General features: G+C 40.4%; 2 protein-coding genes across 4 annotated transcripts; one reads left to right on the plus strand and one right to left on the minus strand.

Moving 5' to 3' along the window:
• Positions 1–13,578: 13,578 nt before the first annotated feature.
• SLC18A2 (solute carrier family 18 member A2) lies at positions 13,579–48,397 on the plus strand. 3 transcript variants are annotated; one of them, XM_037399386.1, is made up of 15 exons: positions 13,580–13,786; positions 15,526–15,877; positions 23,344–23,402; positions 25,318–25,401; positions 28,122–28,214; positions 28,618–28,707; positions 28,816–28,859; positions 28,935–28,995; positions 34,176–34,271; positions 37,677–37,755; positions 38,002–38,053; positions 38,465–38,528; positions 39,582–39,701; positions 40,265–40,398; positions 43,021–48,397. In XM_037399386.1, the coding sequence occupies exons 1-15, from the start codon at positions 13,666–13,668 to the stop codon at positions 43,126–43,128; spliced, it is 1,557 nt and encodes a 518-aa protein (XP_037255283.1). In that variant the 5' UTR covers positions 13,580–13,665; the 3' UTR covers positions 43,129–48,397. The 3 variants fall into 3 exon arrangements, with proteins under 3 accessions (XP_037255284.1, XP_037255283.1, XP_037255285.1); XM_037399388.1 differs by having other exon boundaries at positions 13,706–13,786; positions 15,554–15,877; XM_037399387.1 differs by lacking the exon at positions 34,176–34,271 and having other exon boundaries at positions 13,579–13,786.
• Positions 46,481–105,896, minus strand: PDZD8 (PDZ domain containing 8). Its single transcript, XM_037399385.1, has 5 exons — positions 104,842–105,896; positions 85,260–85,382; positions 79,742–79,844; positions 53,514–53,676; positions 46,481–51,125 (listed from the first exon to the last, which is right to left on the minus strand). The coding sequence occupies exons 1-5, from the start codon at positions 105,753–105,755 to the stop codon at positions 48,928–48,930; spliced, it is 3,501 nt and encodes a 1,166-aa protein (XP_037255282.1). The 5' UTR covers positions 105,756–105,896; the 3' UTR covers positions 46,481–48,927.
• Between the last annotated feature and the right edge of the window lie 38,283 nt (positions 105,897–144,179).

Here is a 144,179-nt window from a genome sequence, read left to right on the forward strand (position 1 = left end):
TCTGTACTGGAGGCAATCTAGATAGTTAATTATAATTATAATTACAGTTACAGATACAATATGCAGCCTTCAGCTTTCTAACCTGGATTTGTCATGAAAAAGGCACAGAAAGAGAAGGAAAAAATGAATGAATATATGGACTCCTGTTAAAATCCAGAACCCTTTGTCCCCACGTCGAGGACTTAAATAATGAGCTAGACCAGACTGGGAGAGAAGATATTAATCTGTAGTACAAGTCAGTGTGCTGCTCTGTCCATTTCCATTTAAATCCTGAGTATGCCCTCAAAATGGACAAAATGGGATTTATGCTTTAAATCTGCATACAACTCTGGTGTGAAGTAGCTGTAATGCCTGGATTTCATCCCACTAACTGTAGTAATTTCTGAAAACACAAAGTCTGCTTTCTTTATGTAACAACTTCCTTTGATAATAACCAAAGAAATGCAGCCTCTAAATCTGCAAGGCTATTGTCCATAACTTCACGAATATGATGGGATCCCCTAGAAGCCAAAAATCAAGTGCGTGCAAATATTCACCCATAAAGCTCATTAAAGGGCCTGAAAGTTGAAGAGGTTATGAAAATGATTCTCCCTTAATTTCACCAAATGAAGCAAACAAACCTTTTGAAAATGAAAATGAGGACATCAGATAATGAATAACTATAAAGGCTTATTGGAACTTAGATGTGCTCCCCTCAAATATAATTATGCTTAATATGATTTCATCAAATGTCACTGAAGAGCTGGAAACTCATCATGATGAAACACTTTTCGCTTCTTCTGCCCTTCAGTGAGAAGGTCTCATCGGGCTTTATAAATATTGACAGTGACTGACTGTCCCTGCAGGGAAAATCTGGTGACTAGAGAATGTGGATGCTTAATCTAATACACAGCCCAGCCAGCGTCACACGCCGGGTGCGAGATCGAGCCTCTTGGCCCCGTGCTGCACGGCGCAGCCGTGGTGCCCACGTCCCACACATCTGCAGAAAGCTGCTGCTGCCTGGCTCCTGCTCCATCACCCCACGTCAGCCATAGATGTCTGCAGGTTGACCTGCTATACCTGGCACATGAGGTCCTGGAGCAGAAGAGGGGCAGTGATGCTGCCCTGTGCCTCAGGTAACATGCTGCTGGCAAGCAGTTCAGCAGGTGGGGCCTCTGATGATGCTCAGAGGTGGGAAGGTATGTCACCTCCACTCACATCTCGTGTATCAGGATCCTAAGTGTTTGTTAGATCTGAAGAGCTAACTGTGGAACTTCCCTCCCCTAAAACATCTAAACTTTTCAGCAATGAACTAACCTGTATTGGATCAATATTTCAATTGTAGTGAGTTGCCATGGAAAGCAGAGGAACAAGAGCGATTTGTGAATATTGAAGAGCTGGCCCCACATATTTCATATGTGATTGGCTTTCTTCACACAGAAAAGCTGAAGGAAAAATTATATAAAATTATACAGATTATATAAAGTTATATAAAGCCATTTCATATATGTATATTGTATGACAAAGAAGATATTCCATGTCACAGAATCATGATTTTACATAACTCCTCTCTTTCCTTTTCAGAAAGGTAGAAGTCTTATACAGCAAAAATTTAATACCCTTGACATCATGCACTGAGGAATCCCTTCACCCCCTTTGCAGAAACACTCTCCTACTCACAGGCTCGTCCCTGGATGAAGACAGATGTACTGCAGGTTTTTAAATGCATCATTCAGCAAATCACATTTTTCTATTTCATGGCTTCTGTGGTCTTATCTATTATGTTGCATTCTGCTATATTAAAGGAAAAATCTCTGGTTGCCAAACTGAGCCTTTTTAAGGTTTTGAGGGAAAACTCTTGGGCTCAGCTTAGATTTTACAGTTCATGGCTTCGCAGTTCGAATGAATGCATCTTTTGACTCAGCAGTAGCTCCGTTACTTATAGTTAACTTCTCAGCATAAGAAGGGTGAATCACTCCGTTCCCTGACTCTGTGAAGAAGCTTGGCACCACGCGGCTCCCAATGACTGAATGGGGTCTCTTCTGAGAGATGCTGCAAATTCCCTTCTCCATGAGGCCCCTTCCTCAACTCTTTTCCCACCTGCATTAGGGCTGACAGCATTTTGCTCTCTTGATGCCACCTGCTTCACATCTACACCCCCCTCCTTTCCTACATGCCAGACACAAGTAGTCATGATTCCTTGCCATTATGTCAGTTAATTACTGGTTTGTTAACCATCTGACACCATGCCAGCTCACTTCTCTGTTGTGTTAGTATCAATATTTGAATAAAATGGTAAAAAGAAAGGCATATAAGAAAATACAAGCATAAGAAAGCACTTTATTAAACTGCTTTCCCCTGGAAGATCCATGGAAATCCTCTAGCCCATGTACCACTGAGAGAGCTCATCTCAGGACTCCTGCGGCCCTGAGAAGCTGTCACTGACAGGGGATCTAACACCCTGGGAAAGATATGGTCCTTAAAAGAGGAATCTCACATGAAAACGTGCTGCAAGTTCACCAACAGCCAGAACTTTCTTTACTGCTTGGAACCTTCTGGCTCATATTTCCTTCCTCTTTTCCTGACTGCATTTAACATAGCTTCTGCTCAGTCAGAATCAGAGTCCATTAATACTTTTGCTATTTGTGTCCCCATAGAGAATATCAATAAAGACATCAGGGGAAGCTCAGTCCAATATGCTCCAACAGAAATATGCAGTTGCAGAGCACACATATAAGGCTTCACATCTCTTTGTTAAGTAGGGTTGAAAATAAAACTACAGAGCACACCTGAAGTATCTAATGTACCCACACATACACATACCTATGTTTACATATAAATGTGACATTACATGTCCATGCTCATGGACTCCTGCATGTACAAGGCAAAATTACCTCCCACGTTCAGACTGCACAAGGCTTCCAAAAGCTCAAAACACTGACAGAAAATAGGAAGCAGCACAGCCGATTTTGATGGCTTCCAACATGAAATGACAACCTTTGTTCATGAGTATGGGCAAGCCCTGCTATAGCTAATGGAAATACATCCATTAGCAGCACCGATTTATTCTCTTTTCATTTTTTGGTTCTACCAAGCAAAATAAAATAAGAAGCAAAGCAGGCTTTATGCTAAGGGAAATGCAATTTTGAATTTGAATGCATGGAATACATTTTGGGTACTGATTGGGAAAGAATCATTTGCTCAGTGTTTTGGGGGTCATTAGTCTGTAAGACAGCACAGTCCAATCCAGCACAGACTAAGTTTGCCAGTGATGGCTCTCGTACAGTGTGGAGCTAATTAGCCCCTCTGAAATTTGTGCTCAATCCCTTGTGGATTTCTTTCTGGAAAACCCGTTTTAAAATTCCTTTTAATGCTTTACATCTCCAGCTCACTCTTTCATTTTTCAGTGTAGGACCAGGGAGAGTATGTCAGTCTTGGAGATTATTCACAGCTCATCACACTTGTAAACAGGCACACTGTTCTGATCTGTAGCATTGCTATCATTAATAAGAAAAAAAGTAAAGGGGTTGTCCTGCTTTGATTTTCTATTGCTGAAGTCAATGCTGAAGAAAAGAGGCCGTGAAAGAACCCCAGCACTTGTACCTTCAGGTCCAGGCTGTAAGCACTACCAAGCACATGAACTCCAGCGATGAAAACACCATGGATTTTAGTGGAACTTCAGGGAAACCAACAGCTCTGCCTATGAAAGAGCTAATGGTTAAACATCAGAGTCCTATTTTCTGCTGTTTCCTTCACTTATCACTTCTTCCTTTCCTCCATTCACCTCCTAGCCTGCCCTGCTTGCAACATCCATCGTTTATTTCTGCCCCCACAAAGGCTTTCCGTTAACAACCTGTATGAGATGCCCTCTGCCAAGTGTAGCCCAGGGGTGCTGTCTCACTATCGAGTCCTGTGCCCATGTTATAAAGTCAGACTCCCACAATGATTTTCTCAGCAGACTGACAACATGTTTTCTCTTTGGCTGAGCAGTACCATCAAGCAGCTGCAAAAAATTACAGGCTGTGAAATCTCTCTGTATTGTTCCTTCTGTTAGCAGTAAGGATCTGTTGGAGCTGAGTTTCCATCCAAATGTGTAAACACTGCTTCCCAGGAATACTCCAGCTAACTCTGCTCTAACCAGCCACTGTTGGATTATTTCTAGGCATTAAAGAGATTTTCTTCAAACAAACACATTTAGGATTTTCTAATAGCAATTTAAACCTAATCTGAGAATGTCTGGAAGTGGAAAATGACTTCTACATGCAGAGGAAAGTGTTCCATTACCAGTAATTTATTGTCTTTAAGAGCATCACTGGAACATTTATTGACACAACAAAACACAGACATTTCTGGTTTATTGTAAAATCTCATTGCACTCAGCCATTTGTGACTAAGCACAGCAGTGCAATTTATATTCCTGGCCAGGGCTTCCTATTTTTTCAAGTGCGTTTAGACTCCTGTGAAGATTGTATGATACAAGCAACAAAAAATATCTCATTGAAAATAAATGCAAAAACATAAGCACTCTTGGTGGAAGAAAATTGAGTAAGGTTTTTAAAAAAGAATTTGGCTGAAGACATTTCCTACAGCATTTCCAGTAGTGCATGCAGGTATCTAAGAGATTTTGACAGATTTGATGAAGCAAAGATTTCAGTCATTCTAGATCATAGATCACATTTCTCTGTGTTAAGAATTCAACAAGCTCATGTAAGATATAAACTTGGTTTGTGTCTATTTACTTGACTCTGGAACAGATATTCCAGCGAAACATAATTTCTATCAAAAGGTTACACAAAGAGCACTGTTCAGAGAGCATTTTTTTTAAAAAAAATACTTAAATGGTTATTATTATTGCTAGCACATTTTAGGATCCAGTCTTAGAGTAGAAATCTTCCTTGATTTTCATCCATTAACAAAGGGTGAGGATGGTTTTAAGCTACTCTGGATGCCCTACAACAACCAAGGTTTTGTTCCAGGTGTCTAAGGAGATCTTGAATGAGTTATACGTGTAGCAGAGAGGTAGAGCTCATGCACCCCACATTTCACTGGTATTCTACTGCAACATTCAGAACAAACTCAGAAATTTTGCAAGAATTCAGAGCTGTCCAATGTCAATTTTTAACCTTCAGATCTTTCAGACCTGTGTATTTATGTTGAATGTATTTATTTCTTGGTACTTTTGACCAATTTATCCTTCAACTTGACCTGTATCACCTTTCAAAAGGAAATTGAATTGACATTGCAGGTTTGTCTGGGAAAGCCCCATGGCTCCTACTTGCAGGGTTGCACCTCCCTTGTTTTTTGCTGATATTCATTAGAAATCTTTTGTTGCATTTGTGGCAGATTGTTTTAAATAAAAAAACCCAAGCTGGTTATTTGATGACATCCTTCATGGAAGACTCTCAAACATAACATATATGTTAATGAACAAGACTGTGTGAAGCTACTGGTGATCAGGTAAAGAGCGTTACACACATTATACTGAGGCAGCAAGTGATTATACCAAGGGTTTGTCTCTTCTCCCAAGTCAGATGGGTTAGCACAGAGAGGCAGCTGCAGAGGGCAGTTCAGACTGCAGCAAGGGCAGCCACCCTTGAAAGCGCCAATCACCCTTCCCTGAGCTCTCAGGGAGCTCAGAAGGGAAAGAAGTAGGTGGTACAAAGCTCTCCTCTTCTTCTGTCATCTCACCTTTCCCAAACAAACAGGATATTTTATGTAAGGCCTTTTCCTTTTGCAAAACCATAGCAACTCCCTCCATACCCATGAACTTCTCATTGACTGCATTTATATATAACATATTACATACAGGTCTGAAGAGATTTTATTTACACCAGCAATATAAATAAGGCCACACAAAAGCTTTTCATCTCCAGCTAATCTAGTATCTTTGTTCCTGCATTGCAGTTGTTGGTTTTCTTGCAAGCTCTGAACGTTTCTTTGTGCTATTATCCCATAATTATTTCATTAGGAACCGTAAGGCTGTTGCATCAGCACAGCACATTCAGCCCAGGTGCTGCTAAAATTATAATCTATGGGAAGCAATCACAGCATGCAGCAGTCTGCAAGTCACACCTGCTCTGCATGGTTGGCTTGTTTTTCATTATGAATTTTCCACAGGGTTTAATCCAGGATAATATACTTAGGTGTAGGTCTGACAGGCAATTCAAGGATTTTAGAGTGGATTCACTTTCCACAATAGATGGGATTTGCTCTTAAATGTTAGCAAAGTAAGCCAACTTTTTGGAGCCACTTCCACTAATGATGATTCTGTATTTGGGGGATTCTATTGTAAACTCTTAAACATGTCAAACAAAACATTGTTTTATTTTATTGACACTCAACTCATCCTTTAGAAAGACAAAGTTACAGCTTGGTTTAACCTTTTCACATAAGCAGAAGCCAGCTGTGCTAAAACTGTGTTAAAGAACAAGGAATGACTTCACAAGAAGTCCGAGGCATCCCCCTGCTCGGCACGGCAGCCCTGGCGTGACTGCTGTGCCCTCGTGATGTGGTGCCATCAGGTGCCAACAGCACCCACCCACCACGTAGGTTCCTTTACCGTGGTGCATGGGTATGGCTGAGCCAGCCAGGAGGTCCTGAAACAGTCCACTATGCTCACGTTGTGGGGTTTGCAGTAAGCAGGCTGTCAGCAAGCATGGAAATCCTGGACAGGAGAGATCCTGGACAGGAGAACCCTAACAACTACCTGGACAAGAGTTCAGGTAAGTCAGGACTTGTGGTATGACTTTCAGGGTCTGGGAACACAATGCTTTGTCATGACGGGCCAGCAACTCACCTGAAATGCAACCAAGAGGTAGAAGTGCTTCTTCATGTTTTACCCATTTTTGTCTCTTGGTTTGCACTTCTTTCGTTGTGCTAAACGAAGGTTTACAGATCTACGGGAGGCATGGAGCCACCTCTTCACTGCTGGCTGTTCTGAAAGTGCACAGAAAAAGGAGAGCCTGCCCTGGCCTCCAGCTGCTTCCTCCTATTGGAGGCAAACATTTCCCCCTTCACTAACTCTTGAGTTGTGTCTTGAATGTACAGAGCTACTCGGGTTGAGTTCAAGGAGGATATTCCCCATAACTGATTCAAGACCTGGAAAAAGTATTCCCCTGCCCAGCAGTCCTGCTTTGTATGTTTCCGCCTCTGAAGTTCCGCTTCGTGAACTTTTTTGGCTTCATGACTCTCACTGTCTCTGAGCCTTTCCTTTCTCCTACCATAGCACAGCTGACAGTGAGTGCATGTCATACTTCAAACTCGCCTTGCCTCACTTTCAGGATCTCTTTTGCTGGGGACACCCCTGCATTCATGCACGCAGCGTCGGCCGGTTTCTGCAAAACTCATCAGTGTGAATGCAGGCAGTGTGTTGCACACCAGCAGAAAGAAGAGGCTGAATCCAGTTTTTGATGCACAGCTATGCTGTGGCAAAGGGCTTATGATGCGCACAAACCCCGGCTAATCTTTTAACCAGTCGGCAAATGTTAAAGGTGAACAAGTACTTAAACCAAACGGACCTCAAAGCTTCCTGTACGCTCCAAGTCAGTGCACAGGCTGACGCCTGGGCTAAAGAAGCAGGAAAGTATTTGCCTCTGAAGCCCAGCCACTGAAGGAAAAGCTGTTGCTTCATTTCCCCACAACCTGCTCACCCTCTGCTTTGCCCTTCAGACTTCCCAGGGCATGTGGCTTGTGCACCATTACCTGAGTAACTGATGCACAGTGGCATCTTACACGCATGCACATGCACACATGCAACCATTTATGTGCCTATGTCTGTGTGGGTATAAATACAAACACATACTATATCCTTATTACCAACCATATTTCTTAATACATGGAGAACATGGTTTGTGTCTGGAGGGGACTCTGCTTTCTTGCAAAGACACCTAAAAGGTACCAGTTTAAAAAACCATGTAAGCGGTCAATATAAACACAATTTACATGAAATGACTGAATTCCTCTAAGCTCCAGGGACAGGAGAGGTTTTGTTGTCAGATGCCTTTTAGTTTCAGACAGATTTCTGAAGAAAATAATTAGGTTTGTAAAACTGAGGCCAGCATGTCTTCCCATTGATCGTGAAGCTAACAGTGGGCTGCCCTCAGGGTTCTGTTCAATGCAAACAGAATACCAGCTTGGAAAGAACAGATAAAACAAGGTGTTATTTAGCCTAGTTACTTTCCAGCTTTTAATGTGCTTGGCAGACCCTTTTTTCTTGTCAGAGCAATGAAACGTGTCAGAGCTAGACCTCACCATCACCAACCTGTGGTCAGTAATAATAGTGGCTAGAAAAAGTCTGCCATGGAAAAGGCTAAAAATTGCTTCCCTGGACATCTTGCAGCACGATGGCTCTCCTGACAGAGCCCAAGGACAGGCACACTATATCCTGAGGGTAACGCGGCTCTCAGCGTTCTAGCACTGATATTCTGGGTGCAGCGCGGAAGCGATGGTGTTCTGGGGTGTGGGACCGGAGGGGCTGCCCTTCCCTCCTCTCATGTTGTGGGCAGGCAATAGCAGCATAGTACTGGAAGACAGGAGGAGAAATCAGGGCCAGTGCTGATATGTGGCCCCTCCTCTATCAGTTTTGGGTTTCTTTAGTCTAAATTTTCAAGCACGTCTAAAAGGTGAGGTTATACACCTGAGGCATACCGGGAAACCATTGCACGGATCAAGCATTACTGGTGTTCATTCTACCATTGCTTTAACTACTGTTCCCTTATGTAGCTAAATATTTTCCAATATACAGCTAAATACTGTTTTCATGCTACAACATTTCAGGCTATAAGTTTTCTTCAGGCATTTAAATAGGGAGCAGGGTAAGCAGTGAGTTTCTGCTTAACCACTTCCCCAACTCCAGAGTAGCCAAATATTTTTTCTCATTGTGAATAGCAAAATAGTTTAAAAAGTCAATTTTAGTGGAAAGATGTTGCGCTGTAGAATAAAATTTCCTAGTTCTGAAACACTCTGAAAATTTCAAACCCTCATGGAAACTCTTACAATACTGTTTCCCAACCATATCAGCTTTTGATGGGTTTTTTTTCAGTGTGAATGGTACGGAGAAAACCTGAAGAGATCGCACCTCAGACTGCTGCTACTACTTTGGGTCAAGACTATGTGTGAACAATATTTTAGAATAAGTGCCCTAACTTGAAAAACTTTGCTTTTTAATATGTTAAATTCTTTAGTGCATAGAGATAGCTTATGCCATAATGTATTGTGATCTAGAGTTTTCTCCACGACACACCTGTATGCTGATGTCTATCACTTCCCATGAACATCACAACAGAGCATCAGCTATGTATCTTCATTTCTCCTTCTACTCTTCTTCCACTGCAGCCTTCCTACATCTCTAAAACACGCCTGCACCTCCTGCCACAGTTTCTTGGTGCATGGGGAAATGGCTGCCCTACGTTCCTACGTTAAAATTAATATTGCTGTTTCTGTGCAGAGGGCAGCAAGTGATGTTTTCCTTCTTCTTAGCAGACAGATGAGTTGTGTAATACGCCACCTTCTCCCCATACACCCTTTCTCCACCTGGAGCCTTTCTAGCTTTAAAAATGAACCCCTCACAGTCTCAGACCCGCTTATCACACGCACAGTCGTTCAGCTAAATGTTTAGCATTACAGATTAATTGATAAGTGACCCTCTTAAAAGCAAAATTTCTGCTTTTTTTCCTCTCTCCTCTGAACATTGCATGCCACGGTGAACAATCATATATTGTGTAATCAATCATATATTATATATTTACATATATCTATAAAAATATACACATTCACACATATATTTACTGTAGGCTATATGGCAGAAAATTAAAATACAATGCATATCCTCAATGCCTGCATAAGAGGAGATGCATTATTCAGTGGAACTAACTACCACACAGTCTTACTACCGAGTAATTAGTAGCATGACTGTCGGGCACGAAGAAAAAAAGTCTTGAAAGAGCTACAAAGGTTGAAAAAGCTGACTAAGTATATTACTTGTTATTAGTAAAACATAAGCTGCCAGGTATGTCTTCCAACTTAAATGGTAAGAATTATTTATAGCAGGAATTTTCCCCAATAGCAATAACTGCAAGTGATTAATTCATACAGAAAGCTGAGATAACTATGAATTATTGCAAATTAAACTCCAAGCACTAAAAATAAATGTAAATCTTAAAAAGAGACAGCTTTAAAAGGAATTACTTTTCCCAAAGAAGCCAGCAAGGTAGTGCATTTCTCAGCTTGGATGGTGAGAACCAGAAGTGCTTTTTTCTAAATTTCATCACTTCAGGAACCTGTAGGCAAACCAGCAAAATGTCACTTTTCCCCTGGGCTTGTAAAGACATGGTGCCACTTCCCATGACAGCAGCCAGGACACACTGCCACAGAGGAATTTTTGGCTGGGGTAAAAATTTTGACTGCTAGTAAGTGCTGTTCTCCAACATCATGTCCAGACTGGTGATCATTTGCAGTATCCCTGCCTGTGTGTTTACGGCTATTTTATTTGTCTGCATAGCTCATTTGGTTATGCAGGCCCTATGGCAGAGGTGATTCAGGAGAGTCTACCATTCAGTCTGCCAAAGCCTGAGAGTCAGATACCACATTAAAACATCTTTTATCATCCAGCTTTATGATGCCCTGTGCCTTTAAGCCCATGCCCTAATGACTTAAGGGTGTTTCATTAGGAGAGAAGTATTTATAAGTCCTCGCAATTTTGATTCCTAAATAAATATATGCTTTTGGAACTAATTTCAGAGATTATAATTATTTCTTATTAAAATTAATAAAGTGATAATATGATTAAATATCGGTATAATAAGCACATGTATATTTTAAAGGATAGTTAAAGAAAATAAAAGGTAGAGACTTAACAAAAGAGATGGAGCTGACCAGCATTTCTCAAAGCATGAAATTTTGCTCAATCATTTGGTTGAAACCTCAAATAACACCTGGCAAAAATCCCACAGCTTTTCTTCCCTCCTTTTTGGCCAGTCTTAATTAACAGTTACATAATAGTAAAAAGTTCAATAAGAAAACCAAATCAGCAACAGGTTCCCAAGAGTAACTGCTGATTTGGCTGTGGTCCTACTAGTTTTCTGTTTGTACTCCAGTAGACACAGGTCACAGATTAAAGATAAAGATTAGTGAAAGAATCATTACTTGTTTGAATGCAGTTTACACCTGCAGAGCAGCAAACCTAGCAGGTTCCTGACCTGCTCACTTCCTAGAGGTAACCACAATTTCATCGGCCAGATTAGTAAAGCAATAGTATCTGTGCACGTGTAGGCATCTTTACATGCAAATAAAGGGTTCAAATGCTCTCATGCTTATCCACGCTAATAGTGCAGGCATGATTTTGCATATATATTGTAGCATTACTTATCAATCAATTGGCTGAAGGCGAGAGAAATTAGGACAGCAGGAAGAGTGATGTACAGTCCAGCAGAGCACAATGGCCAGATGCTGTCAGTGTGGGTGTCACTGATAGACGGGTGGAGAGGAGAAATATTCTAGAAGAAAGGCCTGGGAGGGGAGGCGGGGGGAAGGAGACATTCACCTTGTCGTATAGATGATACCGAGAGAGAGGCAAGGCATTTCTACAATCATGTCCCTCATCAGAAATGGCTGGAAAAGCATCTTATTCCTCTCCACATCTGTTTTCTGACAGGTGACAGTCCCAGCAGCACCAATGTCAGTTAACTCCTGTGAACTGCCAGGAATACACAATACTCAAACCCATGTTTTCCTGGCAGAGTTTTGCTATTGGCATTTCACTGACATGCATCCCTTATTAATGCTGCTTCTGTTGCTACCCAGAGCCAGTGCTCCCCATCTCCCACTGCACTCCACACAAGTTCTCAACGAAATGATGTAATTTGCTGTCTAAGTGCCTTCAGGATCTGATACTTGGAGGATAAAGCATTTCTCACCGACCCAGTCCAGTAGGTCGTATTTTTCTGTTTCCTCTGAGTACAGGAGCAGATGCTTCATTTTGGAAATTCAAACACAAATGTGCCCTACTCCTGAAGTTGCCAGTTAAAAAAATTGGAAAATAAAAACCCGTTTATAAGCCATCATTCAAGAATAAATAGCTTATTAATAGCCTTGGGTGATATTTGCCATGTACCAGTGCAATAGGTCCCATATAAAAATAATGGATGGCGGACACATCAAATAAAATCAAAGCTCCTGCATGCAAGCAGAAGAGATGTGTTATCAGCATATCCTCTCCCACTTTCCATTATTTTTAGAAAAACCTGTATAGAGCAAATAACACACTGTGCTGAAAATTTACTCTCATGCCTGAGGCCTGTTAAACTTCATCCAGAGAGGGATTAGGACCTAAGAGAGCAATTTAGACAGTAACCATTTAGCTTCTACTGTTACGTTGGCAAAACTCCACAGTGGAAATGCCTTTTGTTATTCCTGAACCTGGGTGTTTACAGCACGCAACGCCTGCTGCCGCAGCAGCACCAGCCCAAGTTTGGGCACCGCTTCCTAAGCAAGCTGCCCTGGCAATGGGATCACGTTGCGTTGGAAGTGGGCACCACCAGGCTGGTCAGCATGCACAAGGCGTTTAAAGTGGGAGAGGATTTGCATAGTCACGATATCACCAGCTTCAGTCTGATATTTGCTTCTGGGGCCGTGACGCTCATTAAAAGACATCCCCCAGTTCAGTGGGCTTTACCTCGAGCGAAGCTCGGTGAGGACAGCCAAGCAAAGAGCAGCTCGCAAGGTTCAGCACTGGGTGACGAAAGGAAAGCAGTGTGTTACGTGATAGGAAAGATAATGGTTTTTAAAAAATGCAAATCTTGGTCGCTTCAACGCAGTTAATCTCTTGTTGAACATAGACTGGGAAGAAAAGAAATTCATAAAGATGACACCCGGGTCCCAAGGCTGGGTGCAACACTTGGGATTCAGTGCAGGGCAGGCAAGAAAAATGAGCAATTGAAAGGCCAAGCAGTGGAAATTCCTGCTTGTAGGAAAACAGTGAGTGGGTCAGCGCACTGGCGTGTTGGGCCGGCCCGTGGGGCACCCTGCTCGCGTGTTGAGGCACAGAAGCAGTGACATTTTCCCCCGCGGTGTCTGGTTGGGCCCATCTTCGCGGGCACGCAGGGGTTCTGGCGTGACCCAGAGGGGCAAGCAGGAGCTCTGCCTGCAGCCCCCTGCCCACAGCCCCGCTGCCCCCTGCCCACAGTCCCCTACCCACAGCCCACAGCCCCCTGCCCACAGCCCCGCAGCCCCGCTGCCCGCTGCCCGCTGCCCGCTGCCCGCAGCCCGGGGAGGCAGAGGACGGGACCCCCCCCTTCCCCCGGGCCGCTTCCCGCGCTCCCCGCGCTCACACGGGGACCAGCGGTGCCGCCTCCTCCTCCTCCCCCTCTTCGTCCTCCTCCTCTTCCTCCCCGCTCTGCGCTGCCGGCTGGCAGCGTGCGGCTGGACGGGGACCTGCGCCCGGAGCCGGGCCGGGCTGTCGGCGGCCGGGTGCGGGGCGGCGGTGGGCTGCGGGGCGGGGGGCTGCGGGCTGGGGGCTGCGGGGCCGGGGGGCTGCGAGCTGGGGGCTGCGGGCTGCGGGGGCTGCCGGGCTGGGGGGCTCCCGCTGCCGGGGAGTCGCCGGAGCTGCCGCCCGCGGTGCCCCGGTGCCGTCCCCTGACCCGTTGTCCCTGGGCAGGCAGAGCCGGCGGCGCGGGGCCGGGCGGCGGGACCATGGCGTGGGGCGAGCTCAGCCTCCTCCGCTGGCTCCGGGAGAGCCGGCAGTCCAGGAAACTGATCCTGCTGATCGTGTTCATCGCCTTGCTGCTGGATAACATGCTCCTGACCGTGGTCGGTAGGTACAATGGGGTCTGGGTGGGCTTTTTTCCCCTCCTCCCGATTGATGCCAGGAATAACCTCCGGTGACAGCTGCACTCCCTGCCCGCACGATTAACGCTCTCGAAAACATTTTCAAGCACTTATTTTGTTGTTGGTTTGTTGTTTTTTTTTTTTTTTAAACACGAATGATTTTCTAGGTATGGCAAACACCCAGCTGTACACGTCAAAGTCTCGCTTTATTTCTATGTTCATTGCAGGATAAAAAGGTCTTAATAATTTATTTTTTTTTCTGCTAATACTGATACTTTGCAGAACAACAATATTTTTAGCTCATCATCGTTTCTTCTCCTGTGGTCATGCAACTGAAACAGCAGGCTAGATAACATTGGAGATGCCTGTTTCCTTGTGATAGTTCCTCCTTCCCCCACACTGGCCATAAAATGGGGGGTTAAGAAGAAACCCATCTAACTGGGTTTTAAGAAAAGCACTTCTGTGAGCTGGTTTAATAAAATTTTTCAAGTTTTGATCAAAGTCGTAGATGCAGCTTCTACTGGCATCAGTGGCTTAGTGTCAAGTGAGGAATCTACTCAGATCAGGGGCTTGAATATTTTTCACTGGTAGTTTTAGGAGCCCTCATCTTCAGATGTTTATAGGAGTTGAAAGAAAAGGCTTCAGAGAGGCTGCAGCCGGCGGCTGTGTGGGCACACGCGTGAAGGCACATGCTGCTGGCGGCGACGAGCCAGGCTGTGCAGAGCCAGCGCCCGGACCATGCTGCAGCCTCAGCTTCTGAATCACTCCTGAATGTCTGGGGGGACTTCGGCTTAAAAGCTACTGCCATAGGGTAGACCTCAGTTAAACACAGATGTATTTTTAGCAAGTAGATTTTGGATGGTTTTTACATGAATATATTTTCTTAGGAAGTTATTAACATTTAATTATTCAGTGCTAGAAGCCCTAGAAATTATGATAGTTCTCAGACTTACTGAAAGAGTGGCTTTTTCAGGAAGAGATGCAAGATGAGGAAGGGTGGTTCTGTCACTAAGTGTTAAATTGAATGAACCTGACATCTGTTTTGACAAATTCTGAAATGCTGATTTCTGAGATACATATTAATGTAATTAAAATTCATCTATGATTCTAAATAATACAAAGAAAATCCCTTTTGGATGATCTATTCAATGTACATTTTTTAAAAAAATGAGATATGCAAACACCACCACCACACATTAGTTCTGATTACTTAATATAGGAGTGTTATGCTTTTTTCCTTCTTATGGCTGTTATTTGTTGATATTTTTGTGGTTTATTTTAGAAATGTGTTTTATTAGATTTTTTAATATTTTGGTTTAATAATTGTTTCAATGCTTTTCTTATCTTTCATGTTTTCACAATCTAATAAATAGATTTGTGCAGTCAAGTGTAACAGAGACTCTTCAGACATGGGCTTTGATGCTTATATTTTGCTTTCTGGATGATGCCTGTGTAGAAAATCACATATGTGAAAACTGGCAAAAAATAAAAACTAACATAAAAGGATTTGTTTTAAACTGTACTTCTGAGTTACGGGTGTGTTTTTTCCCCTGAGAAAACTTCTATTTCAGTTCTGTGCTTCCATGTTTTAAAATCCTTACTAATGTGCTCTGTAGGAAAGCCTTGCATTTCCTAATCAATGGCAAAGCAAACAAGAAAATTTGGTGACTCCATTTACAAACAACCTGATAGTAAGATGACGATATATTCTATTTGTTTTTCCAGTGCCAATAATTCCCAGTTACCTTTACAGCATCAAACATGCGAAAAATGACACAGAAATCCAGACTACTAAGCCTAACGTAGTCTCAACAACGATGGACAATTTTCAGAGCATCTTCTCCTACTACGATAACTTGACGATGGTTACTGGAAATGAATCTGATCAGACAGGACCCGGCGAGCTGCCTCGTGCTCAGACAGAACAAATGACAGTAAATGTGACTCCTTCCCCGGCTGACTGCCCCAAGGAAGATAAGGACCTGCTGAATGAAAACGTTCAAGTCGGTCTCTTGTTCGCTTCCAAAGCAACAGTGCAGCTCATCACTAACCCCTTCATAGGGCCGCTGACAAACAGGTATGTTATTTCTGCTGCGTTACTCTGTTAGGATCCTGTAGTGATGTTTTAGTCCGGACTGGTATTTCAACAAAGTATTTTTAATTCTATTGTGGCTCTGGCTTACTGGCCTTCTCACTTTATCTGGAGGAAAATTTTAGTGAAATACATTTGGTGAACACTTCTAAACACCTACATCCTTTCCAAAATAAATGGGTAAGCTGCACATGAACCATCTGATACATTCAGTATTGTACGCTTTTCCTCCAGCTCCTCAAACCTCAGGTTCTTATAGAAACTTTTGCTGAAAAAAGTGTCGAAACATCTTCAATAGTTATATGGGGACAAAAGACACTACGATGTACTATTTACGAAGCACTGTAAATTGATGATATGTCTCTTACACCTATATTAGGCAAACATGATATTGAAACTGTAGGTGGGATTCAGATCCCTCCCTTGCTCTCCTAGAGATGCCCAGCTCTTGGTGTGATTTGGTATGCAGTGATCTGGAGTTGCCCAAGGTAAGAATTGGTGGGAAATTGTGTGGACTTCAGTGAAAAATGAACAAGTGTCAAACTTTGCGGATACCATGTTCATCACCAAGTTCAGTGGATCATGGATTTCCATCAGTACGTGATCTAGCCCAGCCTTCAAACTGTTCTTTCTGTCTCTTTGCATATATATGATGTCTGGCATGAAATATGCTTAATTGGTACTTCATGGAAAATCTGTCTGAGCCAGGATCAAGGGTGTAAGCAGCGATATCAATGACTTAGAACACACATACCCCCAAATCTGAGCACTGATGTTTACATTGAGATGTAAAAGTATTTATAATATCATTTCAATTTTTGATCTTTATTTGATTTTATTGGTAGCATTTTGTGTGACCGTTCCCCACAGAAGCAGCTGCAGTCCTCCTAAACAGTATGAGATCAATCTCTGCAGGAAATAAAATCCAAATTGTATTTAGTCAGATCACTAATTTTCATATTTCTTATTTGAGTTGTTTTTATAAAGAAGAATTACTGCTTTCAGACAATATGTGGCAGAAATTTGTCCTTGTAAAACATTTTTAAGTAGTCAATGCCTATTGTATGTGATGATACCCAAAACAACTAACACACTTTAATGTTAGATTTTTGAGGTTTTCAAGCCAAAACTACCTTTCTTAGGTTTTACAGCTTATATATATATATATACACTATCCAACTGAGGGCTAAGCAGTGGTTTGACTCATAGTGTAACGAATTCAAAAGCTGTATTAAATTGGTGGAATTGATCTAAACACAAAAGCTCTAAATGAGACAGACAGTTTCATGTCTCTCTGATTTCACCTTATCTCCTACTGCACACCCCTACACAGATATAAGTATGCCATTGCAAAATCACTTTTCCACAAATACTGCTGCAAGTTGAGGAGGAAAACAGATTTTTGTTGCTTGGATTTTCTGTATTTTGTGAGGCTGTAATAACTTATCCACAGGTAACAATGTCAAGTAATATTTATATAATAGTTCTTTAGGTATTCTTCTAGATTTTCCTAAATGTCTAAATGATTGCCTAATTGATATTTACTTTTCTATGTTAGTATCATCATTCCCACAACCTGCCAAACCAGGAGAAAGGCAATAATACACTCCACATTGCTGATGACTTTTTCAATAGCATGGTTATATCATTCTGTAGATACTATCTCAGACATCTCCTGAGTGAGAGGGCGTGTGTCCCTGCCGATGCCACACTGTGTGCCGGAACATCTCAGGACTGGAGCCTGGTGCTGCTGGTGCCAAGGCATGGGGTAACACCCCTCCCCTGGAGCTGGCTGTGGGATATGCCTGATATATCCTTAGGTCTGTCAATGGGGCAGCGATGTTCCCATACCATCTCCCTTTGCTGTCAGGAGCAGGGCTGGCAACACACCAGTGCCAACATTACTGCAGGGACCTGAGATTTCCTCCCAGAAACATCCTAGAGGTGCTTGCACAGGGCTGAGTGTGTGACTGCAATCACAGGAACAGGTTTGGGGGCTCAGGTGCCCATCCAGTGTGAGAAGAAAAATCAAGGACCGCATCATCCCAGTGTCCTGTGTGACAAAATCTTCTCTCATACAGCAGAAATGAGTACCTAAGTGGCAAAGTGGCCCCAAATTAGATTTAAGGATTACTGGTTTTCTTTCATGCATTATTTGTATCTTGGTACCAGTATCTGCCTTTCTTCTGAGAAATGTTTAGTGGGAAATATTAGTTAACATCAATAGAAGTCATTGGCAAAAAAAAACCCCAAAACAACTAAATTTGAGATTTCCTAATAATAGGGTTTATGATCACATAAAAAGCAGTGTGAAAACTGTGATTATTATAAATGAAGCAGAAAATATCTGGGTTATCGTTATAAAGAGTCTTCCTTACCACTGACAAGCTGTTTAGTGAAAATTGTTACTGCCATTATTACATTTGCAAAACATCACAGCTTAAGGAGAATTGGTTGCTTAGTTCAGTATTAGTGTGCGCAGTTTGTTAAGATGTGAAGTAAGTTTCCTTTCCAAATAGGTAGCGCACTCTGTTCATGGTTTTTATTTTTAAGTCAAACAAATGTTCAAGAGTGGTTTGGATTTTTAATCGAGTATGGCGTTACTGGCTTTTAGTAGGCTCTGGCTTGGAGTGCTTGAGTTTGTACAGGATGCAACAGGATGTTCTGTTTGTGACTCTGCCAATAATTAACTTGGGCTTTTTGGAAGTTTTGTAACTTCCCTTTTTCTGTTCTTCCTTCTGTTCTTCCCTTTTTCTGTAACTACTGGAGGTATAGCTTTTTAAAAAGAAATTTCAAAATTGGTTTTACTCAAGAAGCAAGTTCTGCTAGAAATACTTATTTAAAGCCCAGCTCTTTCCGTTGAGTACCAGAGAAAACCACACCTGGCTTAGTGAACTGGTTTGCAGTCCATGAGACAATACAAGTTACCTTCGGTCTAGCGAAGTCCTAGCGCAGGAAGCGCTCAGTGATGGCTTTGCCGTGGGATGTCAACAACACACTTCCCACCGTGGCATGCTCTTAGAGCAGAGCTGATAACATTTTATGGCTCAGATGGACGTTGTGGTTTTCCTTGTAGGAAATTGGTAAGGAATGATCCAGATAGCACAGCACCTGATACAGGGCATTCGCGAGGAGGGTGCCCTGGCGAGGGGAGGCTGAAGGCTCTGCCTAAGCCTTTCCTGTGAAGGGAGTGGGCAGAAGGCTGCTGTGCCTTCTGTAACTAACTGATTTGCTCTGTTATTTTTTTTAACAAACAGGCATTTTCATCATTTTTACACCAGCCTGGCTACAGCTTTGAACTTAATTGCATGAAAGAATGAGTGGCTAGGAGCATGACATGTTCACAGCCAAGACATATGCAAAGAATAACACAGAGAAATAAATATCACTTGTAACTGCTTAGTTACAGCTCGGTTCCTATGTAAGCTTTCCTCTCAGATTTTGGCAGGTGATTGAAATGCCCAGTTCTGCAGGGTGGACGAAGCCCCTCTGCCTGCCCTATGCTCCACCATGGAGATGGAGAGGTCATGGACCATGCTCCCTGCCCCTGCATGTGTTTCCTTACCTTGACACACATTCAGTGGTTCATAACCTTGAGGAAAATACTCTCTTGCCATATGTCCTCCCCAGTCTGTGAGGAAGCCAGCCAGGACAGACTTAACAAGGGGTGCTCACAGTGGTACCAGTGTAGCTGTATGACAACAAGGCTGAAGTCAGTGGATCTGCAGCACCTTAATGGATCGATAATTAGGCTCTAATCATCCACAGCTGCTAACCTGGTCAGTGTAACCTTTATTTTACTGCTGCACAGGACCCATCGATCAGTTGTCTTATTGTGGGGTAACCTTGTTAATGGGTATAATCCACTTCTAAGCTGTCCTGCAGTCTGGGGCTAATATAAGACTGAAATGGGGTAATTTAGGTGTTCTCTATCAGTGGCAGCCTTTCCTCGCTCTCCTTTGGCTAACGACTCCAGCTTTTTCAGAGGTCAGAAATACTTGCAGGAAGTATTTTTAGCTGCAGGTAGCCTCGGTGAAACATGTTGGACTCTGCTTCAGACAGATTCTCTTAGAGGGTTTTGAAAGGAGTGTCTAAGAAAATTACATGCTTGAGCATGGTAACAAGAAAAAAGAAGAGGGAAGACAGGCTGTAATATTCTTGTTTTGTACACAGAGGAACAAAATGTAGAGATAACTGTCACGGAGTATGCCGTGCCATGACTGAGAAGTAGAAACTGCCTATTCACAGGTTTTTGCATGGCAAGAACATGAATGGCCCAGGACAAAATCACAGACTAGTTGGCTGCTATAGGCAATGCCTCTCCTTTTTGTGATTATTTATGTTGTACAGTTTAACTGTTCAGTAGTGCTTCTGCTTTTTATGATTATTTATGTTATACAGAGTAATTGTTCAGCAAAACTCACAGCCAGCGCTCCCTGATATCTGTTGGATAGATCAGGGAGTGCAGCTGCAGATTAGACAATTGTGGTAGCACAACTGCCAGCTAATTAGTGCTGCTATTTCAGGAGGAGGCAGGGTTTGCTAAGAGGCAGAGTTTGCTAAGATTATGCAGAAAAGGACAATCTGCCTATCTAACTGACAGCTGGGTGTGGGTAAGACTGTCCCCTGAGCAAGAGCAAGCATGACTTCTAGATGCTCAACAGCCTCGTCCAGGGGCAGCACACCAGTGTTGTGCATCTCCAAATGATGGGTGAAGTGCCAGGTAATTTTAGGTTTTTCAGGGGATTATAATGATTTGTTTAATTCAGCACAAAGGCATGTTCGGTGCTGACCTGTATACCTTTGCATCATATTGTATGATGGGTCACTGGCAATGCAGACTTTGGCTGAAATGACTAACTGTGCCCACACAGAGTCTAGTCCAGAAATGATTAATTGCTGTGTGGAGCAAAAGGCAAAAGGTATGTGTTAGACCTTGGTATGTGTGATAAAGCATCGTGGTCAGCTGGGTAGCAAGAGTAGGGCTGAGTTCTGCTCCAGTTCTGCCTTCATCACCCTCTGCTATGTAGCACTTCACAGCTTGCTGTGACCCCCGTTTGTCCAAGATAAAGGAAGAATGGTATCTGTGACTGCAAAACCTAAGAACAATTCTTGAATGGTATTTCATTGAGCATTAAAAGTGATTCCAAAGCACTTGTTTTCTTACAGCTTTCAACCACCAGAAACACTCCACGTATAGGAAGCCTATGGGAAGAATTGAAATCTGCTTTAGCTTGGGAGAGTATCGTTTAGAACTAGTATGATAGCCCTTCTCTTTAACTTATTAATGTTTATGGAAGGTCTCACAGCTTATGTCTGTGATCTAGTGATGGAAATGTGAATGTGGGAGCCAATCCGAATGGATTTGTCTTCATGCAAGTAACCGATTTTTAATTCGGTGTACTGGCAGCACAAATTGCTGTTTCATGGCCCCTGTGTCAAGTCTAAGAATTGCTTGATTTCTGTACTGAAATCTGACTTCTCCCCCTCAGTGTCCATCCTAGATGCCTCTGGGATGTCCTTGACAGACACAACCCTACTTTACTTTGCAGTGGAAGGGGACATAAGGACATTCAACTTTTGCTTTCCTTCCACAGGGGAAGATGATATTGCTCACTATAACTGCAGGTTTGGGGGAATTTTTTTTCTGTACTTCCATTAGTGCTTTCTTCAATTTAAAATTCAAACTTGAAGCAATTATGGTCCTATTCTCTGTGGCCTGTTCTACCCGAGCTCACTGGGAAGTTAAGAGCCCACTTCAGCTCTAAGGCAGGCAAGACGCTGGTAACAGGTAATTTTTTAATTTCTTCATATACACAGAAACACCAGTGGAGATTAGCATCCCATTGTATAGTATCTGCTATACACACAGCAAGAGAAAGGCTTAGGAAAACCATCCATTTTAAGTAAAGCAGACAAAAAAAGGTAGTATTATTCTCTTACAGGCCAGGTATCAAGGTGCTGAGAGATTAAAATTATTATCATAAGTCCACATATAAGCCTGTGACAGTGCCAGGGATTTAATTTGCTTTGGAAACACCAGTCTAGTTAAGTACTCCATGAGTAACTAGCCTCTGCTGGATATTTGCAACACCTACTTACAAATTTCCACTATAAGAATCTGCACACTATGTTTTTGTCATATTTTAATGTAGTGATGATATTTAAGGCAAAATTATTCTGCATTAGAGATCTCTCTGTTGTGTAGAAATGCGCATGCTAGATTTCTTTCATTCAGAAAACTCAAACAAGTGTTACAATGAGATATATAATGAATGTTGAACCCTACACTTCAGAGAGTTTTCCATTATCCGAGGTCCTTAATCATATAGAAATTACATAAACAAACGAAGCTCAGAATAATTATTTTAGTTTACCTATGTCACAACTGCTACTATTAAAAATTAAAAGGGCCATTATAGACTCTTCCATTATTTGATTGACTACTTTAGCCAATGCTGCCAATATAAATGCCCAATACTGTCAAATCATCGGAAGCTGAAGTCAGTCAGTACTCCTTGAAAAGTATTACCCATTGTTGAAGAATTTGGCCATTAAATAATGTCTTTGCACATACATTTGAAATGTACAATCCTACAAAAAAAGAAGCCGTGAATAAAGTGTGCTGAATAGAACATATAGACTGACTTCGGAGCTACCTGGGTAGAGCTTTTGATTCTAGGGCAGATTTTTAATGGTGTGAAAAAGAGTTTATTGTGAATTTTTTGGGGTTTTTTTTTCAGTTTTAGTTGCTCAAAAATGTATTTACTTTCCAGACAGAAAATTATTTATTTCCTGGAAACTTGAAAATACTTCTAGCAACCAGGCATTTCTACAGACTGTTCTGAGTCCTAATGAAGAAGTGGGCTGATGAAGAAGGCTTTGATCAGCTCCATTTTTACTCCTAAACCCATGGAAAGCAAAAATATTATTCTCAAGCTCTTTGGGATTCTTCCAGTGCTCCTGGCTGAGGCAGAACTCCCAACAAAGCTGACGACAAATTTTTCCAGTAAAAAAGCCACTGGCACGATTGTGTCTCATTATAGTCATTGTCTCATGAGGATGGAAACAGATGAGCATTAAAACACTACTGGGATATTTCAAAAGTTCAGCATGCTCAGGCAGATCTTTCCCTTCTCATATCCTTGGCAACCCCATGGAGGCCCAGAGGGGCTTTATTGGGAACAATTATGGTGGAACAAGAACAAGGCAATCACATTCTAACGAAAGAAGGATTTCTTCCAGGGATTTCAGATACAAAGTCTGCTGTGCCAGATGAAAAGGCATTTTAACATGGACAGCTTTGACCATGTAGTCTACAGCAAATAGTTCAAAGCCTACCAAGGGGCTACAAGTTGGGTTTTTGCAGTGTGTGCACTCACGTGAGTTAGTCTAACTCAAAATCTCAGTGAGACAATCCCAGAAATGTGAATATTCATTTTGTTTTCCAGAATAGGCTACCAGATCCCACTGTTTGCTGGCTTCTGCATCATGTTTGTGTCAACAATCAGTAAGTGTCCACATCTTATTTGGTCTGGCCCAGATGCAACTTTTAAATAAATTATCTATAATAATTACCACTATGAATTATTCTTGTTGATGTAGAGAGACTGATTTCCAAGGAAAATGTAAGAGTGGCTGCTCCATGTGGATGGCAGTGCTGATGGGATTTGACAAGTGCACTCTTAGGAATGTGCTCTAAGGAATTCACAACCTTCCATCCCACCTCAGCGGGTCTCTTCCTCAGCTGTCTCTCCGGTTCTTGTACTCTGAAGTGGTGCTCAGACAGTTTTAAGCAGATTATCAGCCATGAGAGGGCTATCTTGCAGGCTTCTTAACAGCTGTCTATGTAGGGGCTTATCAGAAGGATTGTGAGTCTGCAGTGGTTCATGAGTAGAATGTGAGTGAGCTGTATCGTAGCGTTACTAACATCGCTGTGGGATGTGGAAACAGGGGCATAGCATGCAAGTCAGCTGAGATAATTTGTCTGCTCTAATGGGATTGATAAGTCTTTAGCTGCTGTTTTATGTTTGGTTTTGGCATGGTGGTTAAAGTAGTGGCCCAGATGACAAGAGTATGGAGGAGAATATTAAGGATTGTTAGAAGCCTGTGAGGAATGGTGAAAGAACTGGGTTTGCCTCAGAAGGCAAATGTCAGAGTTTGATATCGGAGCTGATGATGAAAAGGAAGGGAACAAACAGTTTTCCATGTTCACTGTACATAAGAGAAGGACCAACAAGCTTAAAACTATCCTCAAGGGGACTGAAGCACTGGAGAGGATTACCTGCTCTTAGAGTCTCTGCATTTTAGGAACATGTTAAACAAACTTTGGCTGAGATGAAGATAAGAGTAGTGAGCCTAATTCAAGGCAGAGGGGACTGCTGTTTGTCTACTGACATCCTTCCTTCTTTTATTTTTCTGGATTTTTCACTGTCCATGTAGATAGGGATTTTTGTAAGACCTAGTGAAAAGCCCAAAAGGCACAATGCCACAGGGTGGGTGGGAGAAGTGCATGTGGGATCTTGTGTTCAGTTTGTGCGTTACACCTTCCCACAGCTACAACCAGCCTGGCAAAATTCCTCAGGTGGCCAACAGATAGGAGCTGAAAACAGTTTTTAAAATCTCAGTGCAGATTTAACAACATTGACCGTAACACAGGCTCTACAAGCAGAGATGTGCTTGGGTTACTGGGACACTCCTGCTTCCCCGTGCTGTGGATGGGGTATTGAGCTGGACGGATGAGTGCAGCAGCCAGGGGCTCTGTCCTGAAAGGCAGATAGTGGCCAAGAGTGGGACCTGAGGTTAAATCTCTTGGGGAGATAGAGAGAAGCACCTTCTCTAGTGCAATTTCTCTGGTGCTCTGCTGTTGGGAGGATGAGGAAGGTGCTACAGCCCTGGCATGGGTGCAGCTGGCTTCCCTGCCCCTTCAGCCAGCTGTGCTGCACAGCACCTGGTGTTGAGCTGGCACCACCTGGGTAAAACCTCTGTCCACCCATTTACTTACTGGAGGAAACACCGGTGCATGCATGCAGCTGCGTGAGTTAAAGCTTGGTTTCCCCAAATGCTTGGAGCTTTGGACCGAGCAGCCTTAAAAGAAGCAGCATGGAGAGGCAGGCTGGAAAGAAAGATCTTGTTACTCCTGTGTGCAGCTGAATCAGAGCAGGATGTAATCAAATCCTATGTAATTAGTTAAAACTGCTTGTGCGCTTGCATTCTGTGTCACCAGGAGGCTTAGACAACTGAGAGCAATTCAACACTGACACATCTAAATGCAATAAGAGAAAATAATGCAGTTAGCATTGAAAGCAGCACAAGTCACTGTAAATGCTTGACTCAATTGTATGAAGTTTTTGTGATAGTTTCAAGAAATCTAACTTTTTAACCCAGTTAGAGTTAACCTAATTTTACCTCCGTTTTTTCTGTAGTGTTTGCCTTCTCTGGAAGCTACACATTGCTGTTTATTGCCAGGTCTCTTCAAGGAGTGGGTTCCTCTTGTTCTTCGGTGGCAGGTAAGAGAAGAGACGATAGAGTAAAATGCAGATCACCAATTCTGTCGGTTTTAGTCATTTTCTGAATTGTATTTTGTCTGCAGTTTCAATAATTAATACAAAAATATTCAATTAAATCAATTTCACTTTTTTCCTGTCCCTTTCATATATAGTAGCTCAAAAGCAAATGTCTTTTCAGACTTCCATGGTATTTGGGTTGCAGTAAGGTAGAGCACTAAATGAAGTGCACTCTCCCTGGGATTTCCGCATCTGTGCCTTCAAGATTTTAAATTCATTTTTAGCCATTTTAAAGGTCAGCAGGAACTTATGGTGGTACTTACTATAGCAGAGATAGAGCTCTGTCTGTTACTGAAATTTCTGTTATAAAATGTTGTTTCCAAGGACTTGCCATGCTATCTGCCAGCTTGGACTCAGGTTAGCTGTACCAGATTTCCAATGCAAGATTACAAGTTTTAAATGAGTGGGTGAAATGGAGTATGGGTTTTCACCCCAAATTTTTCAACCATTTCTGAGACTGGAGAAAATAGGTCATGCTCGTTTTGCAGTCTTGTCTTGGAAAAATTTCCCGTGGTGGCAGCAGAAATATAGATTTGGCTTGGGAAGGGAGGTGAATCCAGTGTTTTGTCAAGAATGTGTGTTTTGGCTTCCTCAGAAAAATTCCCCCTTCCAAGCTGGACTGTCCTATAAGCAGGGTTCACATACACTCCATAGAAACTTAACAAGAATTTCTCAGCCTGAGCATTTGAATGGGAGCAAGAGGCACCTGATGCTTCAGATGGGTTTGAAGCTGCACAACAAGCATTAGTTACAGCGAGATTTAAACCTGGATGAGCAGTGGGACGAGTGAGGATGTGGCTGGGGGGCAGGCAGTGGCTGGTGTGAGGAGCCGGGATGGTGAAGGCAAAGACAAGCAGGAGGGGCAGAGACAAGAAAATCCACCTTTTCTCCTCATACCAGTTGAGGTTCCAAGTCAAGCTTTCCAAAGGGAAGATGTGCCAGAACCAAAATTATTGTTCAGCTTTAACTTGGTCCCTGTGCAAGTGTGCACCTTGAGGTATGGCTCTTAGACAAGTACGTGACTTTTTTTCACAGACAACCTACAAAATAGAGCAGAAAAGGCCAGGAGACCACCTCCTTCACCTCCTTCCTGAAGGCAGGACAGCTTTGTATCTGTCATTCCTCATGAGCACTTGGCAGGCATGTTCTTGGAAGCCTCCAGAAATGCCCTCAGCGTCTAGCTTCGTACTTAAGTACCTTTACTGTCAGGAAGCTTTTTCTGACGGCTCATCTAAAGCCTCCTTACTGCCATGTAAACCTGTTTCTGCTTCCAGTGCTTGAGAGAACAGGAAGAACAGTTCCTTTGCTTTATCTTGGTGGCACTTTTTCATATTGCAAGACTACTGCCACATCTCACATCAGTTTTCTCCTCTCTGGTTTTAAATTGCAAGTCCTGCAGTTGTGCTTCAGATATTTTTCTAAGCCTTTGCTCACCCTCATTGCCCTTCTCTGGATGGTCTCCAGTCACCCCTGCCTTTCCTCCTGTGAACACCAGCCCCAGTGCCCAGGAGCAGATCTGACTCCTCACAAGGGCCAGTGGCAGCGAGGGTCACTTCATGGATCTCACAGGCAAAGGAAGTTTTTTGCGGTGTTGCTACCAACCAGTCATTTACTGCCCTGCGTTTGTGCACGTAATCATGCCTACCTACGTGTAACACTTTGTATCATCGTCTTTGTATTCCCTCCTATTTTTTTCCAGAATATTTCTCCAAATCTCACAGAATCATTGTGAATTCAGTTATTGTTCTCTAATTTACTCTTCAAGTGTTCATGCAAACAATTTGATATCATCCACAGTCTTCAATAAGCAGGTTAATCCACACAGGACCTCTGCTCTTTCGATGCACATGATGGGTGGTATTCACTCAGTGATCAATCATGCAGTTTTTTGTCTTCTTTTTCTGTGTAGCCATGGACTTTATTTACTGAGTCCTACTTAAACCTTGATTTGAAAACAGAATTATTCATTTCTGTGAGGACTCTCCTGCAGCATTTACGTCTGCAGTGTCTGAGTGCTTTACAAAACCACAGATGATTTAGGCTTCGTGTTTCCTTTTGTGTAATGAAGGTTCCTCATCAAACGCAGCAGAAGTGAGGCACGTGAAGATAAAGGTCAAAATGATCCTTTAATTTTGGAAGCTGAACTTGAAATACTCATTTCCAAAGGAATCAGCTCTGCATAACACCTCATGCCCAGAGCACAGCTCGCACTGCACACGGTTCTAGCTGTGAGTGGTCGCCAGACCTTTGTGTCAAGTGCCCACAGTACCGATAACACATAGCGAATACTTACCAAAAGCTTTGTTTCTGCTGGGTGAAATGCATCGAAAAGCTCTGTGACAAAGACAGGGATAAAGAATCTAGCAAATCAAGCCGTCATTAAATTACCTGAGCAAGGCTGTACAGTAGAACACGGTCTTGGAGATCATTTACATTGCCAAACCCCCTTTTTGCTTCAAAGTGAATTCTATGGGGAGGAAATGTTTGTATCTATATTTATTTTTATTTATTTACATACATATATATATGTAACTGCTGTCATCTCTGTATAACATTTAGTAGTGCTGGCAAATGATGTCCATAAACTGTAGTACACAGATGCTTAATTTTGTGTTGTGCATTTTGCTTTTTTCTTTCTTTTTTTTATTTTTTTTTCGTTTTAGGGATGGGTATGCTCGCCAGTGTCTATACAGATGATGAAGAGAGAGGCAACGCGATGGGAATTGCACTGGGAGGCCTTGCTATGGGAGTATTAGGTCAGTGAGTTGGAGGCTCTGCTGGCAGGAGATACCACCGCCCAGCTTTCCCAGAGCATGTCCTTGTGATCTATGAAAGCAGCAGCAGAGTCCCATCGAGTGTAACGTTATTGTGCTGTCTCCAAATTACGTTCATGATGCATGTTAAGAACAGTTTTTCCCACAGCAGCATGTTTCTTATACAGATACATGTGCCAGATACGTGTCTTAACCTCTGAGATGTCTGGGGTTTGTTTGTATGGAAGAGTATTTTGGGGAGTAAAGAATATGGTTATTGTCATGAGCAATGAGCTTTGTTGGGATTTTTAAATGGAGCTTTGGGTCCCTGAGTGCCAGTAGCAGGATGCCCAAATGCTTGCAGGGCTGTGGCTTCACCACTGTGTCCTTTCTCTCCCCCTGGCAGTGGGCCCACCTTTTGGGAGCGTCATGTATGAGTTTGTGGGGAAGAGTTCTCCCTTCCTGGTGCTGGCAGCGCTAGCTCTGTTAGATGGAGGTCAGTAAATACAAAGAGTCAATATCACCATGCAGTATCTCCCTTTCCTATTACTACCATCTAACCCCCTTCTTGAAGAAATATTACAGTATTGATTTCTTTTTGCAGCTGTTCAATTATTTGTTCTGCAGCCATCCAGAGCACAAGCAGAAGTAAGTATTAAGGTAAAACCGTCTAGGCGATGGATGACACTTTGTCTTTCCTAATCCCAAGCTTTTGTTTCATAGAGTCAGAAGGGGACACCGTTACTGACACTTTTGAAGGACCCATATATCATTATTGCAGCAGGTACCAGACCCTTTCCCCCCCCCCCCCCTTTAAATCAACTGTTGGTGTTATACATGGCATCCTGGAACACCTCAGGCTGAGCTGGTTTAACAATATTGTCATTTGCTGGTTTCGTTTGCATTGAATTACTGTTGGTGATACAGGATGAATCTACTAGTAGAAGCATAACAGGCAGAAGGTTTGAAATGTAGATGTCTTTCCAGCTGAGAGGACACTTGTGACTTGTGGTTGCTTGCTAAGGCGATGAAGTGTGGCTGTGAAACTCTCTGTGAGGCAAGTGAATAGGACCAAGGCTTTTGGAGGGAGGTGTTGCCAGCATATCATGGGCAGGCACCAGGAATAATGCTGAGATTGGTTTCTGTTTGAAGAGGGAGTGAGCTCGGTCCCTAGAGCGTGGATTCTATTTCAGAAAAGGTCTGGGCTGACTGGTGGATGGCATTTGGTATTACCTGTATCGTTTGTCTAAGGAGTCGCACTGTCTTGAGGGAAGTTTGCTTTCTTGCATTGCGTTTTGTTGAATGTTTATTCTGAAGTCTGTAATCAAGCCTGGCCCTTTTTAATATTGATAAAATAAATGGAAACAGATAATTATTTTTGCAGTTTTGTTTCTTAGTCTTAACCTGTCCCTCAACGCAGTTCTTCCAGGCATTTCTCAGATTCTTTGTTTCTTGGTGATCTCAGGGAATTATCGTAACCGTAACTCTGTGGCTGGACGCTCGGTCAAGCTGTGACTGAAGCTATACAAACACTTCTACTTGAGAAGTTCTTGGAGCGTTAGAAGACCTTTCCATAGAGTAAAAGTATTTGAGGGGAAAAGAGTAGCAAAGACAGTACCTGCCATAAGAGGTCAGATCTCTCATTCATCTAATTCAATACCTTGTCTCTCACAGTGGTTAAAGCAGGTGCTGCAAGGTGAGGGTCATCTAACATTATTCTCTAGCTAATCTACTTTGTATGCAATCCCTGCCAAGGTCTAATATGTAACAGAACTTGGTTTACACTGCAAAATATGACCAGGGGACTGAATTTAAGGGGTACTTTGCTTGACTAAGACTTAACTACTCCTGCCAAGCTTAGTCTTAGCCAACAAAAAGGTAGCAAGGACCATGGATCTCACTATTCTGACCGTGTCCAACGTCTGTGAAGAGCAGGGATGGACTTTGTTCCGATATTCTAACACATTTGCATGGCATTCAATTTCTGCAGCTATTCTCTCCTCTGTAGCTGGTTCAGCTGATGTTTTGGGGCTCTGTAAATCAGGACTGTGCAGGGTTAGAGCCCCAAAGTGGCGAAGAAAACTCAAGGACTGGTAGGCTGGCATTGGGGCAGTGTGCGTTGGAGAGACCTTCCCTTTATTGCCCTGGCTCTCTTTGCCTCTTGCTTCCCTGCACGTGCTCGCAGGCACTGCCAGTGCCTCCTGTTTCCCCTTTCCACCTGCGATCCAGTGCAGCTGGACGCAGCAGGAGGCAGGGAAAGGAAGGATATACAGAGGGGTAGAGACATAAAGATCCTCTCTGTTCTGATCCCTCCTGCTCACCAGCTGCTCTGGATGACCTGTCCTGCTCCCAGCAGGAATCAGCACCCAGGGTAGGAGAAAGTCCCCCCAGCGGGCTGCCGGCAGGGTTAGGTACAGCACCCAGGGGCTCTGCCCCCCGGGATGGAGAAGCCCAGAGCTTTGACAGTACAGTTTGATGATGTTCTCTAACCTCAGCCTCTTCTCCTCCTGCTTTATTTCCCTTGCAGACCAAATCTGGTTTTGTTAGAGCTCAGCACCAAATACCAGCTATAAATTCAGCCAACCTTTTCTCTGGCCTCAGTTTATCCACACCTCAGTCCAAATGCAGCTTTCTTGATGCACCAGGAATACACTGCTTAAATGTTAATTGCTTCAGTTCTGAAGCTGTTGCTTTTTTGCAGTAAAAAGGGTCTGAAAGTTTCATTTGCTTACCCTTACCCCAAGGAGTTCAGTATTTTCCTTGGTTTATTTTCTAAGCTGGGAACTTCTGATCCTGATGCTAACAGGGAAGGGTGGCTAATTGGTTGGTTGGGACGGCGGAGCTGATCTCCCCATGATCTGACACCTTGGGGCTATCAGCCAAGGCACCATGCCACACTGAGGATAATATGTCTTCTCCTTTACCAAGATGCTGTGGATGTAGATGGCGCACACTGTGCATGACATTCAGATACAACAATTAGAGAGGAGAAGGGTAAAAGTCCCACCAGGTTTGCACTGCTCAGGGAGATTAGAGGTTTTGAATGGCTTTTAAGGCAGCTGACTACCTCGTTAAAAAATTGACTGCCTCTCTAGTGGGCTGACTTGGTAACCACCAGTGAAAAGCAGGGACATGCTGCAAACGGGCTAGCAGTTTTGGTGTTTCTTGCACTCTTGATTTAGGTAAACTAATTTCATGCTACAAATTCAGATTCAATCTCCTGAGTGTGCATCATACACTTGAGACATAATTGTCTGTATTCTCAAAGTACAAGCACTTTCTGACCAATTTGGCTTATCTATAGCACAGTATTCCTCTTCAACACAAGGTGTCTTGAACTCTAAGTGTGGAGTTCTTCTCTTTTCTTTGTGAAAGCATAATTTTCTCCCTTGATAAAGCCATGTTGCCTGTGAGTTAATAACATTGACTGTTGCTACAGACAGGAGGCCAGTGCTGTCATTCACTCACTGTCTGTCGCAGTCCCTGTGGCCAGCCCTACTGCCTGGCCAGTGCCAGCAGCAGCTATTGCAGTGTGGGCTGTGGTCATTTCTGCTGAACATGCACTCACCAGTCCAGGTGGGGAGGTCACAAAGATGTGGGCATCAGAGGGATGGGACCAGATGAAGCTGCTCACATGAAAACCCCTGTAGGAGAAAGGAAACGTGAGCAAATACAGATTCTGCCTCCTGTGTGGATTGTGTCAGAGGTGATGCTTCAAAGTCAGTGCCATCAGTGCTCAGTGACCCAGGCAAAAGAAACATTACTGGCATGTTCTGTCAGTGCTAGTAGGAGCTCAGTGAATGATGTCAACAGCATTCTTGCAGCCAGACCTCACTGACAGGGATTAAAGAAACAGGTGCTACTGGCTGACAAAATTGCATGGACAGACACATGAGTTTAAATTACCAAATCCAAAAACCAAAGCTGAGACAGGTATCATCATGACCACATGGGTTCTTGAGAAGGTGTGTGACAGCTTTTCACTGGGTACTCGCTTTTTCACAGAAAAGTACCAGTGATGTCTACAGCACTCAGCCAAAAGCTGAGTGGGATTCTCAGCTGCAGAGATGGAATCCAGCTGGAAGGTTGCAATTTCACACCTTCTGGCCAGTGCAGGATGTTTAATTTAATTTAAAGAAGAAATGATGTAGAATTTATGCCCTTGAGACATGGCTTTTTAGGGAGAGGTCAGCTCCATGCAAGACAGAGGAGGCAAAAAAGGTATCTTCTGGGGAAGCTTTGCTAAGGCGGCAGAGTCTTTGTTGGATTTTGCCCTGAGCTCGCAGAGCACCAGCTCAGGCTCTCACTTTTCTTTTGGGGTACATCCTAAAGATCTGAAGTACCTTTGTCACCATACACTTTGGTAAGCTCTGGTGATGCTTCCTGACCCAATGAGAAGATGCCTCACACATGTGCATGCACACCTGTTTCTCATTTCTTTGTGAAGTTTGTTAAAAGTAGAGTGAGATCTTTGCTATTTAAGCCATCTCTGTTAGAGTGGCCCTCCTTCCTCTGGCTGTGCTTTGTGTGGTCTGAAACGTTTTTCCAGCACCAAGGAAGTTGCTTAAGCGTGGCTGATTTTGGCTTAGAAGAGGGCAGCCCTGAGGTGTTTAACTGTGGCTCCTTGCAGATGCTACGCTAGTGGGAGCTTGCACCGGAGTGGAAAGGTTAGCTTTGCATCTAACCTTTTGTCCTCAGGGTAAAGCACTGCTGAACTGTGGCTCCTTGCCCCGAGAAGGGAGTGAGCCAGCTAGCCTGCAAGTTCATTTGAGGAATGTTGGATACACAGCCTGATATATTCTGACAGGTTTGAGCAAAGAATGACATCAGTGCTCATTTTGTTTTGAACTGTATGATGAGGACCTTGTTCCAGGAGAAATGTTTCTCTGGCCTCAGACAAATTAAGCTTTTTTTTTTTAATTAAAAAAAAAGTAAAATTTGAATGGTAAACAACTGTAAGAGTCTAGAATATTCTCCTGAATTTCAGGGACTGTAAATATTAGGAAGAAAAGTGGGAACATGTGTTTGAGGTTATCACTTGTAGGAATGACTTCCAAACTCCCTTGAAAGCCATTCTGTAATGGATTAGCACAGAGGACGTGTCCTGTTGCCCTGTGTTAGGCTTTGACTGCCTTGGGGTCGTTTGAGTAAGTGGGAAAGGCATTTTGAATTCAAAGAAATACCATGGGGTTTAATAACCCCTGTGCTAAAGCTCAAGTGCACTACTGAGGCTAGATGAACTTGACACAAACCCACCAGAGCCTGGATCTGCAGGCAGTGGTGCAGGGCAGAGCAGAGCCGGTGGGCAAGACTGAATCAGCACTTCCACCGCTTGTTATCCTTTGCATCTGGGTGACTGAAGGTCCAGAAATTCAAAAGAGATTTGGAAGCATTTGAAATTCATAGGGCTGGGCAAGCTCAGCCAGACTCATGCTTTGCTGCACAGGCTTACTGGCTGCTAGCTATAGGATCTTGACACACAATCCCCTTTTGTAGGGGTCGGACATCTCTGTGGCTGTCTCTTGGTATTTTTAGGCTCAAGACCTCCACATCCCATCATAGTTGTCCTCAGATGATGGAGGCACAGGGTCAGAACAGGGCTCCAGTTTTGCCCCGGGAGACTAGATGAAGACCAAAAGACTGTAGTTTTAGCTAATCATTTGTACAACAGTCAGACCTCATGAACTTTCTAAATGTCATCAAGCTCACTGCAAACTTTCACATTATGAAAATAGCTTAACCTTTATTGTAGAATTTCTAGGAGATAGAAACATATAGAAAGTTAGTCTTCACTGATTTTTACATTCTGTTCTACTTAACATTAATCAACATCTGATGCATGGCAAATAGGACTGTAAAAAGCACAATGTTTTATGTAAAAGCATCCATTCTTTGCATGGCTTTTTATTCACAGTCAAAAGAAATAATTGCTACTATTTTTTTCCCTCCCCCTCTTTCTCTAAGGATCAATCTGCTTTGCAAACATGGCTATTGCTATGCTTGAACCAGCTTTACCCATCTGGATGATGGAGACCATGTGTTCAAAAAAATGGCAGCTTGGTAAAGTACAGTATATTATTTACATCTCTATATTTTGTCTAATGACTGTCTCAGTTCTGGTCCTGCTAATGATGCTTTCCTTATATGCTTCAGGGTAATTTTTTTTTTTTTTCTGTCTTTAAATTGTCGGAATTATACCTGCACAATTCCAAACATTGATCTGTAAGAAAAATAAGCAGTGGATTGATGTTATTGCAATAGAGGCTCCAGTAAGGGGCAACACTCCCACTGCAAGGAGAAACAGATGCAGGCAGCCAGGGCACTGTGCTTGTCCCAGCTCCTTGGGGTGGCCCAGCAGCACCTCTGCCAGCGAGTGTTGGCTGGGCCAGCTGCAAGATGCCCATTGAGCTGCAGAGCCAGGCCAGCAGAGAAAAACAGTTTGTTTGGTTTTTTTTTTTTCAGAGGGAATCCATCCTCGGTTACTAGTTTGAATTGCTGGGAGCAGGCAGCCCCAGAAATGTGCAGCCTGTGCGCTGTGTTTGGCGCAGAGCATGCTCATGCCAACACATACACCTGCAGGGGCTGCTCCTGGTAACATGTGGAAGAAGGATGGACTTGACTTAAAATGTGGTCACCAAGGACATGAGCACTTGTCCTTGAATTTGATAGATCTGGCACCCTTTTAGTGGTGGCTTAGTCATCCCATTCAACAGAAAGCAATGGGAGAGCCCCATCTTGGACCACAGTATAATATGCACCAGGGACACAGTCTCAGAAAACCAGTGTCCACAGGCAAACTGGAACTGTGTCCCATGGATCAGGTTAGATTAGAGAGTAAAAGTGGGGCAGTTACTTTCTCTTTGAGGTGAGCAGGAGGGAAAAAGAAAAGAAAATGGACTAATTTGCAGCGAGTGCCAAACTGCGCGTAGGAGGCTGATGCAAATCCTCTCGGGTGGGGGATGTCTGCCCTCCATGTGCCACGACGGATCGTGCTGGTCCTCCGCATCAGCCTGGCCTTTGTGTTAGCTTGTAGGAAAGAGTTACCATTACAAATGCAACATGTATCTATTTGATAAAGTTAATTAAGTATTCTGTGCTGGGACATTTCACAAGGGTATTTTTTTAATATCAATATTGGGTATTTGAAAGGAAAAGAAAAATTCTTTATGAAAATTATGTTCAGCTAGCATCTGACTACTCTATGTTAATGTAAGCATCCCTACACCATACAGAAAGCACAAACCTTAGTTCTAATCATTGCAACTCAGATCTAGGGTGGCCACAGGGAGCAGTCCTTCATGTGCTGCTGTACTGTTGAACACTGCTAGCCTGTGATATAGCAAAGTTATCACACAAACTTAGACATTTTGAACCTCATGAAGAAAAAGAAAGATTGCTTATCTGCCTCCCTCGCTAGTTTCATATTATTGGTGCAACACAAATGAGATTTACAAATCTCTTAGTTGAATAGAGGTTCCTAGAAGGAAAATATCCATTTTAAATTAAGACTAATTTTACCCCTTAATGATATAAGTAATTGACTCCATTACGCTTTGTCTGATTTGACAGCATTAATTAAAGTTTTTAAGCCTCTTAAATTATATCTTGAGCTGCAGGGTTTTAAGCAAATTATTATCTTACGCAATTTGGAGATCCAGCTGTTTGAAGCATTATCTGAAGAAGGTATAAAGAACCTTGATTTGATCAATTAATGTTACTGTGCATAAAAAGCTTATTTAGAAAATTACAGTTCTGCTTCAGTATACCACAGCTTACACACCAACCTGCAAGTCTTATTTAACAAGCCTTTGCAGTATTATTATTTTATTTTTTTTTACATCTGTCAAGGTCTGCTACACATGACCGTTTGGTGCAAGCAGATAGCTCCAGGTGGTACTGAAGCAGCTGCGGTTACGCAGGTGAAAACGTTTCCCCAGCTTCACCATTGTAACCTGCAAGGATTTTAATCACAGGATATTGCTGTGCTAAAAATTACCTCTTGATTTTTTTTTTTTTTTCTTATGAATATCAGAGAGATAGGAAGGAAGATGGATAGGCAGGAAATGAGAAAATCTATGTTGTCTTGGTGAAGGATGAGAAGCGTATACACTTAAAGGAAATGGTATGATTCTGTACCATAATGTCACAGCTGCTTTCTAAATCCAAATTACCTGGCTTAACAGTGACCAAACGTGGTGGCATGCGCTCATTTGTCAGGCTTTCCCAGTTTTGTCAGGTTTCCCAGTTTTATTTTTCTTAAGATGATGCAAAATCTAACAGGAACAGAAAAAAAGTGTAATTTCTTCCAGGATACATGAACCATCCAACACCGTTGCACAAGGATCCAGCTTTAGGCACAGCCACCCTGTTCCTTTGCCTCTCGGATATTTTTTCATACAATGCCTTCCCCTCAAGGGCAGCCCCTGCTCCCACAGCATCCTGCCTGGTGCTCTCCAGGCAGCCGAGGCAATGGCACGCCGCACTCGGCGTTGGTGTTTCTTCCTTTGACATCTCCCCTCCGGCTGGGTCCTGCCCTGCGACTTACGTGTAGGGAGAGGATGAATCCTCAAGTACAGGCTGTAACTGGCTTTTAAATCAGAGGTATTTCTGGCCAGCATGCAGGCAGCACCTGCTTCAGGTACAGCTGCTGCTGTGGAAACCTCGAGACTAGAAACAATTGCTGGTCCCAACAGTATGTTTTTCCTAGTGGATGTGTGGGAGATGGAAGGGTCTGGGTACCCTCCCATCAGGGTCAGAAGGAATTTGCTTGGGTGCCCTCATCTGCAAGTTGCTACAGATAGATTTTTAATTTAAAACAATAACTGGTTTTCTTTAATTAACTTTTACTGTAAATATATTGGCTAAATAATTTCCAAACCATGTATTTAAGGGTTTTCCCCCTTTGCATTATTGATACATGCTTAACTTCAGTGGCTGCTTGACCAAGGACCATATCCCGGCATTGCAAACTTGCCTGTACCCTGAGGCCTCACGGCATTCACAGGCTTGGAAGGGGCCTGTGACTTGCAAAGCCACCGCAGCAGTGCTGTTCCCCCCTCCAGGGAGGGCTTCACCCACCCCTGACCGCTCCAGGCTTGCTGCACGTGTGGAGCATATGCTCCATAAGCCATGCAAGAGCTGCTTTCCTTGACCTATCCCAAAGCTTATTATAGTTAGATATAAACTTTTTGCTCTTTGTTGTTCCATCCCCTCTCCCATACCAGTTCTTTTAGCTGATGCTGAAAAAGTCTTTCCAAAGGCGTCACATCACTCCCGCGTGTCATAGATGGTGCCCTTAGATTTCATGAGAAGGCTGCAACAAACCGGATATTTGATTCTCTGGGCTAGGCACAAAGGCTCTGTGAGATGCATTCAGAACAAAATTGCAGTGTCTGGAATTTATTAGTTTCTTTGAACACTTCACTAAAATCTGTGCTGATAACAGATCTCATTCATATTTTTCAGGCGTTGCTTTTCTTCCAGCCAGTATCTCTTATCTCATTGGGACTAATCTTTTTGGGATACTTGCGCACAAAGTAGGAAGGTATGCTAGATTTAAAAATACTAATAATCTTCCAGCTTGTTCCTGTACCATTTCTAGTGTTTCCCAGGGTAGTTTATTGATAGCAGAAATTATTAAAGTTTTCTCTACAGTAACAGAATCGTTTTTTTGAACATGTTGCGACTTTGGTTGTGTAACTCGGCACTTTAGACGTAACTTTGAAACGTTCAGGATCAGCTCTACCCTCTCCGTATCACTGATTTCTGAATGATGTTTCTTCTTTGATAGGTGGCTTTGTGCTTTGCTTGGGATGCTAATCGTGGGAATAAGTATTTTATGCGTAAGTAGAAGATTATGTATCTTTCAAACCATGTAAATGTTCATCTGTTCATCTTCAAATACGTGCTTTCCCCGTGAGATTTTGCTGAAGTTTCTGCTTTATGATACATTATTAAACAATGTATAGTTAATAGGTTCCAGATCAGAGTTTTGAGTGCTTTCAAATTTCAGTGCTTCAGTTATTTTAAGGAAGAATGGCTCTGAAAGGAGGGTGATCAACATTTTATTCTAAGTGTGTTAGTGGTTTAATGGCACAGGTGTCTGAAACAGTAGCCCAATGCAAGGATCAGACTCCGTAACATCTGTACAAATTGTGCTGTAACTACTTGGAGAATTTATCTTGCAAAAAGAAAACTAACTTCATTAGCATGTGCAGTGTGACATAATTAGCTGCCTGAAATTTCCTTTGCAGGTACCGTTTGCTAAAAACATTTATGGGCTCATAGCACCAAATTTTGGAGTTGGATTTGCCATTGGTAAGACTTCTTACAGTCTGTTGTTTGTGTAAAAATTATTTTATATGAAGTTACGTGGAAAATCAGTTGCGTTACCATTCTGGTCTGACAGTAGTGAAGCCTAAGCTGTGGCCCAAACTGGTAGGTAGAGCAAGAAGGATTAGAGAACGGTGCTCTGGCAGATTGAACCAGGCTGCTGTTAGACAAGCTGGATTCTGAAGTCTGTCCAGAATTGCTCCATCGACCTAAACAGATCTTTCAAATTGTCTAGGAATGCATACGTTGTTTTCACAAATAAAGCCACACATGGCCAAAGCCCCAGTGTTCCCCATCGTGGAAAAAAATTATATAGCCATTTTCATAAAAAGAAGAAAAAACAGTCTTAAATTTTTGTTCATCAGATAGGAATCCCCAAGCCCATGTGCAAGTAGTCTTCTTCAAGTAGAACTTTGCTCATGCTGGACTACGCAGCCAGCCTGGAGTGGGAACCATGGCTTGGTGCCTAGCACTTGGCTGGTCAGCCGATGCTCTGGGGCATCTTCACGCATGAAGGATGTGTAGTTCGGACAGAAGTACAGGCACAACTACAGATCCACAGTATCTCAGCAGTTTTTTCATCTGCCTTGTGCGTGTTTCTTGCTAGTGATGACAGTGTGGCTCAAAAGGCATGTTAAAATCACCATAATAATTTTGATTGACTGGAAGCTAATGCAATCTTTTAGGCCTGCAGTACTTTCCATAAGGGAAAGCTGCTTGGCTGGTAATGGGAGGTGGGAGCCTTTGCATGCACAGTTGCAGGCAAGTGGTTGGTACCGCCTAAGCTTGTATATCTCTTGTCCTCTGACAAGTGTCACCTACACATCTACACATGCCCATACATGACCTCAGACACAGTAAAGTCCATACAAAGCATGAATAATACAGTCTATTTTTATGCAAATCTTTTGCTTATTGAAGAACAAGTATCCTTTTAGTTGCTTTTGCATCTCTTCTTAGCACGTAGTTGGCAAAGACATTAAAATAATTTAAAAAGGCAGTATTTTCCTGAAATATGTTTCCCTCCCTCACAACCAGGAATGGTGGACTCATCCATGATGCCAATTATGGGCTACCTCGTAGATCTGCGTCACGTATCTGTCTATGGCAGTGTGTACGCAATAGCCGATGTTGCCTTTTGCATGGGCTTTGCCATAGGTAAGTCCAGCTTTTTCCTGCCTACAATGCACAGTTAAAAAAAGAGAATATGCTACAATGCCAGGTGTGAATCCCAGTGGCATTCGCAGGCTTTACGAGCAGGGGTTTCTTATTTTCTAATATTTCTAAGAAATAAAAGCAGAGGGAATTGTTTGGCATCTGTTCCCCTCCTCTGCTGTGATGCCATGCTCAGCTTCATCAGCTGTAAGAGGCCTGAAGGTGTCAGGCACTGAACGCAGATAGGATATCGGTAGGAAAGAGGAACATTTGAAACTGCTACTATAGCTATGCTCCTAATAGTCTGCGAGGGGAATAACTCCCCACTGACCCCCTGCCTCCCTGAGCACATGATACAGATGCCTCTAGGAACATTTTTGATTTCTTCAATGAATGTGGAGTATGGAACCAGGAGAGGTTTATGTTATAATTACAAAGATGTCTTTATATTCCTCAAATCAGTTTGTAAAGTGGGATTTTTGTATATAAAATTACTGTTGTCTAAATTGAGTGCTGCAGATTTTGTGTCTGAATGATCTTCAGAAAAGGTTTTTTATTAATATAAGGTCCTTCTGCTGGTGGTGCCATTGCAAAGGCCATTGGATTTCCATGGCTCATGACGATTATAGGGATTGTGGATATCCTCTTTGCTCCCCTGTGCTTTTTCCTTCGAAGTCCACCTGCCAAAGAGGAGAAAATGGTAAGCATAATGTGGTTTCTTTCTTTTGGTTTCAGTTTTCTTTTTTTTTGTGTGGTGGTTTTTTTGTTGTTGTTGTTTTTGTTGTGGGTTTGTGTTTTTTTTTGTGGTGAATCAAATTATAACTTTTTTCTGCATCTTTGTCTCTAATGTCCCCAAAAGGGGACCAGCATAGTTTATTTCCCCCTCATGCATCATTTTTGGAATGAACTCCCCTTTCTTTTTATGTCCAAGATGTATAAAGAAAAGCTTTTTATTACTCACATGTTACAAAGTCACAAATTTTATTATCAGAAAACAGGGTCAGCAGGCATGCATCTGCAACAGCATATGCTGTGGTGCAGGCAGTATGAAAGCTACTTTTGTCTTCCTTGAAGTGTCAGAATTGGCACCCAATTTTGATTTATTCCTTTGTGTGCCTCAACCTGTTTTTTTCCCACAGTCCTCAACAGTGTATTTTTGCACCATATTTTTTCCTACTCCTTCTCCCTCCATACAGATCACTTGCCCTTGCAAACTAATGGCTTCTCTTACCCTATCTGTACCATGGGTCTTATCCTGAATTATTTTTTTTAATATAAATTTGCCAATGACTTAATTTTCTAGAGCAGTCAGTGTTCCCCAGCTGCTGTATGGTGTCTAAGAGTGGTGCTTGGCCAAATCAGCACCTTGCCCAGTCCCCTGCAGCCTGCAGTGGCTATCTAGGGATGAGTCTCAGGGCAGGCAGTAATACAGCTCTAAAATTACGGGCTAAGAGACCAGAGTATAAAATGACCTGTGATTAATAGCCTTTAACAGGCTTTTCCCCTGTTGATGTTCACATTTGCTGAGTAAATGTAAATATCTACTTTCCACAAGACCTGAAGTGAGGAGTTCCCCTACTTAATCCATCAGTTCTACGCCAAGACACCCATGAATGTGCCTGCAGGAATGTTTCTCTCCTTCACTCCCATTGCTCACTGTTTGCTTAGCCTGTCACTCAGAAAAAGATAGATTCCTGCTTTGGTCCTTTCCTTTGTTACCCCGCCTACACCATTCTCCTCCCTTCCTTTCCCATTTCTGTAGCTCATTCTACCCTTTCATATAATGTCATTTATCTGCTCCCCTATGCTGCTGTTGCAGTTGCTGTTCCTACAGATTTATACTGGATCAGGGTCAAAAGCCCTCTTACTGCAGGAGGGGGTCCATTGCCTTGCTCACTAGGCGTCTTCAGCTCCGCAAAAAGACAGGAAGCTCCCAAAGGAATCACAAGGCAGTGCAGTCAGTATACTGAACAATCCCTGTTGTGATTCCAGGGCTGGGAAAATCCTGGAAAACATGTACCAGTCTTTGCTGCAACATCTGTCACCATCTCTGGGTCGAGTCCTCCACCCTTTTTCTTGCTGAGCAAGGTTGACCTGGGGCCAAAATGTAGTTGCTAGCTTTTTACTCAGGTGAAAAGAAAATGTAATTTTGCATGGCCACGGTCATGCTATGCAGCATCACATCTCTGCAAGGTAAGGAGAGAATGAGCTGTGTGTGCTGCTCATGCTTTGTACTGGCATGAGCAGAACAGAAGGCAGAGAAATTAATCTTGATGAAAGAGCAGCATACGTGGGGCCAGAGACCTTTCATTTTGCACATATTTGGACTGCAGAATCCTGGAGATTTCAGTTAATACCTTGTCATGACCTTTGCAGACTGCATTGATGTTTTGGGGTTTTTTTGGTTGGGTTTTTTTTTTTTTTTTTTTTTCAGTGGCCAAGGAATAGAAAGACCAAAGGAAAAAAAAAAAGCTGCTAGTGCTATGAAGTTTATCATGTGCTTCCCTGGTCACTGCCAGGGTTTCACTTGTAGCATGGTAATCACTGAAGGAACAGGATCTCTCCCCTCAGCTTAAGCATTTCCACTGCCTGCCCCCCACACCATGCCTGTAAATGCAAAGGGACATCTGTTCCCAAAGTAGCTTGTGGCAATGACAGATGTGCTGCCACCTCTGGGGCTGGAGAGAGGCAAAGGAAAGCTCCTGCTTTGTGGTCTTGGTGTGATTAATCAAAAAACCAAACTCAATCACCTTCAGCATGAAATGTGCTACACAACTGCTTCAAGGACAGAGACTGATTGATTGTCCTAGGAAAAATTCATCCCAAAGAATGTAGTATTGTAGCTGGCCCTTACATATGATAGCCACTCAGCTTGCCATGGCTGTCAGGTCACAATATTATGGCCACCACTCCCGGCAGAGCCTGGTGATGCTGCTCTGGAGCTCCACAGAAAGGGGTGGGAAAAGAAAAGCCAGTAAGGAAGACTCGGCTGGAGGCAGTAAGGCTTCTCTGGCTCAGCCATCCAGATTTTAATGGATGGAGATTAAATATAGGAGAGGCAAAAAAGTGGAGAGCAGGCAGAAGCATTTCAGTTTAATACATGTGCTGAAATACCAGTTCCAGTACCAGAAATGTGCTGGTGATGCCTTCAGGGCCAAGCTCCCACCTCACACAGAGCTGTGGACTTGACTGGCTCTGAAATCACTCCGGGTTCTGCTTTCAGGGAGGGGAGGCGAATCCCGGACCGATGGACGCAGCAGCATGGCTGTGAGGCAGAGGCAGCTAAGCAGGAACACTTAACAGCTGTACTGTTTTCTTTTAGGCAATACTCATGGATCACAACTGTCCTGTGAAAACAAAAATGTATACCCAGAACAACACCCAGTCCTACCCCATAGGCGATGAAGAAGAATACGAAAGCGATGAGTAACATGAAAAAGCCATATAACATATTTTGGTGTACAAAATGCAGTGTTTCATGTGAAACATCTCATCCTCATAGTTGTACTGTACATCTAATAGTGAAATGGTCAAAAAAACCAAAGCTATATTATTAATTGCCCATGGTTATAAAGCAGACTGCTAACCGCCTTATGGGGGGGTGGGGAAGCTTTTATAGAGGGTTTGTATAGCGTTAATCTTTATTTTGTGTATTTAATTTTATTGAATATTACACTATATTTTTTATTAAATGTGTAGTATAAATCTGTATAAATGTCAGTTTTAACTATTTGGTTTTTAAAGCCAACTCATTGACATACAATGTTTCTTACTTTGGAGTCATAAGTTACTGCCACGAACTCGGATCTTTCTTATTTAATTGGAAGGGGGTAAAAAAGTAGCAAAGCTCAAAGAAAACCTATCTAATTTGCATCCTTTTAAATTGCACCCTTGTAAGTACACTGAGAGGAGCCAACGGCTGGAATTTAGTGTGGACGTCACTATCACTTTTTTGATCAACTTTAGGTCATAATAATATACATAATAAATAAAAGGCACAACTTCATTGCCAATTTAGAAAAAACGAGTTCTCCCTGAAACACTCATGGAATATTGTGGAAAACAGTATTTTAAACAGATGAGTGCATTGCTGTTAGTCAGCAGTATTTAATGAAGTTTTGTTAACCAGTTGTGCAATATGAAGCCCCGAAAACACACTACACCAGGTAAACAAGTAGATACAAATGTGCACTGTTCCCTTCCCTTAAAGGGAATATGAACAGCATAAAGGTACTTTTTATATTTCTATATTTTTAATCTTTTGAGTTTTAACATATCCCAACTTTATTTTAGATGCCTCTTCAGTGACTGGTTAAGAAAAGCTGCAGTATCATAGTATTTAACTTTAGCATGTACCAAAAGTAAGCTAGCAACTTCAGCAGTTCCAACAAAAATCTATTCTGTATTTGCATACACACCTTCAACTTTGCTAAAAATAATGAAAAAAATGACCAGTTTATTGCCAATAGCTCTTACCATTTGGGAATACAGTATAATGCAGGTAAAGCACTGTATTAGGCAGCCCCTTTCTGCAGTGAGAAAAATCAGACTTTGAGAGAACATTTTAAACCAATCCCCATGTCCTCATTAGCAGTGGTGTATCTTTTCATCCATAAAATTAAAATCTTTATGTGCCTTCTTTCATGTACGTGCAGATGTTTTATGTACGACAGCATAGATACTATGTTTACATATAGTTTTGTAAAGCATATATACTATGGTCAGAAAATATGAAAAATATAGTGGACCAGACTTCAAGTATTGCTTTGTCAATAATTATGCGTTCAGACTGCATTAAAATAGTTATCTGAAAGAAGTTCATGATCTATTGTAATAAAGTAAAAATAATAAAGAAAGAAAGAATCCCCCTCATCATTTGCCTTATGCATTCTGTTTTACTGTATCCTGGGGGGAAAAAAAAAAAAACAACAAATATTTTAGGTCTTGGGAAAAACACTTCTCATTTCCAGTCCATTTGTAACTCAGGACAAACGTTTTCACTCCAGGTCATAAATACATGCAACTTGTTTAAGTAACTGCAATAGCTTCCACAGATCAGTCCTGGGCTGCTGCTCAGATTTAGCTTTTGGGAAACAGCTACGGCCAAAATGTGCAGTACCAGCACCACCCCTGTATGTTCCTTAAATAAGGGTGAAGATTCTGAGAAAACATCACAAGCAAGAGGCTTAAATGGTGTGAAAGGCCAAGCAAGACATCCTATGGTTGATTTGAAAACTCCACGTAAAGATTTTTTGTGATGGTGTATTTTCAGTCGCATTCCTTTGAGTACGTAACAGATGGACATCCTTCCTTCAAAGCAGAGAGGTGTTTGGAGACAGACATTAGACAGCATAAACCAAGGTTCTGTCATATGTTGAGTACTTCTCTGCCACTGAATAAGTAACGCTTGTGCAGACTGATGAGTATTTACATTAGGTTCAGATTTTAACACTGTAGATCATTTAGATACTCAAAACTTTGCTCCAAGAGAAGTTATTTTACTTAGCTTCATTGACCTGTTTTGGTCAACACCAAAAATTGTTAATTCAATTAAATTTGAAATTAACATACCAATGTTAGAATTCTAAATTATCATATATGTTCATTTATTTGCCAGATTAACAAAACGTATTGCTTAAATTCACAAGTATGAAAGAAATGCAAAGGTAGCAACCTATATATATACTTTAAAGAAAGCACAGAATGGCTTGCTTTATACTTCATGGCTTGGTTTTACACTTTTGAGAACATCAAAATTAAGGAAAAGTTCACATTAATCTGCAACACAATCGAGTATGAGGGGGAGAGATTAATGGATCACATTCCTCTAATGCAGATAAAGGCAAGTTCCTACTGGGGCATCATGAACCAGCATCTTACCAGTTTGCTCAGCAGATCCACACAGCTCAGTCTGGTTTCCCACGCTCTTCCTCTGCTCCCAGTCCACCAGAAGAAGTTAGAGGAAGGCAGAGTTAAGAGCCACCCAGACATCCATGTTTCCCCCCTAGAAGAGATACTTAGCAGTTGTTCTAAATTTTGGACTTTTGGAGGAGTAAGTAACCAAACCCTTTTTGCTGAGACTCAGGAAGGAACTTTAGTCACAGAAAACATACAAAAACCCCATTCTGTCCTGGAATAGTTTGGGTTCTTTCATATTTTGTATATTTTGATCTGTGTCAATTTAAGTGTGATAAAGTCACTTGGTTAATTCGCTCCCACTACAGAGCCCTTCCCTGTAGTTGTAAACTTCCATACATGTTTCATTTCATATTTAAGGGGAAAAAAAAACAAGGACAGAGAGTTACACAGAAAAGCTGATTAGATAAAAATGAGCTAGTAAACAGTAAGCATTTGTTTAGTTGTTATCCATTAACATTTTCTGAAAGACAGGGCAAGTCAGAAGAATTTTTCTCAGACAATTTTTTCCCCCTAATGTAACTCTGGTGGTAGTCACTATCACCAATGCTGCCACTGTAATTATTATTTGTGCAGTGCTTGGAGGTCTTAAACAGCCATAAACATCCGTAACATTTTATAAGATTCTCTAGCTATACAAAGAATCAGCTGGAAACACCACTTTTAAAAGAAATTTACTATTAAACTGTGAGTAAAACCACATGCATATGCAAATAGAAAGAATACATAAAAGCCCAATTAATCCAGCCATCAGTATTTTATTTAATGCAAAATGTGTTTTTCTCCCAGAGATCTTTCCTTTTAGTGGCTTCAGATGATAAACTGCAATACAAATGTTTAAAAAATATTAACACAATGCAAAGAAGTTGATAATTTAGCAAAACTATTTTATTAAAGCTTATTCTCATGATAAAATAATAGCCAACAAAATCATATTTGGCAGATCTTCTGCAAATGTGTGTAGCTGCCACCTATTCAGATATCATTAAGTCCAGATATTCTTGTTTTCTGTGGTATTCTTTATTTTCAGCTATTTACAGTCAAGCATGAAGCACAGATTACATCAGGAATGTACTATTACAATTTTCCCCTCGAGATTCACCGTTTATTATAATTAATGCCAGATAGGAATTTATGTTTTCCTTCTTATCACTAAAATACAACTGTTTTGCCCTTTTCCCATTCGGTATATTTAAAAATATTGCACTACGTTTAATTTCTCTCTTACAATCATCATTAGCAATACTATATGAGGAAAACTGTATCCAGCTTTTCTTACCCGCTATATTATGCAAGTCAATTTAAAACCATGGATGTGTTTTTGAAATCGGTATTTGCATTGTTCTCACAGCTCCTTCACGTGTACCAGGGTTTAAGTGAAGTACTTGGCTATGTTTGAAAATCTCTATAGTAGTCCCTAAGAGCAAACACTGATGGAGATTGAACGCAGATCACCACCAATGGTAAGCCACCAAGAAAATGGAGTGGGCAAGTCTTAATATACATCTCAAGCAAGTACAGGTTAAATAACTTTTAGTCAATAAGGGAAGCTAATTTTGTGCGATTATTTGCTGAAGCTTAATTTCAGAAGTGTGTCACATGCCTATCGTAGCATGGATAGTGTTTTCCATACATCAGCTAAGTAAGTATCAACTGCCCAGAACTCACAAAAAAGTGCAAGTAGTTGCAAGAGCGGAAGTAACCGTTTTGTTTAGAAGTTACAAGTATGCATTTCCATCTGTGAAAGCCACTGCTTCTTAATTTTGCCCATCACAAAAATAAACTGAGAAGCAAATCTAACGGAGAGGTCCATTACAGACTGCCTGAAAATTTAAAGGCGTTATTTTACCATCTTAGATTCAACTCCATTTCCAAAAGCGTATTTTTTTTTCTACTACCAGTGATGATGATACCAGTACCTAACACAGTACCTAAACCAAAGATGATATTTTATATGGCATTTCAATACACAGAAGATGAAACAAAGACATGTTTACAGGGAAATAAATAACAACAGCCTTAGCCACGCAATGCTAAGATTCACAGTTAACACATAGCACAAAACCAGATTGTTCTTTTCAAAAGCTGCTGGCTGAAATTCTTCCTCATCTCTACTGGACTCACTTATTTTGACTCAAATAAAACATGTTATATACACTCCAGGATATTTTTCTGACAAAGGTGATCCTTCTGCTCCGACTGTCTCTTCTGGCTGAGAAGCTGGATGTAACTTACCACTATATGATTACTGAGAACAGCTGAGAGAACACGTTCACTTATTTTGTAAAGTGTTTTGTACCTTAAGCTTTCTGAAATGATAGTCAGCAGCAAAATATTAATTCATTTTTTAAAAATTACTTAAACCATCATTACATGCTTTTTCATAGAATGCAATGAAACCTCCAACTCTTGTGAAGAACAATCTTCCTCTATCAGGTTATCAGATAATACAACAATACTTAAACATAGAATTTTGTTCTGGAAGGCAACCAGCCTCTTACCTCAAAGATATTCCCAATTAAATTATCACAAGATACTGGTATGTATTTTGATATCTAATATTACCCAATCAGGATACAATAGCCCAAAGTTCTAAGGAAGATTTTTTTTAGGATAGCATTACTATATTTTATGTTAATTACAGACTATGAAAAGTTCTTGTATTTAACAAAAACATGGAAAACAAATGATACGCAACGTTCACTTCAGTAAATATTAATAACAGACAAAACAAAAGACCTTTTGTTTGCTTTCATGATATGTTTGGCCGAAAAAAAAAAAAATGCAACTACTTAGAAGACATACAATAAAACTGTGATCAACATTTTAAAGCCTGGTCCCTCAGTGACTTCTGTGTCAGTCATCAGCTTAGGCATGCAACAAGCTTATAGTTTTTTCATCATACAATGGAAACTACACATTTTGAAAATCTTGCCAGTTTCCTGTTGAAAACACTAGCTCAAAAAAGAAACAACCCCAAACAATCCGGGGAGGGTAGGGGGGCAAGTAATCCATTGGACACCACACACATTAATGTGAAATGGTAAGGTTACATAATTAGAAAAAATAAAAATAAGTTATTAAAAATAAATTTCCAATATAAACCCCAAAATGTAGTTTTAACCAGCCTGTTTAACAAAATGATGGTGCTGTAGCTGGAGAAGAACCATTATTACCTGTACTCTTACACAGGCAAGTAACTGTGGAGAAGCAGGACACGTTATGCCAGTGTTCTAATTTAATTTTTGTGTGTTTTTAATTAAGTGCAAAGTATTCTTTTAGCCCATTCCTGCAAAGACTAAACATGTAAATATCAGTCTGCTGATAGAGGTGGATCAACTGGTTCTTCTGATATGATGTTGAATGTTGGAGCCTCCATCAGACTGACATCTTCATTATCCATTTCTTCTGCTGTACTGGGTTCCTCCGAATCTTTAGTCACCCTTTTGGCCTGCCGCTCTAATGACATGCTCTCCAAAGACTCTATGTCCTCAATGCCTGCCCTGTAGTGGATCATCAGCAGTGTAAGGGCCTGCAGTCTTTCACCCGACTTAGCCAGTGCAGCAGAAATCAAGGCTTTTTTCCTTGCATCGGTTGTCTCCTTTTCTTCTTTAACCAGTGAATTGTTATTTTCCAGCTCCTGGTCTATTTCGTTCTGCAGCTTATCCAACATAAATTCTAATTTCTGAAAACGCTCCTCTGTGGGTAAACTTCTGTAAAGATCACGTCCAATTTCTTTAACAGCAATGAAGACACTGTCATCTAGACCACCCTCTTTTCGGACCAGTTTTATCCCAGTACCTGCTGCACGTTTTGAAGGACTGCTGGGCCCACTGATTTCAGTATCACTGCTTTCATTATCCGAAGTGTTTGGTGTGTGCTTTGGCGAAGGTTCTACCACCTCTGTTCCTTGCTCAGAGAGGCGAGCTTTGGGGACTTGACGAAGGTTTAACAAACGGGTGCTTGTATTGATGATATGCCTGGTCAAACCTGTAGTTCTGTTACCAGATTTAGATTCTGAATCCACACGAGAGGATGCAGCTTGGGGAGCTTCCTGCCCTTCTGCTCTACAACCTCCCGCAGTTCGATCAAGTCGCTTTTCAGCTCCCACACAAAAGGGCGTCTCAGTTAGACATTTTTCTTGACATTTTTTATGGCAAACGTAAGCGCAGAGCATGCACTGCGAAGCCGCTTTAGTCCATACTTTCTTTTTGCAGTAATCACACCAAGTTGGATTCTGAAACTGAGTGTCTTGAAAATTATGCTTGTTCTCTGTAAAAACAACCTGTCCCAAGTAAGGATCCTCTTTCTGAAGTGCACGAGCTTCCTCTTCCAAGTGACATTCCTTTTCTTTCTCCAGGAGAAGATTTGAATCATCTATTTCACCTTCTTTTAAATATTTGAAGTGTAAAGTTACATCGCCATAACAAAATTTTTCATTGAATCCCTTATGGGTTGTCAAATTCCGCAATGCTGTTCTGGTGACTGCTGCTTTAGGTGCAGGAGCATCCAGTTTAAATGTTCTAATATATTCCATTGAGGATGTAGCTATACAATCTAAAGCAATTTCTTCAAGTTTTATGCTTACATATCCTAAGCAGATAAACCCACCTGCTTTAAAAGGGTCTCTGCACCACAGTGCAACATTAAGGTACTTATGGTATCCTTCTACTTCAAATAGACAGGAGGATGTTCTCGTCCTTGGCCATCGACCTTGCCGGACTTTGTAAGGAATTTCTGGCGATTCCCATGTTTGATGATCATCTCCACTATCTTTGTAACTACGTGTATTTTCTGAAAGTCCATCTTTTAATGTATCTTGTTTTGGTGCTGTTATTACTTTTGATACCGCTGGATCTTCTATTTGATCGTTATTCTTTATTACCTTCTCTGTACATTTTTCTCCATTATTTGTAGGTGGAGGCGGCCTCTCTGGTTTTTCAGAAGACACACCTCCAGTTTCTAACAGATTCTGAGTTTCACTAGTAGTTAAAACAGGCTTACTTTGTGGCCTAGGTGGCACAGGAGGCTTCGTACCAGATCCTTGTGATTGTTTACCCAATTGCTGCGATGCATCTGAACTCTCAATAGCTTTGGGTGTTGCCACTTTAGCTCCATCTTTTTGTTGTGTTTTTGATGTTGTCTGATAACTTCCTAAATGTAGCTTTCGATTCAGAATCGGAGATATAGTTCCAAGGGGTTTAGCAGCAAGTATTACTACTGAACGTTTGGGAGACTGAGTTGTTGGCAGATCTTCCTTTTGGTCAGGTGATTCGCAAGCTAAGTCCTCAAATTCTGAATCAAAATCTCTGTTATCAACATCAGCTGATAAACTAGCTTGGTCATCTTCTGGCTGTGTCAAGAAAGCAGTGTCTTCCAATTGTCCAAACCCATCCTGCAGTGCTGAACCATGCTGGTTGTACCCAACGGGCCTTTCATAGAAGACTAAAACTCTGTCCCCAGCCTGTCTAATAAGCTTCAGCACCTGGACAGTTGATGTGATTTTAACACCTAATAAAAAAAAAAAAGGACAAAGTTGTTAAATTTTAATTATGATAACAACCTAAATGGTCAAAAATAGTCAACAAACATGTTTAGCTCTTTAATAGTGGCAATACTGTTGTTGCTCACTAGCAGAGGAAGTCAATTATGACAGAAAAGCTTAATTGAAATGTAACAGATGGACCCTTTCCATTTTATTCATACAAATATATCACTTCAGGAGCTGGAAAAGATACTAACATAAATACTCCAGTTTGCTGTTTGTTATTAATGCTGTTATCTTATAGAATAATGTTGATGTTACATGCTAACTTTTTTAACTTTGGTCTTACTGTAACTTTGGACTTAGTGGCAGGCATTTAACAAATTATTCAAAAGAGAGACATCTCTTTAAACATAGTTTTAATTAAAACAGAAGCAAGCTAACAAACAAAATAGTTCCAATACGTTAATAAAATATAGGCATGACGCTACATTCTCAGTGTGGCTGAACAGTGAACTCAATCACCTTTCTCATCAGAACTTTCAGAGCCATTTGACAGTATTTCCAGCCTATGGTAAGATTCAACAAATTACGCGCAAGCTAAAATATCTTTAATGAGCACATAATCCAAATAAAGTCATGTAGGGTGTCAGGTAAAAATAATCTCTTGTTCTAGAGGAATCACCAATTGCCTGTTCAACGCAAGTCAAAACCCTTTTAAATCACTGGTGCAATGCAATGGGGATTTTGGGCGGTACCTAATCACAATAACTCATTATAGTGGTTAAGCTCTGCTCTGTAAAACCTCTCAGGCAAAAACTTGAAAAAAAAACAAACAAAAAACCAAACACCCACCAATTAATACAACTGTGCTAGCAGGGAGTTTAAGCAGTTCATGTCGTAAATGTATAAAGTTCTATCTTCATAGTATTTTACCACAGTAATTCTGCTATAGCGTATTAATGACAGAAGAACCAAATATAACATTTATTTATCTCTTATTTATATGGTTAATGTTTGGAGAAGACATGTATGCTGTCACATGCAGGGATATCTGGGATACCATATATAGCTCAGAATTATGCAGCTCTCTGCATTTCTTTTTCTACCGACTACATGATGGAGAATATCCAAATTTCACAATATAACCCTAACATAATTTCTTCTACCATTTTCCCCCCCTAGCATGATTTCAGTTTACATTCTATTTTATCAGTGGTACCTATACTTATTTCTAAATTTTTATTAATATACAGTGATATTCCAACTCCTTTTTGGTCTTTATAAATCCCTGGACAGTACACAACCCCCAACAACTTTAAACTACACTACTTATGATTCCTACTTCATAATGTTTTTAGTCACACAACATCCACTGGAAAACATAGCGTTATTTCTTAATTATTAACAGGTTCCTATCTGCTTCTTCCACTAAGTTGACCAGCCACTTTTCTTGCTAATGGTTTACTTGTCCTTCAGTCCATTGCCACATTCTGTAGGTCCCCTCCAATTCTCAAGTTTATAGCAGTAAGATTTTCAGTATCAGTTTCTGATCATGGTTTAGATTATGATCTAGTTCTCTGTTGGCGACAGGGTCCATATAAACTAGAAGTATTCAAGCTATTACCTGGAGATGGTCTAGTTTAAAATTGTAGAATATAAACTGGTATCAATCCAATTCATAATGCCCAGGGATTTCAACAGAATCTTTATTATAAAAAAAACAACCAAACAACCAAAAAACCCACAACAAAAAAACCACAGTGCCCTCCTCCACAAAAGTCAAGGGTAACTGTTTCAACAGAGCACTTATCTGCCAGTTATATTTGAGAACTTTGGACAAATTGTAAGAACTGTAGAATTGATTTCTAAATAATACTTAAGGCTCCTACATGTCAGAGCTAACAAAAATTTATACTACAAGTATAAGAATACTATCAAATGCTCATCAGGTCTTCTTGGGTCATCTTGACATTTCAGACAACTACTCTAAGTCAAAAATATGTTTATGCTACTTGTTCCATACTCTGTTTAGTACTTTTAAGGTTCAAAGCTGAGTATGCAGGCGTAAGGTGTACAATTCTATGATTTTCTTTGTAAACTAAGCACATTTTATAACATCACTGGAAGAGACTAAGTAGAGAACCTCACAGGATCACTGTCAGTTAGAATATATTTATATTCAAATGTTTATTCAACTTCATTTTGAATTTACCTAGCAAAGAGTAAATAAACTGCAAGGAAATTAATCAAGTGCATTATATCGTTAAATGGCCATAAATACATGCGTTAATTTTTATGACTGCCAAGCATAACCGTACTTGTTGAGAAAGGCAGTCTAGTTGAACCATATGCAGACACGTCCTCCCACTTTGCAAGACAACACTTATTTTGAAAGCTGACATATTACTCACTGCCAATGGCTAGAAGTCTGTCTCCCCTCTGTAGATCAGCAGCTGCAGCAGGTGAGTTTGGAGTCACAGTTGCAATGACAACATGCCCTGCATCTTCTTCCTTGGACTGTACAAGGCGGAGCGTGAGCCCAACACTTTGCAGATTGCCTTTCACTAGTTCTGCCTGGAGAGAAAGACGTTAGGAGTATGTTGATTAAGCAGACTGCAAGGATTCATGGTTACTAATGGTTACTAATGGTCATTTAAATGAAATTATACAACTGATATTATTTTTTTAATTACATTAGGACATCCAGTGACTTCATTAAGCAGATATTCACGTCATAGATTAACTGCCTGCTAATCCAGTTTACACCTTTGGAGAAACATGGAACCAAATGTCACCAGTGCTGAAGAGCCAAATATGCCAAAACTAGAGAGCAGTGCAAGAAACTGTCAGCAAAATAATAAAAAAAGCCACAAGTGTGTATGTGTACACATCTATTCAATAGTTTATATATAATTAGTAACATACCGAGATAACCTACGCAAATACAAATCAGCAAGAAAGGCAACACATGGCTCATCTTCACAAAAAGCACCAGTCCCAACAGAGCTACATCTAAACACAACCTCATCATCGGTTTTATTGGGAAGAAGTTATTATAGAGCACTGTACCTTCAATCTAAGTATCACTTTGAATATACCACGTTTGTGTTCTGCAAGTAGCTCTTCAGTCGTCTATACAAGAATGTGTTTGGAGTAAGAAAACTTATGTACTTCTACATTGCTAAAGCATATTTAGAATAAATCTAAATTAACAATAGCCTAAGATGTTTCTTCAAAGACTCAGAACCCTTTTCTCATATTTATGCTGCAAGATAAATAAAAGATAAGACTTAACACAATCCCAGATATCCTTAAAAAGATAATTACTTAGGTGCAATCTCTGCAGTAAAGTTTCATCCCACATGCACGCACAGATGTCTTATATTCTTCAATGGGGACTTCCAAATTATATCTAGGTAGTAGTCAATTGTTTACATACCTTAGTATCTGAAATATTTGAGAACTTTTATCTTAATGAAGACTGTCCTTTATGAATTTAAAAATATACCTTTTTTTCCCCTAAAGCACATTCTTTCTATACTGTTTCAAATGATCGTCTACAATCATTCCACCAATGCATGTTGTGTCTGTTTGAAAGGGGAACTCATAGTCTATGTTTCAGCTCCAAGGACAAATATGTAATTCGCTTTTTTTGATTCCTAAGAACAGAGACAGACATTGTTTGTAGAAAACCTCCACAGGAAATTTTCTATTTGGTTTCAATTTACTGGGTTTTGGTAGACAGTCTTCTCGTCCATCCTTCTGCATTTACTTTGTTGCTATTCAATTGTCAATGTTTGAACTGTCTGCAGTTGATCCTTCTCTTCTGAGGATGTGTTAGTTTGCTTAATTTTGTACAATGGCTTTCCACAGATGAAGTGGATTACTGAGCTTCAGTACATGACTCTCATTGGCTGCATGGCTTTCACTCCTTTCCTATAGTCTTAATAGCAGCACATCTTGGGTTTTGTATTAATTGTTCAGTTCTTTGTAGAAATAAAAACGCTACAGTATGCAACAATTTGCTTCAGTACAGTATTGAGTTTGAAGGAGCAGACTTGAATTAACTTTCCAAGCTTTGTCAATAATTTTCTGCATTTCTCGCAGTCACTTAAAGATAATTTTCTATCAAACTTTGTTAACATCTATTGTGAATATCCAGTAATGTATATGACAACACAAAATGACATTTACAAAAATGTAAGCTTAATTGCAGTTCCAAGTTTCAAGGTTCTTCTATACAAACAAACAAGTAGTTCCCTGCAGAAACAACTGTGGTAGGGTTTTTGCCTTTTTTTTTTCCCCTGTTGCTTTTAATTAAGGCCTTTCCCATTTACACCAATGAAACTCTCATACTTTTTCTTTGTTTCTTAACTCTTAAGAGGTTTTTTTTAAAATTTAATTACGTATCAGAAATACCTGCAGAAGAAGAGAGAAACATTTTCTAAAGAAAAGAATTACTCTTCTGCTTTAGTCCTTATATATAATATGGCTTTAAGTTAGCAATTCACAAATGTTGCATGTGCTGCAAAGAAACAACGTGAACAATTACTACAATTTCAAACAACACTAGTTGAACATTTTAACTGTCAAAAAACTACAAGTGACATTAATTTGCTGTGCCGGCATACAAACCTCCAACAAAAGCTCCTTCCAGAAATCACTCCCCTATGCTATGTAGCTCTGCATATTATTATCAAATAACAAGGCGATCACTATTTCTGAGATTTGCCACAGAGTCTAAGTAATCAAATATCTTTTCTTATGATGGCTCCTTTGAAAATCTTACTCTAAATGACTATGTAAGCTATCCTAATGAAGATCAGAAAGTTAAACTTCCACTTAAGGAACACCAGCAAACATGAACCACACAAAAGACTGAAAAGCAAGCTATAACTATTTTTTGCCCTTATTTTTGTTAGTCCACTGAAATTTAAAGCTCTTTAGTGATAGAATTTCAGGAAAGAAATGGATGCTTAGACAGAATGATGGAGGGAAAAAAATCCAAAACAGAATAATTTTCCTCTTAACACTAAGTTGTTCTGGACATTTAATTATACTCCTTTATGGACACATCTATTTTGTTGACATATTAGTTCTGGATCTTAATGCCGAGAACTGGAGTTAATTTATAAGATAATACGTTTTAAAGTCATGGCTCATCCAAGATGGACAGTCTGTTAGTTTTGCATCATTGCAGAAGAAACATTGCTGTAAGTTTGTTTGCATGAGAACTCCTCTGCAATCAAGTCTTTGTGCAGATCAGAAAAACATCCAACTTCAGAGGGACACTGGCCTTTGTAACACTTTTACAGGAGTTACATGCAAATTTTTTTTTCTTTTTTACAGTCCAATATTTTCTCATCCATTCAAACAGTGGCACAAACAAGTGATAAAGTTTTGAAAGACCCTTCCTTCAGAATGCAACAAGCCTTATTTGAAAGGGAATGTCAGAAGGGAAACAAGAGCTAGTACTACAACATCTAGTGTTCTGAAGAAAGGCAGCAATGACCTCTAACCACTATTAGTACTTGCAATCACGGCAAACCATGAGGAGCAGACATGGGGAAGGGCATAATTAGACAATAAAAAGGAAAAAGTGTTACCAAAAGCTCCTTCTTACAGAGTTTGTCAGTACCAACCCTCATCCTCTTGAGCTTCTTTTGAATCCAAGGACGACTCTGAGCAGATCTCAACAGTGGATGACTTAACAGTGAAAATATTCTCTACTGGAAAAGACTAGAAACCTCTGAGGTGATTCCCAGCATTACAGGCTTCCCTCCTCCCCCAGGGTGAGACCACATAAAAGAAACTAGGGACAGCTGGGACCAAAGACACTTAGGTATCTCTGAACATTTGGCTCCCATGCAGGGACACCAACCGCAGATTACAACGCGTATGACTCACTGATGGAGACTTCCAATATTCTAGCAGTATCTGATGGAAAGCTGTTTTTGGAAGGGGAGCGCCTTTGAACATAACAAGCAAAGTTCATCTCAACTTTTTATTAACTTTGGCACAGTCACAAGCTTTCTCACGAAGTAAACTGTTTTTATTTATCAACCCAAAGCAGATGAATAGTTTCCTTGATTTTTCTTTCTGGCAGCTCCCACGTTTCATCAAGTAAGCCCACAATATCTCAGGCTAGCTGCAGTGCAGGTAACCCCTGCTTCGAGTTCTCAAACACCCCCCACCCCACAAGTACCTTCACAAACCCAAGCATCTTCATATACCCAGCACAGCTCCTTCATGCCTTTCTGCCTCTCCCTCAAATTGAAACTTGATAATAAATGTGAAGAGACAAGGGTGTCCCAGAACACGAAACATCAGAAGGACAAAAATCAGCTAAATCACACAGAAAAAAACCCACCTCTGCTGATAATGAAAGGACATTTACTATTAAGGAAGCTCACTGCAATGCAGAAAAATTAACAGCTGTACCTAGGAGAAAGGGAAATTTTAACCAACTAGCTATACCATATTAAAGCAAGTTTATTTAAATTTGACCTAATAGCTCTGTTTTACTAGTTCCTGCAACACTTTGTAGTTATTAAATTAGAAGCAATACAAAGCAAATGATACTACTTGCTTGTTAGTGACAGGCATACATTTAGAGAGTTTATATTGAAAAATTTAAATTGTGTCACTGAACTTAGAAAATGTACCTTTTTAAAAAAAAAAAGGTAAGCAACCCTCAGATTATTTATGAAATACTTGTTGAGACTAAGATGCAACAGAGCAGGAATGGCTATCCTGGGAAAAAAGAAAAGTCATTTCCTTAATGTTTTATTATTGAAGAAAAAAAAACCACCAAGAAGAGGGCACAAGATGTCCATTGACTTTCAAATTAATAAAACATTTTGATGTGAGGCTGTGGATGCCTGACTTTTCCAGGACAAAGTCTATAGGCATTGATTTCACAGTACAAACTTTAGTTCATTTATATGCATCAGTGTATGAGAAACTGCGGAGCACAACCCCATCACTACTTTCAGTTCAATATTGGAAGCATGCTCTGCAAATACAATGGAGCAGAAAATTATGTTGTGCCTTACAGCCTTTCCTTACCTCAGCCTCATCATTCTGAAGGCATAGCAGATGTTAGACATCAGTGAAAATCAATTTTTCCAAGCTTTTTTAACACACAGATACTGAACTTCACAGCCACACAGTGATCATTCAGAAGTTTATAGCTTGCTAATATCATTTAAATGCCCAAATATTTACGTGAGTGTTAATACAGGATACAGTTTTAGGCTTCAAATGCTTCATTAAATTATCAGTTTGAAAGAATTTACAAGTGCAAAGGGATAATAAATATCCCTCTTATGGCCAACAGACAAATGTGATGCCATCTCATTTTCTTCCAAAACCATGCCTAAAAAGTCCGGTTATTTTTGAATACAGAAGTAAGAATGTAGTCTCGTAACTACAATGGAAGTTAACGTTAGATACAGCATTTCTAGTCACACTTGCGAAGACATAATAAATAATGTCCATTAATATATATGGAGATTACAACATCTGTAAAAGTATGTATGACAACCTATTACTAGCAGTGCAACATCATTCAGCTAAACACTTTAAAAACTATTTGATGAATACAAAAATAAAAAGTCACAGAATTAAGCCACAGCATGATAATTTAGAGCATGAGAATTTTTTTCCTTTTTAAACAAATCACTTATTTTCAGGAACTGAAAAGGAAATTTTTTTTTTAAAGCTTAATTTTTACTCTAATATTCCACATTTGCTTAACTATTGTAAGCATTAACACAATAAAGCTTTATTAGAGTTTAGTAAGCATGTCAGTTTTGAGTAAATGCCAAGAAAAGCTTGATCACCCAAGCACATGTAAGAAATCTTATTTCATTGACTTTACATCAACTAAAAAATAGTATCTTGAAAATATTTCTTATTCACTATCAGTGGTGTGTAATATGCTATTATGTATCACAAACTGACATCACATCAATGCTGTACTGTAGATAAAAACTTAATTTTTTTTCCAACCTGTCACGGTTGCTACAGTGGATCTTAGGTATTCTTGCTAGGTATGGTCTAATGTGTTTCACGCAAAAATAAGAGATAATGTCTATGAATATGCCTGTAAAGTATTACGTTCTCCTAGACAACTCTGCATGCTGAGAGGAAAGGAAGGAATATTTCATGTCAATAAAAAAATACCCCACCAACATTAAAGTACAAAACTAGGAAGCAGTTCCTTCTATTCTGAAGACTCAGATATTTGCATTATTAAAAAAAGGGGGTTGGCATATATCTTTAAAATATGGACTTTAGCATTATTGCTTTTTTCAACTTTATTATTTATTATACAGTCATCATATATGACCTGCACAGTGAAATGATTGCCAGATTATTTATACCGGCTAAAGACAGTGAAAAGAAACAGGTATCGCCAGTCTTACAACACACTCCTTAGTAACATTAGACTCAAAGGAAAAAAAGAATTATTTTTTTTAATGTTCTGAGAGGATTTCCATCTATGTTTTAACAAAGGAGTAGATGTTTTTCTTCTCCTTGTGACAGCCCTGAAGCCCAAAACTACATGGCCAGAGCAGCAGGAGCCTTTTCCACCCTACCCTCCAGCCCTCCTGTCCACATGGCAGGATAACCCCTGGAAGCATTCTGGGGAAACTGTCAGGAAAACAATCTTGCACGGAAAGTGTCTGATGTAGACCCTGAGCAAGCAGTCTGTGATGACAAAAACACTTTAATTCTCTCAGGCATAGAGAAAACTCCCAATGGACAGAGAAGAAAGTTTTCTGAGCATTTGAGAGCTAGCCTTATTCTTGGGATGCTTAAATAGTTCAATAGGCAATAAAGAATGTACTGATTATAAACGGCGTTCACTATTACTTCTTATACTCACACTGTTGCACAAAAATCCACTAAAAATTTGGTTCAAAAACTTGTCAAACAGATTGGGTTTCCCAAGCAACTCCCTGGTTAGTATGCATTAAAATATACTGTAAAAACATACAGACCCAAGAAGAACAAACTCAGGAGCTGGCTACCTAAAACTGGACATGTGCATTCATCTCCTTAATCTTTATATTTCCTTTAGCAAGTTCAGATGTGTGAAAACATGCTGACAGAAGATTTTAAAAAAGGAAAAATAGATCAAAAGCTACATTCATATTTAACAGAGTAACTAGACTACACCATGTGACAAACTATATAAAGAAAGTAAATAATCTCTGTAATAAAGTTAACTCTACATAGAAAATTGACTCTTCAGTATTTATTTTCCTCCCCACCAGAAACAAGCATTACTTACAAACCACTATTAAGAAAAAGACTGAAGGTAATTAATGCAAAAGATAATATACTGATTCTGAAAACATAAGTATATATCACAGCTAGAAGCAATACTGTACTCCAAGAAACCAACATGTAGCAGAAAACACATTTACAAACTTGGAAGTTTATTTCACCGATTTGTGAATTATTTTTCAAACTTTTTAAAAATGCATTTCCTAAGATAGCTTGAATAAAAATCTGACTTTCATTGTTTCTGTAATTGAAGCTAAATCTTTAAAGTCGTTACTGTTCTAAAACCTGTATCAGTACTTCTACAACAATAATTCACATACTTCCTTGCTATGTGATGCTTCCTCTATACTAAAGAAACATACACCTTTCAGTCGACAAAGTCGATTGAAAATTTTCATAATTTTTTCCTCCCGTTCCCAAGTTTACATTGATTCAGCTAATTTCAAAACATGCCGATTTGGTTTTCCTCCCCAATTTTCTTAAATATGTTGCCCAAATGTACCAGACATATGTTGAATTAACATGTATTTGTTCTAGACATACTAGAATGGGGGTGGGGTGTTTGTTTTTTCAAACTAACATAATATATAAATATATTTAGACCTTTTTAAAATATATATGAATAAAATTTCAATAAGAAATTAAAAAGGAAAATATCATCTACTGCTTATGAAAAAAATAAAATCTTTTGTCAAACAGCAATCCTGAATATCCAAATTATTGTTCTCGCACAATTCATTTTACAGTATACAACTGAGCAATTGCCAAAAAAGATATTCTTCTGCCCATTTTGCTTGGAAGAAGAAATTTGATAGAACAGTTAAAAATTTAACAGACAAAACCAAAAAAAGGACAAGCTAGTAACTACAGAATGAGCTTACAGCATAAGTAGATACCACCAATAAAAATAAGACTTCATGGCAAACAGGACTGAGTTACAGTGACTATAAAAATATGAAAGTTTTATCAGAAATCTGTCTCCACAGGGATATTATGGAATTTATTTAAGTACATAACCTCATTTTCTTCAACTGTCCTATACCACTTAGTTTGACAGTTAATCCCATGCCTCTACCCAGTGTTCACCATAGTGTTTGCAGTGGGTTTCTGGACAAGGCGGATCCTTCAAGTTTTTAAACAATTTTCATTACTTGATTTTTGCTTTGGTGTTCTGCTTTCCTCCACTGCAGCTTACTCTGCTCTGAAAACCCATGACTCTGTAGAGGTTTTCCTGTACTCACACAGCTGTCCTCAGCAGCTGTTCACTTGCCTAGTCTGTTGTCCCCTAAAAAAGTCAACCTTTCACATTGATCACCTCTCACACCAAAAAAACTGAATAATGCACTCTGTCTTGAAAACAGTCTTCATCAGTAAAACAAAGGACTCAGCCAACGCTCAAAGTCATATGAGAATGAATATTCAAACAATTTTTCCAGCACAAGTATCTGCAGTATCAGAAAATATGTTTATCACCTTGTTTAGTTTTGTTCAGTATTGTCAGTCCTGCAATTACAGCATTGATATATAAATATATATATATATTTTGCATTCCATATCATATAAGCTGAAAATGTTTGCAGATTGGAGCACACATAACCAACTGAAACACCAATGTTTAACAGGCAAATCAGGTACCAATAGCACTACTGATCATTCACACTATATGTAACTTTATGGGACTGGCTACACTGTTGTGCCTTTTTGGGTGTCACTGAACAGATACTAAATTATTAGCTTGTGGATTCCTCATTTTTCCTTCAAAGGGATTTTATAAAATTACCCACTTCTAATGTAATGGAATGACTCATGTTCAGCCACCATCACAAAGTATCTCTGCAAGTTTCATGTGACTGCCACTAACTTCTCAAAGGGAGCTCCAAGCACTGATTAAAGCAGACGAATTACATAGCCATTTCAAAAGGACCAGTTTAAGTTCAAACACTAGAAAAGATAGCACTCAATGTTAGGGGAAAAACCCTGCGGTCCTAATAGCACTGGACCATTTAAAGACCTTTTTTAAATTGTGAAAAGCTCAGCTCCAGAAAAATTTTTTTTTTTTTTCTTAAATTGTTGTTACTGTTCTCTCAGTCAGCAGATGATGCATATGACCTACACACCACTTTCCCATTTCTTCTTGCCTTTGCTAAGAGCAATAAAACCCCAAAACAACCAACCACCCAACACACCCCCCCCCCCCGCCCCGAACACACACATGAAACACCTTTGCCTTCAAAAGACTTGTTACATTTACTGGCATCTGGAAACCGCCAGTAAGTAATCAGTTCTCACACTCTCCTGTGACTAAAACATCAAAATGTATATGATGACTTTAAACCGGTTAGTCTGTATTCTGATGTCAAAGTAGCACAAGATTAATTAGCCCATTCTGAGTTTGATGTTGAGACAGCACTACATCTTAGTACAGATAAGTTGGTACTGCTGAGTTATTTCAGGTATATCAATATTACAGTGCTCTACTGCAGTGTGCACCACCATCGGTTGCTTTGAGAGTGTCTAAGATTTTATTATTCTCCACCATTTTTAACCTCCTCTTGTCCATTTCAAGTATCTTTAAGCGTAACAGATTTTTTTCCAAGCTATACTGAAAGCAGTTTTTAAGGGGCAGGTTTCCCCATTAATGGGTATATCACATTTCAGCCACTCTAATAAAATTTAAAAAATTTTAAAGTGCTGTCTACACTTTCATCAATAATGCTATTTGATTGTTTAAATAGAAAGTCTGTAAAGCAAATGGGTCACAGAAAGAAATGAGGCTTATAAACAATGGACTCGCTACCTCTTCTTTCTTAGTAAGGTCTGGAATAGTCACCAGCTTTGCTTTTTGTGGAATATTAGGAGCAACAGATTTTTAATGACAATAAAACAGTGAAAAAATGGAAGTAGGATGGTAGACATTTTGCTGTTAGTTTTTCCAGCTCTGTGACTCGTGGTCTGTGCATGGCGAGACACAACTATCTCAGATGAAGGCTGCAGTTTTCATGCTTGTTTGTTCGGGTTTTTGAAGTGTTAGGAAGAAGCATATTTATGGATAAGTTTCTTGAGATTTTTTTTACTAGTTGTCTTATACACCAAGCTAGTAAGCCTCATTGTTTTCTGTTCTACAGGACATCTTATAAAAACCAAAAAATGTCAGTTACAAAATATGATGGTAATTTCATTCTGAAGTGACTTACATATTGGACCAAGATCATAAAGTAATAATTCATTAATGCCACAATACTGCAAATGTTATGCACATGTCTAATTTCATCATCATGCGCAATTTGTCTGAAATAAATGTGACAATTCATGGTAGTAAAGTCAAACATCTGCATGTCTGCTTGATGAGCACTAAAAACATTTGACATCAGCAAAATCCAGAACAAGCTAGTTACTGAACAAAATAAGGAGCTACATCGTTTTTTCCTCAGTACTTCTGAGACATTGCAGGTACTCTTTGACTAAGCAACTGCTAAAAAAGTGTACCTTCCAACTGTATGGTGAAACAGGTTATGTGACACACAAGAAGTAAACTGTTTAGCAATCATCATGAATTGCTGAGGCATTCTTATTAAACAGCAATTACAGGAGCTGAATGGAGGAGTTAGACAAACAAGGCAGCAGAAAACCTGCATTTAACTTCAAAGTGTCAGAAGCAGGTAAAATGCAGACCTTCGGTTTTACGCAGACCTCTTTGGAGAACAATTTAGTACAAACACCAATGTAGCTCTTCTTTAAGTGCTCTTATTCACTGACATCCTTTTAGCCTTTATTAAACCCAACTGTGACGATTTCCTTTGGCCCTGAAAATATAGAAAAGATTGATTTTTTTTTTTTCTTCCAAATCTTATATCACCATTTATGTCTTTGATAGAAGAAAGGCTTCCTCCAATATTGCTTAAGGATGACTTGGTTATCATACAAGTATTTTGTAAAAACACTCAGGTAGGCTAACAGTAAATACTGAAATAAGGTTACTGAAATCGGGTATTACACAGAACAGATTAAGTTTATAAATAATACCATGTGTGACACCAATAAAAAGTTTACCCAGTTAACAGTTTTCTTTGTATAATTTTATGAATCACTGCAATGCAAATTACAGATAAAGGAGATTAATGAGAACATAAAGAGTTTATGCACTATGAATATGTGCACATGAGAGAGGCCAGCCAAGGGTTTTGTTCATCTCTGAGACGGAAGCAAAAAAGATGAAAGACATTCAAATGTACACAGTAAACGCAAACCCTCTAAACCAGCTAGTATTTATATTTATCCTAGAAGTACCTAATTTATAGTGATAAACCAGCTACTATTAATCTTCATGCAATAAATTCAAAATACTGGACTATCAGATAAAAGTTCTTTATAATGGAAATAATATTAATGGTAAAGGGTCCTCTCCACACAAAGAGACTGCCTGGCGGTTTTGGCTATCACACCCAACAGCATTAACCATCTGATTATTGACATGTATATTGCCATTAAAACAAAATTATGAAAAGTTATTATCCACTATAGTTATGGTAACATCCATCACAGAGGCTAGTTTCCATGGAAATAAAATATGCAATACTATTTTCTAATGCATATAAATCATAACTCTTAGATCTCCTAATGGGCTTAAAAGTCATATTTTAAAGGGCTTAAAAGTTCTATTTCTGATGGAAAGAATAAGCGTATTATTTATAGGCTGATTGTATTCTGGAGCAGAAGTGTTTTCTTTAGAGCAACAGCAATGCTAACTGCAGCTACATCTGGAGTACAGTGAATCATCTGAAATGAGCAGCAGCTCCATAAATCCTTGCCTGGGAATCTTCAGCAAAAGCCCTGGGTTTGGGATGGGAGCAGAATTCCTGCTGCAGCTTTGCTCTGAGGAAAAGGTCAGTGCTGCCAGAGGCAGGGGCAGGGCCAGGGAGCACCAGCAGTGCCAGGAGAGGCCAAAGCACCAGGCACAGCACTGGGCTTCCCAGCTCTCCCACAGCCCCACAGCCGGGCTGACCCCTTCCACTATCCTCAACCCTTAACAAGATTATCAGATTAAGCTTTGTACCAAAGTTGAGGAAATCAAGCAGTGTCATTCGACTTATTAAAGATGCAACATATTTAAAGAGTTACTTACACAAGAATGTGCAGAAAAAAAGAAGTAAAAAACCCTATTCTCTTATAAATAAACCATTACAATTCTGGGTAATACAAATTACACTCTTATCAATAACACAGTCAAAGCCAACAGGGACCCCACATGTACCTAGAACCAACATAATTCTACAATCTGACATATCACAGCACTTAAATGAACAGTGTTTTTATTTCTGCACTGCATAAACATACCATCTTCTTGACAACTGTTGTATTTCTCATCAGCATTAATGGCTAGATGGCTATCAAAGCAAAGCACAAGCCTGAATAATAAATATCCTGCTTGACCCAATCAGTGCTCAGGCTCCTGCATTCCCACAGAACTAGCTAAACCCAAAGGAACTAAAGCAGATGTAGTGAAATGATTCATCATCGTAACAGCTCTTCAGAGATTAAATAGAAGTTCCATCTGAATCAAAACGAAGTTCCTGTTGCATACAACCTCCCAATCCCACCCTTTGCCTGCTAAAAACAGATCACTTTTCTTCTGAAATTCTACGTTACCAAGGTCGGAAGAGACAAGGATTTATATCTAGCTTATTCTGAATAACTGCTGTAAAAAGACCAAGGTTTTGTATACATATATAATAATCTTTCTCTATGTAGAAAGGCACCCAAACCACACTGAGTTGTTTTCAATTAAGTTCTGGACAAAACACTGCAGTATAAACACACAACTATATAACCAGTAAAGTTTTCCACAAACACACATCTATTTCTGGTTATTTTGTTGAGCACAAATCACATCAAATCCATTTGTTTATGGTGATAGGGCACAAGTCGCTGCCAGGCATTGAAACAGCAGCTCAGTGTCACATCTGATTAATAGCACCAAGACAACAGCACACCTAGAAGCCAGATTTTCATACTTTTACTGTTCATCACTTATAAAGATTGTCACAACTATTAAAATGAAAAAGATCTTAAGACCAACCATCAAATGCTGACAATTCACTTTGCAATAGAGATCAATATCCAGCTATATTTGCTTTGCACTTGAAAATATTCTAGATGTTTCCCCCCCCCAAAACATGCATAAGAATCACTTCCCAATATATCCAAAGAATGATTTAGAAACTGAACATTAGCTGTAAACTAAAATCAACATGCTATCCAACTTTGCAACCTTGCCTCTACAAATGCTTCAAGAAAATCCAAAGGCTGGAATTTAGGTTGGAATTTTTCATAGAATAGTTTGGCTTGGAAGGGACCTTCATGTTGCAGCTTTCTCTCCACATAATCAATATGTTCATAACTGACTAACAAAAAATGGGATTATTTTTTTCCCCCCTGTAGTTAGATATCTGAATGACAAGAAAACAGAATTGGTATAACTACTTAAACAAAGAGTCGAATATCCTCTATTTCAGGCTATGAAAAAGCATTATGAGAATGAACAACAAAAAAACCCAAAACAAGCAAAACCCACTTAGCTATGCCACAAGGATTTCTGTTAAACTTTTGAGACCAGGATTGTGCATTATCACAAGATTTAGTCATGACTCTGGCAGAAATCTATCTCATAATTTACCTCCCTTCATTATTTCTGGAGGTAGCAGAACATACGAGTTCTCCAGAAAACAGTTTTAGACCTCAAACCACTAACACTGAAGCATGCAAAAGTGCTGAAAGAAAAAAAAGTCTTCCGGAAACAGTAAAAAAAGAAAAAAAAATATGTATGTAATTACAAAAGAAGCAGGACACTACCCATAATAGAAATAAAGAGTTCATGCATTTTGACAAGAGGTTTTTTTGTTTGTGTTGAAGGATTTTCTGGTTCAGGGAAGTAATATACCAATTCTTCAGCTCCCTGTTGTAAGGTAGATTAAAGAATGGATAGGAAATTACGTCAAGCCTAAAAACTTCTTTTACTTCAGCTCTCACTATAACTTCATATGCTCTATTATTTTTAAATTAGCAACAGATATTATCAGTAGCTGGTGAGATATACAAGAAAAATACCCAGCAGATTTCATAATGCAAGACCTTTCTACTTCTCTTTCTCCTTTCTTCCACCACCAGAAGCAGGACTTGCTTGGGACTGCAACCCAACTACCTTCCCCCAAAAATTTACAGTTCAGTCATTTAAAAACAAACACAGAATTAGTTAACACCTCAGAATTCTTAAGAAATACAAATATCTAAAAAAATAAGTCATACTGAACAATGGCGGGGGGCGAAGACTGGCAAATGCACATGTGACAGAAGCTGTCCTTAAGTAGATCAATACTTGTGTCCTTAAAAGTGGTAATTATTTGTAAGGTGGTAAATATCTTTCCACATATTACAAGGATAGAATCTGCATCAGTAGCAAAACTAAAAAGTTATTTGATTCTTTGACTTCTTAAGTATGAATAATTCAGTTTACTTAATCATTTGAATGAGCTTTATCTAACAAAAAAATTGAAAATTGCATCCAAAAAGTTGATGAAAACATTTTATGTGATATAATTTGGATACTTGATATCAAGCCATGGTACTATACTTTCTTGACCATCACTGTAAGGCTGTGATGACAAAAAAGACACTGTTCATAAATGGCACATTCAGTATTAAATATGTAGCCTAAGGTTTCTCTTTAAACTTACATATTTTTAAATATTTTATTTGAAAACCTACGTGTTTAAGAGATTAGAATTGTACAGAAAAACCAACCGTGCAATTTGATGAATGATGAAATACCTTACAGTAAAAAAAAAAAAGTAAAAAAGATTAAATATCTTGTAGCAAAGCTTCAGAATACAAAATTACAAATTTAATCATCAACTTGCTCGTGATTTGTTATACACTTAACTCCCACCATAGTTCATGAAAGTAAGAGATGTGTTAACTCTAAAAATTTATTTGCTTTTATAACCTCTGCAACACCCTAAAAAGCCTAAGAAAAAAGTACCTGAAAAATTACTAAGAAAAAAGTACCTAAAAAATTACAATAAGTCGGGGGGAGGGGGGTGGGTGGGAAGAAAAAAAAAGTAAAAACATGAGTATATAGAATTGGGCAAGGAAAGGAAGATGGAGAGAAAACAGAATTAGATCTGGATTGGAGGACTGCAGTCTGCAAGTCCGTGGGTGCGGCACCATGGCAAAACATTCCTAATTTTCCTGTTCCCAGGAAATAACCTCTGATTATTAGAACTTCACTAATGTACATCAATTACCAAGAAACCCATAGCTTAAATTCAGATTTTCAGCTACCTATTTGTGTACCATGTCACACTTCGGCAGAGACTGCCATGTGTGTACTACAATGTATTCAGAGAAAAGTATGAAGAATTGTTGTCTTTGTGAGAGAAAAATGACGACAATTTGGAGAGCTAAAAACCCAAACCTATCAGTGCAGTGTTTTATTTATTTATTATTTTTTTTTTTACTTAGGAGTCTGTTAGCCTGCAATGCCAGAAGGAAATCATAATGAATAAACATGTGTGTTCATCATGCACAGCTTGCCCTTCTTGAACTCTTGAAGTTCACAAAAATAGCCTTTGACTTACATACTTTAATACCATTTGAACAAGAGCACTGCAAGATAATTAAGCCTGAGGTAATTCTACCCTGCCAAGTCATACAAATACCCAAATGAACTGTAATTTATATATTTTCAGCAGAAGCATCATTGATTTTTTTTGCCATTTTCATACAAGGACACACTTGAGTAGAACTGGAAACAGTATTTTGCATACAAAGCAGTCCAAGGTCAAAAGCAGTGTGCAAAGATCATAACTTGTATATAATGATGACATCAAGTAATATGGTGCTTATAATTATTGGAAGATCTATGGTTTTATTACATAGAGAGAGAACATGCTTGCTTCCACGGAGAATATGTATGGTTTTTAGTAATGGCCCTTCTCCATGGCAGCTGACAGCACTGTGGTTCACAGGGATAAACATGGTCCTGATGGGAAGGTGGCAAGATCCACCCCAGCTCAAAGGTGAGGGGAGAAGGGCAGGGGTGGTCCCACAGCCCTTGGCACTCCCATGGCAGCAGGACCTTCTCAGTGGCCAGGCTGGGTGTCCCTGCTGTGGTGTGGGGCCTGAGAGCCAATGCACCCCTACAGAAAACTAGATTTTTTTCACCTGGGCATGTTGCAGCTCTGTGTTGTTTGGGGAACGCAACCAGCGAGGCTTTAATGAGGACACAGGGCTAAGGGAGGGACTAGAGCCAAACTGAGCCGCCTCCTTGGTTTAAGTCTCTGCCTAGTTAAATACTCACATTTTTTTCAACAGAAGTTCATGCTCACAGATTTTACAAATTAATTTTCTTTTTTTTCTTTTCTTTTTACTTTACTACTTCTTAAAAAAAAAGCACTATACAGGTATACAGATGCTCATCAGGATATACGATGGAAGACATATCCAAATTAATATGAAGGCGAGACCTTCTGAATGAATAACGAGACACTTTGAAATTGACATCAAACTTGTGTCTCCAGACTTGAGTGATGCTTGCTCAGTTGATGTAACTGCCTTAACACAGCATAACTAAGTATGACTTTCTAAAATTGTTAAATAATGAAAAAATGCCATACTAACAATAACCAATTAAAAATTACTCCTTACACTACATAAGACACCTAACCAACAGTCACGTTATGCCAAGTATTCAAGATAAATGGCAGCAATACTCAGAGAATGGAACTAAAGATATGTGGAGAAAGGGCGAAGTGATAGATACTAAAAAAAAAAGTGCATGTCTGCATGTACAGTGCACTCATTCAAGTTTTGTGTATCAGCCATACTCTCTCTTAGAGAAGGCACTGCTTTAAAGTGTTTCTGGACAACTGGTAGTTACTAGCTGCCTGCCATTCAGCATTCTCAACTGCTTTTATTTCCTTAATTAACGACAGGCAGAAATGTGTGATACCTATAGACAGATAAAAGAATGACTATAAGCTTCAAGCTCATGCTCTATTTGCAGAATCTTCTCTCCAGTAAATGGCAGGTTAACCACTGCTCTCCTATTTTGAGTTTATGCTGTTGCCTCAATAGAAATACCACCTTTAAAAAAAAATTAAAATCTATTCTATTGACAATAGAACTTATACTCCTGCACTTTGCATTTAACAATACGTAATACTTGAAGCTTACCTAGTAATCTGTAGGACTACTAGACACCAGCTACCAGGAAGCACATAGCAAGAAAAAAGAAAAATAGTCTAACTTTCAAAAGGATGAAGAGGAATAATTCCTTTCAGAAGTTGGTAGCTACTCCCCAATAAAAAGTAAAAATAAAAAATGAGTGCCAAGTTTCAATGTCAAAGATTTATTTTCTGATAGAGACAGAAAAGCAGTAAGAGGAAGGAATTAGCTTTCACCTCTCCTGTTCTACTACTGCGTTGATGAAAAGGAGGCCCAGGCCACAATCAGTCAAGACTCATACAGCATCCTTCCCTAAACTCTTCTTCCTGCAGCCACAGGAACATTCCTTGCTTCTCTTCTACTGTAGCTTTAAAAATATTTATTTCAACATTTGGAGAGTTATACAGTGGATTGGGGGTTTGGCAATATCAAAAGAGATCTCTTTGTTCTACTAAATTATTTGTTTGACATGCAGAAGAGAGTCTGTTCTGTCCAGGATGCATTTCCAGTGCCTTTATAGGTTTCTACTTCCAGCTGTCAAAACAGATCCAGAAATGAAACTAACTTCTGTAAAAGTAAATAGTGTGTTCTTAAGATAGAATCAGATTCTTTACTTTCTAGTAAATCTCGTTTACTTTTATTCCAATTATTAGATGAGAGAATATTGCTTTAATAACCTTTCATAAAATTACTTCCTCCCAGCAGTTATTTTTAAAGCTTAGGAATTAATGGCAATTCTTGGTTACCTCAGTCATATGTAACCAAGACTGCGGTTCCTAATGCACTTCTGCACATCAGTTGGCAAGAACCTGAATGCGTTTGCTCACAACGGTGGCCAAAAGTTTGTTCCTAGCTATTACAAGTATATTTTTAGAATATATGTTATTTCAGATTCTCTTCCAATAGCTAAAGTTTCAAGAACAGTAGTGAAAATAGAAACATTTATCAAGCCCAGGAAACAACTGTGTTTAAACAAAGAATTCTTTGCTCAAATATTGTTTGCAAGGAATAAAAACCCATCATAGACATACCCGTGTTGTAGCTAAACACCCTTCGTAGCCAAACTGCAAAAGTTCAATAAATGAAACAAAAACGTTACGTATTTACTACTCTCTCCAGCAGGACTGTAAGCTCAGTCATAGCCTTGAAAGCAGTTTCATAGCCTTGATGCAGAGTTTTAGGCTAAATTAAGACTGCCTACAACACAAAGAAACATAAGAGAGCATATGAGCACCAAGTGCCACCACCTCACTTTTTTAACAAGGATTTTTACTCACAGCCATGGACCCCTTTTACTAGACTTACTACCCACCTCCAGGTTTTCTCTCTTTGTGTTGTTACCACCTAGAAAACACATTTTTATTCAGTAATTAAACATCCAAATGCAGGCTTCCTTCTTCATTATTTTGGGAGATTAAACTGTGCACCAATGGAAGGAAACAGTTTTCCATGTGCCCAACAGTTTACTTGGTGAGGTCCTGATTTGGCAGTGAAACATTACTAAAACCCATACAAATGAGTACATTAGTTTCAACCCAGTTACTACCTCTTCGTAGGAAAAGATCCCAGTCTCTCAACTTGAAAAAAGAAAAGTCTAGTACATTAAGAAGAGGTTGACTTTTATAAGCATGCTCTAAGAAAATGCATTTTAAAAGTAAATTAGAAGACCAAAGATTAAAACATACTACAAATGAACAAGAATCAAAACAGCTTGTTTTTCCAAAGGTGGCTGCGGATATCTGTGTTTTAACAGGTTCCTCCCCTTCCACTCCAACCACGTGCAACAGCCTCCAGCATGAGCTGCTGGCTCATCTGGACATACAACTTTGCAATAGGATGTAATAAAATAGTTTAGAAAGTCATTCCAGAAATATACTGAATTACCCAGAAACCACATTGTTTACTCTGGTTAATAAAACACTGTTATCTCTCTTACAATAAGCCATACTGTTCATACAAACAAGTTAGCTTTCATGCATCAACCATCTATTTATTTAGCAAGATCAGCTATCATTGTAAATCAACCTTTGTAAATGAGAAATACAGCTGCTGTAACACCTACTTAAACTCTTTCCTGCATCCAACATTTGGACATGCAGCAGAACAGATAAGAATAGGGGGGGGAAAAAAAAAAGAAAAAGAAAAAAGGTCATCATCACCACAACTACTAACACACTAAAATTGTGTGCCCACCTTAGTTTTTACAAGCATTTTTAAGGAAAAGATACAAAACCATTAAGTAAACACTGTTATATTTTAAATGCAAAGTTGTAATTTAAAAAGTATGACAAGAGCTTACCATTGCTATTCAAACTGGGAACTATAAGGAGGATATGGAAGATAGGCAACTAAAAGGTAACTCAAAGAATCTGTACTACAGGCTGGTGGTTATATGAGTAAACTGCAAGCAAAAAACACAGCAAAAATGAATGTTGTTCATCGGCTCTATAAAAAGCATCAAAAGAACAGAACTAGTTTCTGATCAAGCTTGAAGTTTTATGTAATTTTTGTCCTAGAACAGCCATGCAGAGAGGTCTTAGGTAGGTGAGTTCACCCAACATAGCTATCTAAAAGACTTGTGTCTCTTCCTGATGAATCAGGAGGTCACTACCACGCTTTCAGAGAATACAACACCCTGCAAAACACCAGCGTGGAAGACCCCAACTGAACAGACAGTATCACCACTGGCACCTGCAATATAACTTGGTTACAAAACCTAGTAGTGATTTAGACTAGAATTAAGCGGCTCCAAACCAGACTTATTTCACTATATGAGACAAGTATCTGGCTGCAGAAGAACTTCTCTTCATAAGTATAAGTACCACGGACAAGTTTCACTGTCAGCTCTTGAAGTACGAGTTGGGGATAGGGAAGTGCAAGCACACACAGAGCATTAAGCCCTACTCACTTCAGATTCTTCCCACTCAAGTTATTTTATCTGTTGATCTTTTATCTGGTACATAAAATCTGAAACTCAGCAAGTCAGATTCATTGCAAGAAGTCAATCTCTGCAGCACTCCAAGGGAGGCTAGGAAGGATCATAAATCCAGGCTTGGACGTAAAAAGAAAGAAGGTGCGTGTAAGGGAAGCTACGGACTTGGCCGCACACAATGCATTTAGTAGTGTCTGCCACCAAATGCACAAGTGTAGCAAGCTCTGCTTTCTCCCTGTCCGTCCCAGGCGAGGGTACGCATGACAGAGGATGCAGTGCATGATAGATACTGAATGATTTATAAGCAGGCAAGAAGTATCAGGTCACACTGTGACTAGAGCGATGACATTCGGTTCTAAACATCTATCTGAATATACACAAACTATAAAATAAAAAATTAATCTAAAAAAGCTGTTAGTGGTTTGGGGTTTTTTAATGTTCATATTCAATAGTCTTGGAGCAGCCAAGATGTACAGTGCATTTTCACAGGTCTCTCATTAAAACACAGAAAAGCTTTCTGAAGCTGCACGTCAAAAGGCTTAAATGTTTAGGATGAGACCAAAAAAATCCTGATGGCCTTCAAGTTTATTTGAAAAACGGATTACAGAATATTATGTAAGGTACAAATCTCAGAACTATTCCCCATTGTATTTACAAATATCAAATTTTACAAGATCATGAATTTTCATAAAAAGTGACATTTTCAAAAAGCTTCTCTTGCTTTAATCTGCCTCCTTTCTTTTGATAGGATTAAATGCTGAAATGGCAGGCTGTTAAATAAGCACACTGAAATGCCAACTGGAAGGCATTTAACTCCATGTATTTACAAATTAACGTTTCACAGTTGCTTTAAATTTTGACATTATTGTTTAGTATCTTCAGGCAACTCATTTCAGAAAGTGCTGGATTTGATTTACTGTATTTCTTACTTTACATTCATATGTTACAGTACTGGAATACCTTTTAAGTTTCCCTTAATCCCTGATAAAGGAAATTCAGTTTTACAAAGGCTGAGAAATATTACTTGGTTTTGATGAACAGGTGCCAACCAGCCTGCCTACAGCAATTTCAAAGTTACCATTAAATTTGCCTACAAAAGGCCATATCCATCAAGATATCCTCACCAAAAGGCCTGGAGATTGTGGCCTACATATGTGAATGTATATACATCCACAAATTCAGAGTGCAAGATTGAAAAGACAGTGTCACTGGTCTTCCCCTTCAGTTACTGCAGTGCTGACCACAATGTTCAGAATGAACTGGAGAAAACATCAGGCAGAATTCCTAAAAAAGTGGTGGGATGTTTAATCTTAAAATTCTTTAATTCTTTCTTTCTATTATTAGTTTACTTCAGAGGATATTTGTGTGCTCAGCTGTTACAAAAGTGAATCCTATGGGCTACTAGATGTGGTGTTTTAGATGGAAATTTTTACTTTGCAGAATATGAAATGCAGTTCCTGTATTGCTAAAGTATTCACAGAAGGGGTTTCCAAAATTAAAAGAAAAACACGCCAACAACAAACATGCCCCAACACTTACTACCTTTAGGAATACAAACTTGTGGCTATTCCTGTAGTACTACCTATTAGTTGAAACCAGACTTTCAAGGTGTTTCCTCATATCTTCTTGGATTATCTAACTTTATTATTTCAAGATCGATAATGAATCTCTTGTACCTCTGAATTTCTATAAAAAAAGAAAGACTTAAGAGAAAACTTGGAACGGATACATTTTGTCATAGTTGAGCACCTCTTCCCCACTACTTCACATTCATACAACCAATAAAAAGCACAAACCATTTAGCGTGTGTACACACTTGCTGGGTATAAGTTTATCTAGGATAGCAATCTATTTGCAATAGTATCTACAACTTGTAGAAAACTAACTTTGTCAGAAAAATCAGTACCTAAAGAAAGGCAATATGACTACTAAAATACACAGAGCAGTTCATAAGAAATAAGATTCAGACCAGCTGAGCACCCATACAGCACTCAAGGCATTGCATGGTCAACGTAAGGGGTACTTCCAGCTGCAAAGCTCCCTCAAGTCTCTGTTACTAATATTTCAAGATCATTTCTATGTCCATTCTTCTGCCACTTTTAAGGCAGACAGATTATATTTTCCTTTTATTCATAAAAGCAAATTCAGTTTCTGGTGAAAAATTAAGTTATTCTTCTACAACACTATGCACAAAGTGCTGGCACAGGTAAAGTCAGCAGCAGGATTCTCACCAAGTGTAACAGGCCAGGGGTCCACTCACTCTCAATAGATGTGCTCCAAGGAGAAACAGAACTATTCTTTTTGTTTGTAGAAATCAATCTGGTATTGTTAACTGGCAGTTCAGTAGATATAACCCCATTTATGGCACAGCCTCCATTTAATAACTACAAACATATATATAATTATTTAGACAACTAATTATTTAGCCACACAACACCTGGCTAGTAATCCAGTGCTGTTAATGCTAATTACTACATCCTATCCATACATAAAGAAGTTTTACATATCAGTGCAGTGATTAATGTTAATTCCAGCTGCATGTACTACTAATTAAGATATTTAGGAATGTTCACATGTCACGTGAGAACATGCCAAATCACCTCTCTGAAGTCTTATTGGTGTTTCAGACTGATTTGATAAAACAGAAGCCTGACATACCTTTGTATTATAACAGACACTTCAATAATGCTCTAGATATGTTCAATAACACAGCATCTTTTTTCAAAACCAATGCTGACACCTACTAATATTCCATAAGTAATATGATCAGATTAAATCCTTGCCAAAATTCATTATGAAGTATTAAATCTGTCTAATCTTTTATCACAACTAACATAATAAAGAATGAAAACACTAGGAAGTATAGGAAGTTATGAGAACTTTCCTCAGGAGTGTTGTAGAACAGTCACAACAATACATCCTCCGATTCAGACTGTGAGACTCTTAGACTTTAGAGCTTTTAAACCAGAACATATCGTTCTACTTTTCACTGCAACTTAGTCTATCATTTCTTCTCCATAGTTTCTGAAGTTGTTATTAATTCTGACTTCATCTCAAATAATTATTGCACATACAAGCATTAAAAGAAGGATTTAATATTAGAAAGATACAAAGTACTGCAGTCAGCTGCCTTGTGGCTAACGCTGCATTAGAGCTAGAAATCACAAAGATACAAGTAAACTTTTTGTTTGAAAATTATCACTTTTTTTCTTTATAACTTCCTATTCCACTATTCACACAGTTACAATTTCTGAGAAAGATAACTAAGTTCATGTTAAGTGTGTCAGCAACACTTCTTACATTGTTGAGGATCTTTGGCAATACTCTTGCCACTCAGTGAAATGTTCTAACATTTTGTAACTTAACTTGCATATTTAACCTGATTTCCTAAGGAAAAGGGACTTCCATGATTTCCCTGCACCTGCTGAATATAAGCAAAAGGTAGTACTGTTAATTTCCAGTTTCCATGTTCTATGATATCAAGATTTTCAAAAGCAGGACCTTAAAATTAGGCCACCTACCTAGTGGCCTTAAGTTCAAGGTAGCTGAGCACAATGAATTCTTCATATTGACAGCAGAGCTAGAGATGCAACAACTCAGATCAAGGAGTCCCCGCACTCCGGCACACACAGTGTTTGAATGATGCTTAATGAAGGACTGCAACATTGATGGACAGAAAACCCTTCTGTACATCACAAGGCCTGACTTCCAAAAGCTTACGAAATTTGAAAAACCTGCCATTTCATTTTAGATGCTGAAAGAGATGATGAGTTCTTGAGAGTTTCACCCCGAGTACTTTTCTGTAGTTTTAAAAACGAGCCATTCCACCCACCATCAGTTTAGTCTTACTGCCATCTGCTGTCACAAACTCACCAGTGCCACACTGACTGTGGAAAGTTGGGGGTTTTTTTCCCCTCTTCTGTTAAGAGTGTAAAAGAATATTCTCCAATATTACTACTCAAAATTATCTAAAAATAACCAAACTCATTTGTCCAGAGAAACGTAATGGTAAATCAGTGTACTGACACCTTCATTGCCAGACCACCAACCCTGCAGTTCTGTGCAAGCTTTCACACACTGTTTATCCCAACAAAAGGGTCATGCCCATGAGTAAGTATTAGCATTATCAGGTCCAGAAGATCCTAAAACTGTTTGGGGTTTTGGGTTTGTTGGTTTTTGGGGGGTTGGTTTTGTTTTGTTTTTGAATGCTAGAAGTATTGCTTGTTTCTTTAAAATTTTGAAATATTTATTATTATTAGGAAGGGGTTAAGACCATAAACTGGCTAGACTACTAAGGCCAAATTGCTCCTACCTTTATGTATCCTTATGCAATCATGCAAAGAGGCTTAAACCTTTAGATTAAAACAAATTTAAAAAGTTTAACACAACTAAAAACTACTGCATAAACCAGATTAAACAAATAGGTCTACAAAAACCACTCAGATCTACCTCCTGCCTCGTGCTTCAAGGAATCTATAGCAACCTCTAGAGTTAAGCAAACCATAATTCTTTCAGGACCACTGGAACACTTCATGCCATCACCTCTGGTGGTGCTGTGCTTCAGCAGCTTAAACTAGCTGAAGTTACTGCCATCCCACACTTCTTTCTCCTTTCCACCAGCACTGGAGCCATCACCCAGCAAGCCAACTCAGGGAGTTGACATGGCTAACTCACAAGCACATAAACACCACTGACTGCATTAGGAGTGAGTAGAGAGGGGGCCAAGACAGAGACAACTCTGGAGAATGTAGTCCCTAGCTGCCATCAGTTTCTATATGATGTCTGGCTGCTGAACCACAGTTCTCTGAAGAGTCTCAGCCTGTGCTGCAGCTGCAGGCTCCCTGCTTGTCATTTCCCGGACGCACTCAGACAGCCATCCAGTATTAGAGGCTACCCTAAGAAAACATAGGTGAACCTGTACCCTTCCTTCAAGTTTTTCAGTTGACTAAGAATACAGCAGCTAAGACAACAAAAAAAAAAAAAAAGGCTTTCTGTCTGTTGCTCAGCCACATAGGGTTTTTTTGCAAACCATAATATACAGTAAGTCAAAAATAAGAATCATAGCATTTGTCACAAGGAGTTTTAAAAACAATGCAAAGTGGAATTTAATTGTCTGAATGAGATGATGAAATTCTGGATTCTTGCTGCTCCAGTGGAAAAACGACACTGCTGTCCAAACACCACCAGTCAGATGTAACAAAAGCACAGAGCTTAAGCTAATGGCACTCAGCAGAAGATAAAATGCAGGATTTTTGTTCCAGTGATTTCTTTGCATGACATCAATTGTTAACATAAAGTCTTTTTAAAGCCTCTGTAGATTGTTCTTCTTTTGATTTGCTTTGGTTTTTAATAAGCACATTACTTACTGCTCACTATAAGCCTAATTCAATTTGATAACTACCACAATATTGCTCTAATGTGAAACTGAAAGGCTCTTGCATACATTGTACCTCTTGTTCAAGGGGCCAGGGAGGAGGTAACTCATTCTCATACACACACACACACAAAAAAAAGGCTATTTGTACGGTGAATGCTCCTAAACTAATGTTACTAAGTATGTTAATTAGTAAAATATTGACTTACAATACCACCAATACTACTACTTTCTGTATTTGCAGACACTTGTAAAAGTATTTTTCTTTAGCAGAGAGGGTAGGATTCATAAGCTGTAAAAAAAGTCAGGGATCTCTGGCAATTGCCTGTATTTTCACAAAATGCAGGGGAAAAGAAGGAAGTCAGTCACATGAGCTGCTCTCTGAGCACACGTGTCTTCAGCCCTCACACCAGAAGGGAACACACTCCTGGCCAGTGAAAGACAGGTGTATCTTACTCAGCATTTTCTGAACACTACCCCACCCAAATATAACAGGGCTATAAAAATGCTTACTTCACACTATTTGTTTTAATGCAGATGGACAGTTGGCAATGTATTCAAACCAGGAACATTTTAAGCATAGTTGTGACAATAGAACATGATATAATCCATACATGTCAGTTTGACAGTGAAATACTTTGGATCAAAAAAAACCCCAATCCCCAAACCAAACCAAAACACTGGTCTATTACGTTTTGGGTTGGTTTTTTCCCCACTATATCACCCATTTGATTGTCCAAAAATACACTCTTTCTAGACAATGTATTAAGAACACAAGATATACTGGAATAGGCAAAGATTATACCCTTTTTTACCATTTTAATAGAACTTCTTGATTTTTCTTCCCAAACATTACTGCTCAGCTCCATTGTGCAATGAACATTTGTTTCTCTTTCATAGGATCCAAACATAAGTAACCTGAAATAGAAAAGCCTATGGTAAGAATTGTCATACTATTACATATATCCCAGATACCATATTATCTTTACCACATTAAACTTACCAATCTTCATTTATACACTCTATTATTATTATCAATGTGTACACCCAGAGAAGTCCATACAGCTTCACACCAAAGGAAAGGCACTGCCACCCTCTAGTGGAAGAACTCCATAAATATCAAATACAACAAAATTTTTAGCTAGGGGTCTTTTTTTTGGTTTTTTTTTTCGTTGGTTGGGCTTGGGTTTTTTTGTTATTGTGTTTCCCTTTTCTTAAATAAAGTGGTCGATTGGCAGACTAGTATTTTTCCAAAAATTTTTTCTTTTTAAAAAAGCAGTAACAGCCACAAGTCTTCCATCTGAGTCTTGAACTTCACAATATACTGGAGCTCTTCTTGGTTCAAGAGAATGTCACTATAGGCTAAGTCAGTTTACTACTGCTTACGTTCCTGTTCCCCTAAACTGGGATCCTCTTATAACTGTAATTTTTTGTAATACTCATAACAAATGAAAGAGCCATTCCTGCATAACTCCCTATTCCAGAAGGCTACAAAGCTTTTCAGATAGGTATCAGTACTGCTATAAAAGAAAACCCAATAACTTTTAAGCTATAAAACAGCAATAAAGTTGTACACAGCTACTCACAGTAGCTGGAAGCAGATAAATATTTTGGAATAAAACTTCAAACAAATCTCACTCTTTCAAAAGAGCTGTTCGAATTTAACACACAAACTTTTCACATACATTTGACAAGGACAGTTTTTAAGCTTTCATCGAAAGCATCTTATTTATGATTCTGATATGTTAAACAACTCTTTAGACGATAAAGACAAAAGCTGACAGAAACCCACGTCAATTTCCTCTGTTTATCTTGTTGTTAAACAATGTTTCTAGGTTAAATATTTATGATCAAAAAGTGCCTAGCCTACCAGGTGGGGAGATATAAAGTAAACATACTTTGAAAAGTAAGTTTCAAGTAAAGCTACTGAAAACTTTCTCCAACAATCCGAAATGGTAAACTAAAGCCAATCCCCAAGGGAAAACACCTCCCTGGCTGCAACAGCTCTCTAGCTTGCACTGCAGCAAGAAGAGGTAAAAAAAAAATATTTCTTCTGTATGTCTCTCCGAAGAATTGTTTAACAGGTCTTTAACTGAGTACATGAATGCATGGAGGAGATGCTAGGGGAAGATCACATTTGGGTTAGTGTCCAGCTTGACCACCAGCACTTGTTTGTCTAGACGCTCTTGATATGATCACCGTAAGCAGAAATCCAGCCTCAGAATCAACTGATTAGGTACTTTGTGAGGACAAGACTAAGTTTGTTCAAGGTTACTTGAACAGATGAACTCACGCCACCTTTGCTTATTTTTAAGCCATCCCTGCCAGCTCGCTGTGGCTTTTCTGTTCTGCTTTTAGTAGTTGCTTTAGAGTAACGCAGGGTTTCATCAGTGCCTCACTGATACCAGACAGTTCATCAAAGCTTTTCCACAGCTGATCACTGGTTGCATACATTTTAGGTTCTGGTCACCTAGACACACCCTCAGGAATTTCCCAGGGGTAATAACTGTCTCTCTAAAATATCAGTACAGTAGCCATTTAGCTGTCCTGTACTAGTGGCAACTAAGAACAACAACAGGAGATACCTCAAAATGGGAATAAAACATAATTTCCAGCCAGAACCGTAACATATGGTTATATGGAAACAATGGAAAAATAACAAGGAAAACAATGAGCCATAACAGGATTTCAGCTTACGATAGGTTACCAATACACAACTTAAAGAATGTATCACAGGACAGCAAAACCACACATTTAAGTTTTAAAGAGCATTTCATGCTGGAGTTTGGAATTCAATTTCCAACTTCAGAAAGACAATGGGGAAATTTTAACAGCTAGTACACTAAGTAAATTTTTGTTTGAATAATACCTCCATTAGCATGCAGAGGTACTGTATTCTGTGACACAGGTGAAGATAAAGGCTGACATTAAGATTGTGTCACAACACATTCAACCAAAACAACCGGACGTTAAGGGGATCTATCCTACAGATTGAAAGTTTATAAAATCTGTATGAAAGACAGCCAGAAACAAAGTTTATAACTCCAGCTATAATTAAATCAATAAAGGAACGTGATTAAATTACCACCTGAGTGATTAAAATATGCATACAGAAAATGAATTTCTACTCCTCCTCCAAGTGCAAAATGGATGATTCCCTGAAGCAAGCATGAGGCAGAAGAACGTAATTCAACAGAGTATCTATCTACAGATATGAACACAGTTGTTTGTAGCTGTCCTACTTAGCCTGAGCACTACAAGAACTTCAAGACATGAAGTGTTTGCCCACTGATACAAAACAATTGAAGTGCATGGAGGCTGTGGGTCACCACAACTCTCGAGCTGAGAGCTTAAAGCGAGTCTTTATAGTCTTCCAGAAAGAAGGATGAATAACAAAGGCTATCAAGTTTCTGCTTTTTGTAGGATGATGATGAATTACTGATCTGCAAATTAACAAGAATCTGGTACAGGCAAAGTACTCACCAACCTTTACGTATGTTTTACATACAACCAGGTACGTAAAAGCAAACGATTTATTTCCTTTACAATCCTCTCCTAAATTTTTAATTTCAACTGTGGCCTTTGTATTTGCAAGTATTCCAGGAGCTAAAAATAAGCAGAATTTTCCCCCAAATTTTAGGAATGTCAAAAGCAGATTCAATATTCACATACTTAAAGGTGACACTGCTGCACACTAAAGTCCACTTGAAGATAAAAGTAAAAGAACACATAAAATTGCAAACTGGAGTCTCAGGTACACTCTATTCTACTAAATAACTATTCTATAATGTTATTCTATTAAATAACTAAAGAAAATTTCCTTGTTCACAACGGTTACCTATTGAAACAAATGCTAATCTAGAAAGCCCACCTGATAAACTCTGATTATATTAGGCGAGAATACTCTTCCAAAACTGTTAAATGCTTTAAGACTTTTTTCACAGTGTATCTTCTCAAAGCAATTAATATAGCAAAATTTAACAGCATGTCACTTTATTTTTCCATTTTCCTTAATAATTTAAGGTAAATGACAGATAACTGCACTTTTGCAATGACTGAATTCTGTGAGGGCATTGCACTTGTTGAAAATACAAGTTTTCTTGTACAGGTCAGATAAAAATTTGCAAAACATATTCCTTATTATTTACACCAAAGTTCCATCTTTTCATTAATTTCATTTTAAATATGTGCAAAATTTAATTTTTCTTTCAATAGCATGACAGCAAGGAAATTAATATGGTCAAGCCTGCAATTAGAAAAGGAAGTAGTGCAAGAAGTGCAGATATTTAGTCATGTGAAGACTATGATGATATTTAAACAGATATTTACAACATTAAAAAAATGTTTGCTAAATGTTTTATTACTATAGTTTCACCACTGTTTTTCAGACCTAAGCAGGAGAAGTAGCAGAACTCTGTTACCAGACTAGACTGGTAGCAGTCAAGAATCCTATTCCAAATTCTGTACAGAATCCAAGGAATGGCTACTGTACTGACAGGGAATATAAAAGCCTTCTGGTGCACTAAGCAAAACTGAAAAAACACACAGAAATGAAAGTAATCTTTCATTCTGCAACAAGAATGATCACCAAGAAAAATTTTCAGGTCCCTGTGGCAGATACGAATGAAAAAGTTCTGTATTTCAGCACGCAGTGCTGCACTGCAAAAGAGCCATTGCGAATGGTCCCAGGCAACCCTCACACCAGCTCACGTATGTACAGTGGTGATTAAAAAGGGAAATTTTGTCATTGTTACTTTTGTATATATGGCATATTTCTTCTTTTACAACAAAAATCCTCTGTGTCTTTCAGCTTCTACCTCATCAGTATCTGCCAATGCAAAGTAATCAAGAATATTTACTCACAGGGGGACTGTACAAACAGCAGTTGTAGTTTAGTTCAAAAAAGGATGAGACACCTGGAAGATCTGAGGAATTACTATGGAACCAAGAGTCAGACATCTAAATTGAGAGGTGTTTGTTCAGACATAATTTTCAACTGTGTGTTGAGAAATTCCAAGCTGCATAAACCAGTCTGATTAAGTCAGACCTGAAGCTTAAAAGACCTGACAAGCCAGTGACTGCATCCTCTCCCAGCCATCTGATAAGCATCTGTGACAGCTGAAAACACTTGAGTGGTCAGAGGATGATATCAAACTGAGCAATCTGGCTTCTAAATGTAGTGGAAAGAAACAACACTAGTGATATGTTGGTGATGTTATACAGCATTTCAGATTCAGGAAAGACATAGTATCTAAAAGATTTCTTTCCAAACCAAGAACCACTGCATACAACTTAAAGTAGTTATTTTGGGCCCTCTTACAACAAAAATGAACACACTGCTGGACTGAAATTGGAGACTGCCTATGAAGAGAGATCATGAGTGCCCTTAGTATGGGTAAAGAGGAAAGGAGCCAAGGATGCAGAGTCACTTAGTGTTCTTGGATCCTTCAACAGAAAACATATCAACAAAGCTAGGCAGACAGGTAAGCAGCAATTGTATTACAAAAAATAACCACTGCTGTGGCCCACACAATCCTCAGAAGCAGAAAAATATCTTCTGGAAATCCATGGCATGGATAAACAATGTTAGTACAGCAAACAGTTCAGACAGTTGTACAAGGCTACAGAAAGAAGTGCAAAGAGGGGCTCATATGGTAGTATAAGCAATGAAAAGAACAAGTTTTTTAAAAAAACGGTCTTGCTGCAAACCAGAACAGAACGACACATGACTAGATCAAAACCTGAGCACTACTTGGATAAGATCCAACATAAACCAAGAACTAAAGTCTGACACACAAAAAAAAACCCAACACACCACACCAAAAAACAAACAAGCAAATGAAGAGTCCACACACCTTTTCTTCAGCTTTCATGAGAATAATTTTCTCTTCAATGAGTGAAGGAAGTAGATTTTATTCCTTCCCATTATTTTGTTCAAAACAAAGGCAACAAATAATGCCTTATAAAAGTTATGTGGATTAATTTAAGTAAGACTGAGTGAAACAATTATTTCCCTTCACTTACAACATAATACAATAGGATAATTACAACACTTATACTGTCCTGGAAAGAGTGTGCTGAACAAAACCAAAAAAACTCAACCACCAAATAACAGGAGGCATAGATTAACTTGTAACCAGGCAAAATTCAGCAGAAAGGCAAATGCACACACCCACACAAAACACAGAAGTGCCTCAGAAACTTACTGCAACTTCATTTGACCATTTTTACTTAAAAAAAATACATTTCCTGATTAGAGTGCAATCACGACACAAAGTTGCTATTTCATGAATCAGAACATGCCTACAGCTAGCAAAAGACCACAAAACATACCTTGTACATTCAATTAATGTGACTTTTAGTCGCCCTTCTGTCAATAGAGAATCCTGTATACAGAGGTCTCTATCTTCATATTCATCGGGTGGCACTACTTGAAATGGAAAAAATGGCTTGAACCTGAAAAATGTAGAACAGACTTATCTTAATTCACATTACATAAATAACACTAACACACAGAAATAAAAAAAAAAGTAACAGGATTACAAAGAATCTTTAAACACACCTAGAGAGAAATACTACCATTCCTACATATTTGTTAGTCAAAAGTCACAAGCAGAAACTACTGAAGATTTTTGAATGCTGAAGACTGGAGAATATATAACAAAGATTACTTCACAGGAATAGATTATTTGAGTTATAGTTCATAGTACTGGTAATTTTGAGAAAGCAGGAAGCTGATCAAGTCACAGAGTGTGTCTACAATTGCAAACGTGATTTAACACAAGAGTCCTTTTGTAGTAGATATCTTACCAGGTTTTTAAACCCATCTGCATAAAACATCACAGCATTGAAAGACAAAAACATACTATGACCCTAAAGTGTAAATTTTTATGACACCGCTGTACTTGGAGAACTGATGCATCAATAAACAGTACACTTTAGTTACACAGGTTGATACTTCTCTCATTTTATGAAAAACATTCAGTTGCTGTTTTCAGCCAGTCTTCTTCAATTAAAATAAAGATACAGGTATTCTAAATATTTGCCCCGAGCTTTATTTCCCTCATCACAGCATGTGATTTACAGGAAAAGCAGTTCATGTTCAAGATACTAAGTGTTTTACACACATTATCTCACCACATAATTCTCTCTCTTTGATTAGAATATGCAGAGTTATAAATACCGATTTCATTTTTAAGTGATAGTGCTTCAGTGTCAGACACAGCCATGATCTGAGGGAAGGAAGGAGGGGGAGAGGCTGCACAGCTGCTGGCCCACCACATGGCAGACACACACATGCAATCCTAACAGTAAGGGCCACAACCCTGCAAATAGAACGATAACATGGGATCTGCGTGAGCATTTTATATAAAAGTATATGAAAAAGCACTTGCAGGGTATTCCTTATTTCTGTTTTCCTGTATTGCTGTCATTTCCAAGCACTGCCCTGTGCCTTGGTTTCCATGCTCCGTTACTGACACGGCCTCCCAATGACTATTTCTGTTGAGAAGACTCAGAAACAGCAGGACACGAGCACCACTGCCTGCAGGATGTATCTGCCATTTCATGAGAAAGAAGTCTTTCATAAGTACTGTTTGCTCAGAGGCATCTGCTTGTCACATTCGGAGATCGCAATATGTTCAGGAAACAGTCACATGGACCTGAACTGAAGAGTTTCAGAAATTCAAATAAATAATTAAGTGCCCTTTAACTGTCAGCACACTCTCTGGGAGGGAGCTCAACACTCTGATTCAAGACACTTCGTTTCTGTATGAGCACCAGCCTCGTACAGAGCCATGAGAAAGACATTTCTTTTGTTCTCCTTGTGAATAAATACAACTCAACACGCCAGCCATTTTCCTGAAATCCAATTCAACTTCTAACTTTCATTTGGTTCCAAGTTTCTCCCTCATTAACTCCTTCAGGAAGGAAACTGTTTTGATATTGGTCAAGTTAAAAAAAAATAAAGAATCAATTTTGAATACTTCATTTTTTTTATTTTTTTTATATCTGTATATGAGAAATATGAAGCTTTTAAGTCACACTGGCCATGGTTTAGGCTTATGAGTATACCATGAACAACCAACTCAAAATATGCCTTTTGCATATACTATCTGGTCTGATATTTTACTCTTAATTTTCCTTTATATTTCTTGAATTATTAAAGAAATAGTAAGCATCACAAGGGTGGGGAAAATAGCACCAAGACAACCCACTGTCTTCACTCCCCAAGACTTACTGCCATCACAGTGCACACCACCCCATGTGTTCCTCACTTTAAGCACAAGCGAGGGTACTCTGTTCCTTTCAGGAATTATTTTACCACCTCAGAGTACAGATTTAGCTCAGATTTTGTTAGGCAAAAATGAGTTAGGCAAGCACACTGGAAAATAATGCCAAATTCTGAATTAAAAAGTACTTGCAGGTTTGGGTTTTTTTCAGCACAAATACACAACTTCTCAATTAATACCAGCAGCTACCCATATACCTTCTCTCAAAATCTATTTTAAAAAAAAAAATATAGTCTTCCACAGGAACCTCAAACTAATGACCACCATCAGAAGCCTCAGTGAGCTACTGTTTCAGTATTTCTGGGAGGCAAGAACAGGCAAAGAGAGAAGATCCAATAGGTTGCCATCATCTCTTTGAATTTCTGCAAATGCCAGGCTTAGAAGTGTTGGTATTGATAAGGTCTTTCCCATATATGTACACCATAAAACAGCCTGCAGGCTATTTAACAAAAAACAAACCTGGACAAATTATTTTCAACACTGAAAATAAGAAAGGAAAAAAAAAAAGCAAAATAACAAGACTAAGATACGTCTGCATCCTTATTGGAATATCTACCTACATACCCAAAACAAGTTTCATCTCTCAAGACTTCGGAACAAAGTCGTAAGTACAACACACACTGCAATTTTTTGCTGCAGCACAGAATGATGAGATAATCCTCAGACAAGCTGTTTGTCTTGGTGAAGACAATGTTTACTATAATTTTGAATTCTATTTTCAAAACAGACTTTTTAATTAATACAACAATGAATAAAAGAGGAAAAAATCCAAAATACTGATGTAGTTATAGACAAGAATATGCAAAGCACTTAAGAGTGTATGCTGGACTTCGTGCTGCACTAGTTAAATTTTCTACAAATATGGGATTAAAAAGCAGTCTCAACATAATTTTTAATTTACAAGCACTTATGTTCAAATTCTTATCACTGCAACTCATTTGCAAAATCCTTAGCAAAAAACTTAACGTGTTACCTGTTTCCATTGGCATTAGCAATATACAAAGAGCTAAATATCCCACGGTAAATGCATTTTTAATATTTAAGTGCTGCTCTGAAGCTTTCTAATTTTTTAACACAGCACTTATCTATTTAAGGTAATTTACTAAGTTTGTACATTTCCAAAATTGAACATCCCACAAATTACTATTTCAAGCAGATTTTAATTACCTATTAGGTAAGTGAACTGTTGACAGACTACTTAAGTACAAGATAACCCAAATTTATTTGGAAAGACTTTTCCACCAGGAACTGGTGAATTAATACAGGCTCAGATGGCAACAGCTGGTAACATGGCGAGACTCTGTTCCCTTGTGTTCTAAACCCACATACAGGCAACGTGCAATCCACAGACATAACCAAGTCAGGCATCACAGGTTCTACCATCTTCCTCCCTGTGGCAGGGAAAGCCTATGAGCTACCCTATCTTTTAAACAAACACAGTCACCAATAACAAACAGCACTCTGAGAACTGCATTCTTAGAGCTACCGCTGCTGCAGTTCTGTTCAGTCTAGCAGAGTGCTGCAGAACAGTGATGGATGTTCTCTGCTCTGCGGAGAGCCAGACTCCCCACCTCTGCAATGTCTGATTTTCCTGCTTGAAAACAATCATGTTGCTAGACAAAATGGAATCGTGAAGTATTTACAGTAGGGACAATAAAACACACTTTTAGTATGAAAGCAGGACTGTATTTCATCATATTAAAGTACCAAAAGTAGGCTTTTACCTAATAGTGCCAACAACACAATTCAGTGAATGAGATTCAAACTCTATTCCCAAGCTCTGCAGACTATGGTACCTTTGATGATTCAGAATCTTCCTGTCCCAAACTTTCCTACGTAAAGGAGAGATAAGTATCCTATCATCTTGGGTTCATCATTATAATGTAGAACTTTATTGTAAATATTGTATAAATAACATTGCTGCAACTTCTGTAATAGCTTTAAGAGTGTATTTTGTTACCCTCTGTTTAGTCCATCTTCAAAAAGCAAAGTCCACCAATAAATGGCTTAGAGAAATTCATGACACTGATGAAGAAAGAAAAGATCGTGTAGCCTACCAGTAAGCCTCTATTCACAAAGTCAACAAAGAAACCTTGAGAGCAAACTTAATCCCTCAGTTAATCTCCACTGGTCTCTGCCCTCATCACAAGAGCCATCCCAGGATCTGGCCAGTTCTGGTAGGTTGCTCTTGTGAATCCAGGGCTCTCACTTTGGAAACCCTGAACAAGAAAAAAAAATAAATGTGGTTTCTATTTGGCAGTCTAGCTCTTTAAACACTCACCCACTATTCTCAGCTACCTTTCTTAACTTCAGCTGGGAACCAAAAAAGTTAGTGGGCCTCCACCAGTGGAGAACAACTGCTTTGCAGTGGGTCCACTCACCCTGCTACAGCCTGAGAAAAAGATTTTAAGCCAGGGCAATGATGTGGGGATATTGAGGAGCTGCTCCTGACAGTACAACAGTTGAGAAAGTGTTACTAAAAAGGTACTTAAAAGAAATATGGTGTCTTTCTAAACACTGCTGAGCTGTTAGGTTCTCCAAGCCAGATTTTCATTGGACCTATATTAGACACCTTTCAAGTGGGGTCTAATGCTGCCATCTCCTTTCATTCAGCAAGGTCAAAAGACCAAAATTCATGTTCATGTCACAGGATCTTAAGCTGCAATGCAGGATTATACCAACTCAATCCATATATCCAAAAGCTTCCTTTGCAATTCCAAACCTGTGAAATGATACCAAACAACTATCAAAATTAAAGGCAGATTCTGTGCGGGACAGATATTACTGTCTTTAAACTGTATTTGTTAAGCCTTTGTAAACGTTTCATCTTTTCCAAAGGAACATCATTGCTATACAAGAAAACAGACACCTTACACCCCCTGCCCCAAAACCCTGCTTGGATATGGCATGGTATTAAAAAAAAAAGTGGTCTTTAGAAGTGCCTTATGTTAGATGCTTATAGTGTGTTTTCAATTAATTTTTAAGTTACCAGTCTCGCCACTAGAATTTTTCATCTTATTTGTCCAGAAATCTAAAATTCAGATAGCACACTTAGAGAAAATTATAGTTAAAACTGAACATTTTAACTTAATAATATGAAGAGGAATATTCAACAAACTTCATGTGAAATTTTAGCAAGTGAAAAAAAAAACTATAAAAACAATATTTAAAAAGCTGTTAAGTAGCAAAAGTGTTTCTCAAGAAATACCACAAGACACAAATACAAAAAAAAAAAAAAAAGTAATTTCACATGAGGAATTAGGTCAGATGACTACACTGAAAGATAATTAAGATAGTCAATTAATACACAGGATTAAAGTTATACTCTAAAATAGCTTAATACTGAGCTCTTACACATAAAAAGCACAACAAAAATGTTTCCAGACACTGCACAGAGTCAGTATGTCTCCTTCACATAAAAGACTTCTACACCCTATTCATGCTACGACTCACGAGCCACTTCGGTGGCTCATTTGCTCTCATCTCATCATTACCTCACTCAAAGTCCAGATCAAAACTGCATCTAAAAAAAAAAACCAACACAAACGAAAACACACCAAACAAATCAATTTTCTTCCCTTCATTTTGGGTGTTTTCAGTGCCTGAATAATGCTATTCTTCCTTCCCGTTACCACTTCTATGGGGGAGGAACTCACCTACTTGGAACAAGACTGCAGTTCAGTCGTTTAGTTTTAGAAATGTCTGACCTATATTCCTATTATATTGTATTCACTGTTCTGTGATGACTGTTTTGTGGTCCTTTAGCCAAATTTTAACAGAGAAGAGGACAGAAGTTAAATTAACCTATTACCTAAATTAACAGCTCCCACCACTACCTACTTAACTACAACATTTTTAGTTGCATGAGGAACTCTATTTAGTGGGGAAGAAAAATCAATTTACCTGGCCAAAGATAACCATGCGCTTACATGTTTCTGTTCATTGCAGCAGTTAAGAATATCCAGAATGAGTGTAAAAACCAAAAAAAACCCCCAAATTTGTTGAAGAGCTAAACACAGACAGGCACAAACTTCAAAAGCTCTCAGTACTCCATCTCATACTTGAAGAAGCACAAAGACTTACAGCTTCATTTCTAAATGCAGGAGCCTAGGATTTTGCAGAGCTTTTGCCAAGGAGCAAGAACACTTCTCTAGAATAAGTTCTGAGAAAAGTTTTAAATTATTCTCTGGTTTTATAAAGGAAGATTGGTATCTAAAACAGTGGTGTAAAAATTAGTGGCTATCTGTTTAAGACTAGATTAATCACTTGTATTATATGAATTCCAGCACTAATCTACTGCCATAAAGATTAAATATTGTCAGGTTTATAAATTTTTTAATCGTGTTATATTAATTGGGCATTAAATCTTAATAAACAAGGCACAGAGACCTTAAATCTCAGAAGAGCCCAACAGCTAAAAATGCAAATCTCTTTAGCATTGCTAATTTTGTTTACCACTTTAAGCAAAAATTAAGCCAAATCTGAAGTCAGACTGCATTTAGTAAACCATCAGTTTACTTTTGTAAATGCTACTGTATCTGAAGATTCTAGTATCTAAAGTATTTTTGAAGAAGTAACCGCTGAATTTATTTTCAGTTTTGGGAGTACTCAAAAGGTTCAACTATAGAACGGAATTCAGTCATTTTTAGATTTCCTTTATAATCAGATTCACAGAAATACAAGCCAAGCACTTGTAAAGAGTGTATATTTCAAAAAGAGTGATTGACAGCAGATATTTTAAGTCATAGAAAAGTCCTCTACTCTTATATTCTGTGTATTTAAGATGAAGTTTACTTCCACAAAAAGTCTAAAATATTACAATCCACTCCTAAAAAGGTATGACCACATTAGTAAGATTTTAAAAGTATTTATCAGCTAACGTTTAATATTTTTAGCTTTAGGTATTATAATGCAATCTTCATTCTTCACATTAAGATACAAAAATGGAACTCATCTTTATTGTGAAAGAAATCGGTACTTTTTTTTTTTTTTGTAAAAAGAGTGCCTTAAAAAGAAAACTACTGCCACAATAGGTTTTGCTAAAGCAATTCTCCAGCTTCCACTGACTTCACAAGGAACAAAGCTGTAGAACTGTGTCAGTATACATATTCAGGCAAGTTTCATAATTCAAACTATACTCTTATTCACTATAGAAATCTACTGATTTCAGCTTTACACATATCCACGAAAATCTGGCTTACAAACAACCTGAAAAACATTGCAATAAGAGAGTAGATTTATTTTCTAGGAAACGCTATGGAAAACTGCAGATCAGTTCTAGTACTCCACCCACTGCATTACAGGATATTCTGCCACAGGCATGTGGGAGGCTCGTACACATAAGTTCTTAATATATGAACAGTCACTTTTTAAATCAAGACCTCAAAAAAGCGCAAGGATTTTATTATTTGGGTTTTTTCTTCAAAGAAGTTTCACATATTTCCAGATTCTTAAACTACAGTCTTCTTTCTTAGGGTGAAATCAGCACCTCTGAAACATCTCTTGAACCAGACACTCAAGACAAACACTTGTACAATTTTAAGACCCATTCTACAGGAACAAATAAAAAAAACAAATGTAGCTCCTTCCAAAAAGATAGTATTTTTTTCCCTGCTTATATGACAAAAGTAATTGTAAATACAGCTAGGAAAGTCTTAAAGATTTGCCCTTGCTGCCAGTATCAAAATAGCCACAGGTAAAAAAAATCTTGAATCAGGCTTATCAAAACTACTTTCTTATGAGCACAAACAACATCCATTTGACCATGCACAGACTTCTTTGCATTTCAAGAATACTAGTTTCCCTAATTCCAAATTCCATAAGTACTGAAATAGCTTGGTTAACTTAGTGCAGCCAATGCCTTTTTGATCTCCGAATTTTCATGTGTTTTGGCTTTTTTTTTTTTTGTGGGCTGTTTTTTTTTTATATTGTATGTGACCTAGCTAAAGCCAACTGCTGGTTCAAATTGAAAGAGAGATCAAAATCCTACTATATATCAGTCTCAGACAGGATGAAGACAAAACTTCCCTGCCTATCCAGAAAGCCTAAATCGTCATGGCTCTGCTCCAAATGAGACAAGGTGCAGAATATGCTCTTGTTCCATAAAGCTCAAAGAAAAGCAGGTAGGGTTCAACTTTTAGGCATTCAAAGAGAAAAAACACCAAAACCCCAAACAAATAAACCCAAGCCACCTCAAAAATCTACCTTTAGCCAGCTGGATTAGAGATTGGTTCCAGTAACTGATGTTAGCAAAATGCTAGCTTTTTCTCACTTCAGCAATATACTCTCCCATAAAGAGGTCTCAAGTCTCTCTACAGTCCTGATCAGAGGAAAATAATGTTGATTTTCTAATAAAAATGTAAGCTCTGTACACTACTCATTCATTGAACTCAAAAGTTTTAATCCTCTGCTCTAAACCCTAGCTTATGTCCATATGAACACTCATGACATCCTTAGACTGCTTAGACAGAAAATTACTGTCTCACTACTGAAAACAAGTCTCTGACATCTGTAAACCAAAAGTGAAAAAACATTTGTATCTGTTCTAAATTCTAGATATGATAGCTTTCCAAGGTTTATCTTCACTCCTCCAGTCAGGTGTAAAAATGTTCGAACCACAAAGCTCCTCAATCTACATTTATCTGGTCCTTCTGAGAAGACAGAAGATGGTCCAATTCACACGCTTCCAAAGAGGTGGAGCTAGTCCAGCACAGGATTAGTAGTACCATTATCAAAGCTGAGATGACAGTTCACCTTAAAATTGTAAGCAGAAGTAATTTAGGATCTGTTTTTCAGACAGCTCAGCTATTCAGACTGCAGTGGTGGGGAGGGCACTGATGAGAACCGGGGGAAACACTGTGGCATATATTTTCCAACTGTCCCCCAAGCAAAGGTGTCACCGTTTGTGAATCACAGCAACTTATTAATGGGCTTGTACTGTAAACAAACTGGATCAAATACCACAGAAGCTCAGTATGGATGTGACCTGTGGCACCACTCTCGACAGTCAAATACAGCAGGGGCTTGCAAGATTAATTAGCAGGAAGGATTCCTGCACTTGCAAATCCTGCATCACTGATGGCAAATTACAGTCTGGACTTGTGGTTAGATGTGAAAGAAACAGCTGCTCAAATTACCATAATCTTCTCCCACCACCCCCATAACGAATTTGGGTATTTTCTCTAATTTGCCCTTCTTTCAGAGGAACAGGGGGGAGGAAAAAAAAATAGAAATCTGAGTTTTTGTAGTATTGTTTTAAAACAATACCACTGACTAACATTGCTGTTCCCACCCCACCTCCCCTTGTAATCCACTGGGCTTTTTGCTTGGCAACATTAGAATTTGTTTTGTTTATTCTACCATACTGCATTAAGTTTTGTTAGCAAACATGCAGAGTTATTCTTAAAAAAATAAATACATACAAACTGTTGAAGTTTTCAGAGTTACACTGCATCATTCCCACTGTTTAATTACTTAGGAATTATTCACCAAAGGCAGACCATTCACAGTGGTGATTCAAACACCACCAAGAAGCCTTCTACCATGTCACTGCAAGAGTACGAGCTTCAATTTCTACTCTTCCTATTTTAGCTCAAGCAAAGAGCAACAATAGTTTAAGTAATTTACTACACAAAGTGACACTCATGTAAGCATCCATTTTAATTCTTACTACACAGAGGCTTACATATAAAATACTATATAAAAAGTTTATTTGACAGGATATTTCTCAAAGGGTTTAGCATCATTTAAAGTATTTTACATATGTGGTATTAGTTATTTTAAGAATAAGTATCTTCATTTCAGTGACACTGGGAAACAGCACATAATCTTGTACTTAATGTCATCTCACAAGCAGACTAATATTTGTACACATTTCCTTCTGAATGGGCATTTTTCATAACTATGTTGACATTAAAACTGATACAGGAAAATATACTGAAGCTTAGAATTAAGACTAAGTTAAGTCAGGAACAAAGTATGTAAGTATTATGATTTCCATTAGATATCCACAGACAGTTTTAAAATATTGGACAGAAATTAAGCAATAATTTTGTTAATTTACAGCTCAAATTGTAGCAATTTTGTGTTAAGTTAGAGTAAAACTTACAGGGACAAAAAGTATTTCCAAATGATTACCCTAATTTAATTCTATGCTAGTCATATCTGGCAATCAATTACCGTCTTTGCATGTGTGTAACAGTCTGATTAGCTCCATCATCAGCTGATCTCTGTAATACACTCTTTATTGCAGACAGATTTTTATGACATCTGGTTAAGTTTTCAAAAATGTGAAGACTGAATTGCTGTGGCAGAATCCCTGTATTTCCCATTACACGAAATAGCTTTAATGGAAAGGGCTGCTTGCATTGCTTCTCGCAGACCGTTCTGCTGAACTACAGCATAGCTGCAAACTAACAAGGGAATTAAGAAATTATAAAGGTAAATTGTTCCCATTTAGTTTTGAGGCTCAAATGAATTACAACAGCTGGTGAGGAAAAAAATCACAAAGTAGCTCTCCAGAGCCCAACCCAGAGAAAACAATTTCTACCTTTCATCTCACAAAAAAATGAGGTTTTTCCCCTCTTCCTTTTCTTTTCTGCTATACCTAGCACCTCCTTGGCAGTTCTTATAGCTATATATGGCCACAGACAGGTCTAAAATGCTGCTGGGCTCCAGCTGGGTCCTGCAGCAAACAGAGGTGCGCTCCCAAGTCCTGAGAGAGCTTATTAACCCAGACCGGGCTCCACAGGAGTAAGAGTCTTTCCAGAAGGGAGAGTGCTTAGGGAAGCAGATGCACCTAAATGGCTTTGGGCAGGTGTGATGCAGAAGTCTGAGCTATCAAAGCCAACACAGCATATACCCAGCTTGCTGGGTAAAGCAATTCAGGAGCAGCCACATCCAGGCCACCGCATACACAACCATTCCACTGTTGGCTGCGCACTTTGTGCTGTAGGAACTTTTGCAACACAAACCTATCTGTCAACTGAAGTCTTCATTGCAGATTTTTTTTCACTACTTTACTAGATATGCTGCCTGGGATCACTGAACATCTTGGAGGTATGAATTCTAGCCTAGATTTGACTGGCTTGTGACACAACTGTAATTGTTAATAGTTAAACAGGGAAGGTAATTAACAACAGGAAAAAGCTTCCAAAACTTGCGGATCTTACTCGTGTTTCTCAACTAAGATGAGCACCATTCCAAGCAGTAAATTCTTTAGTTTAACCAAAAGCTCAATGACTGCAGCAGAAACTACTCTATAAATTCTGTGTTCAGTGTATTATGTCACAATTAACCTGATAAATGTTTATAAAATAATTACTCCCAAATCTCCTTCACACAAACTGGCATCCACGCTGATTTCCAAAATGAGAATTTATCCACTGTTACAAACAAGCTCTTTTCAACTCTAGAAAATCAAAACAAAGACTTTCAGAAAAGCATTTTTTTCTTAATTGCATAAAATATTGTTATTTGTACATCACACAGAATGGAACCTGCTCAAAAACCTAATTGTTCCCAGCTAACATTTATAATACAGGATCATTGCTTTCTTCTGGACAAAAGCACAGTTTGAGATTGTCATGCAAAGGTTTTCGTAGTTCCACAATTAATGGATTTTAGCAGACTGGGCTGGTACAAGTTATCGATTAAATTAACAAACCACATAGGTATGTAACATTCTCTCCATACTCACTTTAGACAATAAAGCTTATTAATCATAGAAGTTTAAATTGAAAGTCTTTTACTATTCTCTAAACAACAATAACACCAAGAATAACCAAATGTTGAAAAGTTTCAAATCAAACAAGTGTGAACACAAACTGTAAACACAGGAGCATATCTGGTGACTTCAAGCAATCTCTGCAGGAATGCAGAATAAGCAGTTTCCCATAGAAACCCAGTAACATGAAAGGACTAGCTCCAATAGTTAAATCAGCAGCCTGAGACTAAGCTTCACCACCACTGAAGCACCCCACTGTTCTACCACACTGACTACTGAAACCTACTGTCCTTACCCAGGCTGCTTATTTAAGAGCTTTTGATCAAGCATCATTTGCTAATAAAAAGATTATATATATTAAGCATGTGAAATAGTTAAAGTCGGCTCTACAAGAGATTCATACATTCTGATATCAAATGAGCTACTGAGAAATGTATTAGTTACCACTTTACGGGTAAATTCTATGCCTCTGTGCCTTGAAGTAACCTCCTTCAAGGAAAATCCAGTGTTGTTTTGTGTGACAGGTAGGGAACATTAGTCACACTATCTATCCACAAAAACGCAAAAATCATAATACAGCCTGCAGAAGGGGATTCAGAATAGCCTAACTCTAGTGCTTGAACACACCTACCTGCTCCAACAGACAGGCTCAGAGCCAAACAAGACATTTGTTAGATGCCTAGTTTGGTAGTGTGATTAAGTCCTATGTGCCCTGTATTTACTTTTAAATAAGTTACCATTCAAAAACTAAAGAGTACTACTGCTTATTTCATATTTTATTTAAAAGAATTGAAAACTATACAAATTATGACAACTGAATAAAAAAAAGTATTTGTTCCCACTGAACAGACGGATCAGCTTAAATGTTCAAGATCAGAGTTCAGATGAACAGAAATGTGAAATATCAATGCCAGTGCATGCAAAATGCCATGAAGTACTAAATAAATCATTTCAGAGCCTTCATTCACTATCCACATGAAAGAAGTTCACTGCAGGACTCTGATCAAGAAATTTTCAAATACAAAACATCAAAGGTGTTAAATGAGGTAATTTTCATTATTATTGCACAAAGAATCTTTTAAATACTGTTTCAAGTAAGAGAAGTTCAAGGTACTTTCCTGTCAGACCAATTAACCTTAATGCTTATTGTATTGCTATCTGCAGCAAACAAAACCAGCAATCATCAAAACTTATTTTTAGGTCTTTGTCCACCTCTCCCTTCAACTGATATTTTGGGGGGGTTTTGTCCCCAACTATACCTCTGGTCTTCCAGTTTCTTCTCTAATCCATCTCAAGTCAGGGCCATGTTAGTTCCTCACCCTTGCAGATAAGAAAAGAAAATGTAACACTTGTTGACTAATGACAGGAAAAGGCTCACTTCTTAACCTGAAAATAATGCCACATATATTGGGAAATGTCCAATATGTAGCTGGTCATTCATTAAATCTGACTTTGTAATGAACAAGTTTCAAACCAGCATTCTTTCAGAATTAGACTGTCACAGTGTGAAAGCCCACAAAGCGCTGGAGCTGGGGAAGAAGACTAAAAGGTTTCAAAACTTCTAGAACCAATAGGTTTAAAACTTGACATCTACATAAGGATATTTACATACTTTATACCCCATACTTCCATTTATCTGAATGATAACATTTATCTGAAGAAACACGTATGTAGTGACCACCCAGACAAAACGTACGTCTGAGACTGAGCACTCCCAAAATAAAGACAGTAAAAAGCTCTGCACTACAAAAAGCTTCCTTTTACACATATAGCACCCTTGAAAAAAATGAAATAATTTAATGTTCCAAGGTTTGGTATGGTTTACTGTGTGTCAGGTTGCCTACAGATCCATTTATCCAACTCCTGTACGAATAAGAACTACTTGTCCATGCACTACAAAGATAATCTTCCAAGCATGAAATTACTGTCTATGGACAGATCCACTGATTCCAATTATTGCCACTTTGCCATTAGTGGAACAAGTCTTTGTGCTGGCATCATTCAGAGCGTTACTTGTGGAACAGCCTGAAAACTCTCAAGTAACACAGTGCTGGTTTACTATCAAATTTTGCACAGCAGAAAGACTCAGATCCTGGTTTGGTGTTGTTTTGTGTTTTTTTTAATTTATCTGTATACTAGATTATTTTTGCACTTAGAATCGGCATGACATTAAAAAAAAGAAATTGCAAATAAAAGCCTCCTCTTTTTTTTTCAAAAGCAACAGGAATAAGAACTTCAAACAGGAGTGCCTTACAGATGTAACTAGTAGGAGATTCACATCACAACTATGGGAGAAATCCACTCAGGAACAGAATCTTCGTACCCTTTCCCTTTGCAGAAGCTGTAGAGAATGTAGGATCTACTGGCTGCTGATTTCTGAAAGTAAGAAATGCTCACAGTCCCAAACATGACAATTATTTCTGAGTATAACCTCATCATATGAATAATATATACTTTCTTAAATTTTATGCTTTTTCCAATACCTCTACTACCATATTATGAAGTCATTTCTATAATAAAACACGCTTCAAATCAATAGTTACTTACATTACTTCCCAGCCTAAGTTTTGCCAAAAAAAAAAAAAAAAAAAAAAAAAAAGAAACTGCTATGTAACTCTCAAATTGCATTCTATAATGGTAAATTAGAATTGACTTGTCTAATGGTTCTTCCCAGTGAAATTCAATATAGCCTCAGCTTCCAAATAAAGCATAAAACTATTTAACATGACTAACTATATTACGAATTATCAGTTCCAAGGATAATTCTTGTTGGAAGGGAGCTCAGGATGTCATTTAAATATCTGATACAGAAATGTTAGAAGTAATTCTTCGTGAGACTACTCCTGAAGAAAAATGATTCCACTCTGTAGTAGTATGTATTAAAATGAAACAAAGTATAATTTCTCAAACAGCCTAGTATCAATACAAAATATTAGCTTTTTTAAATGTAACAAACTGAGAAACTAAGTGTTCTTAAAATATACAGAACTGACTCACTACTTAGGCAACACCTAATCTGCTTAGAATCTAAACGAATGAACTTGCAAGACCTTAAATTTAGAAAAAAAACCCAGCAGCTATCAGATTTTTTACATCATTGATTACAAAACGCTGGGAAATTAAATTCTGGAAGGAGACTAGACTGCAAGTACTTCCATTTCACCCTTTACATAGGCACAGAGGGCTCTGTATCTTCATTATGGCAAAGTGTATTTTTATTGTCTAGCAAAAGCCCAAAAAACAAAGCTCTCCAAAACCTATGCAAAGCAAGATCAGGATCTGTTCAAAACACCACAACTACAGCTGACCGTTAAAAATAGGCTAGAAAATACAGCATATTTAGCGTACCTATATAATTGACATGATGCAGTTGAATATCAAGGTTGAGACCAATAAGCAACTTACCAATAGGCTAATGATCAAGGTACAGCTCATTAGAGAGCTAACAGACATGAACCAACGACCACTGCAACAGCACAAGCAAGCAAGGAGACAGACATCCGAAACAGTCCTTACTGTGTGTTTTTGAATACTAAACACGCTAAGCCAATGCCGCTAACTACAGCTTAGTGTTAACCACTTTATCCTACTATTAAAAGGACACAATATAGAAAGTTAAAACCAACATAGTGTCTATAGCACTCCTTTTAAAGAACTGTTTGAGTGGACACAATGAAAAACCGAAGGCTGGATTCAGGCTGCTAGATAAACTCCAGTCTGTGCTGCTAATTAGCATCTACCATCCTGCTCTAGTAAATGAAACTTACATGAAAAATACAGTCTCAAGTCAAGCTATGCTGATGGGCAAAACTGACCGCCTATGGTTCCTGAGTGTGCCAGCAGGAGAGATTTCAGGACAGCAAAACACAGCTGGTGGGTCAGTAGCTGCCCTGCAGAACACCAATAGTTGACATCATAACTAACCAATAGGTAAGTCTAGGCTTTCCATGCTCATTCTCAAGCTCCGTACCTGGGCCAACCTGCATTAGAACTAAAGAAAAAGTATTTAAACAACTCATTCAAGTCAAAATAAGAGTTATGAAGTACTTAGAGCCAGATAAATGAAGCCTACAGTTCTTCATGACTTAACTGAGGTTAGGGCTAGTTATAAAAAAGTCCTGACTGACAGTTACCTAGTTTCTCAAGAGTACACCAGAACTCACGTATACTAGAGAAGAAAAAAAACCAAAAAAAACCAAAAAAACAAAAACAAACAAAAAAAAACCCAAAAAAAACCCCCTGCCACTTTAGATCTTCCCCACAACTGAGGAAGAAACTTCTCTGACAGACCACAATGTCTTCAGAAAAGCTGTCTGCATTTCTATTACAAAGCAACAACAAATACATTAAGATTAAAGTTAACTATAAAACAGTAGTAACTCTTGCTACTATTGATTGAATTGCACAAATCCTTTACTAACAATGACTTAAACCAAAAAAGCTTATCATTCACTGAATTTCTACTATGCGAGACAGCAATCACCATTCAATGGCAGAGCGGCTTCAAAATAGGGTGTTTTGCCAGCTGCAAACACATTTCTCAAAGAGCTGAAGAAAAGAGTTTACACACTTTTAGAATAAAACACAAATTACTACTTATTTGTTTAGACAGAGTGCATCCCTCCTTTTTCAATTAGTAGACAATTGCCTTTATGAAGAAAACTGTACATAAAATGCTAGGCAAACTTCAAAATGCACTTACTAGTCTACATTGCCTCTCCTCATAAGAGACTTAAGAGTGCATCAGGAATGCAAGACACCTTCCACTTTCAAGCTACAGTTACACACATCGCACAAAGTCACTCCTAGCAATAGATGATACGGAAGATGATCTCACTAATCACTGCTTTGCTGCATAGAATTATACATGACTGGAAAGAATACAAAAGTATGTGTAGTAATCTGGCTGTACTAACAGATAGTGTACGTGAAGATACAAGACTTTTTTAATACAGTATTTTACAATTAAACAACAAGGGGCGGGCAGGGATCTGCTTTACACAAACTTAGTTATAGGATGTTCAGAACCAGCTATGGGCAAAAGTTCTCTTCTTATGCTATTTTCTAACAAGTAATAACCTCTACAAGTTGCCTAATACACAGACAAAGAAAATGGCACATTTTAATTTTTAATGCTACTTAGCATCTGGAAACAAGATAAAACTCCTTTGTAGGCTTAAATCTGGAAGCTAGTAGGGTAACAAAGTACCCCTTTTAACCAGCTGAAAATAAAACTCTCACACCAAGTGCTTTTGTTCACAAGGTTGTAATTAAGCTATTCAAAGATTTATTTACAAAGTTACTTGAGCAAAAGTAGGGAGACATCAAAAAGGTTTTGAACAACACACAAAAGCAAATACTGACTATGTACTTAAACACAAGGCATATAAGCCATAGGAAAAAGTGGGGAGAGGATAAGCACATTCCCTGGAGATGAGAAATTGCTACGCTTTAAGCAAGGTAACAGGTTATTAAGCAGTTGTGAAACCCTCCTGACTTCTTCCTGTACATTCTTTGCTAAGGAATATATTAACATACCACAATTCCAAAACAATGCATTCTTATAATTTCTATTAAGAATACCAACTTTTGCATCTTATCAGCAGGGGGCTTGATTTCCCAAACCAGCTCTCTATACCATCTAAATGATAACATCTCAATTCTTAACTATGCCATCACGTAAGAGTGATTGTTATTGTTATTGCTCAGCTGTTACCAAGTTTTGCTGTCTAGGGATCTACCTGCATAAAACTCATCTGAGACGTGTTAGTGGAGAAAAAGAGCTTTCAGTCTGTGTTCCACAAAACCTTGGGCAACTGTGGACAGCTGAAGGTTCCCATGCAGGCATCTGTGCTCCCAACTGAAGCTTTAAAGCAAAGGTCTAGACAGTTAGGACACCAGTGACCCAATCTTCCCTTCTTAAGACAGTTTCATTAATTCGCATTAAGCTTAGTGTGCTGCCCTCCTCCTCCACAACTGTGGGTCAGAATGACACATTCAGAACATAGCATAAAACGTAAAGGTCAAAATAATCATATACAGGACTGAATACTGTTTCACTGAACATTTGCCACCCTGTGCTACCAGCCTACTATCTAGTGTGAACACCAGATACAATAGTTTATCTCCCTCTCAAGCATTCAAAAATTCCCAACTCCTTATAACTTAAAGAGAACATTTTAAAATAACAGTTCATTCTTCTTAGTTCTGTAATAATTCATGCTTCCTGTATTGTTCTCTGTGCCAATTACCTTCTGTCCTCACACTTCTACCCATTCCTGTTCCAAACACTATGCTCTGCTTCTTTCTTTATTTTCCCCTCCAGTCCCCTCAGTGTATCAGTGGCTCATACATGGCTCATCCACTACTCCTGGCGCAGAAAGTTTGAGAAATGTGTAGAAAATCCATCACCTCTAACTAAATTACGAGTGTGCCCTACTGCCCAAATGCATCTTCCAGAGGAAAAATGAAGATGTCTGTCTTCATCTGCTGAAGGGGAGGAGCACATCATCACTGGTTCCACAGACACCCTAAAAACTGGTCTAGAGAGTGTGAAGATCACTTGCTCTACTTGCTCTTTCCAGGTATGCCAGAAGTGCTCATCTGCACCACAACTGTGCTATCCCAGCCTATCCTTCCAGCTCTCCTTCACAGCTACAGCTTCAGTCTCTTTCCAACACAGTAAGAGAACAAAAGCAAACTTGCTCTTGACAGCTTCCCTGCCGCCCAGCTGGAAAGCAATTCAGCACCTCAAAATTTGAAAGGGCCACCACATTACTCGAAGAAACTACTTACAGCCCTGTCAGAGCCTTCCAAATCCTGGATATTTTACACATCCACTTTCATGAGAACTCTTATAAATTCAATTGCAGAAAAACCGGCTGAAAAGGCTTTAATAATTACATCACTGCAGAGCTAATTGCACTGCAAAATTCAAATAGGCATTTTCAGTTACTCATCTCCAATGAATTTCAGAGAAAAAGCTTATTGCAAAAGAATGTGGTAAACAAACAAACAAAAAAGTCAAGACAAAAATCCTTACTTAACAATAATACAAGCTACAAAGCATAAACAAAAGAAAAAGGAAACATGGTATCCTAAGAGTGGTGAGACATGACAGAGAGTGAGCATGGTACCTGTACAGTGGTAAGCTATTCAATAGCTTTTCATCAGAAATTAAGGTGGAATCAAACTAAAGACACCACTTGCCATTTCTGCTACACAAGTATCACTAAACATTTCATTGTATTCACTATATCGTGCAGTTTATGCTGTAGCACATGCATCCATATAAGAAAACATGTTATCTTACACAAAAAAAAAACAACCAAAAAACCTTGCGAGGTGCCCCAAAGTTTTATTTACCACAGCAGTGGCAATACTTCTCTTATCAACTTTTAGATTTCCCCCCAGTTATTGAAGAAATTGAGCAAACCCCAAAGGAAGAAGACACCATTTATCATGGGACCTCAAAAATATTCCCTGGAGAATGAACTTTATCCTTTCTCACATTAAATAACAACCACCTTGCCTCTACAGGTAAGCATAAGCCACAAGCCTTGCCCAGGCAGCTCATCAGTGGCAGAAGCTTAAGGACATCCCAAAACCCACATGCTGTCCACAGAGCCATTCATCTACGTTTTCCAAAGGGGGATATCATGGTCCTGTCGTTGGACACCTGACAGGATCCCCAAACTTTTTATACCTACTAATTTGACCATTTAGATATATGTAGTTTGGGACATGTCACTATCTCACTGTGCAATGGTTCTACACCCACTATAAACAGAAAACTTTTGGTATCAGGCAAGATACTGTACAGAACTCTCTCTACCTATTAATAGCAAAACACCAATTCTAAGGCACGTCACCCAAACACTGACAATGCAGGACATCTTACCTGATTTTATAATTGGGTAAGGTGTGCTTGCGCTTAATAACTTTCTTGAACTGGTTCACAATGATGGAGGTGAGCTGAGGCATGGGCCTCCCTTCAAACTGAGATTTCACTTCAAAGAGTATCACAGGGTCATCCATAAAAGAGAAGGACCAGTGAGTAAAGGGCAGGCGCGTGAAGACCAGCTTCAGCTTCCCCATCACCCGGGAGATCTTGACGAAGAGGTAGGCTGACTTGCCAAAGACCAGGTCAGCATCGATGCCCAAGTGGAAGCCACCGTTGTACTCCAGGTCTACCTCAAAGCCCAGCTCCTCAGGGCAGCCCTCATCGTTGCAGGCCACCGGCTGGATGAGCTTGACAGCTTTGAAGACAGGCAGGACGTTGCCGAGGGAGACGTCCCTGAGGCTGAGCCCCTCCAGCACCTTCCCCGTCACCTTGGCCTGGAGCAGCTCCTCAAACTCCACCTTGATCTTCTTGGTGACCCAGTTCCTCACCAGGGCCGTGTCCCTGAGCTCCCTGAAGAGGAAAAGGAAGATAGCATTGAGGAAGTGGCACGTCTCCTGGCGGGAGGAGGGGGCCGGAGGGGGCTCTGGCTGCTGCTGCGGCGGCGGCTGCTTGGTGCTGGGCTCCGGGCCCGGGGAGGCGGCGGCGGTGGGAGCCGCGGCGGCGGCCGGCGCTGAGGCCGGGCCCGGGGCAGGGGCCGGCTCCGGAGACACCTGGCTGCCGGCCGGCTCTGAGCCCTGCAAGTAGTCCCTAAGGCTGTGGTCGGCCGCGACGCGGGCGTAGACGAGGCCGTCGGAGGCTCCGGCCACCCCGGGGGGCTCCGGCTTCTTCCTGTAGAGGAGCAGGAGCTGGAGCAGGAGCGTGAGGAAGCAGCCGGCCAGCGCCGAGAGCAAGATCACGTAGACCAGCAGCATCCTCGCCGCGCCCCGCGCCGCGCCCCGAGCGCGCTGCCCTCACCGCGCCGCCGCCATGGCGGGGGCCGCGCCCGCAGGCCGGCGTTTAACGGCCGCGGCCGCCCGAGGCTGCCTCATCCGGGTCCCCCCTCCGCGGCCGCCGGCAGGGGGCGGGGCCGCCCATTGGCGGAGCCGGGAAGGCGTCGCTGGGTACGTCACAGCGCCGCGCGGCGGGCGCATGCGCAGGAGGAGGGGCCCCTCCCGCGCTGCGGGCTGCCCGGCGGGCTGAGGCGGGGCGGGCGGCGGGGCCGGGCCGGGCCGGCGGGGCTGCCTGTGGCTCCTCTGGGCGGGCCGCTCCCGGGGCACCTGCACAGAGTGTGCGAGCTCCGGAGCGCCGCCCGTAGCCTGTCGCTCGGGAGAGGGCTCCGTGGCGGCTGAGCCGGGCCGGCCTGTGAAGGAGAGGGCCGTGGCGGCGGCTGGGCTCGGGGCTCGGTGCGGCTTGGCAGCAAGCCGGGGGGGGTGGCCTCGGGGCCGTTCGCTGTCGAGGCGAGTGTCAGGGACGGCGGTAGCTACGGCTGAACGGGGGGACGGGGCGGACGAACGCCCGCCTGGGGGAAGGTGACCGGTGTCCCTGGGCGCTTCGTTGCCCGAGGAAGGCGGGAGGCGGGGCGGGAGAGGCGGCGCGCTTGGCCTCGGGGGCAGGCAGGTGGATGCCGGTTGTTTCGGTAAAGCTGCTGTGGAGAGAGAGAGACAAAATCCGTTTCCGTGGGCGTTCTGTGGCCTCTTACAACTTCTCTGTGTCCTGCTGATGAGACATGCTCTCAGCAAATTTTGAAAAGACTACGCTGACAGCATTTTTCAAGCTCTCCTATTATTAGTGATAAGAGACAAGCCTGTTTCCATTTTCTTCACCTGTGTACTAATGCTTAAAAGCTGCCACTGAATAAATGCAGTAAAAAAACCTAACCAAGCATATTCAGGAAAGGAATATGAAGAAAAGAAAGCCGAGACCTTCACGCATCATGATACTTCAGCCTGCAGCGTACGTGAGATAGCTGTTGTGTGTAGGACTGAGCTACTTCGACAAGGACAGCGGTTTCTTTGTGGGACAGGCTGTGGCTTTGCAGAAGTCAGAGAGGTGAGGAGAGGAGGCATCTGGCCTCCCAGACTGCACGTAACCCCTGCAGGGGAGGCAACAGATGTAATCCATGCAGGAGGCAGGGCAAGTGGCAGCTGATCAAACAGGACCAGGAAGAACGGACGTTTATAAAAATTGCTTTAAAAGTAGTGAACAAGGATAGAAGAAATATGACAAGCCAGGACTACAGTGAGTGGGAAGAACATGTGTGGAGACTCCAGAAAGAGTAATTTTGAACATTCTGGGAGTGTTCTTCTCCCAGAAGACTTGTGGTCATCTTTACCCAGAAGACCTATTATATTCAAGTTTGGTTTACAGACATGTCATATAAAATAACCATGTTTTTACTGGAAAATAGAAATATATTTTAAAAAGCCAACACACCTGTCATTCTAATCCAGCAAGCTCATTTAAAGGTCAGATCAAAGCTGTACATAATGCTGGAGAATGTGCTATGACAGCTGCACAATGTTTTTCCAGGTGCTTTCCTCTGTCAGGGGTAGTCTTTTTCTTTCAGTCTTGAAATAGAAGTTTTACAATTTCTGAAAGACAGCCCCAATTAAGACAAAAGTTACCTAAATGATAAAGCTTGTTTTTTACACCTGTTTTCATTTTTAGTTAAATATCTAGCTAAAAGGTTCTTAGATAATTCTTTATTTTAACAGAATAAAAGAAAACTCAGTTAGATGTTGTTTTGTGGTGGGTTTTTTCCAACCTCTAGAACTACTTAAAAATACAAAGAGAAGAAGAAAATGTGAAATTTAAATGCCAGAAAGATAAAAGCCCTCTTTTCCCTCCCCCTTCATAAAGTGTGTGGGGTGGGAGGATTGAAAAGCTCTTAATGATGCAGTGCTGTGGTTTGAAACTAGAGATTCAGAGTATGAATTTTTTATAGGTCTTGTGACTGAAAGTTGAAATGCCTGGGTGTTTAACAAAGCGTTTCTATAGAAATACCAGAGAGGTCATTAGTCCAACATTTGAACTGCTCTGTTACGGGCCTTTACCATGGCTAATACAGGCATATGCGGTAAGAATGGAAAGGTTTTGGATTTGCAACTAAATGGCTTTTCAGATAAGGAGTAATATATTCAGAAAGGCAATAGCAGCCTTGGTTTTGGGTCAGGAGGAACAGCAGGGGAAAAAAAAAAGTCATGTTGCAGATGTCTCAATTGAGTATTTTCTTCTGTTAAACAAGCAGAATAGGAAATGTGGTACATTTTGTGCACCTGATGGCAGCTTAAGAGCCTCTGAAATGTTCAGCTCAGTAATCACTTTTCTGCTCTCCCAGGAACATTTTCAACAGGAGCTGTGTTATCTTAAAGACAGGTTATGAAGCAAGAATCAGGCATGTTTTAGCATTTTCAAGGCGAATGAAAGAATAAAGGGAAATAGCAGCAAATGCGTTAACATGAATACAAAAAGGATGTGCAAAAATGTTACACAACATAAAATAGGATTGAAATAAGAGAGAAAATTATTTAAATTTGTCAGGTAGAGGAATAAGGAAGATTCATCTTAATAGCATCTAAAAAGGGCCTTTAAGAGCATATTTTACTTTGGCTTCAAGTTGCTATTTGCATTTTCTGGAAGTCTGGATAAATAGAATGTGTATGCAATCTCACCAATTTCCACCCTGGTTACATAGAGCTTTGTAAAACTGTGTAGAATATACTCAACTATTTGCACTTTAAACAGCTGGAAATTATTAAATAGGATGCAAGACATGCAAAAAAAAAAAAAAACAAACCCAAAAAACAAAGACCCTATATGTCTATTTTAACTTTTTTTAAAAAAAAAAGCACTAGGGGAGAGTTTATTAAAAGGCATATTTCACCTATATTTAAACAAGGAAAATATTCTTCTTTTGCAAATCAATTTAGAACACGATGACAACAAACCTGTAAGTGTGGAACTTCAAAACCAATTTTCAACAATTTGCAGGAGATTGCAACAGTGCTGGTGTACAAAGATTGCAAAATATGTGGAGCTCAGTAATTTAACAGGTAGCAAGTAGCAAAAATTCACAGAAGGGACATGCGTTTGAGCCAGTACTGCTCTAAGCAAAGAGTAGTGACACCCTGAAAACATTTGTCTTGATTCATCTGATTCATGACTGATCCAAACATCTTTGAGTTTAGGAGCATTTTTAGTTAACCCCAGACCAGATGAAGAGGCATGCTTTAAAGTTCAAGTCATGGCACTGAGGAAAGAAACATCCACGTCACAAGCTTAGAAAAGCAATTACAGGTGGGTTTCTTTTTTTTTTTCAAAACTGCAAAGTAGTCTAGATTATTTTTCAAAGCAGGAGGTGCTGGGTTGTTTTGTAATGAATGGGTTGAGTAATTTTCTTCATCACTGGACTGGAGTCATTGTCTGCTTTCGTAATACCTGTTGGCAAAATTATTTCATTCTTTCCTGGGCCTCCTGTTGTGTTTGTGTTACAACTCTTAGAGACCAAAATTAGATTATCATTGTCATGGTGCTGCATGAAACAGGATTTTGAAAGTGATTAGATAAATTCATGAGGAAAAAAAATATAGAAGGCTATTAAATACAAAGGTTGCTGGAAGTCACACTGGTGACAGACTGCTGGGGGTGGGTCCTTTCCGTTTGACTGTCCTTCAGCATCTACAATTTCAGACAGGCTACACTGCACACAGAGCAGCTGATCTGGTCCGCTTCTGAAGATATGTTTAAAAAAAAGAAATGCAGTGATCAGGACTGCTTCCAGTTCTGTACCAAGCAAAATCATCTTATTATCGGGTGATCCTACATTTTATTGGTGTGAACCTCTTTTAAAAACATTGAGGCTTTAGGTCATGTGAGATTTCCTTTGAGGCTTTAGATCATGTGAGATTTCTTTTGATGCCATGTAAATTTATTTTTTATTTTTTTTAATTCTGCCTTTGAAGGGGCAGGTTGCAGTATGAGTCTGTTCCCAGTGCTGGCAGAAAGGGCTCACACCACTTCCAGCTGCTCCCTGGGGAGACTTCTGTTCAAGTCACTTGGAAGGGCTCTTCTGTCGTGACCTGTCTGAGCCTATTCCTTGAACAGAGGACAGCCCATCTCTTGTGGCTCAATATTCATTTCCAAGTACTTCAAGTACATCTCACTGTTAAAAGCTAACTTCCTCCATGCAGAATTGGAGGGGAAAAAGTAGTTTGGGTGACTCAATCATGTTTAGGCTGTATTGGTGCTATAGAGAACTGCCACCCGATTGTGAGCTTGAATAAATTGTTGGATCCATTGAGCTGAATGCATCCATTTATCCTACTGAAAAATCTGACCCCCCCAGCTTTCAGTTACTTTTAAGGATGGTGACTGAGAATTTTTTAGTTTTTATTCCTAGCCTAGAAATGACTCACCATATGAATTCAGAAAAGGAAGATAGACCCATGTTTTCAGGATTGGAATGCATATTAAATGTTGGTTGGATCCTACCTGAGATGCCTAAACCTCAGTTTTTCAAAGCTGATTAGAAAACTAGAGTTTACTTTAGAATCGTGAATACTTTGTGCAGCAGGAGGAAAAAAAACCAACTCGTTTGGATGCACGAAGATGCAGATACCCCAAAATGACATTCACTTCTGAAAAAGAAGAGGTTTTTAACTTTGTGTCTCAATTTACTGATTTATTATGATCTGCCTCACAGCAGGGATACTTTTGCTGTTCATGAACAGTTTTGCAATCTGACATGTAACAAGTAAAGCACTGGAGCTGGTTAGTAATAGTGGCTTAGAGCCCAACAGTTTGGATCAGAACATGTTCAAACAAAAAGGGAGCAAGGGTTTGCATCCAAGGTTTAGTTTGGCCTAAATACAAATCCAGTATTTTGACTGAAGCTCATCTTTAATTATCATCAAAAGTATGTTCTGCTTGTTTAATCAAGGGCTTAACATTTTGGATGTAAAGGTGCTTTGGATACTTATTTCAAGAGGCTCATGTTCAAGCTTAAAGTATCCTGGCTCTTAATTAGGGATTCTGTTACTATCTCACCCAGACCCTGGCTTTTATTATATCATGAAACAAGATCCTTCACTTAGGAACTGCAGCTCTCAGATAGCTATAACAAATTCCGGCTTTTTATATTGCCAGTATCCAAGGCAAAATGAAGATTTCCTTTATGCCCTGCCTGCTGTTACATCTTAAGTCCAGAAAATGTTCTTTAATTTGCAGGCACAAGTGAGGCTTGTCACACATATTTTGCTTCTTCCTGCATTTGCTTCACTGATTTCTGGTATTCATGTAAATGCTAGCTCCTTAAGCTTTAGAAAGTGATATGTTTAGGGTAGTTATTACCACATTTGTCATTTAGTGTTCATTCAAGAACTTCTTCCTTACGTGCTCTGAAGCAGATTCACCATCCCTCATAAGAACTGCAGGCAGCCTCCCTAAGGCCTTCTTGCATGCTCCCAAATCATCTTTTCCAGAGTGGAGATTGTTTTAGCTACTTCCCCTAATACATTTCATGTATGATTACGCTATGATCAATATGTTATAGATGTTCCACAACCTCACATTATTTTTTTTAATACATAGTTCACTTCCTGGATTAGTCCAAAGCAGCCTCTGGCTGATGGAGAGGCTTCAAGAAACTGCGTTAAAAAGCAATTTTGAGTTTGTATAAGTATTCGATGGCTAGAGTTAATACACACTTCAAGGATGAACATAATATTTGAGATGAGGGTCCCTGTGAGTCTTTGTGCTTCACTTGCCCTTGTAATTCCCTGCATCAGTCTGCAGGTAGCTGGTCACTGGGCAGGGGGTTCTGCCTCGGGTCCCGCCAGCAGCTGGTCACAGAGCATCTGCTCAGGCTTGCCAGCCTCCAGCTAAGCTCGGCCGAATCAGGCCATGGCGAGAAGCTGCCTCCCCTCTGCCCGAGGTTAGCACCCTGCGGTCAGGTCAGGGCTGAACACGTGTCTGCGTCTGCGCTGCAGCCATTTCGGTGCAGAGCCCAGACTCTTTATTAGCCTTTATGGCCGTGACGGGGGCTGGGGGGAGCGAAAGGGAGTGGGAAAGAACCGCCTGGCACTTCAGCAATCTGAGCCTGAGATCCCTGTCCTGGTCTCAAGAGAGTGCTTACTTGTGCAAATACTCGGTAATCCAATTTCACCAGCTACAGTCCTGGGATCAGTGACATGCTGTGGCAGGTCTTGGGTTTCCGTAGCAGCTCACAGCTCCCGTGTAGCCTAACGCTGGCTCAGCTGGAAAGGAAAACTAAATAAGGGGACGGTAGGGGCTTTGAGGGAAATGCTCTAATCATCCAAGCTGGAGGGAGTATCTCAGAAATTTTAGCCCAGGTCTGTGAGTTTTCTTGGAAAAGGAAGATTCTGGGATTTCTCCATTATTCACCTTTGCCTCTCTGCTTCAAAGTTTTGTGCGTGGTATCAAGCCACTAAAAGTGGAAATCACTGGTTAGCTCACCTGCTTACTGGGTCTGTGCAAGTACAGTGGGCAGGCACGCCTGGGTACTGCCACTCCGGGACTTGTTGGGGTTCTCAGTGCTTGTAGGCATCCCCATGGGGCTGTACATAAAAGCTGTCCATCTAAGTATACGTAAACTTGTCTGCGGAGCAGAATCGTTCACAAACGTCTGAAGAGGTCCTTTCATTTTCCCTCCTGTTTGGTCAGCCTGCCCTTCTCCTAGCCTAACAGCGTAAACTGAAATGAAAATAACTTGTTTCAGGCAGTCAAAGCTAGACCAGGCATTTTGTTGTAAATAAATCTGGGGGGGGAAAGTATCTATTTTAGAGATGTCTGACAAGCACTAAGCAAAGAAGCAGTTTCCTCAGTTCCCGCTGCAAAGCTGGAAGATGGCCATTTCAGCTCCATTTCTGGTATGAACTCAAGGCCATTTGAGCATGGGAAAGTAGATCAGCTTTTTCTTGCGTGATCTTTTGGGAAAGGTAAATGGAAACACACACTTACATATTCTCATTTCTGTACTCCCTACTAACAGATTTTCACAACAGTCTTCCCATGGCTGTATTGATGCTTCTTTATTCAGAGAACAAAAAGATGCATGTGGACTTTCATGGCTAATCTGTAAACATGTAGTTTTATTTCCTTCATAACATAGTTTTGCACAAACTCAAGTTTTCTTCAGGAGATGGCCCAAAGACCGTTTTAAATGACAAATAATAATCATTGCACACATATCTGAACTACATATTGTAATACATACACGTATGTATGCGTACATAATACATATACATATCAATCTGGGCTACATATTTGTAATAACATGTTACTCTGTTCAACTGCGTAAGACAAATAGCCGTATTACTGAAATCTCTGTAAATACCATTAGTAGCACGTTTCAGCTAAGAAAGCATAACATTACAATTCCCGTCTTTCTTCTGTTAGAGTTTATTTAATAGTCTGGTTTCATACTACGCGGTCTGCGCTGCTTCTGTTCAGAATCTGCTCAGAGCAAGGCAAACACCAGCCAAATTTAAATTCACCCAGAAACATGACCTCATGTTTCACACTCAAAAGGTGACATTTGAAAGGACAGAAGCAACTTTCTGTTTCACAAACATCTTGCAAGTTGAAAAACTGTATTATCTCTGTAGTAACAGAGAGATCAGCCTTATCCTTTGACACTGAGTCTGGGCCATAAGTTTTTCCACACTTTCTACCTTGTTTCTGCATATGACACTGCAGGTGAATGGGCTAAGTAAACTGCCTACGTAAGGAAAGTATCAAAAATAATTAAGAAAAATAATGAGGGAAAATATTAGGAGTGAGGGGTTGTTCTAATGTTTGGATTATCAGTAAAAATAGATGAAAACCTCTGTCAGAAATGTGAGTTAAACCAGTGTTCTTCATGTTCAATTCCAAACTACTGGCAGGGAAAAAAATTCAAATCTCTGTTAACTGAAGAATAATTTCCCCATTTTCAGACAAACTATAATCTTGTAATTTTATTAACCCAGAAGGCAAAACTCATAGATATTCATATACTTCTGGTTCTGTTCAATTTCCATTCTTTTTTTCCCAGGCATTCAGTGATGCTGAGGATACTGGACTGACTGAGAAGGTGAAATTCCAGTCTGCAGGCTAAAAGAAGTGAGGAACTTGTCTGTTGTCCTCGGTATAGCAGCAAATTAGTAATTCCTCCCACTACCAGCCTACAACTTTTCAGTTATTCCAATAATGTTAGAAGCGTGCCTCTAAAACCACAGCTGCCTGAAATGCAGCCTATGTACTTCTATTTGGATTTACTTACTGAGCTCTCCATCTAACAAATGGAAAAACTGAAGTAAATATTTTCAATGTGAAATTTAAAACTTCTCTGAAATAAGCCCTAAAGAAGCTTGACTTCCTGAGTAATTTCTGCTAAAATTTGTCATCTGTACAAGGTTATTTAATCTGAATAAATATTAAAAAAAAAAGCCGGGAAGATGAAAACTGTCATAAAAAGTGAAACTGAAGTTCTGCGAGGGCTGCATTTCCAAATACCGTTATTTTTATTGGAATGGGTAAAGCTTAGAAAATGGTAATGAAAACTTGGAGGTTTGTTGCCAAGATTTTTACTTAACCGCTTTTGATCAGCAACGTTTTCTCAAAAGCATTTTAAAAAAGCAGCCCATGTAACTACATGAGCACCAGCAATACATTTTCTGCCTTCAATAGTGACCTAATCAACTAGGCTTAAAGACAAACAAAATCTTTAATGCAGTCAATACAGTTTTTGTTTGAATGCCATATGTTGAAACTACTCAGGTTTAACTGCAGGAGTTCCAGATGCATGTGCTGCCAGCCATATGAATGACAGCCCTTATTTTTATAATTATTTTATAATTATAAAACCTGTGTTTATCACACCGATTACAGTGATCCTAAGCACTTCTACTTTAGAAAAGGCAGAATGTATTAAACAAGGGATACCTACAAGGGCAAAAAACTGTTAATGGAGTACTAAAACAGCGCATCTACAAATTTTTAGGAATTGAAAAAACAAATAAACCTCCTCTCAACTGTTGTTTTGTTCCACAACCTGCATGCTCCTACACACCATCTCATACAAGTGGGAGTATTGTCAGCCTCTGCTAGTCTGAGAGAGAAATGTTACCTACGTGGAATATAATCAATGCACATCACGTACAATGGCTATAATAAAGGTCTCCGTAGCAACATTAAGAACAGTTATTTTTAACTGTTCTACCTTTGTCTCAGGTTCATGTTTTTTTTAAATAGAACTATTAACTCTTTCCATTGTAGATGCTGCTTTGAGTTAGTCATCCAACAAAACTCCATTGTCGAGGCTTGAAAAGATGATCACTGCCTTGTTTTTCTGCAGATCACTGCAGGCTTGCTTTCCTTTGCAGTCACTAAATATACACTAAATATTGCATAATTATTTATCAACACACAGCAGGTCTGGAAAATGAACCTGTAAGAGCTCTATCTCCTCTTTGGAGGAGGAGGAAGGAGTGCTGGAGTAGAAAGGATCCAGTGAAGAAAACCCAAGCAGGTTGTGGCTGAAGATCCCCCAGATTGGTAGCATACAAACAATGGAAAAAGGGTAGAAAACAAGAGTCTGGGGAGGCACATTATGCTTGGGAATGGGACTGGGGAGGCAGAATTAGCAGGTAAAGTGGTGAGGAGGAGGAAGAGGAGGGAGCAGAAAGCTGGAAGGCACCTCCCCAAGCCCCTGTGAACACTGCCACAGGCACTGCAGTGGGGAGCTGCTGCAGGAGCAGAGAGCTTGGTTAAGAGAGGAAGAACAACAGAAAACGGTTGTGTTTATCTGGGGGATCATAAATGTCTGCCTCTGGAGGAGAAGCAGGAAGAGCAATATTTTTCTGAGAAATGAGGCAGCATGTGGGTTCTTACCACATACCCCTCCTTCTGACCTGTTTCCCCAGAGCTTCATCCTCTGCTGATTCCAGCACAAAGATCGAGTTAAGGATGGTGTGGGTTCCCAGACCTCCTCGTACCCAGCATTTTTCTACGTTATCTCAGGGTACTCCTGTTGCTTTCCCCTGGTTCCTCACCCCTACAGAAGGCAAAGCAGTTTGCGGGAGGAATGCAGATTTCAGGCAGGTAGAACAGGTAGAAAGCAGGCTAAGCTCAGCCTTGTGTGTGGTAGTGGGACTTCACATTTCTGGAAGAAATAGAAAGCTCTTCCTTTTCACTGTTAACTTCTTAAGAGTTAACCATCTTAAGAGATAAAACATCAAGGGCCAATAACAGGAATAATTTATACACAGCTGTACACAGGAATGATATAGGAGGAATAGAGACATATACTGCAAGTCTTGATTTTCATTAATAATATATATGAGTGCATACTGTGTAAAAAAACCAACCCTCTTAAGTTTGTTGATAGACTTCTGAGAAGCTACTCTTCGTTTCATTGGTTTGAATGCTTAAAACATAGTCTGAAAATACTGCTTCTACCATGCAGAAATGATCTGCCTGAGGGGGAGCACAAGCTAAGAAGCATGAGCATGTACTCATCTGTTACCCACTCTATTAATGTACACACACCTCTGCTCGATCTCTGGAGCAGCTTAGGCACAAAGGATGTCAAAGGCAGGGTAAGAGAATCACAGGTAAACATGTCAAAATTACATGGTAGATAGGATGGCAGAAAAAAAATAAGTGGAGTTTTGACAGCAGGTCTTGTCAAGAGTAGGGTGTTCATAGACAGGTAAAAGGAGTGAGCTCTGTCCCATGCTAAATCTCTTCAAGGGAGAGCAGAGGTTTTTAAAAGATACACAAAGAAATGCATTTGTGCCACAGAATTTGCCTAGGGTGCAGTGAGCTGATATATTTGGGGGTTCCTCTCTTTCCCTTCTATTAGGAAGGGAGCAGAGATTTCTTCACCTAATTACAGCTCTGTTCTGGAGACGATTGTCTAGGAAGTTCTCCTGCTTCAGGACTATATCCCCTTTCACTTATACCCTGTGCTGTTTTACTGGGAAAGCCTGGGAGAGAGCCTGTGGATGGCAATTTGGCCGAGTTGCCCATATCTCTAGGAAAACGGCAGCCATCAGCAGCTCTGTGAATGCTTCATTAATCGGTACGGCTTCTAGCCAAGCAGGTGGGGGAGGAGGAAAGTATCTGAAGATTTAGGACCAACTGCAAGGTCTGTTCAGGATCCATGCCAAAGAGCAGCTGGACAGGCTGCTAGCTGAAGCCTGTTACACCACCGTGGTTCATAACCAAGGTAATTGTCTGTGTTTGATTTTACACAGGAGATTTGTGGGCATTAATACTTCCTCCGCACCAGTTGCTCAGCGTATCTGATGCTGTAACATGAGCTTGCCTGCTTTCCCGTTGGTTAAAAGGGCACCATCAAGGACATTTTCAAAGTATATGCCAAGTTATTTGTGAAACTCTCTCAGAACAGTGAAAATATTTCTTTTCCACCAGGCCAAGTTTTTCTTTGCTGCCTACAGTTACTCCCATCAGCATGACTCTTCCCACAATAACTTTCTCTTTAGCATCTTTTATTGGAAAGATATATTTACCGGGGGAGACTGTTCACTTGACACAAGATAGGTGCCATTAAGAGCAAGCACAGGTTCAAATTTAGGTGAAGCAGTAGGTCACAGATGCAATGAAGATTTAAAAACAAGTTCTTGTTGCTCTACCATGCACCATCGACTTCTCCTTTCTACTTCTCCCACTTTTAACTTTTAATAGCATTAGCAGTAATGTCACGTCCTGCACTTGGTTTGCATTTTGTGTTTCGTTCTGTTGTTTTGATTTTGTTGTTGTTTTGGTTTTTTGACACGTTATCTACAGAAATAGGTTTTGGTCAGAACTCAGCAGCACAACCCTGTCTTCCTTCCCTATTGATCATTGTGGCTCAGCATTCTGCTTGTGTGTTATTCTGTGTCTGGCCTTAACTTGCCCAGTATCCAGGGTGGTTTTGCTTTCAATCTGCCTCGTCCCAACATTCAAGGAGGGTATTGTAGTGATTTGGATACCAAACATGGAGAGAAGGACGGCCCTGTTAGACAGCAGTGCCAGGATTCCTGCCCTAACTCTCACCACAGACATAACCGAGTCACTTCATATCCTCAGAAGGTATGTTGTCACCTGAACCCTATGAGAAGATGGGGCTTAGCTCTTCAAGCCTTGAAGTCACACCTGTAAGATCAGGATAAACATACTTCCTAAAATTATAAGCTGTTTAGATAACATGGTCAGGTAGGCACATTTGGGGCAGCTGGAATAAATACCTTCATCTGCACTAGTGAGCTGAGTATAGCTCTTGTTGGAGGCCGCAGCTGCAGGAAACTGTGTTATGCTCTATCGAAGGACCACAGGGTGAGTGAGGGTGCTGCGGTTGCTCACACTACATTTTGTTTCCCTGTGGCTTGGTGACTCATCTTTCAACTTCCTTATTATCCCATTTACCGACAGTACAAAGTACCCTTTTCAAATAGAGAAGCATTTAGAAGCACTGGGTTTTGGTAAACAATATAAAAATTATTCTTGGTAGCCATTAAGAGTTTCGAGTCACAGCTTTTCTGAGGAATGTTTATTTTCATGCAAACACACCTCCTTTCCAAAGTCTACTGCTTACACACCGGGCCCAACTGTTAATACTTTCAGCAACAGAACTGATGTACTTAATGCTTCTCTAGTCCAGAATCTGTGATCAATGGTGAGAATTTGCAATATCTGGCTCTTAGCATCTGCAGATTTCATGCTCAATAAATCTCATTTTCTTATTTTTGTCTGAGAACAAAACTTCCAATGACTTTTCTGTGATTGCCTTGGTTCATTCTGCTTTAGCTGGCGCCTGTTTGCTGATTAGCTCATCTAAGGAAATGAAGTCCTGCGCTGGTCTGGCAGACAGTGCCTATGATCTTCTGTACTATGGTGAAGTAGCAGGTGGAGAACTTGAAAAACATACCCTGTTATTTGTAAATGTAATAGAGGCCACATGACTTGCAAAATTTTGCTGGACACATAGATCCAAACAGGCTATTGCTAAACAGGTACCACATACTAACACAGCTGAGCGGATAAAAAGCACATGGAGGATGTTCATAATCAAAGCAAATACATTTTTATGTGGGTAAGAAAGGAGGGAACCCGCTGTCCTATCATATTACAGATACTGAGGTTTGTGATTTTCTGTTTTAAGGATGGTTTTGGTTTGGTTTTTTGGGTTTTTTTTGTTTGGTTAGTTGTTTGTTTTTTTTTAATTAAGCATGGGATATATTATTTGAGGACATTACTTAAGCGCTTCAGGAGTTAACCACATAGAGGCTCATAGCTGCATCACTCAGGTTTGCTATGGCATTAAAAGCCTTACTGACTAACTAGCACAATAAAAACACATTATCCTTTTTACAGCTTCTTCTGGAGATAGTCTTGACTTGAAGAAACAAAATAGAGTCTAAAGCTTCATCCTCAGATCTTCTGGGACATGGGGCTCTAAAACTTAGTTCTTTTTGAATAGCTAAAGATGCAAAGCCAGCCCACACTTTCTAAAACAGATCAGCATCTGCACATCAGCGTGCAAAACAGAACAGCAAGGAACATGAGATCATTAGATCTTGCCAAGGTTTGTCCAGTCTGGCTTCCTGTAATGTGATACTAAATCTAGCAACAGAGGAATACTGGAAAACCTAAGTGCAATTCCTTCACAGGCAATAATGTGCCATTATATTGTCTAAATGATTGGGTTTAGTAGTGCTTATTGATGTTAACAGGAAAGCTTGTAGTTGAGTAGGCAAACTCAAGCAATCATTACAATGAAGAAGACTTTCAGCTTCTTCCTTTTTTGTCCCCAGATTGAGCCCCCACTGAACTAGAATCAGCAAAGGAGACATGACCTCATGCATAAAAATATGCAGCAGTCGCAGACTGGTTTTTTATCTATGGCTAATGATGCAGACAAGTGTCTACATTCAGAAGAGCCTGGGAGATGTCCACTTAAAACCAGCATTGAACCCAGTCATTGAATCCACTCCATTTGGGGGATCTACTTGTTGTGTTGCCACCACCACCAAGCAAGTAGCCTATTTCCTGGTTATCTCAATAGCTGAGACTTTTCTGGACAGATGCACTTTTTTTTCTTTAGCACAAGTTAATAGAGAGTTTTGTACATTATTTGTCCCTGTTATTTCTCATGTCTTCACTGGGAGCTGGCTTGATCCCTTTACGTGGGCTGTGGGACACACTTAGGGTCAGTGCTTTATTTGCTCCTTAAAGTATATCTTTATACATTGTTTGGATTTCCTGTGTGTAAAGTGACAGAGCTTTCCAGCACAGGGATGAAGAAATCCTATAGGGAAAAAAAGCAACAGGTCAGATATTGTTTCACCTTCTACAAACATTTTCTTTTTTGGTGGTAGAGTTAGAAGCGTGAGGCAAAGGGTGAGCTCCAGCCTTCCTGAGGTGATTGTGTTGCTAACGATCACACCTGCTTTGGCCTGGTACTTGCCTTCCAAGTGCCTACATGAGACCAAATACAACAGGGTTTTATTGTTTCAACCATGCTCAACACAAGCTGGCCTTGTCAATGGATTCGGGCAACACTGTAACATTAATTTACTTTTTTTTTTTGGGGGGGGGGGGGAGCAGGCAGTGGGAAAGCTGTCAGGAAAGAAATAGAACTTATTTTCCTCCAGCAAAACTTACTTTCTGGGAAGTTTAGGGGATTCCACCTTTATTTCTTGCAACAAGAATTAAACAGCTGCTGGCTATACAAATGGAACTGTTCCCTCTTCCACACGTAGTAAGGACTAAATCTGTATGTCCTGTATCTCCAGAAGCAGGTAGTTGACGTCACTACTTTGCCATGGTGCTAGCAATCTCAAATCTTGAAGAAAGACCAAGGCACCCAAGCAAAAATACATCGTGCTCCAAGACAGTGCAGCACTATATGACCAGTTCACAGCCTTTTTTCTTTTCAACCAGCAGCCACCCACCATACATATTACCTCTTCTGCAAGTGGGTCACCTAAGGACCATATCCATGTCAGGGATTTGAAAGATTATAATAATAAAAATAATAATAATAATGATAACAACAACAATGAATACTCCAACTACCCCTTTTAAGGTTTCATTTCGTAGTGAACTGCCAAACCTCCAAATCTCAAACACCTGAGAAAGCAAATCTCACTATTTGCTCTGAATTCAGCCAAGTTTAATCCTATTACTTTTATGTTAACCCCTGCTAGACTTACGCTGCCTCATAAAGACTCTGCTAGACACAAGTATTCTTATTAGTCCCTTCGTCCTTCCTTTCAACCAACCTGCTCTGTCACCCAAACTAGCACTGATGACATAAAGCTTTCCATTTTTAACTCCTCCCTTGCATACTGATATTTTTCTCAGATGTTATCCTGACATCTGTAATGGCAACCTGTTCACTCTCTTCTGGCTCATAGGAAGTTTCACATCCCACGGCCCAGGGATGCCCAGGTAGAAGCTCAGAGCTACCGTGGAGACTGGCACGACTTACTTTCCCCTTCTGTTTCCTTAACAGGAATCAAACTTCCAGATAATAATGAACTTCTTGGTCTGTTCAGCACTTTAGAAAAGAGGTGGTAATTTTACTGCTGCAGTATTACTAAGTTCCTTGGATATCTTTTGGCAAGTCATCCCAAAATTTTCCGAAAGGAGCAGAATTCAGATTTTCTGAAGATACCAATCTCTCTTAGAAATTAATATGCATGATCTACCATAGGATTGTAAGTACTAGCTAAGTATAAATAGTCATATGTGTTTGGTGCTTTACCATTAAATAATAGGAGCTTGCTGCCATCTGTGTCCTATTTGCAGCCTTAGCATCATTTAATCCCAAAAGAGGACTAAGCATTAACAAGTAAGTAAACAAGCATTACAAGAAATGGAAGAAGGAGAGAAGTGGCAGCCATCCTGACAATCACAAAACAAAAAGTGACATGCCAGAAAAGTCAGTCATCATAATGTCCTTAAGCAACCATCCTAAACAGACAAGTAGGATGTTTTATCAGGCTGCTGTCTCAGATAAAACATCAGCAAGACCTGAAAGGCTGGCTTATATGCCTCTGCTTTTTAGTTTTAATACGTATATTTTCAGACACTGTACATTTTGTCAATGCTTGAAACATCCATATTCTAAATGTAAACAATGAGTAATGACCAGGAGGGTTACTGTATTGCTCCCTATAGCTGTGAATTAAAGGTTTGGATCTATGTGCAAAATTTGTTGCTCAGGCACCTGAATATAATACCCTGGTTCAAGTGCAAACCAAGCACACCAGTGCCGTAAACCAGAGCATTACCAAAGCCCAGGGCTCGAAAATGAGTGAGCTCCTGCAGTGTAATGAGTTACTTACTGAGCATCAGTGGAGCCAGATGCTCTTGGCCTGTCACATATTTGAGGAAAAATGTGTTCATTTAAATGTCAGCAAAAAAAGATTTAAGATAATGCATTTTTGCTGTGTGTTTGTGAGGGTCTAGAAGTATGCATGTGGTTGAACCCCCAGCCTCAACGAACACACAGTAACTCTCCCACCAACAGTAACTTGATTATCTCTCTCAACCCTGAACTGAACCGCAGCAGTCGCTTCAGATTAGAATTGAGTGAGAGGCATGAGGCTGTCAGAAAGGGTGTAAATTTAACTTCTTAAATTGCAAGTGAGAAACAGTATTTTTCTGAGGATTTACTTTACAGAGTCACAGCGTCAGCACTTTACTGAAGAAAAGCCTATTGTCTCTGAGGGAGAGCTGAGCATTTCCTAGTGCATATTTAATCAGTTAAAAATATTCCGTGCCTGGCTCCCACTGGGCTGTTCCTGTGACTGCGTGCTGGGCTGGTCGGTATTTTTCTAACCAAACAAGAAAGAGAAACAGGGTCTTCTCCAAGTCTCCTGAATCGTACAAACCAGCTGATTCACTTGTCAGTGGCCTGGTATGTATTCCCCATCAGGAGCTAAGTCATTCTGCAACCCTGGATCAGAAAGAAGTGAAGCAGGGTGGCTGCAATCCAAGACAGTGCTCTGGTGTCTGCTTGCTCAAGGTCAGGGAGCTATCTGGGCACTTGAAGTATGTGCTTTGCTGTATTTAGCATATCGTGGGTTGGAATACCATGATAACATGATAAGGAAAGAAAAAATAATGATGTAGAAAAAAAATCATTCATAGTGCTGGATTGCCAAATTGGACTTGGACTATCTAGACCTAGCGGCCATTTCTAAATCTCTGGGAATAATACTATGAAAGTTTTAATTGGTGTCTGTGCTAGGAAACTCTGTATTTCATATACATTTCCCTTAAAAAAAAAAAAAAAAAGAAGTATTATTAGCAGTTCCCTCACCCATCTTATAGAACATCATGTACGACATCCGTAAGACTCTGGGCAGTGCAGATAGCCCCTTTGTTCAGACAGCATTGCAAGAAGACATACAAGAAGCCAAGCAGATAAATAGAAACCATCTAAAAGGCACTAAGCCCTTTGAAAAAACTGATAAAACAAGCTGCAACCTGCAAAGGCAACCCAAGTTCATCTGTAAGACCTTTACCTTTAACTCACTTTAAAACACCTTATTGAGTCAAGCTGCTTCCAAAGGCCGGCCCCAATGGGAGGCAACATACTTCATTGTGTGGGTCAGAGCAGAACAGTAACTCCAAGGGCAAGAAGTTGTTGCACTAGCCCTCGAAAAGATATCTGGGTGGATCTGATGTTTTTCTTAACTCCCTGGACAGTGGTGCTTATAAAACCTATATACATTTATTTTTTTGCATGCAGAATACTTTTAGGATACATGTACATAGTGATAAAGCCTGTTACAACCCATGCTGTTACAACCCAAAATGACTATAGCTGTCTCAGTTTGTGGCCACTGGATGTCACTACTGATCCATTTCAGAGGACCAGCAGATTTTTATGAGAGCAAAACAAAAACCCTCCTAATTTGGAGAAAATGAAATATTATTTTACTTATTATTATTGTTTGTGAGAACTTGTCAGCTCATTTTCTTAAGTCAGCATAGCACACCCATCACCTTGTCTGTAACTGCAAAGGAGCAGACACAGAGACTATTTTCTTGCAGTGCCAGACAACTTCTCATCAGGGAAGAGACCTTGGGATCCAGGGGGGGATAAAATGAAACTTTTAGAGTGATGACACTATGTCAAGGCCACTGTGGAGCAGTAGCACCTCCGTGCAGTCTTGGTTCATGAGCTGGGGAACCCCAGGAGGCAGGACAGCATGGGTGCTGGGGCTGGTGCTAAGTGCCAGCTCATCACCACCCTCTTTCCCTGCCTTTTCTATGGAAACAATGCAGGTCTGCTTATTTTCTTGGGAATAAAAGGCCAATCCTATCTGTTATAAATTTTAAAAAGCAGTAGAGACAAAGCACCTGCCAAGTCACTAAAGTTAAGTTCACTATAGGTCCATCCCACCTGTGTTGGACACTTACATAGACATCTGGTGAGAGGTGGGTCTGCGTCTGAAGCCTTGCAATGAAGGAGGCAGCAGAGATGAGAGGGCAAAAGGGTTCTTTTCTGTGATATCTTTGCTCTGCTCTGCTGGCATCCCTACAGACAAGAGAGGCAATCCGATAGGAACAGATGAAATGGGGCACTAGGGATGGAAGAGAGAAGATGACATCAAGATTTGGATGAGAGACTGGGGTTTTACAGCAAGGGAGGGGAAGCTGGGGAGATTCTGAAACAATGACATAGAAAACATCATGAAACCAGGAATCAGCCTTGCTTCCCTGAGACCTCAGGGCAGATCGTATGCATTTACACACTCGGTGCAATGCTCTGCAGGGTCTGGCAGCACTCACCAGCCTTACTGGTGAAGTGCTTTGCTGAACACTCTACCAGCCCACCCTGTACCGCCTGAGTCCCACCTCATGCCAAGGTTGCTCAGCACTTCCCAGGAGAAGGTCCTATTTCCCATTCAGTATAGCTTCACTAAACTTTCATCATTCAGGCTGAAAATTCCTGTTAGATTTTCTGCCTTGAGCTGAAAAACAAGAGAATAAAACTATTAATCTATTTTTAAGAGAGAAAATTGAAAGAGAAATCATATATACTCAGTAGAGACTTCTAGAGATTAATAATTGGACTCTTCCAAGATTTACCACCTCTAGGCAGGCTGGGGTCTCCAAGCCATTTAAAGACTGGGTGACAGCCTGGGAGAAGAAGGAGGACCAGAGAGCTAGAGGGATGGAGACTTGATTGTATGCACAAGGTGGAATTAAATTGTTACAGGCAATCCAAAATTATTGCCTTTGAGCTCCTCCTTGCCACCTTGAAGTGTTTTGATTGTAAATTTTGGAATGAGTATCTTCCCTTTGTGAAGCCCCTTGTGAGGGGTTTTATTCAGGGTGGTTTCGGTATTTTCCAAAGCAGAGGACTTCTGAATTCTGGGGTTCCTGAGCTCCATTACAGGCTCTCGAGGAGCAGAGCATGGCCTTAGAGCCTCATTACCGAACCCAAGCTTGGTCCAGTGCAGATTACATCAGCTTGATGAATTTCTTGCAGTGACATAGCCAGATAGAGATAGTGGTGACTAACACCCAGTTATCTAACGGAGCTGTGGATCTAACGGGACTGAGCTGGGGCTCTCCCCATCACCAGGCTCTGCAGCAGCCTGCCAGCCCACTGAGCTCATTGGAAACCTGAGACACTTGGCTGATTTCTGCTGGGAGGTTTTTTGATTTAATCAGTGTGGCATTTTGCCAGCATTAAAATTTCCTCTCTGAAATTTCCAACCAGTTTCAGTGACAGCTAAAAGATAATCCAAGGAAGTCTTCTGCACAGCTCCTCTTTGCCTCCTATTTCCTTACATGCAGAGCCATATTAATGCCACGGGGAAAATGGCATTAATATCATGGGAAATGTAAGAAGTAAATACATGTAACAGCAGAGAGGGTATACAGAGCAGGTACTTCACTTAATCCGCTGACTGCTCAGAAAAAGAAACAGCAAGACCATGCAGATGGGATCTGTCTTCTTTCTCTGCCAGTGGAAAAGCTACTTTCTTATTAAAGACAGGATATCCAGTGGAGTACAGCTCACTTTGCAGTGTGGGGATTTGGCTGGAGAAAGGAAAAAAAGCAAAAACTAAACAAAAAATCCAACCAGAAGAAATAAAATGCCATTTTGGCCAGAACTGCTCCATCCTTCCATACCCTGGATTTCTTTACATACCCCAGCAGAGTGCAGCAGGCAGCAAAGCTCAGCCATTGCACTTCAGTCCCAATATATTGCAATGCCTGTAGGGTTAAAAGCTTTTTAATACAGAAATAAGCAAACAAGGTGAATGGACATTTGGAACCTAAGCCAGCGATCTTTACACCATGCCAGTACTTCTTTCAACAGCATTGTAGTCCCATTGGTTTCAGTACGATTACTTGCAGAGTAAGAATCCACTCAGCCTGAGGGAGGGAACCTGATCCCTTGTTTTCAGCTGAAGATGTAAACCTTGGGGCAAGGATCATTTCAATTTCACAGAGGCATAGTCTGGCTCTCACTCAAGCTAGGGGAAAAGCTGACCATTCTGTAAAGCAGTATATTGCAGGAAAGCCATTTATCAGTCCAAACCAGGGGATTGAATATCAGATTTAAGTTGCCTTTCTGAATCATAGAATCATGGGCTTGTTTAGGTTGGAAAAGACCTTTAAGATCATTGAGTCCAACCATTAACCCAGCACTGCCAAGTTCACCACTAAACCATATCCCTAAGTGCCACACCTACACATCTTTTAAATACCTCCAGGGATGGTTACTCAACTACTTCCCTGGGCAGCCTGTTCCAATGCTTGACAACCCTTTCAGTGAAGAATTTTTTCCTAATATCCAATCTAAACCTCCCCCAGTGCAACCTGAGGCCATTTCCTCTTGTCCTGTTGCTTGTTATCTGGGAGAAAAGACCGACCCCCACCTCACTACAACCTCCTTTCAGGGAGCTGCAAAGAGCAGTAAAGGTCTTCCCTCAACCTCCTTTTCTCCATATAAACACTTGCAGTTCCCTCAGTCGCCTTTCACAGGACTTGTGCTCCAGACCCTTCCCCAGCCCTGGACAAGCTCCAGCCCCTCCATGTCCCTCTTGTCGTGCGGGGCCCAGAACTGAGCCCAGGGTTCGAGGGGCGGCCCCACCAGTGCCGAGTACAGGGGGACGGTCACTGTCCTGGTCCTGCTGGCCACACTATTTCAGATACAAGCCAGGGTGCTGTTGGCCCCCTTGCCCCCCTGGGCACCCTGCTGGCTCCTGCCCAGCCGGCCGTCAGCCAGCCCCCCCAGGCCCTTTCCCCCCAGGCAGCTCCCAGCCCCCTGCCCCAGCCCGCAGCGCTGCCTGGGGCTGGTGTGACCCACGGGCAGGGCCCGGCACTGAGCCTGGTTGAACCTCATGCAGGTGGCCCCGGCACATCGGCCCGGCCTGCCCAGACCCCCCTGCAGAGCCCCCTGCCCCCCGGCAGGTCAGCACTGACCCAACTTGGAGTTGTCTGCAGACTGACTGAGGGTGCACTCACTCCCCTCGTAGATCATTGCGAAAGATTCTAAACAGAATTGGCCACAATACTGAGCCCTGGGGAACACCACTTGTGACCGGCTGCCAGCCTCCATTCACTACCACTCTTTGGGCCTGGCCATCCAGCCAGTTTTTTTACATAACAAACAGTACACCCGTCCAAGCCATGAGCAGCCAGTTTCTCCAGGAGATGCTGTGGGAGATGATGTCAAAGGCTTTACTAAGGTCCAGGTCAACAACAGCCACAGTGGGTCACCTTGTTATAGAAGGAGATCAGGTTTGTCAAGCAGGACCTGCCTTTCATGAACCCATGCCGGCTGGGCCTGATCCCCCAGTTGTCCTGCATGTGCCCCAATGGCCCTCAGGATGAGCTGCTCCATAACCTCCTCCAGCACTGAGGTCAGGCAGACAGACCCGTAGTGTCCCACATTCTCCTTCCTGCCATTCTTGTAGATGGGGGTCACACAGGCTGACCTCCAGTCCACTGGGATCTCCCTGGTCAGCCAGGACTGATGATAAATGATGGAGAGCCGCTCGGTGAGCACTGGGATGGGATCCACCCATCTGGGCCCATAGACTGGTGTGTGTCTCTGTGGTGGAACAGATCACTGACCATTTCACCTTGGGTTATGGGGGCTTCATTCTGCTCCCCATCCCTGTCTTCCAGCTCAAGGGCTGGGTACCCTGAGATCAACTGATCTTACTATTAAAGACTGAGGCAAAGAAGGCACCAAGTACCTCAGCCTTTTCCTCATCCTTTGTCACTACGTTTCCCCCTGCACCCAATAAAGGATGGAGATTTTCCTTAGCCCTCCTTTTATTGCTGACGTATTTACAAAAACATTTTTTATTGTCTTTCACAGCAGTAGCCAGATTAAGTTCTAGCTGGGCTTTGGCCTTTCTAATTTCTCCCTGCATAACCTCTCCTTGCAGTCCCCCTGAGTGGCCTGCCGCCCCTTCTTCCAAAGGCCGTAAACTCTCCTTTATCCCAGAGCTCCAGCCAAAGCTCTCCATTCGGCCAGGCTGGCCTCCTTCCCCGCCAGCGCAGGGGACGGGCTGCTCCCGTGCCTGGAAGGTTTCCATCTGGAAGACCACCCAGCCCTCCTGGTGCCCCGTGCCCCTCAGGACTGCCTCGCAAGGGGCTCTGCCAGCCCGGCCCCTCAGCAGGCCACTGCCGGCCCTCCGGGAGCTCTGCTGACCCCCCCCTTGCTTCTCCCAGAATCAAACCCTCCACCATTTCATATCCCGCAGCCGTCACAGCGCCCACGGGTCCTTCCCTGTCCCCACACCACAGGTCCAGCGGGCGCCTTCCCTGGCTGGCACTGACCGGCTGTCGGGGGGGTCCCCGCCGCACGCCCCAAGAACCCCTCGGCGGCCTCCTCCCCGCTGGGTTCGTTTCCAGCAGACGTCTGGTAAGTTGAAGTCCCTCACAGAAGGGGGGCTAGTGATCTCGAGGCTTCTCCCAGCTACTTATAGAATATTTCATCTGCCTCTTAACCCTGGTCAGGTGGTCTGTAACAAACTCCCACCAGGATATCTGTCTTGTTGGCCTTCCCCCAGATTCTTGCCCATAAATGCTTAACCCTATCATCACTATCGTTAATCTCCAGACAACCAAAAGAAGCTCTAACACGCAGGGCTCTCCTTCCTTGCCTATCCCTTCTGAAGAGCTTAGAGTCATCCATTGCACCCCTCCAGTGGTCAATGTGTGAGTCATCCCACCATGTTTCCATGATGGCTGCTATGCCGTGGTTTTCCTGTTGCACAATGGCTTCCATCTCCTCCTGTTTGTTGCCCATGCTGTGTGCATTGGTATAGATGCACTTCAGTTGGGCTACTGATCCTGTCACCTTTTTTGGGGGAGAAGCCTAATTCCTAGATGACCATTCTCAAGTGCTTCCATGGTTTCTAACACATCAATAATCCTTGCATCTTTGCTGCTGCATGGATCTCCATCCCCTACTTCCACTAGGATGGCAGACCAAAGGACCTCACTAACACAGTCTCTCAAACATTGGCATGCTGCATTCAAGCTTATCTCTGGCAAGCCTGATTTTAACCCTTTCCCCCTTCAAATCTAGCTTAAAGCTCTTTCAGTGAGCCCTTTAACTCCTGTGCAAAGATCCTTTTCCTCCTTTGAGACAGGTGTACCCTGTCTGCTGCCAGCAGGCCTGCTGTCGTGTAAATGGACCTGTGATCAAAAAACCCAAAATTCTGCCGGTGTCACCAGGCTTGGAGCCAGGTATTGATCTGCTGGCTCTTTCTTTTTCTTCCCTCATCATTCCCTGTAACTGGAAAGCCAGAGGAGAACACGACTAGTGCTCCTGATCCCTTAACCAGTCATCCTAAGGTCCTGAAGTAGATCAATAATGGGTAATAACCTGAGGGCTGTACCAGAGTAGGAAACTTTCCTTTTGCATCTTTAACGCAGGCCCCAGGGAGGCAGCAGACTTCCCTAAGAAGTCGGTCCAGTCTGCATATTGGGCCTTCTGTTCCCTTCTGAAGGGAGCCTCCTATTCCTCTATGACAGTGGCCTGTTTTCATCAGCTTCACTTCACAATTACACTGTGTATTAGGCTAGTAAAGTTGAATTTTCCTAACAAGAAAGCAAAGAGGGAAGTTGCTGGCCAGAGCTTTCCAAGACACATTGGCAGGACCCTTCCTTCGCCACTCCATCAGCTCCCATCACAGATGACTCCTTGAGCACTGTAGCACCTACTGCATGCTTTCTTCCTCCATTCCTGGAAGTGTTGCTTTGTCCTGTGGAAACTCAAATACATATGATAATATGTAAGGAGTTCTCACCAGCTCTTTTTATGAGTGTTATGAAAGTTGCCAGATGATTATCTGAGGCCTTCCCACCAAACCCACAGCTTCAGGGAGATGCAGGGAGGCTGGCAAGATAGGGAAATCCTGTGGCCAAAAGCTTTTGGAGAGAGCAGTTTCTCCTCCCACTTACAGAGGCCACACTTAAATATTTGTGGTATCATAAATATGTTCTTTAGTGTGTGAACTAATAGGTCTCTGGAACACATCTGGGATTGGTGGCTCTGGACCCTCGGGCTTAGTAAGGCAAGGTAAGAAGTGTCCAGTGTGTGTGTGGGTGTGCTGGGGGTGTTGGGTGGCTGTCTGCTGGGCTCAGTCCCATTCCGTTTGACCCCATCCTGGTACTAATGCAACCTGCCACCACTACAGCTGTGGGAGTTTGAAAATAACAGTTTTCTGTCACTAACCTGGATGACTATAGCTTAAATGCTACATATAGGAAGAAAAAGTTATTATAGGGAGAAAACTCAGCAAAACAGACCTCTAGTGCCTTACTGGTTATGTAGCCAGTTACAGTTATGTGAAATGGATATGAGATATTCTCAGATTTGATTATATAAACACAGCTGATAATGCCCTACTTTCCCTCAATACAGTGATTTTATGCTAAAGGGTGTCACTTATACAACATGGTGCTAAAGCCTCGATCTGAAGTCTTAATTCCCTTCTTCAGGCTTATTAAAACTCCTCCTTAGGGAGAAGAACTTCTCTTTTCCCCATGCCCTTGCTCTCCCATGCTGCTCATGGCTTCAGAGAAGTCTCTTCAGTCTCAAAAGCTTAGGTCCTTCCTAAGAAAAGCAAAGTTAAAGACATGCTATAGGCTTTACTTGTACAGGTTTGGTGTAACAAGACAGCAGTCCCTGAGGGGGAGAGGGATTTGGGTTGATTTTAATGATTTCCTTCATGTCGAAAGGAAGGTTTAAATAGATTCCTGTGCCCTGAATGTGAGAGCAGAAGAAGTGATTTCTGTTTAAGTAGGTGTTAGGAGGTAGGAAAGAGTGTTGTAATAACAACCTGTCTCATAAGCTGAGGAAGTGAGATGTTGAATCAGTACCCAAACAAAGAGTGAACCTGAGTCACAAGAACACTTTGTATTTATAAGGCAGCTTTCATCAGAGAATTTCAGATTGTTTTACCAACCCGAGAGCCAGGGGTAAACATACGAACTTACACTGAGTCCGGCTTTCCTCGGTAATGTCATGGAGCCAAACAGTTAAGGAGCACAGAGCCAGGGACTGTTTCAGTATGAGGGCAGAATCTGGCCCCACATGCTTAACTTTCACATCTCTTTTTTTCTCTTGTAAAGTAAGCTTTCACTCTGCTTTATAGATGGGTAACTGATGCACAGAGATCCCAGGGAGTTTGTCCAAAGTCACAAATTAAGGAAGTTAATGAAAAAGGACCCAAGAGTTTTGACTTTGTGCTCTAACCCCAAGGAAAACTTAATTTGGCACTAACAGCTGCTTGATCTTTAGGGCTTCTGCATGAACAGGGAGTAGTTTGCTTAATGAAATAATATCCCAGGCACATATGAAGAGCAATTACTTGCTCTCATATAAACTCTCATGTATTCATCTAGAAAAAATGTTCATGACTCAGTCATCTGGGATGGTTCAAGCTACTCACCCTCCAGCATGAGGCGTAGGCATTACAGTGGTGAAGTTAAAAAGGAAGACACATGACCTCAATTACTCACGAGGAGTCAAATTATGATCTCAGATACAGTGGTATAAATCCAGAGCCATTCCCCCCTGAAGTAATTGGCATCATACTGTATTTCTTTTTAACATACGGGAAATCAGAACACAGTCTATAATCTCAGTATGTCTGTAGAACTTTATTCAGAGAAAGGCTGTGCTCTCCAGCAATGGATGTTAGTGATGGAGAAAAATAAGGTTGGAAAACATGCAAGGTAGAAAAATGTGCCAAGCTTCCCTGTAGGAAGAGCAACAAATTATTACCTAGTTTTAACAGCGCACTTAATTATTTCATTTTTTTTAGCAGGTTTTCTCCATTTTTTATAAACAATATAAATTCACTGATATGCAGAAAGACTTCATAAGGGCCTGTCCAGTTGAACACTATCTTTAATTCCTCATTTTTGCTCTGGATACCGTAAACAATGAGGAAGGACGGGTTCAAACTGTTAAGAAAGGTGAAGAAAATTACAAACTTAGAAATTTACAGATGGAGTGTGACTACAAACACAGACCTAGAATTAGGGACATTGCAAGTTCAGATAAAAGAATGATTAACGTGACAACCACAATGAACTGTCCCGGTGGGACATCTGAAATTGTATGAAACTGTTTCCATCAGTGCAGAACAAAGGACCTATGGCTTGAAGAGACGCGACACTGGATTCAGCTCAGCAGGAGACCACATAGCAAAGTATTATAAATAGACCCTCCATTTAGAGTTTCTGAGCTTTCAGTAACTGTGATATTTTCAACCTTACAGTTCCAGTAATTTGGAACTGATAGATGAAGACTTTGGCCCTCTGGGATTATGGAAAACCTGGCAGAAATGACCAGGGAAAAGATTCAGTTTGACAGGAAACACATTATAGGCACCTAACAAGTTTCCAGCACATCAGGCAACCCAGAGTTCTTACAAATACATGTGGTTTTAACATTTCCTAAGCCTACAGAACCAGTCCAAAATATTTAATTATACTATAGGCAAATTGTACCAGTAGCATACAGAGGGACAACCAGGAGACCTTCCATAAAAACTTCCGGGTGTGCAGGAGGACTGCCGGGGTGCCACCACAAAGCATCCTGCCTGCTTCCGCTGCCAGCACTAGAAGGAACACAACATTGGCTCCAGTGTGTGTAGCAATACTTTATGGGCATATATCACAATTTCTGGCTTCTCTTCCAGCTGTTACCCAATTCAGATTCCTTCCTGAAAAATCTTGGCACATACATCTTGCTGATACAATTTCTAAGTATGCAGAAGACATGCATATACACAGGTAAAGCTACAGATCTTGTAGACTTAGGAAAGTAACACCCATATTACACGCATGAATGCAAAGTAGGTATATTTATATATGCATAAAATGTAGATGTTTTTGAAATATGTGACAGCAGATGTGTACTGGAGTGCAACGCAAGCTCCAGGAGTATCATTAGGAGACACTTGAGTGAAGGTGATGAAGAAACTGTTTGCACTGGCACTGCTGAAATACTGAAGCCTTCTGCCGCTTTGCAGAGAGGCATTGCAGCAACTTGAAATGTTTTTCTGACAGATCCAAGGAAAGTAATCTTTTCTTAGCACTAAGTTGAAATGATAGTTTGCAGTGAACTTGCTGTGTGTGATTAATGGCTCTCCCTGTCTGCATCAGTGAAGACGTTTGCTGTGGAACTTCCACATATCTGGTAACCCTGACAGAGAAGAATTGGTGAAGTGGCACCTAAACAGCACCCAGCCCAGTGTAGCTGAGTGCAACCATCTGCTCCGTGACATTTCAGAATCACAGCTGTGTCCTGATCTCATTTGGGCACTGTACATACACAAATGTGTAGACCAAAAAGCAAAGTACTTTAGCTAAATATCCTGTGCTACTAAAGTAACGAGTCTTTTTGAAGCCCAGTCTACATGAGATTTTACACAATTTCAGTGCAGGGGTGATGTTTTACTTAAATAGTACACCAGCCCATCCCTGCACATCTGCAGTGTGTGTAATGTTATCAGCAGAGAAGGTGCTGTACACCAGAACAGCACACACCAACCTCCCACGTTAAGCTCATCTTCACTCTGGTGAGGCAGTTCTGCTTTTCTGATGGAGAGGCAGGCAAGATGGTACAACTTGGTAGTGCAAACATATCAATAATCAGGAATTTTCATGGAGTGTTCTCCTTAAGCCTGACTGTGTTGCTGCTAACTTGTTACAGTGCTGATTGTGCAGCTGAGAGAGCCACATGCAGCATGTACACTGTTGTGTTAATATTGCTCAGAAACCTCCACGGGCTCCTCGGAGCAGCCTCAGGTAGGAGGGAGGTTGCCATTAAGATAATTACCTTTGTCTGGATCTGTTTTCAATGAGATGGGAAGGAACTGAAAAATCACATCAAATATTTCTACTTAAAAATTCCTGGGTGCGAGAGTGAAAGATGGTTAAGATGCAGGTGGTGACTGAGGAACATGCTGATGTCTGATCCTGTTACTGAGAAGCTACCCCACAAGACTCCCATGTCACATTGCTTGGTGGCCATGGGCATCCCTGAAGGGGCACAGGTGGCATGGGGGTGGTCACAGGGTGAGGGTGGGTCAGAGCATATGGGATGAGGTAGAAAGAGTGGGTACATGTTGGTAACCTGCTGCTTGGTTAGATGACCACTTTCAGGCACAGTCTCTCGGCTGCCCCTCAGAGTGCTCTTCTTCTGGCCTGAGACCCCAGTGGGAAGTGACCACTGGTCCTGTGGCTAACCAGCAGCATCCAGGTCTCTGAGCCAGGGAGAGATGGTAAGACACCTGTCACGTTCATGAGATGAAGGTGACTGTGAGGTGTGGGAACACCTAAAGGACCCTGAGAAATTAAAATTTATCCTGTGAACACCAAAAGCTTGCTGAGAGTTGTGGCTTTGAGGCTAGGAGAGAGTCAGGCAATATGAGACAATCTCCACAGAGGGGAGGCTCTGATCTTTGAAAAGCTTTAAGGAAAGGGGTTCTAGCTAGTGTTGCATGAAAAGACAGTGTCATCTCTGGAGGTGATACAGCTCCCTTGCTTTTGCTTAGGGAGCTTGAGACTGCTCATCACAGCCACCATCCCTTATCGGCTGCGATGGGAGCACAGGACTGCTTTCCTGCAGCACCATCCCAGGCCCTGGCCAGGACTGAGTGTGCAAGGCTACATTCTGGGCAAGTTAAATCCTTGAAATTACATAAAGATCATTCTGCAGCCCTGTTTTCCAGAGGCTTGGTATTGATAGAACTTGTCTCCATCTGAAAGCTATCTAAAACACTTCGGTGAGAGATGTAGGGCTGCAGCAGAGCACATTGAACTGCATTTTCCTCATACTCAGTGAACAGAGAAATGCTTAATTGGGTTTTTATTTAATGTGCCAGAGCCAACAGGTGTAGATAATTTGGAGCTGCTGAGGACAAATCACCATGTGTAATGTTAAGACAGTTACTCCAGGGAGGAGAGAGGGAGGCAGAAAATGTCGTATATTAGCATAACTATCTCCTCACACATCCTCTCTTGCCTTTGCATAATATCCTGGTCCTGTGGGCCCCTGCCAGCAAAATAAAACAATGATCCTAGCCCTGTGGGGCCATTATTACTGATTTCTAAAATACTTACAGCTAGTTGTGTTAAATGTGTCCTTCCATTGCAAGAGGACATACAGCGGTGTAAGACTGCAGTGTCATTATTATGCTATTTAAGTTACACATAAAAGCATCTTCAAAATGTCTTTTTTTAGGCATTTCAACCACTTTATAGAAGCCCATCTGGAAATAAATGTAGCTGGCTTAATGTATGTAATGAATTTAATGTGCTGTTCTTCCACATTAAGGAAAAATCTAATAGGATGATTGAGTGGGTCCAAACTTCTCCAGGAAATTCCTTTATAATACATGATTGAATTATTGTTTTTCTATTAGGGCAGCCAAAATATTCAGTGTCCTCGACAATACAGGATGTGTGCCATAACTTTTTTGCCACTAAGCTAGGCATACTGTATCTGGACATATGCCCAGCTATTTGAGTATTTCCATTTGAATGATTTATTTATTTTCCAAAGAAAGACTACATAAGTTATACAAAACTCGGCAAATTTCTTTCAGGTCAGATGACAGAACGGGGTGCCTGGCTGCCAAATGAATGAAATCTCAGGAATCCAGAGGCATTTACAGCAAAGCTGAAATTTTCCTAATGGATACCTAAAAGTTATGCTCATGAAAGTCTTAAACCTTTTCTCAATAGAAATTGGGCACATAACTCCCTTTGCAAATCCTCATCTCAAGTCTGCATTCAAGCCCCTAAATATCCCGATTTTCAAAAATGTTGGCCAGCTGCAGTCACGTAAGCTAGGAGACGCTGCTGAATGTAGCACATGTGAAAACTGGATTATTATTTATAAGCCTAAATATGAGCCTAGAACCCTAACTTTAAATGTCTTTTAAAACCTAGGACCAGATTAGATGGTCTTAAAGGTCTTTTCCAACTTAAATGATTCTATGATTCTGTAATTTGAATGTTTTTTTTTCTGGAAAGATATTGTGTATTTGAGACATCTACCTGTACTCCCAGGGATTACAGCCATAAAATGTATGTAATTATTAGCACACATTATGAGAACATGCTAGTGACTGAGATATCCTGGAAACCCATATGTAAGTGTATGGCTATATACAAGAGGAGACAGGGAGAACTCTGGATTTTTCAAACTGTAGCTTGGGAAAAGGTGGTGTATATTAGTGCAGTGTCCTAACCTTGTCTACAAGATCTCATGGCTCATTTCCCATAGCAGTAGAGCCTCTTCCCTTCTGTCTTCTTAATAGGGGAGGACAATTATTTTTCATCTGTGAATAAAATATTTGCCCCAAAAAAATAGTAGTCCCAGGCCAAATTAGTCATATAGTTGCAGCTGGAAACTCTTTTTGGCCTGAGTTTACGATGCTGCGGAGGATATCCAGATACTTTACCAAAAATTTAAGGCACTCAGCCAGGGTGTGGCAGATGCAGGTTCAGACCTCTCTGGGGAAGTGGATTTGAATCCACCCCCTGGGAGGTAACTCTCATCAGCATCTTTCTGTATAGGGAATGATGGCGTGAAGGAGAATGATTCAAGCAACCTGAGGTTTGACCAGCTACTTGTCTCACTGAGCTATGTGGCCTTCCACAGCTTCTGAGCTGCAGGGGAGCTGGGACAGGGTACCAAACCAAGCAGGAGGCTCAGTTTGACCTCACAAGTTAAACCAGGCCACTTTTACATTCAACCATCATCTGTATCAGCTGTGCAGAGGCAAGGTTGGGCTTGCCTTCCCCCACCCCCTCCCAGAGAAATCATTGTTTGATTTCTGTGTTTGATTTCCTAGTAATCCTCCTTAAACTGAAACTCAGAGGTTATCTACCACTAAGCCAGGATCCTTACTCATCCTGGCAGAGATCATGTTCTGACCTCTGGGACATCAAATAAAAGCAAAGAAGGGGGTAATATTTATTGGCTTTATTAGTAACACAAAGTGAAAGACACCCAAGTGGGTAAAACTGGAGTGACTCACTACCTGCTCTATGCACAGAAAAGGCTTGACCTCTCCTTGTGATAATATTTCACTACATGTGCCCCACAGCCTTGCTCCTCAAGTTTATCTGGAGTCAAACAGCTCACCAAGTTAACCCATACTTTTTGTGCAGGAGTCTGAAGCCAGCCGAGCGTTTATCATCCTTGAGGAATCTAGCCCGTAGAGGTTTGATTAATTTTTTTCATACACACATAAACAGATTCAAGATGTTCTTGTTCAGCTAGAGGATAAAGGTTTCTCCTGCTATCTCAGTTCTGCATCAGAAAAACCGTCAGTCCCAATGTGCCAAGATTCTCCCAAAGGCATAACTGTCGTCATCTGTGTTTACTAATGCAGGCTTACAGGCATCCTGAAAAACAAGGATGGTGTCCATTCCCACCAAGAACTCCAAAGTCCAGATAGTTCCAGGCTTGAACTGCTTCTTAAGCATGCCTGCAGCCAGGATGTCTCTCAGATAAGACCAGATCTCATCCACGTTGCAGAAGTAATGCTGGTCAGCTTCAATCAGTGGCCCAGCCTCTCAAAAACAGAAATGTTAAACCTGTGGTTCCAGTTTGGCCAAGTACAGAGTATGACCTAAACCTCCTTGGTTCACTCAGAGTCTTCACTTTCCCTCCTATGTTGGCAAATCACATTGTTAGACACTGCATAACTGCTGCTGTAGTTTTGCACTGTTAGTGCCACGTGATGCTAGAAACTGTCGTTATCATTAGTGAATCCCCATTTGCTATGGAAAAAGCGCTACAGCATCATTGAAACCTCATCAGAGGATTGAGCCATATACATCCCCACAGAGCTCCCTGGGGTGCCCCAGACCCACTTCTTTCCCCCGAGGCAGAGGGCAGGCTGTTTGTCCAGTGCAAATCCAACAAAACTAACAGTCTCTGAGTGATTTCACTGATCTTAAATGAAAAAAAGATTATTGGGTCTAGGATTCAAAGAAGTGAAAAATTTCCACCCTTCCGCCCTTCCCTGCCAAACCCCAGATATTTAAATGGAATGCAACTGCAACTGGACAAAAAAACCCAAAACCTGAATAATTTGATTATCTGGGATCTCAGCCTTGTTACTGAAAAATCAGGTTACAGAAGATGGGAAAGAAAGTACATCTTAGAAAACTCTTGATCCCAATGCTACAGACTTGCCCTTATGTCAGTGTCCTAAAAGAACAGGAGGTTGTCATCTGAGGATGAAAGGCTTTTCTGCCCAGTTCTTTTTTAATTCTTTGTGGGAGCAGGAGGTACATGCCTATACAGTCTAGTACAGCCTGCCTACACTATCTCATTTACAGTCTAATCATCAGCACAGCTGTATTTCAAGCTGACAGCATGTGTATCCAGGTTCAGGATCTCTGCTCTTTTCGTTCTTTTTTTTTCCTCCTAGCTTGCAGGCATGCATGCCCACACTTCAGATATACCCAGTTATATCAGGTTTTGAACTTTCCCCATCATGTGTTATCCCAAGGAATTGTGCAAACTAAAATTCTTACTTCTGAAAGCATGGAGCTTGTCAAAGCACTCTACACAACTTTCTACTGACATGTTTTCATGCTAAAAAAAAAGCAAAATGCCAAATCAAAAAGAATTTGGCATTCTCTGTAGTATGTCATCAGCTTTCCAAAGCAGTCTGGGGAAGGAGCTTGTACACTGATCGCTAGAGCTATACAATGTTAATAAATGTCATTATTAACATATTTGCCTTATTAAGCAAAATAATATTAATTCTTCCCTCGTAAATTTTTACAGCAACTCCTCCCTGCACCATGCTCTAGCAGATGAGGATTTTAAGTCTAATTATTGGAACGTGTGCTTTAATATGTTTTAACGTCATGTTTTCCTTTAATTGTATATGTAAGCCTGCTCTAGAAATAACACTATTAAAGTTTCCTTTCAAAACAAAGATCAATCAAAGAGACAAGCAATTATTTCATTATCCTTAAGAAGCTCATAACATAATCAAAGGAATGTTAAAAATAAACTAAATGGGTGTACTTGATTGAAAGAATAGATCAGTCCTAGCAACTTTTCTTGAAGAGTAAAAAATTATCCGGGATTAAGTTTTCACAGCTCTGAGTATATTATGGATTCTCTGTTTCTAATAATTAAATAGGAAAGCCTTTCTCCAATAATAAGCTAAGAGTGAAATTAGCAACAGTTGTATCTGAATAGAAGCAAACACTCAGGATTAAAAGCCAAAACTGTAGTTCTGCAGAGCAGGCGGGGTTGGATGATATTTGGGTTGACTGAGTCCTCTGCAGCCTGGCTTGGAGGAGACCACATGTGAGACCTTGGCCCACTGTGCTGGAGATGCCATCCCTGCCAGTGGGTCCTGGGCAGCCTCAGCCCTGCAGGCTGAGGTGGCAGGTCTAGGTGGCATGGCCTGAAGCAGTGTTCAGCTCCTGCCAGCAGGTCTCTGGCCTTTGGACACCTTCAGCATGGCTTGGGAGGGAGCTCAAGGTGCAACACAAGGGGAGGCTGCAGTGGAGGAAGCCCTGCTGGGGTGACGGCCCTGTGGTTGTGTAGCCAGGGAAGGAAGAAGGGGTTCTGCCATCAGTACAGTGAGACATGTCTCCAGATAACACCAACAATGGATGTGGTCCTCCCTGCCCTGCACGACACAGCATCTGTTTCTTTTGAAGAGGGAGTGAGTGAGGTTCCCTTCCTAGAGGAACCCCTTTGAAGGGAATTTTGCAGAGCTTGATTTATGGGCCCCACTTCGATTTTTTTTGCAACTTATTGTAATATTGGAGCCTTTCAGAAGCTCAGATACTGAAGGAAGAGGCAGTGTGGGAGGACATCGGGGAACTTTTGTAACAGATAAACTTTCCCAGGAAGCTGAAAGAAGAAAAATCTAGGCAGGTGGGAAATGGATCACAGGAGGAGTTTATCTCTCCTCTCAGTCCTCTATCCGAATGTGACTTCTCTGGCCAGTAATCTAAAATTGATAGCATCTAGTAACCGTGAGGCAGCCTGTTTGCAGAAGGCGAAGGTATCTTAGCAAAGGAATACGTCCCACATAGCGGTGGTGGCCAGATGGACCTGGCAGCACAGGAAGCAAAGTTTGAAAGAGCCAGAAAGAGCAAACTTCTCATTTCACGGGCAGAGCAAAATGCCTTGCCTCCTGTCTCCCTTGCTCAGTGGAGGGGAAAACAAGATGGAAGAAGAGGGATCTCAATTCACCCTCTGTGCCATGGGACAGGCCAGGTGAGCTTCATTGCTACCCCTGTGCTCCCTGCCCAGCAGCCATCCAGGAGCAGGGGGGCCATCAGTAATGGCTTGCAGTTGGGTCTCTGAACAAGCTGCGCTGGAAGCAGCTGTTTGGACGTCAGCTCTACCTGCATGGCCATTTTTACCAGTGTAACTATCCCAGAGAGATATGCATTTTTTTCTCCTCACAGCAGAATTGGGCTGGCAGTGCCTCCATGCGATCGGTTGGACTTGAGCTTGGAGTTGGAAATAGTCCAGCCAATACTGCTTACACTGAGAAATATTACATAAATTACAGTATTTTCAGGGATATTTCTTTTTGTAGAACCATATATGCCAGCCGCTGAGATAAATTCCAGAACAGATGACTCTGCATGTTACATATATTTGGATGTCTCTTCTAGGCTGGCCAAATTTGTTTAGCTCCCATTGCTCCCATTTCCCTGAGCAAGGTGAGGAGTGGGAGCAGCTGCCCGAGGCCGTGACGCCAGGTGTGGGAGCAGTCTGCAGACAGGTATGAGGGCTTCGTTCTGCTTGCAGGTGGCAATGACAGGGGTTTCAACAGGACTGAACTGGGCCCTGGCTTCTAGAAACAAAATCCTGCTCAGCATCACTGATTCCCAACATGGCACCATTGTTGGTTTAACCAGTTTGTCAATCTATATAACCAGTTCACCCTACCTGAGGTGTGTGGATTAGTATTAATTAAAGTAGACTCTCTTGCGTCCTGTGTTTGCTGAGGCAAACCCTCTTCCTGACCCTTTGCACCCTCTTTTTGTTGTCTCTTTCTCTTGAGGAGGCCTTGCTGTGGCAATTTCTTTCACATGTTGAGACTGTTGTTTTTCTAACACAAAATACTACACATTTTCAAAAGCTTACTATGGAAGATATATTTCTAAGCCATATTTCTTGCCAGAGGAGTAGTGAACACTAAATGTTGGCTGTAGACAGTGGTAGACTTGGGATTTGGTAGTTAACCAGTAAAAATATTAAAACAGGCAAAGTCTGTCATCATATAAGAGACAGCTTTCAACTTTACTAAATGTCTTTCTACTTACAAAGTTAATAGAAACCAGTCACAATGATAAAATCTGTGACTGTCTTAAATAGAAAGAATTTTTGGTTCCTTGTGGTAGAAAGAAGACTGGAATTTAAATTCTTGGGCTTTCCCTCCTCATTTTTAATTCTTTTCGTTTGATTAAAAGAAACCTTTAAAAATGAACAGTCCAACACAGGAAGAAAAAAGAAACATATATCTTAGCAAGATAAAACCCCAAACGTGAAAAAAAAAAAACCAACCCAAACCTTGCAATTATGAGAAATCCAACAGTCTCAAAACATGCAGACCCAGAGCAGACAGAGAAGGTAAACAAAACCTTAGGCAAAAAAGGGCAAATGCAGGAATGTTGCTGGAGGATGTCTGAAAAAAAAAACGTGACAGGAGAAACCACCACGCAAACCACTTGCAGCTCAGGAAAAAGAATAGCAACGAGGCAGAGACGACAGTTGCAGATAACAATGTGTATAAAATCACTGAGAGAAATCAGGGAGAAAGATGGGTGATATTCACATAAAGAGAAATCAAAGGGATCCAGATGTGCTGAAAAGCCAGCAGGGAGGAGAAAATCATGAAGGAAATAAGTTGTGAGAACATGGAGTTGCAATAGCTCTGGAGAACCTCACTGATTACTGAGCATTATGAAAGGAGGAAAAACACGGCAGATGTTCTGCCTCACCTCAAACATCTCTGCCTGAAGAAGGAAGCTGGACTACAACACGGTGTTGCTGTTGCAGCCTTACTACAGGTCAGCTCTGGAAGCAAACCTCAGCTCTTGCAAGCACTTTGTGAGAGAGGCTGTCTTTTTAGTTGGTTTTGCCAGATGCTGCACACTGGTATTTAGTGCAGATTTCTGTCTGCCCTCTGGAATACTCTTTCAGAGTGGTGAAAGGGGAACTAATATTTTCTAGCCTATGAAAACTTCTATTGTAAAAATGGCATGGTCTGGTCTATGCTAGAATGAAGCCATGACTCCCTTTTGTTTTACAGGAACAACCAAAGAAAAAGAAAGACTCTCACCACAGCATGTATTAGCTCAGTGACCTCAACACCTGCCTGTTAAGACCTATTGTTAAGGTCAGTTCTCCCCTGTCTCAAGTTGAACACCCCAAGGTTATCTTGTGTTTGGGGTCTTTTCTTCTTTTTGGTAACAAATTCTAGTCCAGACCAGAAAATCTTCCCCAGTCACTGTTAGAACCAACATCATCCCCCCACCCTGACAAAAAAGTTCTAATTTGGACAAACAGCCATGCAGACATTTCTCCAAATAAAAGGGCTTAAATGATTTTTTCCCAGCAAACTCTACTGCCAAATGCACATGCCCTTGTAGGATCTGACCCAAACATGTCAAAGCCAACTGGATGGATTCTTCTAACCAAGCATTAACCATGTGCAAGCTGGATGTTTAAGCTAAGCAAATCCTTAGGTTGCTGTTCTGGTCTATGGAGCAGGAGAGAAGTAACCATGCGTACTGATCCACCGGTTTGAGGTACCTGTATCAGAGTGGCATGAATCATTCACTGCAATTTCTCGTAGTCTGATTTTCTGGAGACTTACTTCTCCATGAGTGAAAGAAGGCCCCTAACTGGCTACCTGCTGGTTATCTACTTGGTAAACTACACTGCCAAAGGTCATAGAGATTAATTCCAGTCTGTTTTGCCATAGACTTGGTTAGACTCGGGATCCTTCAAGTTCTATTATAAACAGCCTTTCATACATCAAATTAAGACATAAGAACTGAAAGCTACTGCAGGCGTAACTGTTCTTGTTGGAGGAGCCTGAGCTTCATTTGGGAGGCCAAAACATCATCCGAAAGCTGTAGGTGTGAACCAGTCAAAATGGCATTCACTAAACATGCAGCTCATCCTTGCCTCTCCTCTTCCCCATGTTTGCCTCTACTGATAGACCTGTATCTTTGCAATGTTAATATTAAAATGTTAAAAAATGCTGCTTACCTGTGCAAAAGCTTATAATTTCACTTAAAAAAAGATCCCAGCAAATGGCCAAGTGTAGCAGAGACACACAGGCATTTATGCCACAATGTAGCTCTTAAATGATTGCTCTTTAATGTTTAAACTTTGTAATTCCAGTCAATTTTGAGAAATATTGATAGCTTTTCTAGTTTTTAGTAGTAATGGACAGTACGTAATTACTAAAAATGTAATATTTTTACACCTGGGCTCTTTTATGATAGTGTTACTCCTGTGCAAAATTAAATGTCAGCAAAAGAGTGATTCTAAAATGAAATTTTAAATAAATGTATTATTTCACTGAGGAGGTAGTATGGTGATTTAATATGGTGACTAGTCACACCTGAATAACTAAAGAGTTTGTTTTTACAGGGAAGCGCTAAGTTTACTAAAGTGAAGGGAAAGTATTTTATTACAAATAGATTATCTTAGCACTTTCACTCAGTTAGGTGCAAAACTTCATGTGGAAACTGGGATTTGACAGAAGTGTAGCTGGGGGGGGGAAAAAAAGCAAAGGAAAAACAAGTAAAAAGTT

The sequence above is a fragment of the Falco rusticolus genome, chromosome 9, assembly GCF_015220075.1.
Source record: "Falco rusticolus isolate bFalRus1 chromosome 9, bFalRus1.pri, whole genome shotgun sequence".
Lineage (NCBI taxonomy): Eukaryota > Metazoa > Chordata > Aves > Falconiformes > Falconidae > Falco > Falco rusticolus.

Bases quoted from the DNA above. Each gene is read 5' to 3' on its own strand.
- SLC18A2 (XM_037399386.1), top strand. From the start codon at position 13,666: ATGGCGTGGGGCGAGCTCAGCCTCCTCCGCTGGCTCCGGGAGAGCCGG. The intron at 28,708-28,815 runs GTCAGTAAATAC...TTCTTTTTGCAG, and splicing joins GCTAGCTCTGTTAGATGGAG to CTGTTCAATTATTTGTTCTG. The intron at 40,399-43,020 runs GTAAGCATAATG...GTTTTCTTTTAG, and splicing joins CTGCCAAAGAGGAGAAAATG to GCAATACTCATGGATCACAA.
- PDZD8 (XM_037399385.1), bottom strand. From the start codon at position 105,755: ATGCTGCTGGTCTACGTGATCTTGCTCTCGGCGCTGGCCGGCTGCTTC. The intron at 85,383-104,841 runs GTAAGATGTCCT...TACATTTTTCAG, and splicing joins TTACCCAATTATAAAATCAG to GTTCAAGCCATTTTTTCCAT. The intron at 51,126-53,513 runs GTGAGTAATATG...TTTTTTTATTAG, and splicing joins CAGACTTCTAGCCATTGGCA to GTGTTAAAATCACATCAACT.